At 39.8% G+C, this 144,179-nt stretch overlaps 1 protein-coding gene, 1 long non-coding RNA gene and 2 pseudogenes across 3 annotated transcripts; 2 read left to right on the forward strand and 2 right to left on the reverse strand.

Moving 5' to 3' along the window:
• Positions 1-27,919: 27,919 nt before the first annotated feature.
• LOC125398798 (uncharacterized) lies at positions 27,920-29,261 on the reverse strand (annotated as a pseudogene).
• A 12,141-nt stretch (positions 29,262-41,402) lies between these two features.
• LOC148123476 (uncharacterized) lies at positions 41,403-111,684 on the forward strand. Its single transcript, XR_015738745.1, has 3 exons — positions 41,403-41,701; positions 107,443-107,551; positions 111,485-111,684. It is a non-coding gene; the product is annotated as an uncharacterized LOC148123476 (long non-coding RNA).
• Positions 58,500-63,133, forward strand: LOC125398789 (uncharacterized). The gene is made up of 4 exons (XM_087909937.1): positions 58,500-58,589; positions 59,202-59,328; positions 59,526-59,586; positions 60,780-63,133. The coding sequence occupies exons 1-4, from the start codon at positions 58,515-58,517 to the stop codon at positions 62,083-62,085; spliced, it is 1,569 nt and encodes a 522-aa protein (XP_087766063.1). The 5' UTR covers positions 58,500-58,514; the 3' UTR covers positions 62,086-63,133.
• On the reverse strand, positions 80,294-87,040 carry LOC125398799 (paired immunoglobulin-like receptor B; annotated as a pseudogene). Its single transcript, XR_015734765.1, has 14 exons — positions 87,010-87,040; positions 86,811-86,846; positions 86,347-86,631; positions 85,908-86,213; positions 85,306-85,602; positions 84,891-85,187; positions 84,360-84,656; positions 83,813-84,115; positions 83,454-83,522; positions 82,445-82,561; positions 82,051-82,126; positions 81,935-81,972; positions 81,656-81,708; positions 80,294-80,431 (listed from the first exon to the last, which is right to left on the reverse strand). The product of XR_015734765.1 is annotated as a paired immunoglobulin-like receptor B (transcript).
• Positions 111,685-144,179: the final 32,495 nt, after the last annotated feature.

Below are 144,179 nucleotides of genomic sequence, written 5' to 3' on the forward strand. Positions count from 1 at the left end.
TTATGAAGACAGAAATTCTGTCTGCAGCTGTTTATGGACAGAGAGAAATGAGATAGATGATGTATGGGTTGTAGGAAGACCTTGCTACTGTTTGTGGTGTCAGTAAATGCCTGGTGTTTGTCTCAACTACAATAAAGAATAAATAAAAGCCTGTGCACTGAAGGAGAGATTTTCCCTGCCTGAGCAAACAGTCTCATGATATGGAACAAATGTGAATACATTAAGCAGGAAGGACAGGAAGCAGTGTGGAGGCATGAAGCAGAACTGTTACTTAAGTTCATGCTTATTGTGAAAAAGAAGAAGCTGAGGCTTTTAACAATAGGACCTGTAAGTTCATTATCAGCACTTTTCTTCTCTTTTGCTGGGAGACCCTGAGCATATATTCCCTCAGTTGCTCTGGGGTTTTTAAGTTCTCTTAAATCAGGGAAGGAGACACTTGGTTCAGAATGTGTTCTAATTGTGGGAGTGTCTGGACCACCTTGGCCTTCACCTGCTTCACATTACATCGGAGTGACTTTGAACTGAGTTCCTGTACCCAGGACACCTTATTTTTCACATCAAATTAGGTCAGTGCAATTTGCATTTGTTAGAAATGAACATTAGATGGACTAACTACAGATTTTACCTATCTCATCAGTCTTCCAAGACCAATCTCCCAGACACATCTCCAGTTCTCTACAAGACTGTTGCTATTCCTCACTCCCTGGCCCCATGTCAAGGGGACTAACAAAGTAAAGCCTGGTGAAACACCCAGCTTTCCTCTCATTTGCAATGCCATTGAATGTCACCAGTCCATCTCTACTTGTAGATGTTAGCTCCCAATGCCCAGAAACACATTTTACCTGGAACTCACCACATGCATACCTCTCAAGATCCCAAAAGGTTTTCCTACAATCAATATACAGCCACCTAATGTAAGTCTCCTAAGAACCAGAGAGAAAATAGAAACCAAGAAACAAAACACTGTCCTAACAAAAAATAAGAACAGATATCAGTACCTAGAAGTATAGTCTTGGCACAGAGCACCCCAAAAGATGAGTGATCAGCAACCCAGCTGATCACCCCACTCTTTAGACCCCTGTACCAGGGCAAAACCTTAGGCCTCTGCACCACCTGCCTCAGCTTCAATAGCCAACCAGCAGGCAAGCTTCTTTCAGGCAGGCTGCTCCAACATTCCCCATCAATCAGACCTCGTAAGCTACAAGTCCTGTTCTGCCCCCAAATCCACCCATTCCCCACAACCTCAGTGGAACTCTGTAGCACAGACTGTGACTTCCCAGAGCAGACCAAGAGAGCAGGCCACGAGAGACCTCAGAAGCTCCCTGAGACACAGACAACTTCACAGAGCAGACAAAGAACAACTTTCTAAGACACAGACAGCAACTGTAAGGATTCGACAAAGAGGCAAAGACACTGCCAGCACCAATTGGAGGAAGAGACTGGTAGGTGCCAATGCAAGAACTCATTCAGCAATATAAAAAGCAGCATGATAACACCAGAATCCAGTGAGGATAAAACAGGAAAACCTGATCATCTTAACACAGAAGAAGCAGAGTAAAATGACCTTAAATATAACCTTTTAAAGATGATAGAGACTCTTAAAGAGGAAATTACAAAAACCCCTTAAAGAAATGGAGGAAAACACAAACAAAACATTGAAAGAAATCAATGAACCTCTTAAAGAAGCAAAAAAAAAAAACAATAAAAATGATCAGATAGGTGAAGCAAACAGTTCAAATGGTTCAAGACTTGGAGACAAAAAGAAGCAATAAAGAAAACAAAAACTGAGGGAGTGTTGGAAATGGAAAATCTGGGTAAATGAACAGGAGCTACAAACACATGCATAACCAACAAAATACAAGAGAGGGAAGAGAAAAATCAGGTATTGAGGACATGACACAAGAAATATATTCATGGGTCAAAGAAAATGTTAAATCCAACAAATTCTTAACACAAAACATCCAGAAAATCTGGTACACCATGAAAATTCCAAACCTAAAAATAATAGGCATAGGAGAAGGAGAACTCCAGCTAAAAGGCACAGAAAATATATTCAACAAAATCATAGAGGAAAACTTTCCCAACCTGAAGAAGGATATGCCTATTAAGGTACAAGAAGATTACTGAACACCAACTAGACTGGACCAAAAAACTGTCCCCTTGTCATATAATAATCACAACACAAAACATACAGAATAAAGAAAGAATATTAAAAGCTTCAAATGAAAAAGTTTAAGGAACATATAAAGGCAGACAAATCAGAATTATACCTGACTTCTCAATGGAAACCATAAAAGCCTGAAGGTCCTGAACAGATGTGCTGCAGACACCAAGAGACCATGGATGCAAGCCAAGACTACCATATTCAGCAAATCTTTCAATCAACAACGATGGAGAAAGGAAGATATTACTTGCAAAACCAGATTTAAACAATACCTGCCCACAAATCCAGCTCTACATAAATTGCTAGAAGGAAAACTCCAAACCAAGGAAACTAACTGCACCAACAAAATCACGGACAAAGATAACCTCATACCAGCAAACCTTAAAGAAGGGAAACACACAAATATTATCACTGAAAAATAACAGAAATTAAAAGCCACTGGTCATTAATATCTCTTAATATCAGTGTACTCAGTTCAACTATAAAAATTCACAGGAAAGGAGAATTGATACAAAAACAGGATGAATCCTTCTGCTATATACAAGAAACACATCTCAACCTCAAAGACAGATGTTGCCTCAGACTAAAGGGTTGGGAAAAGATTTTCCAATTAAATGAACCTAAGAAACAAGCAGGGATAGTTATTCTAATATCTAACAAAATATATTTCAAACAAAAATCAATCATAAGAGATGGAAAAGGACACTTTATACTCATAACAGAAACAATCTGTCAAGATGAAGTCTCAATCCTGAATATCTATGCCCCAAATACAAGAGCAACCGCATATGTAAAGAAACACTACCAAAGCTTAAATCACATATCAAATCCTAAATAAATCACACATCAAACCACTGAATAGAAGACTTCAACAACCCACTCTCTTCAATGTACAGGTCAATCAGACAGAAACTTAACAGAGAAATAAAAGAATTAACGAATGTCATGACTCAAATAAAATTAACAGACATCTGTAGAATATTTCACCCAAACAAAAATAATATACATTCTTTTCAGTACCTCATGGAACCTTCTCTAAAATTGACCACATAGTTGGTAATAGAAAACTTCAACAGATACAAAAACTGTTGTATGAGGAGGGTGGCCTATTGTTCCTTCTAACCACCCAGCTAGCTTACACCAAAAATAATCACACAGAAACTGTATTCATTTAAACACTGCCTGGCCCATTACCTCTAACTTCTTATTGTCTAACTCTTTATTTTTATATATTTTATTTATTTATTTATTTTTATCTATTAAAAATTTCCACCTCCTCTCCACCTCCTTTTTCCCTCCCTCTTCCCATGTACCCCTCCCAATCCAGCCCCAAGAACAGCCAAGGTTTCCCACCCCATGGGAAGCCTGAGCTTCTCCCCCCCTCCATCCAGGTCTATAAAGGTGAGCATGAAAACAAACCAGGCTCCCACAAAGTCAGTCCATGCAGTAGAATAAAAATCCAGTGCCATTGTCCTTGGCCTCTCAGTCAGCCCTTATTACCAGCCACGTTCACAGTGTACATTTTGATCACATGCTCCAATACTCCCAGTCCAGCTGGCCTTGGTGAGCTCCCATTAGATCAGTCCCACCATCTCAGGGGGTGGACGCACCCCTCGTGATCCTGACCTCCTTCATGTTCTCCCTCCTTCTGCTCCTCATTTGAGCCCCAGGAGCCAAGTCCAGCGCTCCAATGTGGGTCTCCGTCTCCACCTCCATCCATCGCCAGATGAAGGTTCCATGGTGATATGCAAGATATTCATCAGTGTGGCTTTGGGACAAGGCCAGTTCAGGCACCCTCTACTCTGCTGACCAAGGAATAATCTGGGGACCTCTCCTTGACCTGGGAACCCCTCTAGAGACAAGTCCCTTGCAAACCCTAAAATGGCTCCCTTAATTAAGATATTTACTTCCCTGCTTTCATGTCCACCCTTCCTCCATCCCATCCATCCCATTCCCCCAAGCTTTCCCCAATCCTCCCCTTCTCCCCTCTCTCTACCCATCTCCCCTTACATCCAACCCCCAGCTCCCCACACCTGTGCACCCAACTTTTGCCTGGAAATCTTGTCTACTTCCAATATCCAGGAAGATAACTATATGATTTTCTTCAGGTTCACCTTCTTATTTAGCTTCTCTAGAATCACAAATTATAGGTTCGAAGTCCTTAAATTATGGCTCGAATCCACTTATAAGTGAGTACATACCATATTCCTCTTTTTGGGACTGGGTTACCTCACTCAGTAAAGCGTTTTCTATTTCCATCCATTTGCATGCAAAATTCAAGATGTCATTGTTTTTTACCGCTGAGTAAAATTCTAACATGTATACATTCCACACCTTCTTTAAGCATTCTTCTATTGAGGAGCACCTAGGTTGTTCCCAGGTTCTGGCTATTACAAATAGTACTGCTATGAACATAGTGAAACAAATGCTTTTGTAGTATGATAGGGCATCTCTTGGGTATATTCCCAAGAGTGGAATTGCTAGGTCCTGAGGGAGGTTGACTCCCAATTTCCTGAGAAACAGCCACACTGATTTCCACAGTGGCTGCACAAGTTTGCATTTCCACCAACAATGGATGAGTGTTCCCCATTGGTGTTTTTGAGTTTAGCTATTCTGACAGGTGTAAGATGGTATCTCAAAGTTGTTTTGATTTGCATTTCCCTGATCGCTAAGGAGATTGAGCATGACATTAAGTGTCTTTTGGCCATTTGAAGTTCTTCTGTTGAGAATTCTCTGTTCAGTTCAGCACCCCATTTTTTAATTGGGTTAATTAGAGTTTTAGTGTCTAGTTTCTTGAGTTCTTTGTATATTTTGGAGATCAGACCTTTGTCTGATGAGGGGTTGGTGAAGATCTTCTCCCAATCAGTAGGTTGCCTTTTGGTCTTAATGGCAGTGTCCTTTGCTTTACAGAAGATTCTCAGTTTCAGGAGGTCTCACTTATTCAGTGTTGCTCTTATTGTCTGTGCTACTAGGGTTCTACCTAGGAAGTGCTCTCCTGTGCCCATGTCTTGTAGAGTATTTCCCACTTTCTCTTCTCTCAGGTTCAGTGTGGTCAGATTAATGTTGAGGTCTTTAATCCATTTGGACTTGAGTTTTGTGCATGGCGATACATATGGATCTATTTTCATTCTTCTACAGGTTGACATCCAGTTATGCCAGCACCATTTGTGAAAGATGCTTTCTTTCTTCCATTGTAAAGTTTTGGCTCCTTTGTCGAAAATCAGGTGTTCATAGGTTTGTGGATTAAGATCTGGGTCTTTAATTCGATTCCATTGGTCAACATCTCTGTTTTTTTTTTGTTTGTTTGTTTGTTTTGCCAATACAAAGCACTTTTCATTACTGTAGCTCTGTAATAAAGTTTGATGTCAAGGATGGTAATGTCTCCAGAAGTACTTTTATTGCATAGGATTGTTTTGGCTATCCTGGGTTTTTTGTTTTTCCAGAAAAACTTGATTATTGTTCTCTCAAGGTCTGTGAAGAAGTTTGATGGGATTTTGATGGGGATTGCATTTAATCTATAGACTACTTTTGGTAAAATTGCTATTTTTACTATGTTGATCCTCCCAATCCAAGAACATGGGAGATTTTTCCATTTTCTGGTATCCTCTTCAATTTCTTTCCTCAAAACCTTAAAGTTCTTGTCAAATGGATCTTTCATTTCCTTGGTTAAAGTTACCCCCAAGATACTTTATGCTATTTGTGGCTATCATGAAAGATGGTGTTTCTCTGATTTCCCTCTCTGTATCTTTGTTCTTTGTGTATAGGAGGGCAACTGATTTTTTGGAGTTGATCTTGTATCCTGCCACAGTACTAAAGGTCTTGATCAGTTGTAGGAGTTCTTTGGTAGAGTTTTTGGGGTCGCTTATGTACACTATTATATCATCTGCAAATAATGAAAGTTTGACTTCTTCCTTTTCAATTCGAATCCCCTTGATCTCTTTATGCTGTCTTATTGCTATTGCTAGAACCTCAAGCACTATATTGAAGAGGTATGGAGAGAGTGGACAGCCTTGTCTTGTTCCTGATTTTAGTGGGATAACTTTGAGTTTCTCCCCATTTAATTTAATGTTAGCTGTTAACTTGCTGTATATTGCCTTTATTATATTTAGGAGTGAACCTTGTATCACTAATCTCTCCAAGACCTTTATCATAAAGGGGTGTTGAATTTTGTCAAATGCTTTTTCAGTATCTAATGAAATGATCATATGGTTTTTTTCTTTCAGTTTATTTATATGATGGATTACGTTGATAGATTTTTCGTACGTTGATCCAGGCCTGCCTCTCTGGGGTGATGCCTACTTGATCAAAATGTACAATGTTTTTGGATGTGTTCTTGGATTCTGTGTGCCACTATTTTATTGAGAATTTTTGCATCAATGTTCATGAGTGAGATTGGTCGGTAATTTTCTTTCTTGGTTAAGTCTTTGTGTGGTTTTGGTATCAGGGTGGCTGCACCTTCATAAAAGTAGTTAGGTAATTACTTTTCTGTTTCTATTTTGTGAAACACATTAAGGAGTATAGGTATTAACTCTACATGGAAGATCTGATAGAATTCTGCATTGAAACCATCTGGGCCAGGACTTTCTTTTGGTAGGGAGGCTTCTGAAGACAGCTTCTATTTCCTCGTGACTTACAGGTCTATTTAAACTGCTCACCTGGTCTTGACTTAATTTTGGTAAATTGTATTTATCTAAAAAAGTGTCCATTTCTTCCACATTTTCCAATTTTGTGGCATACAGGCTTTTGTAGTAAGATCTAATAATTCTCTGAATTTCCTCTGTGTCTGTGGTTATGTCCCCCTTTTCATTTCTGATCTTGTTAATTTGCATGTTCTCCCTCTGCCGTTTGATTAGTTTGGATAGGGATTTGTTAATCTTGTTGATTCTCTCCAGGAACCAACTTTTTGTTTCATTGATTCTTTGGATTGTTTTCTGTGTTTCAATTTTGTTGATTTCAGCCCTCAGTTTGATTATTTCCAGTCTTCTACTCCTCCTGGATGAGTCTGCTTTTTTTTTCTAGAGCTTTCAGGTGTGCTGTTAAGTCTCTAACAGGTGCTTTCTCCGTTTTCTTTTTTTTTTTTAAATTTATTTATTTATTATGTATACAATATTCTGTCTGTGTATATGCCTGCTGGCCAGAAGAGGGCACCAGACCTCATTACAGATGGTTGTGAGCCACCATGTGGTTGCTGGGAATTGAACTCAGGACCTTTGGAAGAGTAGGCAATGCTCTTAACCTCTGAGCCATTTCTCCAGCCCCCTTTCTCCGTTTTCTTTATGTGGGCATTTAGTGCTATGAACTTTCCTCTTATCACTGCTTTCATAGTGTCCCTTAGTTTTGGGTATGTTGCGTCTTTATTTTTGTTGAATTCAAAGAAGACTTTAATTTCTCTCTTTATTTCTTCCTTGACCCAGGGATGGTTCAGTAGTTGACTGTTCAGTTTCCATGAGTTTGTAGGCTTTCTGGGGTTAGAATTATTGTTGAATTCTCATTTTATTCCATGGTGATCTGGTAGTACACAGGTGATTACTACAATTTCTTTATATCTATGGATGTTTACTTTGTTACCAATTATGTGATCAATTTTTGAGAAGGTTCCATGAGATGCTGAGAAGAAGGTATATTCTTTTCTGTTTGGGTGGAATGTTCTATAGATGTCTGTTAGGTCCATTTGGTTCATTACATTTGTTAGTTCTCTTATTTTTCTATTAAGTTTCTGTCTGGTTGATCTGTCCATTGGTGAGAGAGGAGTGTTGAAATCACCCACTATTAGAGTGTGGGGTTTGGTGTATGTTCTGAGTTCTAGTAATCTTTCTTTTACATATGTGGGTGCTTTTATATTAGGTACATAGATATTCAGAATTGAGACTTCCTCCTGATGAAGTAATTGTTCCTGATATGAGTATAAAGTGTCCATCTCCATCTCTTCTGATTGATTTTAGTTTGAAATCTATTTTGTTAGATACTAGTATAGCCACACCCGCTTGTTTCTTTGGTCCATTTTATTGGAAAACCTTTTCCCAACCCTTTACTCTGAGGTAGTGTCTGTCTTTGTGTTTGAAGTGTGTTTCTTGTAGGCAGCAGAATGTTGTATCCTGATTATGTATCCATTCTCTTAACCTGTGCCTTTTTATAGGTGAGTTGAGTCCATTGATATTAAGCGATATTAATGACCAGTGGTTGTTGACTCCGGTTATTTTTCCTGGTGCTGCTACTGTTTGTGTGATTCCCTTCTTTGAGTTGTGCTGGTGAAGGGTTGTCAGATGCTTGTGTTATTATGAGTATTGTTGGCTTCCTTGGTTTGTGGTTTTCCTTCTAGTATTTTCTGTAGGGCTGGGTTTGTGGCTACGTATTGTTTAAATCTGTTTTTCTCCTGGAATATCTTGTTTTCTCCATCGATGGTAAATGCAAATTTTGCTAGGTATAGCAGTCTGGGCTTGCATCCATGGTCTCTTAGTTTCTGCAGCACTTCTATCCAAGACCTTCTGGCTTTCATGGTTTCCACTGAGAAGTCAGGTGTAATTCTGATACGTTTCCCTTTATACGTTACTTGACCTTTTTCCCTTGAAGCTTTTAATATTTGTTCTTTATTTTGTGTGTTTTATGTTTTGATTATTATATGGTGAGGGAATTTTTTTTTGATCCAGTCTATTTTGTGTTCTATATGCTTCTTGTACCTTCATAGGAATATCCTTCTTTAGATTGGGAAAGTTTTCTTCAATAACTTTGGTGAATATATTTTCTGGGCCTTTCAGCTGTAAATCTTCTCCTTCTTTTACACCTATTATTCTTACATTTTGCTTTTTCACGGTGTCCCAGATTTCCTGTATGTTTTGTGTTAAGAATTTGTTGGATTTGTTTTGTTCTTTAATCAGTGAGTTTATTTCCTCTACAGTATCTTCAGTGTCTGAGATTCTTTCTTCTATATCTTGTATTCTGTTGGTAATACTTGTCTCTGCAGTTCCTATTCGTTTACCCAGATTTTCCATATCCAGGCTTCCCTCAGTTTGTGTTTTCTTCATTACCTCCATTTCATTTTTCAAGTCTTGAACTGTTTCCCTTACGTGTTTGATTGCTTTTTCTTGGATTTCTTGTTTTTCTTGGGTATCTTTGAGAGATTTATTCATTTCATTTACTTTTTTGTTTGTTAACTCCATTTCTTTATGGCAGATTTTCACCTCCTGTTTAAGTTCCTCTATTATTTTCATATAGTTCGGCTTAGAGTCGATTTCTTCTATTTCTTCTGGAGTAGGGTGTTCAATTCTTCAGCTTTCGTGATCCCTGGATTCTGGTGATGTCATTTTGCCTTTCAGATTGTTAGAGGAATTCTTGTATTGGCGCCTTCCCATCTCTTCCTTCAAATGGAGCCAGGAGAGTCTTGGTGTCTTGGTTCAGTTTTTGCTGTGACTGACTCTCTGGGTGGATCTCTTCAGTGCAGGAGCAGGAACTGTTTCTGTCCCCTAGATGGTACTCCTCAGCACCCTCTGGATGGAATTCCTCAGCACAGACACGGGGATAGCTGGTATTGCAAGGACACTGCAGACAAAAGGGCAAACGTGGGGCAGGACAGGGTCTAGTGGAACACAGAAGACCCTGCAGCAGAAGCTGGGGGGGGGGGCTGTGCTCTCTTCCGGTACAGTCCACCCTGGATAGCACACACTCACCCCTCTGGATGGAACTCCTCAGCCCTGAAATAGGGACAGCTGGTATTCCAAGGACACAGGAGACAAAAGGGCAACTGTGGGGGCAGGGTAGGGTTGAGTGGAACACGGAAGACCCTCCAGCAGAAGCTGAGGGGGCGCTGTGCTCTCTTCTGGGAGAGTCCGTCCCAGATAGCACACAGTCACCTCTCTGGATGGAACTCCTCAGCACTGAAATAGGGATAGTTGGTATTCCAAGGACACAGGAGACAAAAGGGCGACCGTGGGGGCAGGGCAAGTTCGTGTGGAACACAGAAGACCCTGCAGCAGGAGCTGGGCAGGGGGACTGTGCTCTCTTCCAAGACAGTCCAACCGGGATAGCACAGACTCACCCCTCTGGATGGAACTCCTCAGCACTGAAATAGGGACAGCTGGTATTCCAAGGACACAGGAGACAAAAGGGCAACTGTGGAGGCAGGGTAGGGTCGAGTGGAACACAGAAGACCCTGCAGCAGGACCTGAGTGGGGGTGGGCTGTGCTCTCTTCTGGGACAATCCGCCCCAGATAGCACACAGTCACCTCTCTGGATGGAACTCCTCAGCACTGACATAGTGATAGTTGGTATTCCAAAAACACAGGAGACAAAAGGGAGACCGTGGGGGCAGGGCAGAGTTGAGAGGAACACAGAAGACCCTGCAGCAGGAGCTGGGTGGAGGGCTGTGCTCTCTTCCAGGATGGCCCACCCGGGATAGCACAGACTCACCCTTCTGGATGGAACTCCTTGGCCTTGTCTAACTCTTACATATTAGTTTAACCCATCTCCATTAATGTGTATTGCTATGTACCTGGGGTTTACCAGCAAGATTCTAACCAGTGTCTGTCTCAGGCAGGAGATCCATAGCATCTGCCACTCTGTCCTTCTTCCTAGCATTCAGTTCTGTCTACTCCACCTTCCTAAGTTCTGTCCTATCAACTAGGCCAAGGAAGTTTCTTTATTCGTTATCTAATGAAAGCAACACACAAACAGAAGTAACTCCTACACCAAAAAACATTGGAATAACCCCTGTATCTTATTGAATCACCATGGTTTAAAGTTAGAATTTAACAACACTAACTGTGGAAAGCCTACAAACTCATAGAAATTGATCAGTGCTCAGTTGAATCACCCCTGAGTCAAGGAAGAAATAAAGGAAAAAAATTAAAGACTTCCTAGAATTCAGCAAAAATGAAGGCATAAAGTACACAAACCTATGGGACACTATGAAAGCAGTGCTAAGAAGAAAGTTCATAGCACTAAGTACCTACATAAGGAACATGGAGAAGTCTCATACTAGTGACTTAGCAGCACACCTGAAAGCTCTAGAACAAAAGAAACAGACTCACCCAGGAGGAGCAGAAAGCAGGAAATAATAAAATTGAGGGCTGAAATCAATAAAATAGAAACAAAAATACAAACAATCAACGAAACAAAGAGCTCCTTCTTTGAGAAAATCAACAAGATAGACAAACCTTTACTGAAACTAATCTAAAGGCGGAGAGAGAATATATAAATTAACATAATCAGAAATAAAAAGGGGGCATAACAACAGACACTGAAGAAATACAGAGAGTCATTGGGTCATATTACAAAAACCTGTACTCTAAAAAATTGGAAAATGTAAAAGAAATGGACAGTTCTGTGGACAGGTACTACATAACAAAATTAAATCAAGACCAGGTGAACAGTTTAAATAGACCTATAACATGTAAGGAAATAGAAGTAGTCATCAAAAATTTTTCAACAAAAAAAATCCTGGGCCTAATGGTTTCAGCACAGAATTTTACCAGTCTTAGACAAACCAAGAATATAAGAAACATGCCTAAATGCAATAAAAGAAATATGCAGGAAGTCAATTGTTAACATCAAATTAAATGGAAAGAAACTCATAACAATTCCACTAAAATAGGAACAAGACAAGGTTGTCTACTCTTTCCATATCTATTCCATATAGTACTTGAAGCTCTAGCTAGAGCAATAAGGCAAGTAAAGGAAATCAAGGTATGCAAATTGGAAAAGAAGAAGTCAAAGTATCATTATTTCCAGATGATATGATAGTATACAAAAGCAATCACAGAAACTCTATCAGGTAGCTTCTATGTCCAATAAATCCCTTAAGTTAAGTGGCTGGATACAAGATTAACTTTAGAAAAATCAGTATTCCTCCTATGTTCAAATGGTAAAGGGCTGAGAAATAAATCATGAGTTAATATCCCTTACAATTGTCTCAAATAATAAAAATTTACCTTGGAGTAACTCTGGTCATGTAAGTGAAAGACATATATGACAAGAACTTCAAATTTTGAAGAAATAAATTGGAGACGATATCAGAAGATGCAAATATCTCCCATGTTCATAGAGTGGTAGGGTTAACTTGTAAATGAACATTTTACCAAAAGCAATCTACAGATTCAATGCAATTTCCATTAAAATCTTAACAAAAATATTAAAAGAACTTGAAAGAGGGCTGGAGAGATGGCTCAGAGGTTAAGAGAACTGACTGCTGTTCCGGAGGTCCTGAGTTCAATTCCCAGCAACCACATGATGACTCACACCCATCTGTAATGAGATCTGGTGCTCAGAACACTATATACATAATAAATAAATTTAAAAAAAAAGAACTTGAAAGAAAAATACTCAGCATCATATGGAAAAATAAAAATCCCAGGGCAACAAAACCAATCCTATACAGTAAAAAAATCCCTAGAAATATTACATCTCTGATTTTAAGCTCTACCTCAGACCTAAAGTAACAAAACTGCAAGCTATTGGCATGAAAACAGACAGGTGGATCAATAGAATTAAACTGAAGACCCAGATGTAAATCCACAACCCTATGGACACTCGATTTTCAACAAAGAATCCAAAATTATACAATGAAACAAACCACTTCAACAAATGTTCTGGTCTAGCTGAATGTCAATATGTAGAAGAATGCAAATAAATGCATATCTTTCACCATGTACAAAGCTGAAGATTAAGTGGATAAATAACTTAAATATAAATCCAGATACTCTGAGACTATTAGAAGAGAAAGTTGGGAATAACCTTGAGTGTACTGGCACAGTAGACAGCTTCCTGGACAGGACACCAAAACTCAGAAACTACGATAAACACTTAATAAATAGGACCTTACTAAACTCAAGTTTTTCTAACGTGAGTGAAAGACACTGTCAATAAGACAAAAAGGCAGTCTATGGAATGGAAAAATATCTTCACTAACCCCACGTCCAAGGGAGAGCTGATTTCCAAAATACATAAAGAACTCTAGAAATGAGACATCAAAAAATCCAATTTTAAAAATTGGTACAGATCTAAATGCAGAATTCTCAATAGAAGAATCTCAATAGAAATCTCAAATGGCAGAGAAATACTTAAGGAGAAGTTCAACATTCTTAGCCAACAGGGAAATGCAAATCAAAATGACTCTGTGATGCTGTCTTACATCTGTCACAATGGCTAAGCTAAAAAAAATACAAGAGAGAGCTCATGCAAATGAGGATGTGGTGTCAGGGGAACACTCCTTCATTGATCATGGGAGTGCATGCTACTTTATACACCGACATTATAAATCAATATGGCAGTTTCTCAGAAGACTGGGAACCAATCTATCACAAGACCTATTTGTACCATTCTTGGACATATACCCAAAGAATGCTCAATCATACCACAAGGACACTTTCTCAGCTATTTTCATAGCAGTGTTATTCATAATAACCAGAACCTGGAGTCAACCTAGAATGTCCCTCAACCAAGAAATGAATAAAGAAAATGTGGTATGTAGAAGGCCGCAGCCACATTCTCCATTATCAAGATGGCGCTGACATCCGGCTTCACCATCAGGTGAACGCACATGTGCTCGGTAATTTCCCACTGAGTCCCCGCCTACTCCCGAGGCATTCACCTGGGATTATGGACAATTGACCAATCCAAGAGTGACACGTCCAAAGCAGGGTCTGTTTCCTTTATAAGGGATGGGTTCCATCTTATCTGGGTCTCCGCCATGTGGCTTATGCTCTAGCTCCTAAGAGACATAAAGCTTTTCTGCAGAAGAATCCTGTGTCCCGCGTGGTTCTTGCAGGCGAGACGGTAGCGCGGGACAGTGGTACATTTACACAGTGGAGTATCACTTAGCAGTTTAAGACAATGACATTAGGAAACTAGAGGGCAAATGGGTGCACTAGAAAAAGTCATTCTGAGTGAGGTAACACAGACTGAGAAAGCAAACATGGTAAGTGCTCACTTTTAAGTGGATATTAGCTGTAAAATAAAGGATAACAATATTGCAATTCACAGACCCAGGTAGACTAACTGATAATGGTAGTTCAAGGGGGTGAAAACTCATATATCCCTGAGGAGGGGAAATGGAGGAGATTTCATGAAGTGGACTGGTAGCAGGTGGGGATGGGCACATGAGCAATCAGGTTGGGGGATAAGGGGAAAATACTGAAAGAGACTACTGGGAAGGGGGCCTTTTAGTGTCAGGTAAAAATCTGTCACAAGGAAATTTCCCAGGAACCTACAAGGATGACCCATTCAACACTCCTAGTGATACACAGATACATAGCTTGAACAGATCATCATCCGTGATCAGGAAAAACATCAAGCAGGAGGAGGGGAAAACCAACCCAACAACATAACTTTTGACCTACAGTCTTTCCCACCTCTGGGATGTACTTGGTTGGGTAAGGATGGTATAGAACATGAGGAAGTGACAAATCAATGACCAATCTAGCCTAAAATCCATGCCATGAGAATAAGCCCACCCCTGACACTGCCTTGGAGCACCAGGACCCAGAGGCTGGATGGCCCAGAGACCTAGGATAGTCAAAACATGACTGTAGGAAAGAAATGTACAGGTAATGATGACTAACAATAACCAAGATGGCTCCTCTTGTTTAATAATTTGGGTGGGTCTGGAATCAACTAAGGAAAAAACAACTGGGAACATACACCTTTAAATCTAGTAGCCACAATGACGCAACACCTTTAATCCTTGTCACCACCCTAGTTGCCATAGAAATTGGTTGGTACGTATCTTTAATCCCAATGGTGCATGCCTTTGATCCTAGCCCTAGAGAGGAATATAAAATGGGAAGAGACAGCTCTCAGAAAGTCTCCTTCTGACATTCCAGGAGGCCAAATTGTAATTTCAGATTGAGGTTGAGATTACAGCCAGTGGCTTGCTGTTTTGCTTTTTGGATCTTCAGGTTAAACCCCAATTTCTGACCCTGAGTTTTTATTAATTGTGAATCAAATACCGTATACATTAATAACAACACTTAATAAATATGATTTTATGAAACTGAAAAGTTTCTGTAAGACAAGAACATCATTAAAAATACAAAATGTAAGCCTGCAGAGTGGAGAAAGATTTTTGCCCATCCCACATCTGACAGAAGGCTCATTTCCAAAAATACATAAAGAACTCAAGAAACTAGACAGCAACAAACTAAATAATCCATTAAAAATAAAATAGCACATTAAATATAGATCTAAACAGAGATTTCTAGCACTTATAGAAATGTTCATCATCCTTAGCTGTCTGGGACTTTCAAATCAAAACAACTCTGAGACTCTATTTTATACCTGCCAGAATGGTTAAGATAAAAAATACAAGTGATAACTCATGTTATTAAAGATGACAAACAAGGGGAACACTCTTCCTATTGCTGGTGGGAATGCAAATTTTTACAGCTACTTTGGAAATAAATATGCATATGTCTCAAAAAATTGGGAGCTGATCCACCTCAAGATCTAGTTAGTTATCCAACTCCTGGATGTATATCCAATGGATGCTATACTATACCACAAGTACACTTGCTCATCTATGTTCATGGAGGTTTTATTTATAACAGACAGAAACTTTGAACAATCTAGATATCCATCACTTGAAGAATGAATAGAGAAAATGTACATTTACATAATTGAGTATTACTCAACTATTGAAAACAGTAACATCATGAAATTTGCAGGTAAATAGATGCAACTATAAAAAAAATCATCCTGAGCAAGGTAACCTACACTCAGAAAAACAAGCATACTTGTACGTGAATATCAGCAGTAAAGTAAAGGATAACCATGCTACAATCCACAGACACAAAGAAGCTAAGTAACAATGAGAGATCAAGGTGGGGGGCACAAAAATCTCATTGTGAAGGGCAAATAGAACAGACATATCAGATGGATGTGGTGAGATAACTTGATGGGGGTGGGCTTGGAAACAGCAGGGATCAGGTGGAGTAAGGGTGGAGGGAGAGAGTCCTAGGAGAGACAACTGAAATCAGGTAACATCTCTGGAATGAGCTAAAAACCAAATTAAATGAATCAATTAGGGAGAGCCTAGCTAAGACTTCTAATGATGGGAATATGGAACCTGAACTAGCTATCTCCTGTAACCAAGCAAGACTTCCTGTAGAAGGTTTGAGACAGCAACCCAGTCACATATAGCCTTTGATCTGAAATTTTCCCTGCCCAAAAGATGTGCTAGGGTAAAGAGGGCCCAGAAATTATGGGAGTGGCCAACTAATGACTACTTTGACTTGAAACCCGTAGCATGACAGGGAGTCTACCTCTGAGATTGTTTTGAGTGCCAGGACCCAAAGGCTGGACAGCCTAGAGACCTAGGATAGAACAAAACATGACTGGCAAAAGAGAAAAAAGTCAGTGAAATGATTCCTAATGATATTTTGTTACTCTCATAGTTTGTTGCATAGCCCAGTTGTCATCAGAGATGCTTCACACAGCAATGGATAGAAACAGATGCAGAGACCCCACAGACAAACATTAGGTGCACCTCAGGGAATCCTGTGGAAGAGGAGGGGGAAGGAATATGAGAGCCATGGGGTCCAAGAACACCATAAGAAAATCCACATAATCAACTATCCTGGGCTCATAAGGGGTTCACAGAGACTGAATAACCAACCAGAGAGATTGCATGGGACTGATCTATACGCAATGATATTTCTGATCTTTTGCTAATTTTTGATGAATTTTGATGATCAGTGACAACCTTTTAAAAATTCATTCATTTCGTTTCTTGCAACTGAATCACAGTTTCTCCTCCCTCCCTTCCTCCAAGTACCTCCCTGCAAACACCCTCTACCCACTTGTCTTACATTCTCTTCAGAAAAAAGCAGGCCTCCCATGTATATCCAGATAGCCATGTCATATCAAGTTGCAGTAAGATGAAGTCTCCTTTCCTATTAAGACTGAATGAAACAACCTAGTAGGATAAATGGGCCCCCAAATCAGGTAAAAGTGTCAGAGACAGCCTCTCCTCCCATTGTTAGGAGTCCCACAAGTAGACCAAACTACACAAGTGTAACATATGTGCAGAGGGAGGACCTAGATCAGTCCCATACAATCTCTCTGGCTATATTGTGGATCCTGGAAAGAGCCTCACTCTGCAATGTTGCTTTGACATCAACTCTGACAGATTCCCTCTGTACGGAGACAGGTTGGGCAACATCACCCAACACTATGGCTAGAGAACCCTGGCTGGTCTTTCCTTGGCCAACTTCACCCTGAGCCCCATGAGACACTCTACTGGAGGTCAATATAGATGCTATGGGGCATACAACCTCTCCTCTGAGGGATCAACCTCCAGTGAGCCCTGGACATCAAGATCACAGGTGAAAAAACAAATATATCCAATCAGGTACCTATCCTCTGCACATTCCCAAATATGGGAGCCTAAGAAGTGATGGCTGGGAGGAGGAATGGGGATCTTAGGCAGAAATAACTGCAAAGATAGGAGATTAGGAGAAGAGCTCAGCCAGAGAAAAAGGACAGAGTCCCAGGGCCCAGAGCTGATCCAGGTAAGCTGTCAGTTTAGAAGAATGCAGGCAGACCTTTGCTCCTTCCTTTTCTCTTGAGGACAGCATTCTGTCACTCCTTCACTGTCATAGCAGTCTGGCTACACAGAACACTCAGGAGAGAATGTGATCCTGCTGTGTCTGTCAATGAAGCCAATGGATGTTTTTATTCTGTGTAAAGGGGAAGCGCCCAAAAACCCCACTGCTTAAAAGTCAAAGTTTTGGGCTCATCAGTTCTGAGCAGAGTTCTTCAGGAGTCTTGTGTCCTCTGCTCTTGGGGCCACCTACAGGTGTTTTGGTTCTGAAGACTCATTCCTTTATCTCTGGTCAAATGCCAGTGCCCCTGTGGAGCTCATAGTCTCAGGTAAGGTGATCTGAACCTTTCAGGATGACTCAGAATTCCAACTCTGGGAGAACTGCTGATTATTTTGGGATTAGGGGGACAATGTGAAGGGTTAAGTTAGATGACAAAAGTGGATGATCGGTGCGGTCCCTCAGATCATGTCTATTCTATCCTCTCTTGAAATCTAGGTTTGGAGTAGACAACATAAAGATCTTCGGGAAATCACAGTGCAGATGGAGGACAGTGAGCAGAGTCAGGGTTTCTAGGTTAACACCTAACCTGTAGGAGGCTCAGCTTAAAGAAAGCATTGAAGGAACTATGCTTGACAATTAGGCAGGACTATATTCTCCAATGAAATGAAATGAATGGTGCCCAGTGACCTGGATGGCTGGAGAGAATGTTGTCTGGCAATACAGTGATCTCTCTGCTATTCTTTGGAGCCAGGCTTCCTAAAACCCCCCAAATTCTGGACATTGTTACATCCTCTCCCAACAGAATCTATTCTTGTGTCTATTACAAATCCTTCCTCTTTAGGCCCTTGCCCTGAGCTCTGCTTGTCAGTCAATGGACCTCATTGCTATTTATAAAGATCACAGAAGCTTTGCTACTTTGCTAGGGAGTTTCTATGTGTTATTCCCATGGTGTGAAAAATCCTTCTGTATACATGTTGCTTTTATTGGTTAATAAAGAAGAAACTTTTGTCCAATGGTTTAACAGAATATAGCCAGGCTAGAAGATCTATATCTATATCTATATCTATATATCTATATCTATCTATCTATCTATCTATCTATCTATCTATCTATCTATCTATCTATCTATCTATCTATCTCTATATATATAGAGAGAGAGTAGAGAGTAGGAGGTAGGGTCAGTGACAAGCCATGTAGCTGCAGCTGGGGATAGATGCCTCTGCCGGAACCTTCTAAAACTTTGCCGGTAGGCCACAACCTTGTGGTGAGACACAGATTAATGGAGATGGGTTAGTTTAGGGTATAAGAGTTAACCATATCCTTAAGCTATTGATCAAACAATATTGCAAATAATACAGTTTCTGAGTGATTATTTTGTGGTCTGGGTATTCAGAACTCTTAAGTTCCATCCTTGGTGTTTCTGAGTCCTCTGTTTTTTCTTCTTTCTTTTTTGTTTATTTCATAGTTGTATGTGTTGTAATTATAGATCTGCTGGCCTTCCCTGTGTCCTGGGTATTGTGTCCCTCTGGGAGATGGGCTCTGCCTACTTCCAATCTCCCCATTCCCGCTGAGGCAGGTGGATCTTGTCTGTCTGTCTGTCTGTCTGTCTGTCTGTCTGTCTCTCTCTCTCTCTCTCTCTCTCTTTCTCTCTCTCTCTCTCTCTCTCCTTCTTCAGAAGAGACAACCTCTACCTCTCCCTTCCCCTTCTTCTTCTTTCTTCTCTTTCTCTGTCACACCCCTTTTCCTCTCTCCCCTCCATAACCCCCTTACCCTTATACTTTTCCCAATACACAATACCCACTAAATAAACTCTATACCCAATTTTTTTCTGCATGGTGTATCGGTCTGTCTTCCACCCACTGTGGCCCCATGTGAGACTAGCCTCAGGTCACCTGCTCCATAAATCATATCATTGGTGCATGATTTGACCAGGCTCTCTCCATGTTCCTTCTTGCCCATGGGTGGTCAGGCCAAGGCACACAGGAATCTTGGACTCAAAATTGATACTCCACACAACACTGACTAAATGGTAAGGTCCCCTTTTCCAAGTCAGCTTTTGATGACATTCATCTCTGGTAATTCCCCATAACTAAGGACTTGGATTTCATTTTTCATCTTAGACTGTTGTCCTTTGGGCTACTTGGAGTGGTCCTGGTCACCATCCTCTGTGCTGACTAGTCTTAGGATAGTTTGAACCAATCACTTGACCCTTGCTCCACCTCAAAGACATTTGAAGATAGCTTACCTTTGTGTATTGTCTTTCTCTGATTCTTGGCCATGGGAAACAAACTTTCCAATACTATTAGTCCAACCTCCCCACTGGGATGTCTTTTAGTGGCCCTAAAACCTCAAAGTTTAATGCTTTACTTATAGATTCCTAAGCTTAACTGCTTTTGCACTAAAAAATGGCCTACATACCACTTAAACAGCAACCTAAATTGGCCATCTACCAGAAGACACCAACATGGGAGTTTTCTAATTTCTATCAGTGACCAGGCAGGTGGAAAAATTTTTATACAACCATGCTAAGCTCTGTCCAGCCAGCATCTCACACTTGCCTGGTTTTCCCTCTACTGGGCTGCCTCCCACTGCTGCTAAGTCTGTCTGGTGCAGGTACCACAGGAGGCAGCTACTGCCGTGGGTCCTGCAGGAACTGCAAAACAGGTCAGATCGAGAGGTGGCTGTTCCAGTACCAGTCCTCACTGCCCATGACCCCTGCCACTGAACTGGCAAGACTGAGTAATTTTTCTCTCTACTTCATATACAAAAGAATGTGTGAATGGTTTGGTCACACAGATGTGATTCTGTTTTAAATGTATGTTTTACAAGTCCTCTATTTCTTGTTATTTGTATCTGTTTGAAATTCCTGCTGCGGCTCTGTAAAACATGAAGGTTCTCCATGTAACACGTGACTGCCACCATCTTGACGACCTCACCACCGTCTTTGCTATGGGCTGCCACATGACTACCACCATCTTGACTAAAGACAGGTCATGCAACTTAGTCATCATCTTTACTAACATACTCTTGGCCTCTTCTCACCATTTACTTAGGTTGTCTCTAACTTCCTCTTACTTAGTCTGTTACATGTGTGTTTTGCAGTGGCATGCTTTACCCAACTCCTGTTTAAAACATATGTGTATACATGCATGTAACTTTTGACTTAGCTTTTTTTGTGAACTTAAGTTAGCTTTAACTCTGTGTATGTGTATGAAGCTTAAATTCAGCAGCATATATTTGTAAATGTATTTACTGTTAAAAATGTTTTAAGCAGTCCTAGTGAGCTCTGTTCATTGTATCATTTCAGACTAAAACAATAAATCTCAAATATTTTAAATTGCCATGTACTTTTAAATCTGTTACAGCATACTGCATATGTAATCCAACTCTGCTTTAAAATATACTGAGCTTTTTCTTCACTATTGTCAGTTTTACTGTTAAGCTTCTATTGCAAACAGTTTTTCTTCTTTGTCTCTCACAAGAATAAATCTCACCTGTTAAGTTAAAAACCAGTACAGTCAAGCTTGGAACAGCTCTCCAGGCAGATCCTATATTGTAGTTGTAACTTATCTATAACCAATAAACAGCCCTCAAGTGCTTAGAGATCTGGGGAATGTTTGATTGCTAAAAGGCTTCTTGTGACAAAGAGAAGGGTTGGCTTCTAGCAGCAGTACCCTGTTTCCTCTGGGGAGAACAAAAAACAGATGGACACACAACAAAATCCATCTGCAATTTACTTCATCAGGTGAGGGCATTAACTACTGCACAGCACTGCCTTTCATCTAAACTCCAAAAGATCTCCAGACAGAGGACAGAACCAACTGGAATGGGTGTCCTGGATGCTAAGAGCAGGATAGGCTTATCTTCCCACAGATTCCTAACATACTAACATTCTGGAGCCTGGCAGACCCTGTGCTGACAGCAAAAGGCAAATGCAGTCCTGAATACCCCTGTTCCAAAAGACCATGGTGGACCCGGAGGAGTGGCTCTGGGTACCCAATCAAGTGAGTTCTCTGTAATTTTTTAAATCAATAACTCAAGTGAAATTTTATCATTTTTAAAGATCTCTGATGCAGTTTGACAGCTGAGAGGTTTTGTCAGTTAAAAAAGGACAACCTCACAGATTTCAGCATAACCAAGTCTTACCAAGTCTAATAAAAGGTTTTTAAGGTATACAAATGCAAGTTATTAAGGTGTGTACCTGCAAGTTATAAGGGACTGAGGACAAATGAAAGTCATCAGATTTCTCTCTCTCATTATGCTGCTGTTCATAGTTTTAACATTATCAATGAAATGTTGATAACCTATCAATCTAACTCTGGCAAAATACTACCACTACTGTAAGATCAAGATTTTAAATTCTCTTTGATCATTTTCTAAAGATACTATTCACTGTACAAAAACATCTGTCATAGACATTCTGGCATGAATATACTGCTGTTAATGCAATTTATGTGTCTGAAACTTATGTCTTCACAAACTCAAAGAATTCTTGTGCATTCTGGGGAACCAAATTGAAGGATTTACCTTGAAAAGGTTAGGTATACCCCCTCTCAGTTCCCTGGTCCTGACCCCCTCCTTCTCTATTACCAGAACCTAAAGAAGAACTTTTTCTTCCTAAACTTAGCCTTATTCTCTGTTTTTCCAACACCGTGCCAGGTCCAGGAGACATCAGACAGATCCACTCCACAAATCCTGGACAAGAGTGAATCAGTCGGATAGCCAGTGACCAGCATCCCAGCTTTCTCAGGTCCACCAAAACTCTGACATCCACAAATCAACAGGAAGCAATCTTGAGGATTCGATGCCCTCATCCCTTTAACCTACCATTCTTAGTTCCTCACCATTTTATTATAGGAGAAAGGCAGGAATGATGTAAGTATAGATCTGCTGGCCTGCCCTGTCCAGGGTACCCTGTCCCTTTGAGAGACGGGCTCCATTCACCGCTAATCTTCCTCTACCTGCCAAGGCAGGCAGAACTTGTTCCTCCTCCTCCTCCTTCTTCTTCTTCTTCTTCTTCTTCTCTCTCTCTCTCTCTCTCTCTCTCTCTCTCTCTCCCTTCTTTCTCCCCTCTCTCTTTTTCTCTGTGTTCTTCCTTCTTCTGAAGAGGCAACCTCTGTCTCTTCCTTTTTTCTTTCTCTGTCCCTCCCTTTCTCTATCTTTCTCTCTCCCCTCCATAACCCTCTTCCCCTTATACCTTATACCCTTTCCAATATCCACTAAATAAATTATTCCCAAGCTCTCTCTACATTGTCTGTCTGTCTTTAACCCGCCATGGCCTCGGGTCATTCACCTGGTGGGACCAGCTTCAGGTCACCTGCTCCATCAATCATAAATTGCAACAGTATGTACACCAGACATTATGTATCCTAAACTGAGTTAAACTTGTTATCTAACTGCTGATGAACTTGAAATTCTGGTCATTCGCTCTACAACCTAAATACCTAGCTTACAAGCTTGTGCCACATTGCTCAGCTCTGGAAACTTTTGTAAACTATCGGTATGCCTATTTTGTGCCAGTAACAATGCTGGTTGTTGTGTACATCTATAGTATAATTTGAAGCAGAGTATTTTGATACCACCAAGATAGCCATTTTAGATTAGTTACATTATTGGGAATATTTTGTTGTTTTTTTAATATGCATCTTGGGATTTTGATTTTATTTGTGTCTTTTGAATCTCATTGCGTAGTCCTGACAGACGTGGAACTTCATATACCAGCCTTCAGAATGTTGTGATAATAGGTATCTGTCACCATATCCAGTTTAGGATTATCTAGTTCTGTGACGAATGCCATTGAAATTTTCATTGGGGTTGTGTTGAATGTTTACATTGCTTTGATTCTTATAGACGTTTTCACACTGCTTATTCATGACCACAGAAAGTTTTCCTGTCTTCCAATATCCTTGGTATTTATGTGGACACATGTGGAACAAGAGGTCAATACTGGATGTCTTTCTAAATGGCTCTTTATCATTTTTGGAGAATAGGGGCAGGAGGTAGGGAAACAACATTCAAGACAGCTCACTGAACCTAGATCCAATGAATTTGGTTAGGTTGGGTGGCCACTGAGATCCAGTGAAGTTACTGTCCTACTGATCCTAGAGGGACTTACCTTCTTTGCGTCTTCCATTTCCTCTTGCTTTTAAAAAGTTTTTACATCTTCTACAGGGCTCCCTGAATCCTGAGATACTAGTAAGACTTAATGGAGGCATTCTGTGTAGGAGTGAGCTTTCCAAGGTCTCCCACTCTTTGCACATTGTCTAGTTGTAGGTCTCTGGATTTGTTTACATATACTACAGGAGAAAGCAACTCCATTGATGACTAAATAAGACAATGATCTATGAGTGTTGGCCACCACCAAGAAGCATGCTATGAGCTATTCATCAACATCATTTAAGTGTTTGGTGGTGGGGCCTCTTTAAAGAGCTTCAAGATTTTGGCAGCTAAAGCTAGGTCAGGAAGCCTCTCTTAAATGAGACGCTTTTGGTCCTTGCCATGTCTATTTAACAGCTCTCAACAGTGATCAAAAAGGATTATTGATACAAAACAAAGACAGATTCAGACAGAAATAAACCTCTGAATGGATCACAGTGTGTTTTAAAGATTTATTTATTTATTATGTATTCAGTGCCTGCATGTATCCCTGCAGGCCAGAAGAGGGCACCAAATCTCATTACAGATGGTTTGAGCACATGTGGTTTCTGGGAATTGAACTCAGGACCTTTGGAAGGGCAGGCAAAGCTCTTAACCACTGAGCCATCCCTCCAGCCCCCCCCAGTGTGTTCTAAAAAATATATGTAGGCTTAAAAAAAAAAGAAAATGGGTATAGGCAACTGTAGAAATAAATAGTTTTTAAAAATAAAAGTCTTTAAAGATTTAGTAAAAGTAATATAAAACAGTACAGATAGTCATAGATTAAAGGAGAAAAGATAATAAAATAAATATTAAAAAGTAATAGGTTAAAAAATAAGCAACATAAAAATGGAAAATATACAGAGAATCTGGATTATGCATATTACTGTGTTTTTCTTTGAATTTTTTGATTTCAGAGAGACATTTGATCCTGGGGGCTGCTGAGCTAAACCAACATAAATATTTTAAAGGTATCTTGACTTCAAATTTTGAACCTAAGTACTTTGGAAAAGAGGCCCTGCTTTTGTTTCCACAGAAAATAAGAATCTGTGAATTTTTTCCAGGCCAATGTAGTTTGATGGAACAAGAACCCCACCACCACACCAATGGTGTCCATGAACTCTAAAAATACTTTGTCCAACAAATAGCAGAAGGCAGTTTGGAGAAAACCACAAACAAAATGATTGTTTATAAATTTTTATTTTCATTTTAAAAGGGTTAGTTATAAATGATTAGTGGTCATAGTCAATTTCTTAAAAAACAAGGGCGCTATAATATAGAAATGAATACATTGTTATGGGTTTTGATTTATTGATATAAATTTAAAGTCAATTTTGTTATGTTCTACTCTTTTTAAGGTATTATGCTTATACAGCTCATATAAAATGTAATGTATAATTAAAAAGTACAGATTAATAGACAGTCATTTATAATAGTGAAACTTATAGTCATGTTAGTTAGGTTTTCTAGATATACAGAGACATATTTCAGTTAGATATATTATCTTCAACACTCCAAAGACCTACAGACTATGACATTCAAAATGTTTTAAGAACTTATACTTTTCTTGACACTGAGACGTGTCTGCTTCTGGCAGCACTAATCTACTTCAAAAGGATGATGAGTGTTGAAGATGCTACTTATAAAGTTTGCTAGCCTGGCCTGGACTGCTTGATGGTATGCTGTATAAACTGGACATGCAGGACACACAGAAAAATGTTTGCTAAACTTGCAAAAAGAAGGTGAGACAGTTCCTCAGGGTTCCTGCTTCATGAAAGTGTCTGACATTCTGCAGCACACAAAAGAAAGTGACTGACAAACAGCCAATACAGACTAAACAGTTTTTCAAATTTCCTGCTTCATGGAAAAATCTGCCAGATACTATGGGCCTAAAGGCCGAAGATAGATGTCCCAATATTATGGAAGAACTTTGGGCATCCAAACAAACCAGGCTCCAACCTTGGACTTCCCATGGGGCAGGGAACCCTGACTGCTCTTAGGACTGGAGAGGGAAGAGGAGGAGGGGAGGGGAAGGGAAAATGGAGGTGGGGAGGAAGTGGAAATTTTTAATAAATAAAAAAGAAATACAGGAGCTAGAGCAATCATCAGAAGAAGAAAAAAGAAGAACTTTGGGTGACTTTGGGTCCTTTAGGAAACACAGGGCAGCAAAATGTCTCTGTTAATTTTAGGGCTTTGGAAATTGCTTACAATGCATTTCCACATTACTTAGGTAATATTACATCCTTCTGTGATCTTTGATGGAGTTTAAGAAAGATAGTTATAATTTTCCTTAGTTACAATAAAACATAAATTAGATATGAAACTTTAGACCCCCAAAGATAAATTAGATGATAAAATAATTTCTTTAATTTTGCCAGATACAAAGAGATTAAATGTTATAACTGTAATTCTTGCTTGATACCTTTTTTTTTGTATTTTTGGAGATGAGTCTTTATTTTTTCAAGACACAGTTTCTGTGTAGTCCTGGCTGTCCAGGAACTTGTTCTATAGACCAGGCTGGCCTGAAATTCAAGAGATCCAACCGTCTCTGCCTCTTGAGTACTAGAATTAAAGGCACATAACATCATGTCTGACCATTTGAGACAGGGTCTAAACTGAACTTGAAGCTTATTGATTTGGCCACCTGGCTGGCCAGTAAGGCCTAGGGATATTCCTGTCTGCCTGGCTGGTGGGCTTGGACTATGGATGATGGGTACCAGAGCTGAACTCAAGTCCACACACCTGGGAAAGCGCTCTATCATGGGTGCCATCTCCCTAATACCAGTCACACTCTGAACCTGTTTTTACTTTTGTCTGTTTCCAGTGTGTGTGCTGTGTTAAATTCTGAGGCTTTCAGGCACAAAGACTTGACTTTCAGCCTGGTCTGTGGAGCCCTGTGGAGGAGAAAGCACACTTGATTTAATAGAGTCAAGTCGGTCTGAGGGTGGAAGGACTGGTTCTTTATTTCAAAATGTCACGTGTTCATATTCAGTATCAAAACAGTTGCACTACGGGGTTCTCTCTCTGGACGGAGTACAGATAAGCCAGGAAGCTGCAGCATGTCCACCTATAACAGGCCTTGAAGAGACTGCCTGAACTGGAAATGGGCGGGGACACTAGAAAGATGGGCACACCGCCAGCCCACACCACAGACTGCAAAGGATTCTCACAGCCAGTGGGTTGACCAAAATAACCCAAGTCCCCAAAAGCAAAATTTCAAAATAATATAAAATTTAAAAAGTTTTTTTACATAAGCTATTCAAGATTTCTCCAGCACTGACTGATACGAAGCACAATGAGATGGCGCTTTAAGAGACAACAGCTTCGGGAAAGGCAATGAGATGATCCACAGGGCTAAATCAGTGGCATGAACATAATCTTCCTTTTCTTTCTCCCTCGGGGCAGGCGAACACTAAGGGGCAGCATGATCCTTGTGAGCAGTTAGGAAGGGGAGACCAGTGGAGCTGGGGCTGGAGCCCGCACGGTAGCATGCCTGCCTGGCATGCACAAGGCCGAGGAGTGGGGAATCTCAGACGCCTCACCGGCTCATTTGGTCACGTCTGATGGAAAAAGTAGAATATAAAAGCAAGGTTAAAGTTGTTCAAAGATATCAAAGATGGAAACATTCAAAGCCCGGAAGAGTTTTTTGTTTTTGGCTAACTTCCTAGAATTCCCTGTGATTTGGCTAGAACTTGGTGCAGAGAACTGAGGTGTCCCTCAGTGGAGCCTGCCGGGCTCTGGCTGTCAGCAAGGCAGACCTAATCCTGTGTTCCTCCTCTATGGAGAGAGCAGTATCTATTAGGCCAACAAGTCACCTTCCAACAGTGACAAGGAACTAACTGGACTGCTGCTCCAAGCTGTGGAAGCGCTTGGAATGTTACAATGGTCGATAAGACAAAAGGAATCACAATGCGCAGATCCCAAGTGTACTGAAGACAAGTGCTTTGTGCTCACACTCCCTTAAATATTGTTCCCAAAGGAGCTTAGCCCCTCCAGCTGCAACTCTGGGAAGAGGCTGACACAGTTTTATGAAAAAGACATGAAGGGTAGAGGGGGTGGCAGGAGGGGAAGCACCCTTCAGTTAAAAAGATCAACCCTTGGTTTCAAGGTCAGATTCAGGCAGGCTGGCCTCAGGCGGTGTCAGGGTCAGAGGGAGGAGCATTCGCAGGGCGGGGCGGAGACTAGGGCGCTCTACTTCTCCTTCAGTCTGGTCTAGCATCCTCTGTGTACAGAGGTGTTCCTCTTTAGTGCACTTCAGCTTATCTTCCAAGTCATCAATGGTCTTTTCCAGTTTGGCTACCCGTCCTTCGGCAAACTCGGCACGGGTCTCTGCCTCCTTGAGTTTGTCAGTAAGAATCTTTATCTCCTCTTCATGCTTGTCTTCTTTCTGAGAATAGTTTTCTTCAGCAGCACTCAGACACTTCAGGTTCTGGTCCATCAGTCTGATCTGCTCATCCATCTCTCGGCAATGAGACTTGCCAGTTCGGCCCGTTCCTCTGTGCGTTCCAAGTCTCCTTCAATAATCACCAACTTGCGAGTCACCTCTTCATACTTCCTGTCTGCCTCTTCTGCAACGTGCTTCGCTTCCTTTAGCTGGATTTCCTGAAGTTCCATCTTTTCTTCATCTTTTAGAGCTCGATTTTCAATCACCTTCATCCCTCTCTCGCTCTCATCAGCACCCTTTTCTGCTTCCTCTAGCTTCTGTAGAGCAGTGGCAAGGCGCTCCTGAGCATGGTCCAGCTCCTCTTCAGCCAGCTGGCATAACCCAGCAATTCCACTCCTGGGAATATACCCTAGAGATTCCCTAACATACTACAAAAGCATTTGTTCTACTATGTTCATAGCAGCACTATTTGTAATAGCCAGAACCTGGAAACAGCCTAGGTGCCCCTCAATAGAAGAATGGTTAAAAAAGGTGTGGAACATATACACATTAGAGTTTTACTCAGCGGTAGAAAACAATGACATCTTGAATTTTGCATGCAAATGGATGGAAATAGAAAACGCTTTACTGAGTGAGGTAAGCCAGACCCAAAAAGAGGAACACGGTATGTATTCACTCATAAGTGGATTCTAACCATAATTAAAGGTCTTTGAGCCTATTACTCGTGATCCTAGAGAAGCTAAATAAAAAGATGAACCTGATGAAGATTATTTAGCTATCCGCCAGGAGGTAGGAAATAGACAAGAGTCCCAGGTAACCTCGGGTGCATGGGGGGGGGGGGGTGGGATGGTTGTTGGAAGGGGAGAGGGTTAGAGAGAAGGGAGTAGGGGAGGAATGGGGAAAGCTCGGTGGCCTGGGATGGGGGGAGGGAGGAAGGATAAATATGGGATCAGGGAAGAATATATTTCAACTAAGGGAGTCATTTTAGGGTTTACAGCAGAACCTGGATCTTGCACTTCACCATCTCGATGGTGGTGATCCCGGACATGGTGCCCACCCAGCTGCTTCTGGAATTCGGGGTCCTACCTCCTCCGCTTGGCTTGTAGCTGCTTCTCCTTGATACCTGTTTTGTTACATGTTAAAGTTAAAACCCTTTCTTTTATTTAGACAGAAAAGGAGAGATGATGTGGGATTCCCCTCTGTATGCTGTGAATATGTTTTATTACCATTGGTTAATAAAGAAACTTTTGGTCTATGGCAGGATAGAACCTAGCAAGGCAGGAAATCCAAGCAGAAACAGAGAAAAAAGGAAGGTTAAGGCAGAGAGATGCCATATAGTCACTCAAGAAGCAAGAAGTAACAAACCACAAGCCTCATGGTAAAATACAACGTAATAAAAATTGGCTAATTTAAGATGTAAGAGCTAGTTAGAAATACACCTAAGCCATTGGCAAAACAGTGCTGTGATTAATATAGTTTTGTGTGACTATTTAAGTCTAGTTGGCCAGAAAACAAAAGATCAATCTCTGATTACAGACCCCATCCTTTCTGTAGTATTTGTATTACCAGAATATAAATATAATTATGAATATAAATATATATTACCTTTATATTACCAGAAGGTGCTATGAATGCTGCCAAGGGAAGAAAGTAATTAATAGATCTACACAGCTGTTATTATGAACCACAACAATGACCAGTATGGTAAGATAATCCTAAAGGTCCAAGAAGATCATACATATCTCATTGGTAGCCAACAGCTGCCTAATTGGATTTCAAGTCCATTTAACAAGAGAAAAATTATTCCTGGTAGTAGCAGCCTACCCAACTACCTAGGACTAGCAAAGCCATGGAGATTAGAGGAGAACCTTATATCACCAATTTATTAAACCAGTGTAATTCTTACTTCCTAAAATGTATCCTTGTATCCACAGATAAGTGTAGCTAACAGCCCTTATCAAAGAAGCTTTTGTGTAGCAAGCAAGAAACCATTACAGAAAAACAAACCCAGCCATAAGTCACAGGTCATCTAATCGTGAGGATCCCAGCCTCACAGGATCACCTACAACATTATCTATCCCCTTGACTCAGGTATAATCATAAAAAAATCTCTGCTGTTGAGATTGTTACTCCCAGTAATGACAGGGAAGCTACACCCACGTTACCTAGACAATATAACATGAAAAATGAAAATGCCAATAGACATTCTAACTTTAAAGGAGAGCTGTGATATACCTGCCCCCCAAATCCAGCAGGCCTTCCTGGGACCGCAGTTGCTGTTCTGGCCAGGTAAGTAAAGTATGCTAACTGCAGACCTTCATCCCTCTTTCTGTTCTTTCATCTCAAATTTGGCAACAAAATAGCTACTGTAGCCTTCCTTCCTCCCTTGTACTTTCTTCCCTGGATTCTACAGATCTTCCTCTCCAAAACACTCTTTCCCCACTCTTGTTTTGTTCCAGTCCCCTATGCTAGCAGGCACTCCTTAGGAACCACAGGCCAATTTGCTCACAGAAACAGGCAGGGTTCTTTGCCTCCCGTTCTATTCTCACAAATTCAATCTCCCAGTCTCACCCATAAATCTGCAGTAGACAACCTGCTGAGGCCTTTCTTTCCCCGTCCCCATTTCCAACAGACCACACAGATCTTCCCCTCCTAACCTCCCTCCCTCCATTCTGCTTTATCTTTCCCCTCAGATCCAGTCCTGTGAATGCACAGGCAGCCTACATTGCACCTTCTGGTTCTATGAAAGTTAGCTTGTAGAGAGTATTCCAGAAAGAATGGGAGAGGAGTTAACAGGCTCGACACCTAGCTCAAGCTCTAGCGGCATTTAACAGCTTCTGGAGGAGATGAGTCTCTTTTCTTCAGAACTGTGGTTTACTGTAATCTGGTTCTCTGTAAAAAGGTTCCATGGATTGCCTCATACCATTTTCATAGTACTAGCTTTATGTTTTTAATGATTAAATAAGGTTATTCTTTTTGAATTCTTTTATAATATGACATTGAGAGATGACAGAATCTGAAGGTCCCCTAAAGAAGGTATTGCCTGGGGAGAGAAGTTTTCTGAGAAACTACCATACTGATTTCCAAAGTGGTTGTACAATTTTGAGTTCCCACCAGCAATGGATGAGTGTTCCCCTTTATCCACATACTCTCCAGAAGAAGCTATCATTAGTATTCTTGATTGTAGTCCTTTTGACAGGTATAAGATGGTATCTCAGAGTTCTTTTGATTTGCATTATCCCGATAGCTAAGGAAATTGAACATTTCCTTAAGAATCTTTTGGCCAGGGACTGGAGAGATGGTTCAGTGGTTAAGAGTACTGAATGCTCTTCCAGAGGACCCGGGTTCAATTCCCAGCACCCACATGGCAGCTTACAACTGCCTGAAGATCCAGTTCCAGGGAATCTGACACCTTCACACCAATGAACATAAAAAAAATAAAGTTAAATAAACCATAAAAATATTTTTTTAAAAAAAATCTTTTGGACATTTAAAATTCTTCTGTTGAGAATTTTCTGTTTAGTTCAGTAAACCATTTTTTAATTGGGTTCCTTAGAATTTTAATGTCTAATTTCTTGAGTTCTTCATATATTTTGGAGATCAGTCCTTTGTCTGATGTGGGATTAATGAAGACTTTTCCCATTCAGTAGGCTGCCTTTTTGTCTTATTGACTGTGTTCTTTCATGATGTCTTAGAGAGATTAGGGATACAAGGATCATATCTAAATATAATAAAAGCAATATACACCAAGTCGACAGCTAACATCAAATTACATGGAGAGAAACTCAAAGTCATTCCACTAAAATCAGGAACAAGAGAAGGCTGTCTACTCTCTCCATATCTCTTCAACATAGTTCTTGAGGTTTTAGTAACAGCAAAAAGACAACAAAAGGAGATCAAGGGGATTTGAATTGGAAAGAAAGAAGTCAAACTTTTGTTATTTGCAGATGATGTGATAGTTTACATAAGTGACTCCAAAATTCTACCAGAGAACCCCTACAGCTGATAAACACCTTCAGCAATGTGGCAGGATACAAGATAAACTCCAAAAAATCAGTAGTCCTCCTATACACAAATGATAAAGAAGCTCAGAGAAAAATCAGATAAACGTCACCTTTCACAAATAACATAAAATATCTTAGAGTAACACTAACCAAGGAAGTGAAAGAACTATTTGTCAAGAACTTTAAGACTTTGAAGAAACAAATTGAAGAAGATATCAGAAAACGGAAAGATCTCCCATGCTCTTAGATAGGAATGATCAACATAGTAAAAATGGCAATCTTACCAAAAACAGTTTATAGATTCAATGTAATCCTCATCAAAATCCCAACACAATTCTTCACAGACCTTGAAAGAACAATAATCAGCTTCATATGGAAAAACAAAAAAACAAGGATAGCTAAAACAATCCTGTACAACAAAGGAACTTCTGGAGGCATTACCATCCCTGACATCAAGCTCTATTACAGAGCTACAGTAATGAAAACATCTTGGTATTGGCATAAAAACAGAGACGTTGATCAATGGAATCAAATTGAAGATCCAGATATTAATTCACACACTTATGAACACCTGATTTTTGACGAAAATGCTAAAATTATACAACGGAAAAAAGAAAGCATCGTCAACAAATAGTGCTGGCATAACTGAATGTCAACCTGTAGAAGAATGAAAATAGATCCATATCTATTGCCATACAGAAAACTCAAGTTCAAGTGGATTAAAGACCTCAATATAAATCTGACCACACTGAACCTGATAGAAGACAAAGTGAGAAGTAGTCTTCAATGCATGGACACAGAGACCACTTCCTAAATATAACCACAGTAGGACAGATACTAAGAGCAACAATAAATAAATTGGACCTCCTGAAACAAACCCTAATTCTTAAATTAGTTTTTCTCAACTGGCAACATCTGCATAGATTTCCAGGTTTTTGTTTGTTTGCTTGGTTTTTTGAGACAAGATTTCTCTGTGTAGCTTTGGAACCTGTCCTGAAACTCACTCTGTAGATTAGGCTGGCCTCGAACTCATAGAGATTCGCCTGTCTCTGCCTCCCAAGTGTTGGGATTAAAGGCATGTGCCACCACCACCTGGCTAGGTTTTAGGACAGAATTCACAATATTTAAGGACCTAAGCCATGTTCCCTGTAAGTCTGTCTCACCATGGACCTCTGTTGACAGTGTTTGTCTACTTCATTAATTTCTCTTTCCCTGTGAGCACCAGGATTTTAGGCTATCATAAATAAATCATGTTGTCAAGGTGACCAGATCCTCATCTTGTGTGCTCAGACCTCATTCAGGGCGAAGAAGGTGTGTGAAACAAGATGGAAGAAGATACAAATTCAACATAACAGTAATTGTGAAGACACTTCATGATAGAGATCCTGATCAGGAATCTGAAATCCATGCCAACACAGAGTACTTTTACTCTGTGTTTAGACTGAAACCGATAATGGATCTACTTTATCAAGCAGTTGTAGTTAAAAATCCTGTGTATTCTAGCATTAGTTTGCTATGGTTAATTGATTGATTTGATGAAATAATTCTGTGAGCACTGTTGTATGGGAAATTGGAGTGTTTGAGGAGATAGAAAGTTAATTATATCACTGGAAATTTTAAACTATTTTCAATTCTAAAATGAGAATCTCAGAGATTTATAGTCTTGTCACCTCACTATCCCGAAACATAGCTTCTCCCTGGTGTCTCGTCTATGAGGTTTCTTGATTTCCGTAGTTATGTTCTCATCTATATTTTTCATGCATAAAATTTTTGTCATTGGTTATCCTTGACACATTTACATGCACTACTTTCTAAGATATCACTGATTTTGGAGCTTTTCTTTCACTATGACAAATATGTAACAGAAAACTCTGATAGTGCAGTGGGAAGTGAGAGACAGGTAGAGCTCTATGAGTTCAAGGCCACTGTTGCATACATAGTTAATTCCAGTACAACCAAAGCTACATAGTGAAACCCTTTCTGAAAGAAAAAGAAAGGAAGAAAGAAGAGAGAGAGACAGAGACAGAGACAGAGACAGAGACAGAGAAGCAAACAGACAGACAGACAAAGCTGTGACGCAAAAGCTTCACATGAGCTGGGCAGTGGTAGCACACGCTTTTAATCGCACCACTCAGGGAGGTAGAGGCAGGCAGAACTCTGTGAGTTTGAGGCCAGCCTAGTCTACAGTATGAGTTCCATGACAGACTCCAAAGCTACAGAGAAACCCTGTCTCAAAAAACAAACAAAACAAACAAACAAACAAAAATTCTTCCACATGACATTCCACCTTGTCATGACATATCACTGCCACACAGATAATCAGAGTCTTCAGTATAAAATCAAGAAGTTATCCCAGCTCACCTGTTTCAGCAGAGGCTGAGCCTTCACTGTCCTTCCACAGACACACACATGAGGGCAGAGACTTTCCATTAGATGTATGTATAATTAACATCTTGTCTCTTGCCTCCTATATTAAATGAAAATCCCAAAGAATGTGAGACTAGAATCAACACTGGGATTGGATGGTTCCATGCCTGAATCTCAAGGACTGTGATACCTGATCTGTGGCCACTGAAATATATCCTGGTCTTATTGGTATGTAACATGAGGGCCGGCTTGTTGGGGTTTCTGTCCCACCCGGTACTCCACAGCCGGCTATTCCCAAAGAAAATAACACAGAGTCTACATTAGGTTATAAACTGAATGGCCCATTAGGTCAGGCTACTTGTTAGTTCTTATGACTTATCTTAACCCATTATTTTGATCTATGTTAGCCATACAGCTCCGTACCTTTCTCAGCTGGGCAAGTTACATGCTGCCTCTTTGGTGGTCTGTGCAGGAGTGGCTGAGGAAGTTTCCTCCTCCCTAGCCTTCTCCTATTCTCAGTACCCTGCCTCCACTTCCTGTCTGGTTGACCCACCTATACTTCCTGCCTGGCCAATCAGCGTTTTATTAAAATACATGATTGACAGAATACAGACAATTCTCCCACACCAATTGGTGGTCTGGATTTAAGTGCCACAGTCAGGGAAAATTGGCGATAACTTTGGAGCAATAAATAACAGAAATATCATGAGGAGAAGGAATGGCTCATGGACATCATTGCCAGAGGGATGATTACTAAAAATCCATGCTTTGGGACAAGGTCAGTTCTGATCTCTGCACTTGAGCCATGAAAGATATGTACATGGAAGTCAGTGGGAACCTCAGGGGTTTGTATGATGATGAATATGGAATGTGAAAGGAGAAATTCAATGCTATTTCAGGACCTGATGAGTATTCTGAATACTATAATACACTGAAACAGAAAGAAAAAATTCACTGGAAGCAACCAAATGAGATCTGGGTGCAATGTCAGTGGACTCTGAGGAGCGCCTGAAGCTTGAAAGAATCTAACTGAGGAGGGACAAAACTTCATGGAGTTCACAGATGAAGAGGGATATGGTGGTAATCTTGATCTCCACAAGTGCTACCTCAACTGCATTAACCAGATGGCACCTGAGAAACTGGATTGCATCACATACTTGGCAAATTTGACAAGTTGCTTGACATTCCTAAAGGAAGAAAGGCTGCAGAGTGTAAGAGATCTCCAGGTATCTCTTACCTAGAGACACTACTGGAGTACATCCAGCATTGCACAGAAAGGGAGAAGTCCCTTCAGGATATAAATTCGTTCTTTGGGAAGATTCAGACTGACCCTGAGAATATTGGATTAATGGTACCTTTCAAGGATGGCTGAAAGAGACAAGTCTGTAACATGAAGGGGCCTGCTTGTTGGGGTATCTGTCCCACTCAGTTCCCCACAGCCGGCAAGCCCCAAAGAAAATTACATGAGATCTCCATAAGATTATAAACTGATTGGCCCCATGTGGATAACTGCATCCACAGAAAGCCTGAGAAAGCGTGGGAAAGAATAGAGTAAAGCATTTTTCTTGGTAGGACAAATTTCTCGGGCCTGTTCTGCTTGCTAGAGGCAAGCAAACACTCTCATCTAAGAGAGGTTTTCTGACTCAGCTTTAGCTGCAAAACCTTGCAGCTCTTTCAAGAGGTCCTGCCAAGAAACACTTAAACAGTGTTGATAAAAAGCTGACCGTATGCTTTTCGGTTTTCAGCCATAACAGGAAAAAAGCTGTGCCGTTTTAAAATGCTGGCTTTCTGGGCCATCCTGCCAGGACAAACTCTAACTCTTTCAGGCAGGCAGTCCAGCTGAGTGTGATCTGTGAGCAGAATGCTGCAGCTTACTTGCTGGCAGGGACCTTGAGATGCCTTAAAGTTCTGGCAATAAATATGGCTACAGCCGGTACCTCAGCCATGAGGCAGAAATTGCAGAAAGCTAAGGAATGGGCTTAATTTCTTAAACCAAGCCTTTAATCCTCTCCATAATGACTCATGTGGTCAGAAAAAGAGAGATATACAGTAAAGAGAGATTCAAAGACGAAGAAAATCCCTAAATGTTTTACAGTGTGTTAAAAGTATATGCAAGCTAAAGTTTAAAGTACTTAAAAATAAAAAAGAAGAAAAGAGAGTAGTAGGGTGTGGTGGTACACACCTTTAATCCCAATGCCTGCGAGGCAGAGGTACATTGACCTCTGTGACTTCAAGATGTGGTAGCACACGCCTTTAATCCAAAAGTTTGGGAAGCAAAGGCAGACAGACCTCTGTGAATTCAAGGTATGGTGGCAGACACCTTTAATCCCAGCACTGGGGAGGCAGAGACAGACAGATCTCTGTGAGTTCAAGGATAGTCTGTTCTACAGAGTTATTCCAGGACAAAGATATACAGAGAACCTGTCTCAAAAAGTCAAAATGTTGGACCTTAGTGTCCAAACACCGAGAAGGAATCGCCCCCAGAGACCATCTCATATATCATAGCCGATGTAAAAGCATGAGGATTTTATTAGTTCTGTCATGACAGGGTTCCTCAGCATTTGGGAAGCCGAGAGACCTCGAATAGCTGGTACAGGCTACTTTTAAAGGAGAAGGCCACAGAAGTAAAGGAAGTTGTTCGTTGACCATTATGATTGACTTATTCAAAAAGGGCTAATACCAATAATTGGCTGGAGAGCTATTGTCAGATCAGATGAGGTAAGAGGTCATTTTGACCCTGTTTCCCAGGGGACTGAGTCAAAACATACATGTATGGGTAATTGTTCAGGAACTGAGTCAACATCTTAAAGGTTATCTTGTCCCAATTTCTGGAGAACATATGTGCATGTGTAGCTGTTAGGTCCTTAGTTCCCAGGGGAGGAGGGGAAGTACTAAGGCATGGAGGTTGAGAGGGTTCAGAATTGTCAGAAATGGTTTCAGAATTGTCTTAAAATCTTACATTCCCTCCTCTTATTTGGTCAAATATCTCAATCTTGAGATATTAGTAAATTTGGGGGACTAATTGGATCTGTACCCAGAAATTAGCAAACCAGCGTTGTAGGCCCATCATAGATCACCAGGTCCTGTTGTCCTGGGACTTGGAAGAGTTAGGTTTGTCCCAAATTTTAGGACATATAAGAGCTGATATGATTGAAACTGCCAGAAGAGGCTATTTCCTCATAATAGGGAGGTCCTGCAGATAGGCATAGCCAGCAAAATTGTGTCAAGCTGGGGTCAGTACTATTTAGCAAAGAAAGTCTCTGGCCTGTATTAGAGGTTGCCAGCAGTGAAGCAGGGGTTGCAGAAGGGTTCTTAGCACTAGGAGTGGGGCCCAGGGCCCTGGCAAAGGGGGCTACCTCAGCAGGGGCTAGCAGGCCCTGGTCAGGTAATACTGGGTTGGTCCCTAGTACCATGGTCATGGGAGGTGTTACAACAACTCGCAGGGTGAACAGAATTTCTATGACTTTTCTTTCTGAATCATATTGTAAGACGTTAAGACAATTCTGAAGCCATTTCTGACAATTCTGAACCCTCTCAGCCTTCATGCCTTAGTGCTTCCCCTCCTCCTCTGGGAACCAAGGACCTAACACATGCACGTACTCAGTTCCTGAACAATTACCCATACACATATGTTTTGACTCAGTCCCCTGGGAAACGAGGTCAAAATGACCTCTTACCTCATCTGATCTGACAATAGCTCTCCAGCCAATTATTGGTATTATCCCTTTTTGAATAAGTCAATCATAATGGTCAACGAACAACCCCCCTTCTCCTTTAAAAGTAGCCTGTACCAGCTATTCGAGGTCTCTTGGCTTCCCAAATGCTGAGGGACCCTGTCATGACAGAATTAATAAAATCCTCATGCTTTTGCATCGGCTGTGGTGTATGTGGTAGTCTCTGGGGGTGACTCCTTCTCGGTTTGGACACTAGAGTCCAACAATATATCTGTAAACCCCAAGTATTGCATGTTAACCTGTTAGCTCTTTTTTTTTTTTCTTAGTGAAAGTGATTGTGATTTCAGATTTTCCTGGTGTGGTATAGGTGAAAGAGACTAAGTCCTTTTTGCTAACCCCCAACCAGGAGACATTGGCACTGGTTTTACATTCCCAGGCAGCATAATAAAATATTTTAGCCCCCCCCCCAGTACTGCAGAGTTTGCTTTTCCCCCCAGACAAATATATCATTTATAATATTTGCATGCAGGACAAGAATTTCTGGGGCTTTGCTCAGTATCTTCCCAAGAGTTTTTTGCTAAAACATATAGGTCAAAAGTTAGCTGGGGAAACTAGAGTTCAGGGGAAGAACTCTAGTGTCTAGCCTTAAGGCTTGCCCAGTCTCAAAGTTAGTCAGGGTCCAGGTTAAGTTCTATGGTATAAACATCAGGGCAAAGATCAGCAAGCCTGGCAGAGTCAGGCCTCCTTGACGGATTTTGTGTATGCTGAAGCTTTCATTTGAAAGGTCCTGGGTCATCCTGTGGAGGTGCCGGCTTGACGTTAGATGCATGGATCCAGGCTGCAATACCATCCACTTTGAGGGCAGTAGGTGTCTTAAGAAGCATGGTGAATGGTCCCTTCCAGCGAGGTTTAAGGTTCTGGGACCGGTATCTCCAAATGTATACAGAATCGGCAACCTGGAACGGGTGTGAAATTTGCGGGTGCCCGGGCTGGCGTTTACTTTAACCTCTCTTTCTTTCATTTTTACTTTTAACTTTTGGGTTTCTGAGACAGGTTCTCTGTGTATCTTTGTCCTGGAACTCCCTCTGTAGACAAGGCTATCCTTGAACTCACAGAGACCTGTCTGTCTCTGCCTCCCCGGTGCTGGGATTAAAGGTGTCTGCCACCACACCTTGAATTTACAGAGGTCTGCCTGTCTCTGCCTCCCAAGCTTTGGGATTAAAGGCATGTGCTACCACACCTTGAAGTCACAGAGATCTGTCTGCCTCTGCCTCCCAGGCATTGGGATTAAAGGTGTGTGTTACCACACCTTTAAACTCTGTGAAGCATCAGTCTGCATCCACAAGGTATGTTCAAGTCAGAAAGATGACAAGTTATGGTAAGGACCCAAGTACTTTGTAAATAGACAGGATGAAAAAATAAAGGAGACCCATGAGGAGGCTCTGAGAGTGTAGGAACAGCCCTCCCTCATACTCACTAGAAGTTACTGGCTGAGAAAAAGAGTTTGATTTACAGCTCCATAGGTTGATTTTTGACCTCCATAGAGTATAAAGAAATGAACAGAGAGTGCATGGATTTTAATGAGATTTGTTACTGTTTATTATGCCAGTAAATACCTGATTCTTGGTTCAGAACCAAGGTAAAGCAAATCCTGCCACCTCGAGGAGAGAGTTGCCCATTCTGAAAGAACAGTCCTGTGACACAGAACAAATGTGAGGACAGCACTGGCGTGACAGGTGTCCTTGCATGAACTGGAATGTCATTTATGATCAGGCTTACTGTGGAAATAGAGAAGCTGGGCCATTTAGCAATAGGAGCTAAGTTGCATTGCTAGCACACATCTTCCCTTTTGCTGAAAGGCCTTAAGCATGTACTCCTCACCTTCACAAGGAGTTATTAAGTCACCTCAGATCAGGAAGGAGACTCTCAGGTCAGAGTAGTTGCTGTACAATACTGTCCTGCAAACTTAGTTTTCAAGATGGTTGTGATACTGTATTCCTGTAATACCAGCACTCAGAACTCAGACATTGTTGTAAAGTAGGATCATGCTAGAGGCATTTCTTTCTGATATTATTATAACTTAGGTATTATTATAACTTAGGTATCTTAAAACGTTGAGCTAAGAATGCAGCCCAAATGTCTCTGCTTTAAAGTTGTGAGCTCATTCAGAAGTGAATTTATTCAATGAGGAAGCTTAGAAATAGGCAGATCTCCCAAGTATCATGTCCAGAAAACCCCTTTGCTCCACTGTTTAGGGAAAACATTCCTTTGGAAATGGCTCCCATGTTCTTCATGCCCGCCACAGGTAAGAGATCTCTCTCAGCTCTTTAGTCTTGGATGTTGCTATAGCTATTCAACTTGACCATATACAGAAACAACTAAAATCCCTGACATTAGGATTTAACTCTCAGAGATTTTTGAAAATTAAATCATGTTATGAAAATCTACCATCAATCCAGGTTTGTCAAGGTGAAAAGATACATTTTTTTTTTTAAATCAGGGCCCCAACTTCTGCTGGCAACCTACATATATAAAAGACATTGAAAAAGTAAGTTCTCTCTCTCTCTCTCTCTCTCTCTCTCTCTCTCTCTCTCTCTGTCTTTGCCTACTTGGCCTAGATCTGACTAGCAGTTCTATCCTTTACTGGTATTAGAGGCTACTTTTTAGGAATTCCCGGGAATACCTTTGCAGACAGAAACATCTGCTGACTAACAATAGGGCTCCTCACCCAATTTGTCTCTACGTACTCAGGGTAACTTGGAGACTATACTCTGCATTATTATTCATTTTCTAGAGACTGACTTGGATTTCAGGAAGGAAACTCCTACAGGAATGGAGCCCTCATCCAGCCCAGACTTATCACAGTGTTTTGCTCTGGCTCCTACTTTTTTCTCAGTGTATTCTAAAGACAGTCTGCCTGAACTCAGAATGAAGCCACTCTTGTTTGGAGTCCTAAAATCTCTTTTAATTGTTAATATTCCAGACACATTAATACCTGTGGTACAGAAAAAAACACTCCACTGCACATTTTGCAGTGAGCTGTGCAAACTAACCACCAGGAGGAAGAGGCGAAGAGCTTACAAAACGCTGGAAGAGGAAAGTGTCAGCAATTGGAGGTCACAAGCAAGTACAATTGTAATGCAAATCACTGCAATTTGGGAAAGGCTTGAGCCTGGTTTAAACACCTGGGCCAGAACCCAGTTTGCTTAGTCCTTGAGTACAATCTAATCCCAAGGGAGGTACTCTTGTCACTCAGACATCAATAGCCAATCAGGATCTCGAGGCCGAACACCAGTTAGAAGGTGAGCGGGTGGGCTCTTCCAGACTTCCGGTGCAGGCTAGGATCCGTATCTGAGCAAGCGCGAGTGCTGTGGTGTTCCGTGCTGAGAGCAGTGCTGCAGGGAGCTGTGTGGGGCCAGGGAGAGCTCGGAAGCTGCGACATGGTGAGTGAAATGCTGCTCTGTTCAGGCGGGGAGGAGTGGATGCCTGAGCCTTGGGAGCCACGTGATTAGCTTCTGCCCCGTCCCCCAGCAGGCAGAAGCAGGCAGCCGAAAATGGCATTCTATAAAGTCCTTGCATCTCGCTGGCCAGGGTTGTAGCCTCTGAATAACATTCCATCTGGGGCTCCATCTGCTTAGAGCAGTTGGAACAGGGTGAGTGAAAATGGGTGCAGTTGCGAAACTGAAATTGCCGCTGTTTGGGGGAAAAGGGAAAAGTTTATTCGAAACTGGCCATGCTGTCTTATGGGAAACTGTCAAGAATAAAAAGGTAGATGCACACGTTACAACAAAAGTTGTATTTTATTATGCTAGGGTGCTCATACAAGGTTCACGTTCTAAATTCCCAACTGAAGGACAAAACCTCTCTCCCACAGTCTTTTCACCTGTGCCATTTTTCTAAGCTAAAAGTCAGGTAGGTCCTGTCCTCACAGAAGTCTCTGATTTGAAAGTCTCTGATTAAAGAAAGCATCAGGATCCAGGGGTAGACTCTCCAGCCCTGAGACAGATCAAGGTGACCTCTCACCAGATGACCAGAGCAGAGCATTGCTCTTGACTTATATACTGTCCAGTGGAATCATGGGGTTCAAGGACTTCTTGTTATCTCAAGTGAATGTCACTGATTTCTGCTTGTTTGGTAAAGCCTTCCACATAGTGGGGCTGTTGACTACGCTGTTTTTACATGTCAGAAAGCCAGTTTTTACAATGCTCATTAAAGATGTCAGGGAGAAGCAGCAGGGGGTGTTTCCAGAGTTAAATGGGAGCAGAAAAAGAGGGTTGTTAGCTGAAGTGCGCCTTGTAAGCGGGGAGCCTAGAGCCTAACATTGGCCTTGACAAGTTAATAGGCACACAAGCATGTTTCTGGCAGAAGTTAGCCAGAGAGGAGTTTTGAAGTTTTGTTTCAGATAGAAACTTTCTTCACTCCCCTGAGGAAATGACGACATTTGTCTAAGTGACTGACCTTGGCAAAAAGGGTTTTTTGGGGTACCAGACACAGGGGACTGAGTATTGATACAACCTGGTTATTACTGTCATCATGCTTTGGGTGTCTAAAAATCAAGTTGCTATACTCAGAAACACCTAGTTTCTCTAGTAACTTCTAGAAGTGAAGCAAATCACATTTAAAATATACTTGCAAAATCCATTTGGAGTTATTTTATGGATGTTATAAACATTTCCTGGGTTGGATAGGACTCCACTACTGTGATGTAGAAAAGTAAAACTGAAGGTATAAAGGATTTACCAAAACTTAGGAGAAAGAAAGCCATACTAAATAGGATTGATTTGTAGCAGGTCTGCTTCCAATCTATGGCAAAGTTAAGTCATATGCTAACCAGGCCTGTTAGAGATTAGGATGTTAAGATGTAACTATACGTACACCAGGATCTACAAGGATGTAACTATATGTTCACTAGGATGAACCAGGCATGTGATTGCAAACTGTAACAAAATATAAAACTCTGATTTATTACCAGCCACTAGTCCTATATCCAAGAGCAAGCCTATGAAAAGCCTCCCAGAAGAGCATTACAGGGTTAGAACACCTATTAAGGGCTGGTGTTCCATATACCTCCATTCATGCCAAAAAGCATAGTTGCCCTGATGGGAAACAATGCCGTGCATGACAATATTAGAAATGGATGAAGTGGTGTGCTGAGGGCTGGCCCGCTCAGTTGCTGCTTTCTACTATGTAGAGAAGGAACATAACTTCTCAAACTTTGGAACATAACTCGTAGAGCCAGTAACAGCCTGAGGCCTAGCCCTTTTCAGCTTTTTTTTTTTTTTTTAAGTCCCCAAGCTATAGAGCAAAGACATTTCCTGCTTTTAACCGGGAATATTCTTGGGAGATCTGATAAAGGTCTTTAGCCAGGGCCTTAGGAAAGGAGCTGCTTCAGATCCTCAGAATTCCAACTCTCCCTAGCACATGAGTCTGATTATGAATTCCATGTCTGCTGTGGACTAGATCAGAATACACTTGAGACACCCTATGTTTTCCTTATGCCACCTTGTTTGCTCTGGCTCTTCCTGAAGTTATTCCATTGTTTTAGAGTTCCTGTTGATTCATGGAAGCTTCCCATTTCCTATGGTTTCTGCTCTGGAAGTAGTTGACAAATGCTGTTCTTTTAAAGAAGCTTCCTTGGCTTAAGGTTGATTGTGCAAGACCTCCTAACCCAGGTTTTATCTTTTCTGTCATCCCATCTTCCTGGCATTTCCCCATCAAGACACAGTCATTGAAGAAAGGCCTGCTGTTTCAGTTAATTGGAGTACTTAAGAAATCCTTCTGGGATTATCTTTGCTGTGAATATCTAACATCTGCCTGAGTGGCAATCTCCTTACAGTCTCTTTTCCCTGTATAACATGCTCCAAATATTACCTGGGACCCAAACCTAAAAGAGCTTTAAGGAGGTCAGCATATGTGACATGCAGAATCTGTGCCAGGTTGGCTCCTTGTTGAGCAGTAGGCAGAAGGCCACGCACAGTATTGTTACAGAGTTTCTACTTTATTAATCTTTGAAGTGTGTGCAGTGTTTTCTCCCTGTAAGCACATGTTAATCTAGCACAGTTGCACCTCCAGCCTTGTAGAAAGATACTTCTGAGACAAGCTCTGTTACATTGACTTAGGTGATCTTGAACCCAGTCTGTTGCTCCTCAAGGACCAACCTTGCTGTCCGCTCATTTAAACTTCTAAATTCTTCAAGAAAAAGACTGTACTCCTGTATTTGTAAAATTACCTATTTGAATCATGTAGTGGAGTATCCCTTGAAGAAACAGAAAAAGGGCTTTCATGTGGAGCATGATTTCTGCCTTCAGAGCAGAATGGGAGGAATCATTTGCTGTGTAGACTACAGGAGGCAACAGGTTAGGTAATTGCTAGAGCACAGAGTGAAGTTTAAGGCTGTCCACTCCAAACTCACCATTGTGAAGAAGGATCTCATTGGGTCAGTCTGTGTAATTTTACAACATTTGTTAATTCGTGCCCTGTGAATGAGAGCAGACCAGATGGAGGAGTGTACAATTTAATGAGAGTAGCTTGAACTAATGAATATTGAGTTTGTAATTGTGAATCTCTCTGATGGGGGTATGAGCAATTCAGGTTGAAACAGTTAACCAGGCTGAGAGGTTTGAGACACAAGTCGCCCGTTGGCTATTACTATGTGTTAGGAAACAGACCACAGCAGCCAACATTGCAAATAGCAGCAAGGTCAATCAGGAGGTCCAGTACCTATAGGTTACTCACATGGGGAAGCTCACCTCCCTCCTGCCCTGAACATATTCTCCTGTCACTGGTATTTTCTTCTTCCTGAGTTCTTCATTTTTGTAAGTGACAGAAACTCCTTTCTACTCTGCAACCAAACCTCCACAGAACTTATCATAGCTCAGTTTTTCTCATCTGTAGCTGAAACTTTCTCATAACACACTGCAGGCCCAGTCTCAATGACCCGGGATAGTGGTCAGGGTGGCCTAGTCACAGTTTTTTATTTAAAGTGCTAAAACATCCAAACTGATGCTAATAACTATCTTTTCAGGGCTAGTGTGAGGATCATACTGTCCAGTGACACAGAAACATTTAAATCTGTGTTATAATTTCCGAGAATGAGAAAGAGAGGTGGAAAGTGTATTGACTTGTAGGCATATTCCAACATTTTGGGACACTTCAAGTTAGAGTAACAGCATTATTCCTCATTTAGTGTCCATAAACCTCTAGTGGCCTGGATTAGAATGTAGTCACTTGATTGAAAATCCTCACAGGTATATGAAGCACTTTATTTCTTATCTCATTGGTGGGTTACTATAGGCTTCTTATTGCTATTTTAGTGTTAGGAGCCTTTTTTGAAGATGTTTCTTGGTAGGGATCTGATTTTTGTGTCTGTAGCCTCACCCCATAGCCTTTTCTTAGTGTCTACTTTCTTGTGGTCAACATTTATCACAATACTTTTTTTCTTGTGTTCTCATGTGTACACCACCATTATAGATGATGTCTGTGAATTACCGAAGATACCCCAGGAACAATTGCTTTTTATTTGTAAGTCATTTTGCTAGCTTGATGGGTTTTTTTAATCGTTTTTTTTTTTATTCTTAAAATACATTCTTTTTTGGATCACAGGGATTCTTTTGTAGTCCTGTCTTTCCTGTTTTTTGAGACAGTGTTTCCTTGCATAGCCTATACTGTCCTTGAAATCAGTTTGTAGACCATGCTGGATGTGAACTCACTGAGATCCACTTGCTTCTTTAAAATTATCTCTGTAGTCTAGGCTGTCCTGGAACCCAAAGGCCTAACTGCCTCTGCCTCCATAGGGCTGGGATTAAAGGTATGCTCCAGCACACCTTACTTTTTCATTTCTATATTATTGACAGGTTGGCCCAGAATGTATGGTTTTGTATATGTCAAGCACATACTGTTCTGCTGTGCTTTACCAATATCTTGACTTTGAACATTCTCAGAGTGTGTAATTCTTTATTCCAGGGTGTCTTACATACATGACCTTAAGATTTATGAGCCTCCAGAGTCATGGGATGACAGGTGTGTGACAGTCTTACCACCATTCGTGAATTTTTAATTTTTTTTGTAGCAAATATGAATCTATGCCTGCATGCAAAGATATACATGACACTGCTGACTGATACTCACAACAATCATAAGATGTCTGCGGAATCCCTGGACTTGGAATTATGAATACTTGGGAGCACCCATGGAAGCACTGACTCTTGAAACTCCCTCTTCTGAAAGACCAACAGGCATTCTTAACTGCTGAACCATCTCTCCGGCACTGTGCTATTTTTTCATGTTCAATGTTTGCATTGCTTACATTGGAAACTGTAACTATTTAAGCATGCAAGCAATTTTAGCTAGATGTTATTCTTACAGTTTATTTTTTTAGATAAGCCTTTTTTATAAAATTAGATTTAAAAGAATATCGATCCAAGTTCCTACTCCCTTCCTGCCTCCCATTCCCTCCACATACCCTCCGACCCCACCCCCATCCAATCCTAAGAGAACGTAAGGTACCCTGCATTGTCCAGGGTTCAAAGCCCTCCCTACTATATCTAGGTTGAGCAAGGTATACATCCAAATAGAATAGGTTCCCAAAAAGCCAGTACATGTAGTAGTGATAAATTCTGGTGCCACTGCCAGTGGCCCCTCTGTCTGCCCCAGTCATGCAACTGTCAACCACATTCAGAGGGACTAGTTTGGTCCAATGCTTGTTCCTTCCCAGTCCACCTGAAGTTGGTGAGCTTCCATTAACTCAGGCGGACTGTTTCAGCGGATGAATCCATCATGGTCTTAACCTTTTTGCTAATATTCTCATTCTTCCCACTCTTCAACTGGAGTTTGGGAACTCAGTCCAGTGCTCCGATGCAGGTCTCATTATTTGCTGGATGAAGGTTCTGTGGTGATATTTAAGATATTCATCAGTCTGACTACAGGGAAAATCAAGATTGGGCCCCCTCTCCTCTATTCCTTAGGATCTTAGCTGGGGTTATCCTTGTGGATTAGTGGGAATTTCTCCAGAGCCAGGTTTCTGCTAAACCTATAATGGCTCCCTCAATCAAAATATCTCTTTCCTTGCTCTCATATCTGTCCTTCATCCATTTCAACTATCCCATTCCCTCAAGTACTCTTCAACACTTCCCTTCTTCCCTCCTCTTCCCCGTCCACCCTTCCTTCTCTGCCATCCCCATGCTCCTAATTGTATTAGGCTGTCTTGTCTATTTCCAATTTCCAGATGAATCTATATATGTTTTTCTTTGCGTTCACCTGATTACTTAGCTTCTCAAGGATCATAAACTATAGGCTCAGTGTCCTTTGTTTATAACTAGTATCTACTTATGAGTGAGTACATACCATATTTATCTTTTTGTGTTTGGGTTACCTCAGGCAGGGTAGTGTTTTCTAATTCCACCCATTTGCGTGCAAAATTCAAGATGTCATTGTTTTATACTACTGAGTTGTACTCTAATGTGCAAATGTGCCACATTTTCTTTATCCATTCTTTGGTTGAGGGGCATCTAGGTTGTTTCCGAGTTCCTGACTATTACAAATAATGCTGTTAAGAACATAGTTGAACAGTTTTATAGTATGATTGATCATCTTTTGGGTATGTGCCCAAGAGTGAGTGGTATTGCTGGATTCTGAGGTAGGTTGATTCCCAATTTTCTGAGAAATCATCATACTGATTTCCAAAATGGTTGTACAAGTTTGCATCCCACCAGCAATGAATGAGTGTTCCCTTTACTCCACATCCTTTCCAGTATAAGCTGTCATTGGTGTTTTTGATCTTGCCATTCTGACAGGTGTAAGATGGTATCAGAGTTCTTTTGATTTGCATTTCCCTGATGTCTAAGGATGTTGAACATTTCCTTATGTATCTTTTGGCCATTTGAGATTCTTCTGTTGAGAATTCTCTGTTTAGTTCTGTACCCCATTTTCTAATGAGGTTCTTTAGAATTTTAATGTCTAATTTCTTGCGTTCTTTATATCTTTTATAGATCAGTCATTTGTCTGAGGTGCGTTTGGTAAAGATCTTTTCCCAGTAGGCTGCACCCCCCCTTTTTTTTTTTTCTGACTGTGGCCTTTGCTTTACAGAAGCTTCTCAGTTTCAGGAGGTTCCATTTATGTATTGTTGCTCTCAGTGTCTGTGCTACTGGTGTTATATTTAGGAAGTGTTTGCCTGTGCCCATGCATTGAAGGCTACTTCCCACTTTATCTTCTATCAGGTTTAGTGGTTGGATTTATATTGAGGTCTTTAATCCATTTGGACTCAAGTTTTGTGCCTGGGATAGATATGGAACTACTTTCATTCTTCTACAAATTGACATCCAATTATGCCAGCACCATTTGTTGAAGATATTTTCTTTTTTTCCATTGTGTAATTTTAGCTTCTTTGTCAAAAATCGGGTGTTCTTAGGTGTGTGGATTAATATCCAGGTCTTCAATTCGATTCCATTGTTCAACTTGTCTGTTGTTATACCAATACCAAACTGTTTTCATTGCTGTAGCTCTGTAATACAGCTTGATATCTAGGAGGGTGATGCCTCCGGAAGTTCCTTTATTTTACAGGATTGTCTTGGCTATCCTCGGTTTTTTGTTTTTCCATATGAAGTTGATTATTCTTTTAAGGTCTGTGTAGAATTGTGTTGGGATTTTGATGAGGATTGCATTGAATCTATAGATTGCTTTTGGTAGAATTGCCATTTTTACTATGTTGATCCTTGTCCAAGAACATGGGAGATCTTTCTATTTTCTGATATCTTCTTCAATTTGTTTCTTCAAAGTCTTAGTTCTTGTCAAATAGGTCTTTCACTTCTTTGCTTAGTGTTACCCCAAGATATTTTATGTTATTTGTGGCTATTGTGAAAGGTGATGTTTATCTGATTTCCCTCACAACTTCTTTTCCTATATTTGTGTATAGCGGGGCTATTGATAGTTTTGAGTTGATCTTGTATTCTGCCACATCACTGAAAAGATTTATCAGCTCTAGGAGTTCTCTGGTAGAGTTTTTGGGTCAATTATGCAAATAATAAAAATTATACAAATAATTCTACAAATAATGAAAATTTGACTTCTTCCTTGGCAATTTTAATCCCCTTGATCTCCTTTTGTTATCTTATTACTATAGCCAAAACTTCAAGAACCATGTTGAAGATATATGGAGAGAGTGAACAGCCTTCTCATGTTCCTGATTTTAGTGGAATCGCTTTGAGTTTCTCTCCATTTAATTTAATATTGGTTGTTGGCTTCCTATATATTGATTTTATTATATTGAGATATGTTCCTTGTATCTCTGATCTCTCCAATACCTTTATCATGAAGGGGTGTTGGATCTTGTCAAATGCTTTTTCAGCATCTAATGAAATGGTCGTATTTTTTTTCTTTCACAGTATTTATATTTGGTAGATTTTCATATGTTAAACCATTCCTGCATCTCTGGAGTGAAGATGACTTGATCATGGTGGATGATTTTTTTTTAAATGTGCCCTTGGATTTTGTTTGCCAGTATTTTATTGAATATTTTTGTATCCATTTTCATGAGTGAGATTGTTCTGTAATTTTATTTTCATGGTTGAGTCTTTGTGTAGTTTTAGTATTGGGGTAAATGTAGCCTCAAAAAAAAAAAGAGTTTGGCAATGTTCCTTCTGTTTCTAATATCTGGAACAATTTGAGGACTATAGGTATTAGCCCTTCTTGAAAGTTCTGGTAGATTTCTGTGCTGAAACTATCCGGTCCTGGGCTTTTTTTGGTTAGGAGGTATTTGATTACAGTTTCTATTTCCTTGCAGTTTATAGGTCTATTTAAATTGCTCACAAGTTCTTAATTTAATTTTGGTATATGATATCTTTCTAAAAAAAAAAGTCCATTTCTTTTACATTTTCTAATTTTGTGGAGTACAGGTTTTTGTGGTATGACCTAATGATTCTCTGAATTTCCCAGTGTCGGCTATTATGTCCGCTTTTTCATTTCTGATTCTTTAGTTTAGATGTACTCTTTTGATTAGTTTGGATAAACAATTGATTGTATGTCTTGATGATTTTCTTAAAGAACCAACTCTTTGTGTCATTTTAAATTATTTTCTTTGTTTCTATTTGGTTGATTTCAGCTCTCAATTTGATTATTACCTGCCTTTTACTCCTCCTGGGTGACTGTGCTTCTTTTTCTTCTAGAGATTTCAGATGGGCTGTTAAGTCACTAATGTGAGGTTTATCAATTTTCTTTATGTGAGCACTTAGTGCTATGAACTTTCCTCTTAGCACTGCTTTCATAGTGTTCCAGAGGTTTGGGTATGTTGTTGTCTGAGGTTTCTGTCATACCTGTTCCTCCTGTTGTGATCCAGCTGCCCTCACTCCCCCTGACTGATAGCAGAACTTCCTTGTGGTCTGTAATTGACAAGGATGTTTGTGTTCTTTCTGGCCGGTGGGTCTCCACAGAAGGAGTAGAGGTATAAAAGGTTGCTGGGCAAAATAAAGGTTGCTGTTCTTCCACCTGAAAAGAAGCCTCCATGTCTGAATCACCCCCCACCCTACCCCCCCACTTCCACCCCCACCCTAAACCCCCCAGTCTTGGCTATCCAGGTTTCCCTGGCTGCAGCACCTCCAGTAATTCAGTTCCAAAGAAAACACACAGAGGTCTACATTAATTAAAAACTAATTGGCCTATTATCTCAGGCTTCTTATTAACTCTTTTAAAATTGATTTTTATTGAGCTCTACGTTTTTCTCTGTTCCCCTCACTTCTCCCCTCCCCAATTCAGCCCTCTCCCCAGGTCCCCATGCTCCCATTTCCCTCAGGAGATCTTGTCTTTTTCTACTTCCCTTTTAGATCTATGTAAGTCTCTCTTAGTGTCCTCATTGTTGTCTAAGTTAGTTCTCTTTATGTTAAAAGCCACCTATGAGTGAGTACATGCGATATGTACTTTTTTTTTTGTCTTTTTGTGTCTGGGTTAGCTCACTCAAAATAATGTTTTCTTGCTCCATCCATTTTCTTGCACAGTTCAAGCTGTCGTTAGTTTTTTCTGCTGCACAGTACTCCATTGTGTAAATGTACCACATTTTCCTTATACATTCTTCAGTCGAGGGGCATTTAGATTGTTTCCAGGTTCTGGCTATGACAAACAAAGTTGCTATGAACATAGTTGAACACATGTTCTTGTGTCACGATTGAGCATCCTTTGGATATATACCCAAAAGTGGGATTACTGGGTGTTGAGGAAGGTTGTTTCCTTATTTCTGAGAAATCACCACACTGACATCCAAAGGGATTGTACCAGCTTGCATTCCCACCAGCGATGCAGAAATGTACCTTTTTCCCCACAACCTCTCCTGCATAAGTTGTCATCAGTGATTTTGATCTTGGCCATTCTTTCAAGTGTAAGATGGAATCTCAGAGTTGTTTTGATTTGCATTTCTTTGATGACTAAGGATGTTGAACATTTCCTTAAGTGTCTTTCAGCCATTTTAGATTCCACTGTTAAGAGTTCTCTGTTTAGGTTTGTACTCCATTTTTTTTATTGGATTATGTGTTCTTTGATGACCAATTTCTTGAGTTCTTTGTGTATTTTGGAGCTTAGACCTCTGTCTGATTTGGGGTTAGTGAGGATCTTTTTCCATTCTGTAGGCTGTCATTTTGTCTTGTTGATCATTTCCTTTGCTTTCCAAAAGCTTTTCAGTTTTAGGAGGTCCCATTTATTAATTGTTTCTCTCAGTGTCTGTGCTGCAGGGGTTATGTTTCAGGGGGTATGTTTAGGAAGTGGTCTCCTGTGCCAATGCATTTAAGTGTACTTCCCACTTTCTTTTCTATAAGGTTTAGTGTAGCTAGCTTTATGTTAAGGTCTTTGATCCATTTGGACTTGAGTTTTGTGTATGGTGATAGATATGGGTCTATTTTTATATTTTTACATGTTGATATCCAGTTATGCCAGCACTACCTGTTAAATATGCCTTTTTCCCCATTTGATATTTTTTTCTTATTTGTCAAAAATCAGGTATTTGAAGGTGTGTGGATTAATATCTGGGTCTTCTATTCAGTTTCATTGGTCCTCCTGTCTCTTCTTATGCCAATACCAGGCTATTTTCAGTACTATAGCTCTGTAGTAGAGTTTGAAGTCAGGGATTATGATGCCTCCAGAAGTCCTTTTATTGTACAGGATTTTTATTGTTTATACTTCTTTTTTTGCTTGTCCATATGAAGTTGAGTATCGTTCTCTTGAGGTCTGTGAAGAATTTTGCTGGGATTTTGATGGGCATTGCATTGAATCTGTATATTGCTTTGGGTAAGATTGCCATTTTTACTATGCTAATTCTACCTACCCAAAAGCTTGGTAGATGGTTCCACTTTCTGTTGTCTTCTTTAATTTCTTACTTTAAAGATTTAAAGTTCTTGTCCTACAAGTTTCCACTTGTTTGTTTAGAATTACTCTGAGATATTTTATGGTATTTGTGGCTATCGTGGAAGGTGATCTTTCTCTGATTTCTTTCCCAGACCTTTTATCATCTATGTACAGGAAGGTACTGTTTTTTTTATTTTTTTATTTATTTTTTTTTGAGTCAATCTTGCATCCTGCTACATTACTGAAAGGGTTTTTGAGTCGTAGAAGAATTTTTGGGATTGCTTATGTAACCTGTCATATCATCAGCAGTGAGAGTTGGACTTCTTTTCTGATTTGTATCCCCTTGATCTCCTTTTGGTATTTTATTGCTTTAGTTTGGACCTCAAGAACTATATTGAATATGGAGAGAGAGGACAACTTTGTCTTCTTCCTGATTTCAGTGGGATCACTATGAGTTTCTCTCCATTTAGTATTATGTTGGCTGTTGACTTGCTGTATATTGTATTTATTATGTTTAGGTATGGTTCTTGTATCCCTCTCTCCAAGACCTTTATCATTAAGGGACGTTGTATTTTGTCAAAAAATTCTTTAGCATCTAATGAGATGATTATGTGGATTTATATTTCAGTTTGTTTATATGTTAGATTACGTTGACATATTTTCATATGTTGAACCATCCCTGCATCTCTGGGATGAAATCAACTTGATTGTGGTGATTTTGTTGATTTCAGCTCTCAATTTGATTATTTCCTGCCATCTCATTCTCTTAGGTGAGTTTGCTTCTTTTTGTTCTAAAGTTTCCACATGTTCTGTTAATTCACTAGTGTTGGATTTTTACAGCTTCTTTATGTAAGCATTTAGTGTTATGAACTTTTCTCTTAACACTGCTTTCATTGTGTTCCATGAATTTGGGTATGTTGTGTGGTCATTTTCGTTGAATTTTAGGAAGTCTTTAATTTCTCCCTTTCTTTCTTTCTCAATCCATTGACCATTGTTTAATTTCTATTTGTTTGTGCATTTTCTGGTATTAGTATTGCTGTTGACTTGTAGTTTTAAACCATGGTGATCTAATAAATTATATTGGGTTATTCCAATTTTTTGTATTTGTTTGAGGTTTGTTTTGTTACTGAGTATGTGGTCAATTTTTGAGAAGGTTCCATGAGGTGCTGAGAAGAAGGTATATTCTTTCTTGTTTGGATGGAATAGTCTATAGATGTCTGTTAAGTCCATTTGGGTCATAACATCTGTTATTTCTCTTATTTTCCTGTTCATTTTTTGTCTGACTGACCTGTCTAGTGGTGAGAGTGGAGTGTTGAAATCTCCCACTGTTAGTGTGTGGGATTTAATGTATGATTTAAACTTTAGAAGAGTTTCTTTTACATATGCAGGTGCCCTTGTATTTGGAGCATACATGTTAAGTATTGAGATTTCCTCTTGATGAATTTTTCCTGTGACTAATATGAAATTACTTTCTTTGTCTCTTTGATTTTAGCTTGAAGTCTATTTTGATAGATATTAAAATAGCTACATCCACTTGTTTCTTAGGTCCATTTGATTGATACATTTTTTCCCTATCCTTTATTTTGAGACAGTGTCTGTCTTTGAGGTTGAGATGTGCTTCTTGAATGCAGAGGAAGGATGGATTCTGTTTTCATATCCAATCTGTTAGCCTCTGCCTTTTTATAGGTGAGTTGAGTCCATTTACATTAAGGGATATTAATGACCAGTGATTGCTATCTCCTGTTAATTTAGTTTTCATTGCTGGTGATGTTAATTTGTGCTTTTTTCCCTTCTTTGGGTTTTGCTGCTATGAGACCATCAATTGTCTGTGTTTTTGTTGGTGTAGCCAACTTCCTTGTTTTGGAGTTTTCCTTCTAGTATTTTATGTAGGGTTGAGTTTTTGGCTAGGTATTGGTGAAATCTAGATTTGTCATGGAATATCTTGTTTTGTCCTTCTATGGTGATTGAAAGTTTTGCTGAATAGAGTAGTCTGGGCTGGTCTCTTAATATCTACATAAGGCTTGACCACCACCTTTTGGCTTTCATTGTCTCCAATGAGAAATCAGGTTTAATTCAGATAGGTCTACCTTTATATGTTAGTTGGCCTTTTTCTTTTACAGCTATTAATATTCTTTCTTTACTCTGAATGTTTAGTGTCTTCATTATTATGTGGTAAGCAGAATTTTTTTTTATCAAGTCTATTTGGTGTTATGTAAGCTTCTTGTATTTTCATAGGCATATCTTTCTTTAGGTAGGGAAAGTTTTCTTCTATGATTTTGTTAAATATATTTTCTGTGCTTTTGAGTTGAACATCTTCTTCTATACCTATTATTCTTAGATTTTTGCCTTTTCATGGTGTCCCATATTTCCTGGGTATTTTGGTTTAAGCTTTTGTTAGATTTAATGTTTTCTTTAACTGATGAGTCTATTTCCTCTATTGTATCTTAAGCACTTGAGAGTCTCTCTTCCATCTCTTGTATTCTGCTGTTCATGATTGCATTTGTGGTTCCTGATGGTTTTCTCATGATTTCTGTTTTTGTAATTCCCACAAATTGTGTTTTCTTTATTTTCTCTATTTCAGTTTTCTAGTCTTGAATAGTTTCTTTCATATGTTTGATTTCTTGGTTTTCTTCTGATGTCTTCCAATTTTTTGTTTGTCTTTTTCTCTATTTCTTTAAGGGAATTTCTCATTTCCTCTCTAAGAATTTCAAAATTCTCTAGAAGTTATTTTTTAGGTCATTTTTTTTTTGCTTCATCTATATTTGGTTGTTCAGTTCTTGCTGTTGTAGAGTCTTTAAGTTTTACTGGTGTTGTGCTGCTCTTTGTGGTGTTGCATGTGTGCACCTTTTCTTCTCATCTTTTCCTCTAATAGGTGTGACTGGAGATGTCTGAGATTCTGTTGATTAATATTCTAGGTGCCATTGAATCCAAAGCTCAGATGGTTGTTCCTTGTGATACAGTCAGTGCCACTGACTGTTTACCCTGTTGGCTACTCTGTGTTCCTGGAGGTAGCTCAGTGCTCCTGTGCTCTGCTCTGCTCCCCTGGAGTTTGCTGTCTCAGACTTACTTTGGTCTAGGTTCCTGGATTTGACCTGTTTCTGTAAATCTTGCTCTGGTTCCACTCCTGCAGAGGTCCCTGGCTTTGAGTTGGTCCTGCAAAGGTCTCTTACTCCAGTCTACTGCCTCAGATTTCCCAGGCTCTGGTGTGCCCATAACTGCAGAGGGCTTGACTCAGGCTTACTCCCTAGAGGTCCCAGATTCATGTTCAGACATGCGGTGGTTCCAGGTTACTGCCTGTTCCCTTTGATGTCCCAGACTATTGCCTGGACTCACAGAGGTCCTGGCACAGTCTAACTCCCTCTGAGGTCCTAGACTCATGCCTTGCCCTGCAGAGATCTCTGGTTTTTGCCTACTCCCTCAGATGTCATGGATTCATGCCCAGACTGGCAGAGGTCCTGGCTCAGGCCTAGCTCCTGGGAGGTCTTAGATCACACCCAGACCCACAGGGGTCCTGTCTTAGGTCTACTCCCTTGAAAATTCCAGATTCAAGTCTGGACCCTTAGCGGACTCTGGCTATGGCTCACTTGCTCAGAGGTTACTCCTGTGTACCTGTTCCAGTGGAGATCACTATCTCTGGCAACTCTTGTAACTTATATTCGGCATAGTCTTATCTCTGTTAGCCATGTGGCATAGTACCTTTTTCAGTGAGTCAGTGGCATCTTGCGTCCTCTGCGTTTGGGTGGCAACTGCAGACTGAATTCTTCCTCTTTCCAGGATTCTCCTTTTGTTCTTGTTCCCCTCCTCTACTTCCTATGTGGTTGCCATGTCTCTACTTCCTGCCTGGGTACTGGCAAATCAACATTTTACTAAACACATACAAGAAACAAATCTTTACAGGTTAAACCATTGTCCTACAGCACACTGTGCCTTCATTTTCATTGAATTCAAGGAAGTCTTTAATTTCTTTCTTGACCCAGGGTTGTTCAGTAATTCACTTTTCAATTTCCATGAGAGTAGTCTTTTTGTTAAATTCTAAGTTTAAACCATATGACAAGATAAAGGAAATTACTCCATTTTTTTTTTTTAAGAGAGGGCAGGGAACTCTGCCATGTGGGAAGTCCAAGGCCCTTGCCCCTACATCCAGGTCTAGGAAGCTTTGCTTCCAAATAGACTAGGTTCCCAAAAAGCCAGTACGTGCAATAGAAACAAGTCCCAGTGCCTTTATCAATGGCTTCTCAGTCAGCCCCCATTGTCCGCCACATTCAGAGAGTCTGGTTTGATCACATGCTCATTCAGTCCCAATCCAGCTGTATGTGGTGAGCTCCCATTAGAACAGGCACATTGTGTCAGTGGGTGGACCAACCTCTCGTGTCCTTACTTCCTTGTTCATCTTCTCCCTCCTTCTGCTCTTTAACTGGACCCTGGGAGCTCAGTCTGTTGCTCTGATGAGGGTCTCTGTCTCTATCTCTATCCGTCACTGGACGAAGATTTATAATCATCTTTTTGGGTCTGGATTACCTCACTCAGGAATAATCTTTCTTTTACAAATGTGGATGCTCTTGTATTATGGGTATAGATGTTCAGGATTGAGACTTCATCATGATGGATTGTTCCTGTTATGAGTTAAAGTGTCTTTCTCCATCTGTCCTGATTGATTTTAGTTTGAAATCTATTTAGCTAGATATTAGGATAGCTACACCCAATCTGTTCCTTTGGTCCTTTTAATTGTAAAACTTTTTCCCAAGCCTTTACTCTGAGTTAGTGTCTGTCTTTAAGGTTGAGGTATGTTTCTTGTATACAGCAGAGGACAGGATCCTTTTCAATGTTTTCTTTCTTTCTATTTCCTCTATAATATCTTTAGCACCTGAGATTCTTTCTTCTACCTCTTGTACTCTCTTGGTTATACTTGTCTCTGTAGTTCCTGTTTGTTTAACCAGATTTTCCATGTCCAAAATTCCCTTGGTTTGTGTTGTTTTTATTACCTCTCTTTCAGTCTTTCTTTCTTTCTTTCTTTCTTTCTTTCTTTCTTTCTTTCTTTCTTTCTTTCTTTCTTTGAGGGATTTATTTTTTTTTCAATTTTTTGTTTGTTTTTTCCTCCATTTTTTAAAGGAGTTTTTCATTTCCTCTTTAAAGGTCTCCATTATTTTCATAAAGTTATGTTTAAAGTCGTTTTCTTCTGTTTCTTCTAGGTTAGGATGATCAAGTCTTCCTGATGTGTGACTACTAGGTTCTGGTGTTACCATGTTGTTTTTTAGGTTGTTGGAGGCATTCTTGCATTGGCGCCAACCCATCTCTTCCTTCAAATGAGGCCGGCAGTGTCTTTGCATCTTGATCCAATCCTTGCTCGGCTGTCTGAGTGTTTGGGAGTTTTCTTGGTCTGCTCTGTACTGTCAATGTCTGTCTCAGAAAGCTTCTGAGGTCTCTATAAGTCTGCTCTCTTGGTCTTCTCTCCTGGTTTGCTTTCTTGGTTCTCTCTCTTGGTCCCCTCACTATTGTAGCAAGCTCTCAGCTCTTAGGCATGGTGTGACTAGTAGCTTGGAGTGTCCAGTGGATGAGGTTGGATTTTGGGGGAGCCTTCCCACAAGAAATTCCCTGCTGAATGGCTAGAAAAGACAAGGGAATTGCAGGAGGGGCCTGGGGTTTTGGCCCACTGTATAGGTCCTAGAGAGTGGGGTGTCCCACTGTGTGCTGTTCACTCACCTCTTAACTCTTCTCAGTAGTGGAGTAAGCTGTGTTTCAGAGTTCCACTGAGGTTGCAGGTGGATAGATGAGCTTGGTGTCAGGTTGTGGCTAGGAACTTGAAGGGACCAGTAGATTGAGTTTTGGGGAGCCTACTTGCAGGAAACTCCCTGCTTGCTGGCTAGAAAAGCCGAGGAAGTTGGGGGAGGGCTGGGATTTTTTTCCACAGGGGAGGTCCTAGAGAGGGCTATACTGTTTATGACTGTTCACTCACTTCTTAGGTCCCCTCACTATTGGAGCAAGCTGTGTTTCAGAGTTCCACTAATATTGCAGGTGAATAGGCGGGTTTGGGGCAGAAACTTTAGAGAGACCTGAGTTTTGTCTATTTCATTTCTATGTTCATTTTATTTTTGTTATAGACATGCTCTTACTATATAACTTTGATTTTCATGAAATTAATTACAGATATAATGAAGACCTCTCTCTTAATGATTCACCTTCCCTGTCTCCTGAATGCTGGAATTAAAGGCTTGAGCCAATATACTCTGCTTAACCATTCTTTTTTTGTAGTTAGCAATTGTTAATACAATTATCACATAGAATCTAATTCTGTTGATCTTTTTGCTTCTTTTCTCCTTCTAGCACACATACACACTTTCTCTCCATCTCTCTGTCTCTGTATGCATATCTGTGTGCTGATATTTTTCTTGCAAATATAAATCTTGTTCAGTGGGCTCAGAAATGGCAGGGGTAAACCCTATTTTCAGATTCCTTCTAATTAGAAGGAATTGATTCAGTGATTAGATTAAAACTCCTGTTTCATGGAATGACTCAGATTTATGTGGGAATCACTCAGATTTATGTGAATACGATGTCATTATAGAATACATATCCAATGCTGTCATTACCAAAATTTCTGTAATACACACTTATGGAATATTTTAGGATGCAGTGACCTATGAGGATTTGCATGTGAACTTCACTAGGGAAGAGTGGACATTGCTTGATCCTTCCCAGAAGAATCTCTACAAAGATGTGATGGTAGAAACCTACAGTAATCTCACGGCTATAGGTAATACTGAGTATTTTTTCAATTTTTAAGATAAATGGACAATTTTTTCTGGTTTTTTGATGCTGTGCTGTGATCTTGATCATGAAAGAGGAAGAATGTAAATAAATCAGGCATGGTTCTAAGGTTTGCCCAGGATTGTATTTTATTTTGCTTGTATTCCAGTAGTATATCATACAATTTCTATTGTTCTATTTTAGGCTACAAATGGGAAGATGAGAATATGGAAGAATCTTATGAGCATTTTAGAAGACATGGATGGTAATTTTCATAGGAAAACTGATATAAATATGTATCTGATTTCATGTTGATGTGTTATTCAGTTTTAATGAAAAACAAGGAGGGAAATTATAAGCATAGTTTTATGTTTCTAGGTGATTATGACTTTCTCACAACACTATTTACTTTAATGTCAGGTAGCTTATCCATGCTTTCAAAGAAGTAAACTAAGTAACAAGAAATGGAAGCAATGGATTAACATATAATTATTTGTTATGTCATTTGAATGCTGTGTCTCCAACTTCCACTCGTTCGGTTTTATATCATCCAGGTATTACAAATTGCTTGGATGTTGATCAGGTCATCACTGTATATACAAAAAATTTCAAGACAGAAATAGTCTATCTAAAGCTACCGGTATACCCACTCATGTAGTGACTTACAAAAATATTGAGAATTCAGAATATGAGAGTCAAGAGGGTTGTCGTCTCCTGAAAGTTTAATCTCTATAGTACATCTCAATGAGGAACAAAACTAATTTTTATAAATGAAATGTGAATAGATTTTATTTGTTGTTGTTTACTTATAGACATATCATATGCCAGTTCAGATACAAACTTCATGTTCCTTAGGGATATGGACAATAGTAAAGTATCTATATCTCCCAGTCATTTAGAAGTTCTGTAATCCCCTCTATGACTAGCCTTATTGAATGTGATAATTTGGTTTCCCAACTTCTTTTGGAATTTATCAAAGACCACACACTAGTGTAAATCCATATGAGCACAAGAAATGTGGAAACGGCCGTGTTTGTCCTGATTCACACTGTAAATGTATTGTGATCCATACTATAGGATTATATTATGAATGCAGTCAGGGTAGTAAAGGTGTGAATTCTTACAGTTTACTTCAAGGATGTAAAGAAACTCATCTGGGAGAGGGACACTATAAATGTGAATAATGTACCAAATGCTTGAACTACCACAGGTATCTTAGCACACAGAAAACAGCCCATATTAAAGTTGAACCCAATGAATCAAAAAAATTTACTAATACCCATAGTTCTGATTCCTGTTTACACTTGCAATAAAGAACTTACATGGAAAGTAAGGCCTATGAATAAAAAACATGTGGTAAATCTCCAGCATATCAGTTTTATTGATTATATGGTAGACTTCAAAAGAAAAAACGATGCATCAGTGTAATGATTGTAGTAAGAAATTTACTCATGCCAGGTTTCTTCACAGGCACAAAAGAAGTAATCCTGTAGAAAATCACTATGAATACAAGCAGTGTGGTAAAACCTTTTCATGTCACTATGAAAATTATTATAATCTTCAATTTCAAGACTCAAGTCATACAGGACAGAAATCCTATGAAGGTATGTGTGACAAAGACTTTGCACATCACAGTTATCACCAAATACCTGAAAGAACAAAAAGTGGAGAGAATCACACTGAATATAAGCAGTGTGGTAAAACTTTTAGACATCATAATCATCTTCAAAAGTATGAAAGCACTCATATTGTAGAGAGACGCTTCAAATGTAAACAATGTGGCAAATCATTTACACTTAATTTTCATCTGAAAATGCATGAAAAAATTCATCCTGGTGAGAAATCCTATGAATGTGAGCAATGTGGTAAAGCCTTTAGAAGTAGAAGCTATCTGAAGAAACATGAACGAAGTCACACTGGAGAGAAACCCTATGAATGTCAGCAATGTGGTAAAGCCTTTAGAAGTAGAAGCTATCTGAAGAAACATGAACGAAGTCACACTGGAGAGAAACCCTATGAATGTCAGCAATGTGGTAAAGCCTTTACATGTAACAGTTATCTGAAAACACATGAAAGAATTCATACTGGAGAGAAACCCTATGAATGTAAGCAATGTGGTAAAGCATTTACATGTAATAGTAATCTGAAAACACATGAAAAAACTCATACTGGAGGGAAACCCTATGAATGTGAGCAATGTGGTAAAGCCTTTACATGTAACAGCAATCTAAAAGTACATGAACAAAATCATACTGGAGAGAAACCCTATGGATGTAAGCAATGTGGTAAAGCCTTTACATGTAACAGGTATCTGAAAATACATGAAAGAAATCATACTGATGAGAAACCCTATGAATGTAAGCAATGTTATAAAACCTTTTTTTGTAATAGTCATCTGAAAAGACATGAAAGAGTACATATAGGGGAGAAACCGTATGAATGTAAGCAATGTGGTAAAGCCTTTGCATTACGCAGTATTCTGAAAGTACATGAAAGAATTCATACTGGGGAGAAACCCTATGAATGTAAGCAATGTGATAAAGCCTTTTTATGTACCAGTCATCTGAGGAGACACGAAAGAACTCATACTGGAGAGAAACCCTATGAATGTAAGCATTGTTATAAAGCCTTTTCATGTAACAATCATCTGAAAAGACATGAAAGAATTCATACTGGAGAGAACCATTATAAATGCAAACATTGTGATAAAATCTTTAAATGCAGTAGTTACCTGAAAATACATGAAAGAAAGCATACTGCATAGAATTCCTATTAATGTTAGCAATGTGGTAAAACCTTTACGAGTAGCAGTCATCTGAAGATACATGAAAGAATTCGTATTGGAGGCAAACCCTAAGAATGTAAGCAGTGTGGTCATGCCTATACAAGTAGCAGTCATCTGAAAAGACATGAAAGAGTTCATCCTGGAAAGAAAGCCTATGAATGTAAGCATTGTTGGGAAGCCTTTTTAAGTAACATTCAACTGAAAAAACATGAAATAATTCATACTGGAAAGACATACTATTGTTGTAGGGTGTTCGAAGGTGTGTAGATTAATATATGGGCCTTTTCTTGGGTTCCATTGGTCCTCTTGTCTGTTCTGCCAATATCAGGCTGTTTTCAGTACTGTAGTAGAGTTTGAAGTCAGGGATTCTGATGCCTCCAGAAGTTCCTTTATTGTACAGGATTGTTTTGGCTATACTGGTTTTTTGCTTTTCCTTATGAAGTTGAGTACAGTTCTTTCATTGAATCTGTAGATTTCTTTTGGTAAGATTGCCATTTTTATTATGTTAATTCTGCCTACCCAAGAGCTTGGGAGATCTTTCCACTTTCCGGTGTCTTTTTCAATTTCTTTCTTCAAAGATTCAAAGTTCTTGTTATAGAAGTCTTCCAACTGTTTGTTTAGAGTTACTCCGAGATATTTTATGTTACTTGTAGCTATTGTGAAGGAAAATCAGATATGTTTTTGGTGTGTTTTCTCTACCATCCTCTTAGGGATTCTGAGATCATGTACAAGTTAATGGCCTTCTTTTCCTCATGAATTTTCCCTTTGTACCATCTCACCTGTGTAGTGATAAGAATTGTAATACTATTGTATCAATAAAAGTTTAAAATAATTAACAGTATTTTCATCTAAATATATTGGTACACAGGACAACTGAAAGAATATATCTATTTACATGTGAAAATGATAGTCACGTACATTGAGTTTTATTTCCTGTTCATTCTGAAGTATAAATGTAAATACTTGTTGATAACAGTTTCATTAACACTGTCTCAGAAATAAAGTATATTTCAGAGAGATGTCAGTATGTTAATGCTGTTTGCTACTAAGCCTGATGTATTGAGTTTAACACTCCAGAGACTCTCGTGAGTCCCACAGTTTTTCCCTGACTTCTACCTACTCTTAGATTATGCCATATGTATGGCATACTACACCACTTAAAATTTAAATGCATACCTTTAAACCCAAAGAAGTGACAGAATGTTCACTTACTGAGGTTTTGTTGCCGAGGTGCTTGCTGCCTATTTAGACATACTGTCTTCGATCCCTAAAACTGAAATGCAGGATAGAGTGAACAGATACCTGATCTTTCGCTTCTACATGTGCACCATTGCATGTGTGTATACTAATAAGCACATATGCCCTTTTAAGAAACAAATTAGCAAATCACAGAAAACAAAATGTTTATTAAGAAATTATGACCTGATATTCAAGTTAGAATTTGTGCATTAGACAATGACAAAACATTGTCACTGTTTAAAAAACAATATGGTTCCTGTGTAAAACTTGTATTGCCCCTTTTTCTTTGAATCAAAGCTCATTTTAGGAGCACATTTTAGAGTATCAAACTTTCCTCATTGTAATCTTGACATTCTAAAAAAATCTGAGTAATTTTGTGTATTGTTTTGTGATGTTTACTATATACTGATATAGCTCTCTGAGATAATAGTTATAGTATTATAATAGTTATGGAGCTTTTTAGTTAATGTTTCATTTTCTAGGAACAAACCATGATATTTTCAGAGATTGTGCCAATAATACTTCATATCTGTTATCTCTGTGAGAAAATATGTAATCTAAGAAATGCAAGACATATAGATATTGCCCCCTGGTTTGACAAATTTCATTTCATTCTATAAGTTAAATTTCTTCTCTGCTTTGTTTTATTTTTCTAATTTGTATGTATACATTCATATACATATGTCAGCTTCCTCACATTTCATATTTGCATCTTTGTGTGAAGATATGTGCTTAGTGAAAGCAGGAGATGGTATTACACCATTAGAGCTAGAGTTATAGACATTTGTGACCCACTGCCTTGAGGGCAGATTTCAAACCGATGTCCTTGTGATTTCACCATATGTTTTTATCTGCTGGCCATCTCTAGCCATAACATTAGTTTCTAATGTCTTGGCAATTTTTGCAACTGATTTCCCTGCTATATGACAACTCCAATGCCTGCAAAAAGTCCTTTTATTGTGCTGTGAACAGATAAAATCTCTGGTAGAATCTATTCAATGATCATTCTGATATGTTTATTGATGAAATCATGGAAATTTGCTTTATACTCCAAAAAACTAATGAATTATAGTATATTTATTTATATCTATAGTTACTTGTAGAACAATTTAAAATGCATGGTGATCTCATAAATTTATAGATGTTAGAAATTCTAGAGCTCAGATTTTGAAAACTTTGGTTGACCATCTTTGCTATAGCAGTCATACAACTAAGATGTGTGGAAAACAGAATCCCTAATCATATAATTGACTGATCATAATTCACTTTTAAACTTTAATCTGGATATTATTCAGGAAGGCAGTGTCACTCTTGAGTTGAATTTGAGCTAAAAATTTAACTCCCATCCTATCAACCAAGAAAGGCATCACTGAACCTACTTTGTCCATCTAAAGTTGGCAGATATTTCCTCCAGCAAAGATTAAACAACAATCACATGCAAGGATTAAAAATATAGATTGATAAGTATGGTGAAATATCTCTTTAGTCCATGTACTATGGAGGCGGAGGCAGGTATGTCTCTGAGTTTGAGGCCAGTCTTGTCTCTGTAGTTAGTTCCAGGCAATCTGGTGAAAACTTGGAACAGCATTGATCCTAGGAGTCTGGGCTATCCAGTATCTGCTCCATAGAACACTTAAAGGATGAAATTTCTAAAATCTATGGAATTTAGGGAATTGAAAGTGCTTGATATTAAATTCAACATGAGCCGTGGTGACCAGGAATAGACAGGTATGATCTCTTAGAGATTTTTCTGGTTGTGTGTCAAGGACCAAATTGTGGAATTTGCTAGTTAATTTTAATTGTCATTTTGACACAAAGTGACATCACTTGGAGGTTGAAAAATATATTTATAAATAAATGTGCATTAATACATACTTAGAAATATGTGTATAATAATTTCACTTACTAGACCTCTTCAGTGTTATTGCTGATCCATATTGGGTTGTAAATAGTTTCCATCTGTCAGAATTCAAACATCCAGGATCCCTTGAATTCTTTGAAGATGAGTGTTTTCCTGTGGAGATAAGAAGAGAACCCTGTCCCCAACCTATATGTTTTTCTTACCATTGGGGTGATTATTATCCTTGTGAATGTGTTGTTATTTATCTCTTCCAAGAGGCTTCTCCTCTTCAAACCAAACCTTTATTAATTTTGATGGTATTTACAGTTTTTCCTCTCCTGTGGAGACAAGAGCAAAACCCCTTCCCCAACACAGCACATCTCCTGGCCTTCCATTGCGAGGTCAGCACATCATTGAAATAAATTGATTGATTTAATTCAGCAGACTTTTCCGTTATCCAATGTCTTTCTGCGGCTGTTGTCCCCTTCTCATTAGCGTTGAGAAAATTTAAGATTAATAAAGCATTATGTAACCAATTTTTGGGGGTATTTTCAACATAAGGTTGTTCAACATATCCTTTATAGTTTGAGTTGATCTTTCTATGACTGCTTGACCTGTAGGATTGTATGGTATACCTGTAACATGCTTAATATTGTAATAAGCAAAAAACCATTTCATTTTCCTAGAAACATGAGCTGGACCATTATCCATCTTTATTTATGCAGGTATATCCATGATTGCCATAACTTGTAATAAATGAGTGATTACTGAATCAGCTTTTTCAGTTACCCATTAGAAACCTGAATAAGTGTCAATGGTGTGGTGTACATATTTCAATTTGCCAAATTCTGCAAAGTGGAACACATCCATCTGCCAGATTTCATTCCTTTGAGTACCCTTTGGATTAGTCCCTGCAGTCCCTGGTGTTTGGTTATATAAAGAGCAAGTAGGGCATTTCTTTATAATCTCCTTAGCTTGTTGCCATGTAATAGAAAACTCTTTCTTCAAGCCTTTGCTATTGACGTGATGTTTTTTATGAAATTCAGAGGCCTGCATCACACTACCAATCAACAATTGATCAATGTCTGCATTACCTTGTGTTAGAGGACCTGGCAGACCTGTATGGGATCCGATGTGTGTTATGTACCTAGGGCAGAGCCTATTCCTGATCAGTTCTCATACCTGGATAAACAGTGAAGTCAGATATGTATCATCAGGTATAAATTCAGCAGTTTTAATATGCAAGATAACTCTTTCTGCATGTTGCAAGTCAATAACTACATTAAGAGGTTCTTTAAAATCCTTTAGCACCATAAGAATGGGATATAATTCTGCCTTCTGAACAGAATCATAAGGACTTTGTTCCACCTTACTCAATTCTTCTGATTTAACCTGCCTTCCCTGATTTATTAGCATCAGTATAAAATGTACGGGCTCTGGTTATCGGAGCATCACGGATGATTTGAGGAAGAATCCAAGAAGTTTTCTTTATAAAATTAAGCCTATTGCTTTTGGGATAGTTGTTATTAATTTCTCCCAAAAAATCAGCAGAAGCTCTTTGCCATGGTTCATTGTCTTCCCATAACTTTTTTATCTCATCAGTAGTGAAAGGCACTATATTTTCTGCTGGGTCTATATCTGCTAGTTGACGAAGTCTCAATTTACCTTTAATATTTAATTCAGAGACTTTTTCCACATAAGTTTTTAATTTCTTACTTGATTTATGTGGTAATAAGATCCTTCTAAGATAATATCATCTCTCTGCATTAAGATTCCTGTAGGAAAAATTCTGGAAGGCAATATGACGAGAATACAACTAAGCTTTGTATTCACCCTATCCACATGTGCCTCCGGTAATTTTTTTCAACCATTATCAGTTCCTTTTCTGCTTCAGCTGTTAATTCTCTAGGACTGTTTAAGTCTTTATCACCATCCAAGGTTTTGTTTAAATGAATTATTAGATAAGGTGTTATCCCAACAGCCGGTCGTAGGCTGGAGATGTCTCCTAACAACCTTTGAAAGTCATTTAGAGTCCGTAACCGATCTCTCCTAATTTGAGCCTTTTATGTCTTAATTTTTTGTAAGCCTATTTTATAACCTAGATAATTGACAGAATCTTCTCTCTGTATTTTCTCAGGCGCAATCTGCAATCCCCATTTAGGTAAAACTATCTTTACTTCTTCAAACAGCCTTTCTAAGGTATCTATGTTTTGATCAGACAAGAGGATATCGTCCATATAGTGGTAAATGATTTACTTGGGAAATTGCTTACGTATAATTTCCAATGGTTGGCTCACAAAATATTGACACAGGGTGGGAGAGTTCAACATTCCCTGTGGGAGGACGGTCCACTGGTACTTCCTTGTGGGCTGAGAGTTATTATAAATAGGCACTGTGAAGGCAAACTTTTCTCTATCCCTTTCTTGCAAAGGTATAGTAAAGAAACAATCTTTCAAATCAATAACTATAGGAGGCCATCCCTTTGGTAACAGGGAGGGCAGAGGAATTCCAGATTCCTATGGGCAGAGGGCCCCATAGGTTGAATAACCTTGTTGATAGCCCTAAGATATGTTACCATTCTTCATTTACCAGATTTTTTCTTAACAACAAATACAGGAGAATTCCAAAGGCTGGTAGATTCTTCTATATGTCGAGCATCTAATTGCTCTTGTGCCAGCTGTTCTAAAACCTGCAACTTTTCCTCAGCTAAAACCATTGCTTGATCCATATTGGCCTCTCAGCCAGCCATTTTAGAGGCAGGGCAGTTGGTACCTCTGAAGGGTCATCAATTGTTTTGTCTTTTTGTGCAGCCTGAATGCCTGTTTTCAGCCATCTGTAATATCTTTTAATATTTTCCTCAGAAATATAGGCTTTAGAAGCAGCAGGAATGTTGTTAATCTGGGTATTCCATTGCTGCAATAGGTCATGACCCTATAAATTCACTGCAATATGGCTACATATGGCCTTAGTTTTCCTATTTGCCCTTCTAGTCCTATGCATTTAACCCATCTTGTGCTTTGTCTTACTCAAGATAGGGTTCCAAGTCCCAGGAACTGAATATCTACCTCCTTAAGAGGCCAATTTGGATGCCAAGATTCTGGAGTAATGATAGATACATCTGCACCTGTGTCCAGTAAGTCTTCAATAAAAATGCCATTCATACACACTCTTAACTTTGGTCTTTGTTCATTTATAGAAGTCTGCCAGAATATATGTTTCCTCTGTTCTACCAGATTTCTTGACTCATTCGCCACATTTAACTCATCCTTCAGGCCATTATTGCTTTTAACAGCAGGCATGGGGCTTTCTAATTTTCCCAACAAGGCACGTTCTCTGCAGTAACCAGAAATGACTGAACCACATTTGCCATGGGGGCCTGCGAGAGGCTCCCCCAATGCGTTTCCCAATAGTAACGGGTTGTCTTGTCTATATCTTGTTGATCTACATTCATTGGTTCACATATCCTACATAAACCTGAAGGTTGAGTCCTCTTATTCCTAGAAGAGGCATTATTCCTGGAAATTGCCTGCAGTCCCTTTTCATATGCCCCATTTTACCACAATTAAAACATTTGGTATCTTGATGCCTTCTTTTACCATTGGAAATTGCTTCTTCTACCCATGCTTCAGTGTCATAGTCAAATGTATCAACATTCATTGTATGCAAGACCCATTCCTCCAAGGGCACTGATCTGATCTATAAAGGCCCCAGGGTCCTTTTGCACTCTACATTGGCATTCTCATAAACCAAAGACTCAATTATTATACGTCTTGCTTCTGGGTCAGGCATCCCTGTTTGTACAGCCTTAGTTAGTCTTTGTAAAAAGTCACTAAAGGGTTCTCTCTGACCCTGTTTAACCCTGATATATGATTCCACTCTTTGTCCTGGGTCCTGAACCCTATCCTAAGCCTTTAAAGCTGCTGTGGCACATATGGATAAGAGGTGGTCATCAGAAAGAGCTTGTTCCTGAGGATCAGAGTAAAGTCTGTCACCTAAAATTTGATCTTGGGAAGTCTCAGTTCCTTTTGCTCTTTCCTGTTCTAAAAGTCTGGCCTCTTGTTTGAAAAGGCATCTAAAATGCAATTGAGGTCCTCTCTCTAGGACAGCTGATGCCAGTTGACCCCAATCATGAGCCATGGCCTTATTACTGAGAGCCCAGGTTTTGACCATCTCTGTAACAAAGGATGAATGTAGTTCGTAATTCACAATTGCTTGTTTAATTTCTTTCAGATCATTCATACATACAGGCTCCCATGTATATTCCTTAATGATCTTAGGGTTTTTGGAACCGGTTATCTTTTCTGATGTTATTACTGGAAAGGCAGGTAGAACTCTGGGGAAGCCATCCTGAAATGTTTTCCTTACTGACGGAGTTAAATTTTGCCTTTCTACCTTTTGCTCCTCTTCATCAGAGTTTATAATTTCCTCAATCTTTTCAAATTTGTTTATCATTGCCTTCTGTAAGTCCTGAATCTCCTGTCCAGTATTATGCTCCAAAGCCTTCATTGAGGATTCTGAGGTATGAAGTTTGTCCATTAGAGATAATATCATCCTTGGACATAATCCCCATGGCATGTACTGTGCCTTCTTGTATGGAAATTCTGGCAATCTATCATACCCCTTTGATAAAGTCCAATTAATACATTCAATGGTTTTAATTTTCTCAGCTAATGTTTCAGCACTTACAGTCATGGACTGGATTTTATGAGCCAAATCAGCTGTTCCCTTTTCCAGAGCAGCGAAGTTCTCTTTCAATGAATTAATATTAGACTGTACCTTCTCAAAATTTCGCTCACTTGATCGAGTCATATTAGACAGATCTAGTCTCCTCCTTGAGAACTCCAAGCTCTTTCTTGAGGAGGTTGGTGTCAATCTGAATTGTTTTTGAAATTACCTCAACCGACTGAAACTTATCATCCAAGATGGTCGTGCCCTTCCTTAGGTTTTCAACCTCTTTTCTAGGAATCTTGGTTTCAGTCTGTAAAGACTACATCATAAAGAGGTTACCAAAAAAAAATTAGTGAGCCTCAGAAATAGCCAAACAAGAGGAATATCATAAGTATCTTGTAAAATCTCAGCCATAGTGTAATTAAAAAGACTGAAAGCCTTGAACGGTTATATTGTCCAACATTTTCAATCAAAAGAAATCTTACTTGTATTTATTTTTTTTAACAAAAAAAATCTTACCTGTAATGACTGTTGCCTGCCAGTAGGTGGCGGGGTGCGCCTGAATCCACGTGGCAGGCGAGTCAGAACCAGAAGAAAATTCTGAAATATATATACTCAAATCCAGAGGTTAAATTCACAGACTGTGGTGTTTAGGTTACTTAACTACAGCCGAGTGGGTGGGTGCCGGGAAGCAGCAGCGCTGGGCATGCCAGGCTGATAAGCTGCAGCTCTGGGGGTGCCGGCAGCGTGGAAGGAATCTGATCTCTGGTAGGAGGTTCCCTGCCCTGGTTCTGCCCGAGGCTGCTTCTGAGCGGAGCTGGGAGCTGGAGTGCAGGCCAGCTAGAGGGGAGCCAATGTCCCGTGCGGTGCTGGTTGGACTCAGCCGGGGCGGCGGGCAGAAAACTGGCTCCCTCCCGGCTGCAGCAGGGACGCAGATCAGACGTGGCGATCTGCTGAATTTAACCAGTGGAGGAACCCTCAGTAAAGGGCTCCAAAGGGCCCTGCGTTGGAGCACCAAAATGATGGGCTTGGTCAATTGACAGTTAGAATTAACCAGACCAGTTTAATACAAAGGATTTAATAATTGGGGAAAAGGAACTACACAACCAAGGATCCAATGAACACCAGAAGCGTGGGGGGGGGGGGGGGGGACAAAGAGGAAGGGGGTGAGTGCATCTGGATGCTTTTATCTTTACTTCTTGGCCTCAGGGCCACACCCTAAACAGAATGTGATTGGCTGAGCTTCCCCACCAAAAAGATGCACCATTTCAGCTAAGCAAGTTGAAACCATCTTGAGCAGCTTGTACCGAAAATAGGTCATAGAGTAGCACCATCATCATGACATCATATGAAGGAGGTGGAGTCATTGTTGTTGGGCCCCATCTTTTTCCTGTAAACTTCTAAGGAAGATTCATTGTTCATTGTGAAAAAGTAAAACATTATTTATATAGACATACATTCAACAAAAGGTAACAATAGAGAAGAATTATGTAAGGAGAAAAGTAAAATTTTTTCTACATTCTTTCTTTATGTCCCTTACCAGATGGTTTCTTACATGACACAGAAACTTTGAATTTTTCTTTTAGCAACATGCTTGGATTTAGAGTAGGATGGAGCTATTGGCCAACTCCAAATCCAGCTTTAAAGTTTAAGTTAGTCATAACTATTCTATTCTACTGGGATATTTCTTTACCACTTTTATGGTTGTCTGCTCTGTGGATGAGCTGTCATTTTTCTTTCTCAAGAGGTTTCTCTTTTTCAAATGTTTTGTGACTCATACTATAGGAATATATTATACTGAATTCAGACATTGTGGTAAAACTCCGAGTTCTTTGAGTTTCCTTCACAGATATAAAGAAACTCATGTGGGGAATTAATACTACAAATGTGAGCAACATCCTAAATCTTTGAACCACTACAGGTATCTTCATACACAGAAAACAGCCCATATTAAAATTGAACCCAATGAATGGAAAAATTTAGTAATATTCATAGTTCTAATTCCTATTTATACTTGTAGTAAAGAACTTATATAGAAAGTAAACCCTGTAAATATTAACCCTGTGGTAAACCCATAATATATAAAAATTCTTGGTTCTGTGATAAACTTAAAAGCCAAAAAGATTATTATACAAAAAGTTTACACAAGCCAGGTTTCTTCACAGGCACAAAAGAAGTAATTCTGCAGAGAAACACTGTGAATGCAATGCAAGCAATGTGGTAAAACCTTTGCAGGTCACTATGAAGATTATTATAACCTTCAAATTCAAGAATCAAGTCATACTATAGAGAAATTCTCTGAAGGTAATCAATGTGGAAAACCCTTTGCACATCACAATTATCACCAAATACATAAAAGAACAAAGAGTGGAGAGAATCACAATGAATGTAACTAATGTTGTAAAACTTTTAGGCATCGCAATACTCTTCAAGGATATGGAAATATTCACACTGTAGAGATACCCTTTGAATGTAAGCAATGTGGTAAATGCTTTTTACTTTATATTAATTAGATAATACATATAAGAATTCATGTTGGGAAGAAACACTATGAGTGTAAGCAATATGGTAAAGCCCTTACATGTAACAGTTATCCAAAATACATGAAAGAATTCATACTGGAGAGAAAACCTACTGTAGGGGCCATATTATACATGGTTGATCTCCAGAATTTGAATGAACGCTGAGACTCCCTTCTGCTATTGAGGAATGAAATGTGCCTCAATCATTTCCATGCCTCCACTTTGATTCAAGAAATATTTTATGTCAGGGCTGGACCCTCACATCTTGATGCCCAACATGGGGCTAATTAGTGAACCCTAAAACACATGAAAGAACTGATCAGACGTATGGAGGAGAACATGAGGAACCGGCGAGAAAATTGTACCACAGGTGGAAAAGTGAGTAATGTATGCTCAAAAATAAAGAATTTAAAGAAGCATTACTGTGGGATAATTAAATTGAGAATATAAATTTGTAAATAATAAGTTTTATATATATATATATATATATATATATATATATATATGAGATAAGGAAACAGTATTCAGGTATACATTTTAATAGCTAAAGAAAGTTAAAGAGGAACAAAAACAAAGGCAGAGATATTTAAAGTCTATAGGCTATATGATTGCAGAGATGCAACTTTTATCACTGCTAAATGGGTTGGAAAAGTGAAGGAAGTACAGCATTTGGCCCAAGAATCACCTAGGTTACCACTGAGATTGAGGCTTTCTACATGCAGGTGTTCTAGTCAGCTTTATCTATCACACTTGTAGGCGAAAGGGAAGCAAGAGACAAAGTTTAAAGAGATGGCATGCTACAGTCTTAGAGCAGCTACGCTAAAAGACATGAAAAAACCTGTATATGTACTAGCTGCCCCTAACACTGACCTCTGATGCTACTTTTCAATGTAAAAGCATGGGCTGTGCCCAGACTGAGGGGACAATGAGAGACCAGCACTGCCTGGTCACCCCTAGAACAGCAGATTGGTCAAGCCAAGCCAAGGGGTACTGAGGGAGCATGTGTCCGGCTCCCTACCTTGCGACCCAGCTTCAGCTGAGCTGACAGGCAAGTTTACAAAAAGGTAGCCTGAGGGAAACTGCAGCTTCAAGGACAGTTAAAATTAAAAATGAGCAGGTTAGATATGCTTTTCTTTTACATTTCACAATTTTGCTTCTTTGTCAAAAATCTGCTCTTTGTAGGCATATGGATTGATATCAGTTTCATTGGTCTCCATATCTGGTTTTTTTTTTTGCCAAGCTGTTTTCAGTACTGTGGTTCTGTAATGCAGTTTAAAGTCAGAGAATGTGATGCATTCAGAAGTTCCTTTATTGTCATGATTATTTATGATTGTATAGGCTATCCTTAGATTTTGTTTTTCTTATGAAGTTGAGTATTGTTCTTTGAGGTCTGTGAAGAATATTGCTGTAATTTTTAATGGGCATTTGCATTGAATCTGTAGATCACTTTTAGGAAAATTGCCATTTTTGTTATGTTGATTCTACTTTCCCAAGAAAATAGAAATTTTCCCAAGAAAATTTTCTAATGTTTCTTTCTTCAAAGATTTAAAGTTCTTATCATACAGTGTTTTCCACTTGTTTGGATAGAGTTACTCCAAATTATTTTATGGTACTTGTAACTATTTGCAAAAGGTGATCTTTCTCTGACTTCTTTCTCAGCTCATTTATCTTTTATGTAAAAAAAAAGAGCATTTAGGCTGTTTTCAATTTCTGGCTATGACAAAATAATTCTTCTGTGTACATAGTTGAGCACATGTACTTATGGTATGGTTGAATATCTTTTGTGTATAGGCCCAAATGTATTGCTGAATCTTAAGATAGTTTTTTGCCTATTTTTCTGAGAAATTGTCACACTTGTATCCAAAGTGGCTGTGCCAATTTGCACTCCCACCAGCTATGAAGGATTTTTTCTTTATCCTACATTTCCTTAAGCATAAATTGTCAGCAGTGTTTTTAATGTTGGCTATTCTTACAGGTATAAAATGGAATCTCAGAGTTTAGAATTGCATTGCTCTAATTAATGGCTAAGGATTTTGAGCCATTTTGAAGTCATTGTGATTTTATCTGTTGAGTGTTTTTGATTTAAGTCTATACCCTGTATTTTTATTAGATTATTTCTTCTTTTGATGACTAATTTCCTGAGTTCTTTGTATGTTTTTGGAGTGGAATAGTGATTAGTAAAGAAATTTTCCCATTCTATAGGCTAATTTTTTGTCTTGTTGACTATCTCCTTTGCTATACAGAAGCTTCTCAGTTTTAGGAGATCTCATTTACTAATTGTTTCTTCCAATGTCTATCTATCCCACTTGGGCTGTATTGATATGTGCCAGTGCATTGAAGTGTACTTCTGACTTTTTCTTCTGTGAAGTTCAGTGTGGTTGGCTTTGTGTTGGTGTCTTTGATTCACTTGGATTTCAGTTTTGTGCATAGTGATGAATATTGGAACTCTTTTCATTTTTCTACATGTTAATATTCAGTTATGCCAGCACCATTAGTGGAATCTGCTTCCTTTTTTCTATTTTTCTATCAGCTAGGCAGACTCAAAACTTGAGAAAAAGATAGTTTACAAACTCTTAATGAGATATGCAATGGCTAAAGCCTTAATTATAATATTCTTATAGGAGACCTTGAGCCACTAAGTAAAATTCTTAAAGAGAACAATGAGCTAATTTTCAATAGCTCATAGAAGCTGCCAAACTCAAGCAGGTAGAGTATATTAATTATGTTTTAGCTATGGGAAGTGTATATATATATATATATATATATATATTACAAAACTTATTATATAACAGTTTTATGGAAAAGTGATACACTATACACTTCATATGGCTGTTCCTTCCCATTTTGCCAGGTAAGATATTAAACTCTTAATTTGAAGCAGTAGCTTGTTTAATACAAAAGAGCAGGATGAAATCTAGGAGATGTTTTAACAGTTTTGACTGTGGTCAGTGTTTCTTATACTAAGCAATAAATTAGTTGATAATTTTAAGATGGTGATTCTTGGATAATTGTGTTTACTCCATTTAAAGGCCAGAGCAATATTATTTTCCCAGCCGATCTTTGCTGCTATTTGCACAACTATATTATGCTAATGTAACAGCTAAAGATTCTTTAAAGTATGTTAGGCTAAATTTTACAAATGGCTCTTCCAATGGAAGGACTGCATATATGGTTAATAATGGAAAGGAAATGTGGAATGTGCTATGGCTCCTTAAAAGCAACCTAAAATGATGACAGCTGCAGACAGACCTGCCATAAACAGATCTGACATGGTGGCACTAAGGTGAACTTTCTTAAGACAAGGTGAAAAAGACTTAGCACTGGATTATAAAAAGACATAGCCCTATATTAATTTGGGGTTGAGGATGTGTTTGTGCTTTTTTCATAAAAAAAAAAAAAAGCTGGATGAGGTGACGACACGTACAAAAATGGAGTGGCAGTCCAATGACATTGTAGCTGCAAATGACCCCAGTGAGGAGCAGGAGAACCCTGGTCCATCCAGTCTTCCCTGCTCCTATGGAGAGGAGTGCTTGATCTGCAGGACCTGCTGCCACCACTCTTCGCTGCAGGATGCCATTCTGCACTGCAGGATGCTGAGCTGCTTCCAGATACTTGGGATACAGACAGTCTTAGAGGCCCTGCAGCACAATGACTGCAACTTGTTTGCAGCCTGAATCCAGTTTACTTTGGATCCGAATTAGAATGTAGACTGAGTATCTGACTGTTTTAATCTTTGGGACACAGTACTCATTTTTGATTAAAATATTGGACCTGAGAACTAACACCTAAGTATCCCCTCAGGGTAAGAAAGACTAAAAATAAGAAATGATTAAACCACTCTTCACTTAAAAGGGCGTAGCCTAAGATTTTAACTACTGCTCAAAAACTGAAATTGGTATTTGATAATAGTAATGTCATTATACACTCACCTGTCAGAAAAAAAAAAAAACTTTTCTTGTCTTTTGGTTAATACAGATTTAAGAAGATTGTGATATCTTAAATTGCGGGTTTATTGTTAATTCCCATTCTAGAATTATGGAATTGACCTAATGTTTGTAACTGCTTATAAGATGTTGAGAAAATTTTGACATGTCCTACAAATATTTGCATTTAATGCATGCGTAGTGTAGGAGGCCCTTTTGTATTTGTGTTGCTTTTATTGGTTATTAAAGAAACTTCCTTGGACTAGTTGATAGGGCGAAACTCAGTTAGGCAGGGAAGACAGAACAAAATTCTGAGAAGAAGGGCAGTGTGGCAGACACCATAAATCTCCAGCCTGAGAGGGATGTAGGTTAAAATCTTGCCGGTAAGCCACAGTTACGTGATGAGACACAGATTTAATAAAAATGGGTTAATCAAGATGTGAGAGTTAGCCAATAAGAGGCTAGAGATAATGGGCCAGGCAGTAATTTAATTAATACAATTTCTGTGTGGTTATTTCAGGTGTAAACTAGTTGGGCGGTCAGGACCAAAAGCAGGCCCTCTCTCCCTACAACACATGTGTTAAGAACTCTAGATTTTGATGCAATATAAAATTGATAAGATGTTCTCTAGAGCAGCAGAAAAACATTTTCAAGTCAGGTGACCTTCATCTTTTTTTAAGTAGGAAATTATAGTCTTTAGGTGCATGATTATTCATGAAACATTTTGATCTCTCCTGACTAGAAAGTATAGCTCCAAGACACAGAACCCAAAGGTATTTCTCTCCCTTCATCTCTTTTGTTCACATAGGTCAGCAGTCAGAGACAGGTTTGAAGCTTCTTTTCCCCAGATGCCTTAGACATGAGCTCACATAATTAGCGTGCTTGTTTCTAATGGCAGGTAAATTTGGGTAAATGAAGAAGTCTTTGCCTAAGGCAGATACGATCATTTGTCCTGTTGCAAAGCACAGGTTTTATTAAAATTAATCAGAGAGAGAGTGGATTGTAGAGTCCATATTATACAGGCCCATATTTCTACATTGCATGCTGGCCAGAATTCTAAGCGAACTTCAGGGCATATTTGTACCTGCTAAAAGAAGGTAATCACCTATCCTTTTGAGACAACCTGACACCAACCTAAGAAAAGGGTCAGGATATGTTAATGTTGCTTTGCACCTTCTACTGTAATTTAGAAGGTCACCTAGGGAAGAAGTGTTAATTCAGTCTAGGTGACAGAGCAGCCATAGTTGTAGATATGACATAAGTCATTCTCCTCTGTTACCCAGGAAACAGAATGATAATGAACATCCACGCTCAGTTTACCTTTTGATATAAAAACTTTGGATAATAAATGCAGGTGATCTGCAGGATTAGAATAAAATCTGAGATGTCGTCCTCATAATGCCATGTGATCTTTGCCTCAATTATTCCCATGCCTCCACTCTGGTTCGGGAAATAATTTATGTCAGTTCTGCCCCTGACAAGCCCCTATGAATGTAACCGATGTGAGAAAGTCTTTACATTTAACATTATTCTCCAAAACCATAAAAGAATGCATTCTGTAAAAAAGCCTTTCAGATATAATCAATGTGATAAAGCCTTTTTAAATTAAAGGTAATTCTTATTAGCATTTTAAATGGACAGTTTATCAATTTTTCTTTTTCTTTTTCTTTTTTATTTTTCTAAAAAAGAAAGCAATCTTTTTATCATTATGAATACCAAGCTAAATTCCCACTCCCTCCCTTCCTCCCATTCCCTCCACAAACCCTCCCACCTCCACCCACTCCTCAGAGAGTGTAAGGTACATTGCTTTGGGGAAGGTCCAAGGCCCTCCCTACTGTATCTAGACTGAGCAAGGTATCTATCCAAACAGAAGTAGAGATAAATCAAGCAGTAGAAATAAATCCTGGTGTCACTGCCTATGACTCTTCAATGTGCCCTAGTCATGCAACTGTCAATCACATTTAAAGGGATGAGATTGATCCTATGCTTGTTCCTTCCCAATCTGGCTGGTGTTGGTGAGCTCCATAAGCTCGGGTAGACTGTTTCAGTGGGTGGACCCATCATGGTCTTGACCTCTTTGCTCATATTCTAATTTTTCCCACTCTTCAATTGGACTTTGGAAGCTCAGTCCAGTACTCCAATGTGGGTCTCTGCCTGTTTTCATCAGATGCTTGATGAAGGTTCTATGATGATATTTATGATGTTCATCTGTCTGACTACAGGGCAAGGCTTAAGAAACAAGCAGGTGTAGCTATCCTAATATCTAACAAAATAGTTTTCAAACTAAAATCAATCAGAAGAGATGGAGGAAGATACTTAATAGTCATAACAGGAATAATCCACCAAGATGAAATCTCAATCCTGAACATCTATTCCCCTAATATAAGAGCATCCACATATGTAAAAGAAAAATTACTAAAGCTTAAATCACACATCAGACCCCACACACTTCAACACTCCAATCTCACCTATGGACAGGTTAGCCAGACAGAAACTTAAGAGAGAAATGAGAGAACTAACAAATGTCATGACTCAAATGGACTTAACAGACATCTATAAAACATTCCACCCAAACCCAAAAGAATATACCTTCTTCTCAGAACCTCATGGAACCTTTTCTAAAATTGACCACATACTCAGTTACAAAACAAAACCTCCACAAATACAAAAAATAAAAAATAAAACAAAAAATGGTAGTAACTCCCTGTATCTTTTAAGAAAACTATGGCTTAAAGTTAGAATTTAACAACAACACTGCTTCCAGAAAGTATACAAATTCGTGGAAATTTAACAGGGAACTCTTGAACCATCCCTGGGTCAAGGAAGAAATAAGGAAATAATTTAAAGACTTTCTGTAATTCAACAAAAATGAAGGCACAATGTACCCAGACCTATGGGACACTATGATAACAGTGCTAAGAGGAAAGTTCATAGCATTAAGTACCCACATAAAGAAAGTTGAGAAAGCCCACACCAGTTGCTTATCTTCATACCTGAAAGCTCTAGAAGAAAAAGAAGCAGATGCGCTCAAGAGGAGTAGAAGACGGGAATTAATCAAATTGAGGGTTGAAATCAACAAAATAGAAACAAAGAAAACAATACAAAGAATCCATGAAACAAAGAGATGGTTCTTTGAGAAAATCAACTAGACAGACAAACCCTTATCTAAACTAATCAAAAGGCAAAAAGAGAACATCCAAATTTACAAAATCAGAATAGAAAAGGGGTACACAACCAAAGACTCTGGAAATTCAGAGAATCATTAGATCATACTACAGAAACCTGTAGTTCCCCAAATTTTAAAACAGAAATGAAATGGACATTTGAGTTAGATACCATATACCAAAATTAAATCAAGACCAGGTAAACAAATTAAATAGACCTGTAAACTGCAAATAAATAGAAGGTATTATCAAAAGCCTGCCAAACAAAAAAATCAGGACTTGTAAGTTTTATTGCAAAATTCTACGAGAACTTCCAAAGAGAGCTAATACCTATATTCCTCAAAGTGTTCCACATAATAGAACCAGAAGGAATATTGCTGGGCAGTAGTGGTGCACACCTTTAATCCCAGCACTCAGGAGGCTGAGGGAGATGGATCTCTGTGAGTTTGAGACCAGCCTGGTCTAGAAGAACTAGTTCCAGGACAGGCTCCAAAGTTACAGAGAAACCCTGTCTTGAAACTCACTCCCCCCAAAAAGGAACATTGCCAAAGTCTTTTTATGAGACTCCAGTTACTCTGATACTAAAACCACACAAAGACTCAACCATGAAAGAGAATTATTGGCCAATCTCCTTTGTGAACATAGATGCAAAAACTACTCAATTTTTGATAATTGAGAAATCTCCTGCTTTATTTCCAAAATCTGTGAATTTATTTAAAGTGCAGACAGTTTCCAAAAACTTGCCACCATTCTTTCGCCGTCTCTGTTAAGCATGCTTGTGTGCAGAGGGTCATGCATTTTTGTTCTTGGGAATAGCCTATGGATTAGTAGCTACCAGAGCATCACGTACATTGGCTCCTCTGAGACCTGCCCTGCCTGGGAAGGAGGAAGTGCAACTGTCTCCTGTCTGAATATCCTGCTGAGTGGCTGGGCATAGGTTGCATCCTGAGGTTCTTCAGATGGTACGGCCTGGAGTGGGAAAGAGTAAAAGGGAAGTATATGGCTTGGATGAACCTGCAGGGCTACGAGAAACAGGATGTACCTGAGTGTCCATCTTCCTGCCTTCTTCTGCTTTTCCTTTACTGTCCAGGAATTCTCTTGACATCAGAGAAGGTAAGATAGCTTCTACCCTCCTGAGCCTGGAGGATTTCATCTTGGTGGATATATCTCCCAGGTGGCCTATCTCCATTGTCCTCTGTAGCACAAAAAACAGTGGGATATAGCGTCTCTCTGTTCCACTGTAGATCTTATCTGGACAGTTTTCACTGCATGGCCAAATTGAACTGTTTGACTTCCTTTTTACAGTTTTAGTCTCTTATTCTGACACTCTATTCCTTGCTGTCTTGCCTCCAGCCACACAATCAAACCTTTTGGAACATAAGCTTCTTGGGGCTGGAGAGATGGTTCAGTGGTTAAGAGCACTGGCTACACTTGCAGAGGACCCAGGTTCAGTCCATACTACCTAAAATCATTTGCAATTCCAATTCTAAGGAGTCTGATACGATCCTCTGATCTCTGCAGCAAAAGTAAGACATGTGGCATACAAATATATATGCAGGCCAAACACCCTTACACATAAAATGAACTACAACAAAACCCCATGTTTCTGCCCAGTTTCCTTTGTCCCACTGTGTCCCCTGCTGAAGTTGCTGGTCCCTTAGATATATTTATGGACTTGACCATGTGGATTTTCTCCTCAAAAGACAGCTTTCAGAGTCCTCCATTGTAACTCACACTGGCCCTTTCTCCTCTCACCTTCTTGTTCTGCTTTGTTTTTCTGAAACTGTTTGCCCCTCTGCATTTATTACCACATGGCCTAATTCTGATTGGGAGTGCGTTCTTTGTTCTAACTCTGATCCATGCAGGAAGACCCGGTTAAGGAAGGGATTTCATGTCACAGCTAGGTGAGTGGAGGTAATGGGGCCATCTGGATTCACTTAGTCCTGTGATCTCTGAGTTCCCAGGTGCATGCTAGCAACCAGAGAGCTGCTGAGGAACCAGAAAGGGGACATGAGGGAGGAACCAAGAGAGTCAGGGGAGAGTGAGGCCAGAGCATATAGGAGGCAGATAGTGCTCGCTGAAGGGAGTGGTCAGCTGTGGTTGTTGCTGAGAGCTGAGAGAGGAAAAACAGGTATTCCTGGAACAATCTAGACTCTAATTTCTTAGCACTCTAGATAGGGAGAGGGATCTCACCCAACTGTTCAGTTCCACACCATCCTCAAGTTGTATGTCCTCCACTGAAGCATCTGTCATAGAAGAACAAACAATATCTTCAGAACTGAGTCTAGGGATGACTCAGCCCCTAGTGTCCTGCATTGCCCCAGGTGGGAATGGAGAACGGGGAATGCTTTGATATCTTTGGGTTCATAGTGTAAAGTTCAGACCAATTAGCAAAGACCCCAGAGCCTCTCCACCACCCCTGCAGTGCTGAGTCTTCAGATGTCTCCATCCCTAGGACCCTCTTTATCTCACAAAGGCCTTCTTCCTCGGTGGCAGCAGCTCTGTTTGATCTGTAGAGATTAGAAAATGTTAGTTGGCAGTGAGTTGTGTCAGGCAGGTGTGGGTCTATGCCTCTGGCCATGAGTTACCTCTCCTGGGGGCCCCTATCTCTGGTTATTAGCTCTGCAGCTCCTGCAGGAACCTGGAATTCTGTCTCTTTCTTGGCTGAAAGAAAAAAAAAGTGTCTGAGATAGGAGTATAATAAGTTCCTCCCCCCAGGCATTCTCGGACAAGGAAGAAAGGGGAATTTATAGCACCTAGATGAGTTAGCAAATGTCCCAGGACACAATGAAGTCCACAGAACAACTAAAATCCCATGCATTCTGATATCAAGTGCTATCTGATCTGAGATCTGCAAGTATTTCTAAACTTCTCTGCTCAAATTTAAGGTTTCTCTGGTCCTAATGTCCTGATCCCATGCTTGAATGGTCCACAGGGGAACCTACAGTTCCCTGAGACCCAGGTCAGCCACCTCCTACTTACCTTCCTTCCTGAATTTTCCCTGTTGCCTTTGTGGGAGAAGGAGGAAGATGAGGATGAATGATAACAAGAGGAAGGTCACAGACACTCCAACCAGAGCCATTAGGCAGTTTTCCAGTCCTGAGACACAAGTGACACCGTGAGTGGAGAATGTTGGTGCTTATCTGAGGACCTACTGTGTGACAGGCCCATGCTGGATCTTTAACCCATCTTCTCCCATTTACACAGTGGTGTAACATGGACTTGTCTGTTTTCCTATCCAGTCAATTCTCCTGCCTCAGAACCCCTACTTGAAACTGACAAAGCTGGGGTTTGAACCCAGGACTCTGAAACACAGCCCTGTTCTCCCCACCAGAGCTGAGCCTCATGAGATGGAGGGAAGGAGGCTAAATGTGCTGTCATGGCCCTGTGCCCCTCCCTTTCACATGCCATTACCATTGTGGAACAGACACACTGGAGAATCAGCTTTGTGAGATTCTGTCAAGAAGGGCCATAACCAATGCCAGCATTGGGGGAAAAAAAAACACTTAATGCTTGTGGGCAAGGTTTTTCCCACTTTTTTTGTACTCAGAGAAAGAGCAGCCAGTTCAGAATGGGAAGGACTTTTCCAAGTCAGCATCTATAACATCTCTTGTATCAAGTCCATAACTAGCTGTTTCCCACCAGGACCCCCACCTTCCAACATAGTGTTTATTAGGCCTCTGGGGCCTAACTCCATGCAGGTGAGTGGTTTGTTCTTAGAGCCTTCGAGGTAGAATGTGGAGGTGAGTGTCTGGGTTCCCTGTTCTCCATCTTACTCTCTTCCCTCATTCTCTAGACTGAGCGTAAACATCTCTCTCTGGACGTCACCTTCAAACTAAACTCTGGGATTACGGGGTCTCTGTTGAAATTGTTGTTTGCCTTTCACACTCACAAGCTGACGTAACAGAGGAATGAGGACTTCAGTGGGTTAAGAGTAGTGATGCAGCCTGAGGATGAAGCATACTTCCTAAGAGAGGTGCCGGACACTCACCAGGTGTTGGCATGGGCTTCGATGGTGGCAGGGACTTCGATGGTGGCAGGCTGGTTGCTTCAGTGGGTCCTAGGAAACAGAACAAGGAAAGGATGAGGGTTAGATGCTAACCCAGAGATCCTGGCTGTATTTAGTGTCTTACATCTGCCCTGTAACCTCCCCATAATCCTCATGCTGTTTACCCCAATTCTAGATTTCAATAGATTATGAAGTGGAAATTAACTTGAGGGAATATCTCTGGTATTCACTTCCCTACTAGGGTAAGTGCCTTCTGACTAACACTTCCTATTGACCACCAAGTCAAGGGCTCTCCTAGTGTTTGGATTGTGTGTCAGTCTGACAGTTCAGGGTCACCTCACCTGAAACGATGAGCTCCACAGGAGCACTGGCATATGACAACAGGTATAGCGATGAGTTTTGAGAACCATAGCACCTGTAGCTCCCTGAGACAGCAGAGGTCACAGCACTCAGGGTGAATTCTGCCTGGTACTGCGAATCTTGGAACATTGCTTTTCGTCGCTGAGGTTGATGGACTTTTCCCTCCTTGTACAGAATGAAAGTGTCCACTGGGTCTCTTGACCAACACAGAAGTGTCACATAGTCTCCTGGATGTACTGTTGGGTTAAGCTTCACTGAGAGAACAGGAGTGACAGGAAAGTGTCCTAAAGAAGAGAATGAAGGGATGAAGAGAGGTTACCTTCATGGTTCTGAACTGAAACTGCACCTGGGTGTTTCTGAGCATTTGTAACTCTGTCTCTTCTCTGTCTGAGCATCTCTCCTGCTCCCCTGCATCTGCACCTTGTTCCTATGTTAGTTCTCTGTCCCTTGTCCCAGCCATCACCTCTCAGGCTCCCTGTGAAAGCCTATGGAGAGACCTCCATCTAAAAAATCTCATTGGTTCCTCACCTGTGATCAGAATGTCCAAAGGGTCACTGGAGGCTGACCACTCAGAAGAGAGGTTGTGTGCACCATAGCATCTGTACTGGCCGCCAGTTGAGTTACTCACAGAGCCCAGTGTGAAGTTGGCAAAGGAGAGACCATCCTGAGTCCACTGGCCATGGTGCTGGGTGAAGTCATTTCCCCCCACCTTGTATAAAGCAAATCTGTCATAGTTGATATCAGAACAACACTGCAGGGTGAGACTCTTCGAAAGATCCAGGATATGGCCTTGGTGAGTCAGCAGGGTGGGCTTCTTGGACAGCCCTAGAGGAAAGATGACAAGATAAGGACTGTTGAGCAGGTTTTAACCAAATGCATGCACACTTATCACCTCACTTCCTGCCCAACACACGTCACTGCTTCTCCTCTACTCTGGGGCTCTTGTTTAGTAAGCAGATCATTCTTTTAGTCACCTCTCCTAGCAACATTCCAGGACTTCCAGGTCCTGGTAAAGACTTAGGGCTTCCACAAGTTTGGACAATGATGGGGATGGCTCACCTAATATGTTTATTTCTAGGGGGTCACTGGGTACTGACCACAACTGTGTGGTATCCTTGTAGTAACCATAACATCTGAATATTCCTCTGTGGACTAGGGTCACTGGACAAATAGAGAACATGGCTTCATAGTGTGCATTAGTGTGTATATATATACTGTGAGTCCAGGGAGATGGAGAACTCATCTTCCTTGATGAGAATGAGCTAGTCATATCTCACAAATGAAACACACTGTAGAGTCATGTTTCCTCCTGAGTTTGCTACAGAGCCTGGTATGGATGACAGGCTGGGGTTATCGCTTTAGATTCCTAGGAGGGGAGGAAAAAGCCATGGCACATATAGCAAAAATATTCCTCAGGGATAGGCTGTGGGAAGGGAATACTCCTGAGAGCAGAGCCTGACCCTGAGACCCTGACTATTCCCTCACCTCTAACTACAATCTCCAGGTGTCTCTGTGATCTGACTAGCCTGCCATGCTGTAACAGTAACATTGATACATTCCCACATGTTTCTCTGTCGCAGAAGGAATGGAGAAATTGGCCTTTTTTTTCTAGACTTCTCTGGGGACCTTAAGACCAAGGGCTTTGGGTTTTCTTGTTTATGAAGAGCATACAATTCTGCGTTCAGGCTCCCCTGACACCAGATGGTCACGGCACTTTTGTAGGCAATCACAGTACCTGGTTCAGCCTTGATGATGGGTTTGTCAAGGTTCCCTACAAAGAAGTAGGAAAGGAGATGGTTCTGTTTGAAAGTGGCACAGAGAGGTTCACACTTGTAGATGGTACTTCAGCTGATACTGTGTAGCACAATATCCCATGAAGATTAACCTCTCTCCTAGACCACTTGTGATTTTCTGTTACTTTCTCTCTTGGACTCTGTATCTTGGATCCCTCTGTCTCCAATGATCTGTGTCAATGAACTAAAGAGCCCTATCTTCTCACATAGACCACACACCAAGGCCTCCCTCGGCACCAGTATCCTCTCAACACTATTCTGTGGAATGTGTTTGGTTCCTCACCTGAAACCAGGAGTTCCAGTGGATCACTGGGTTCTGACCACACCAATGATCTGTTTCTGTCAAAGCTGTAGCATCTGAATTTCCACCTTTGGTTGGAGGTCACAGGACCCACAAGGAACAGAGCCTGGTATTGTCTATCAGAGAAGTTATACTGTGAGTCCAGTGTCCAGGAGAGCTTCTCTGGTCCTTCCTTAATCAGAACGAACCTGTCATGACGCTGCCATGAGTCACACTGAAGGGTGACATTTCCTCCTGAGGTCACCACTGGGCTGGGCTGGGCTGACAGACTGGGTTTAGTGTGTTCTCCTAGGAGAAAAAGGAATCAGTTAAACGTATCAGAAACATTTTCTTCCAGAGCTGTAAAGTACAGGCTATGCTTGAGAGCAGGCTTGCTTCTTGAGAGGGAAACCTGAGGATTTCAACATTTTTGTCCTCTCACCTGTCACCACCAGCTCCAAGGTGTCACTGTAGTCTGACCATCCATCATGGGTCTGATAGCAGCACTGATATCTCCCTGCATGGTTCTGGTCAATGTTTGAGATGGAGAATTCTGCCTTGTTCTCAGACTTTAGTAGAATCTGTGTGAACTGAGTATATTGAACTCCATCTTTGTAGATACGGAACTCTTTTGCGCCTTTCATACCCTCACACAAGAAGGTCACGTTAGTCTGCTTGGAGACTACAGTATCTGGCTGTGCTCTTAGTAGAGACTTAGGCAGGGTTCCTGGAAGAAAATGAACAGCTAGAACAAAAGGCTTCCATTCTCAGATTGAAAGTGCCAACCCCACGACCTTCCATCCAAACCCTGGAGCAGCACTCAGGTCTTGTTTTCCGTCCTCATTTCCAAGGATTGGTTCCTGGGTATGCCAGGCATGGCATGTTATGACAGCTGCATTTACTCACCTGTCAGCACTGGCGTCCCGGGGTACAGAGTCATTCCTGGAAGAGAGTTACCTGTGTGATGTCTGTCCCCGAACCTTAAGTAGGTCCTTCCTGTCCACAGAACCTCCCGAGACCCTGGGTTTCCCTGATAGGACAGTGGTAGGCTTGGGGCAGGGCCATTCCCAGGTCACATTGTATCTTCCCCATCTTCATATCTCACCCAGACAGAGCAGGGCTATGAAGGTGGACATCCTTGCATCTCTTCACACAGGTTGCATCAGCTCTTATAGGCAGAACTACTGAGGCTGGAGGGACAGGAAACACAGGGTGTGGCTTCTGGAGGCAGATACTCCTCCTGACATGGGTGGACCATGTGTGGTCATGGGAGAACCACCCCCTCGGGCACCTGGCATTGACTTCCCCAGGATTATAGCTAGTCCAGGAACTAGACCTGTTGCAATCAATTCTCACACAGATAGCATTTCCATGTCACCTTCAATGTCTGCCTCATCTGTCCTCGTAATTCTTAAGTCCATATTGTAGCAGACATGTATGAATATTTCAAATAGCAATTACAAAATTTAAGTCTGTTTTTATTTTCTTAATTTCACATTTTTACTTAAAATTCTTCCCTTTCCATATTTTTAATGTCTTTTAGAATGGTGTCAATAATAACTTGCCTAGAATAAAATTTATAATCCTTTTCTTCATAGACTCCTGTGCTGGGCAGAAGAGGTGCACCTCTAGTTCTGGCTCTTTGCTTTTTCTTGGAAAGTATACATACCATTACAACTTTTAAATTATATTGGTTAATTTTCGGTTCATTCATTTGTGTGTTGTAGTGATATTTCATTTGTATTTTAATAAATAAAACACTTGCCTGAACATCAGAGAGTAGAACAGACACACTGGTCAGCCACACAGTCCAGGCAGTGGTGACATGCACCATTAATTCCAATAGCCACACTGGCTGACCATAGAAGCCAGACTATAGTTATGCATGCCTTTTATCCCAGACCCAAAGAGGAATATAAGATACAAAAAAGACAGGTCTCTGCTGAGTCTCATTCTGAGGATTCCTGGAAGCAGGATTGCCACTTTGTTTGAGGTAGAAGTAACAATCAGTGGCTGGCTGCTTTTTTTTCTGATCTTCAGATTGAACCTCAATATTTGTCTCTGGGTTTTTATTACTCATGCTATAGTGTGTGTGTGTGTGTGTGTGTGTGTGTGTGTGTGTGTGTTTTCATGAATGTGTGTCACAGGTCAGTATGGAGTTCAGAAATCAGTTTTCTCCTTGCATAATGTGGATCCTGTCAATAAGAATCATGTCTTAATGTTGCCAGCAGGCGCTATACACTAAGCAATCTCACTGGCCCAACACATACCATGTCAACTTTTTTCAGTCTTTTGCACTTGGTCAAAAAATTCATCCCAGGAGGCCTAGGCCAAACAGGGGTCAGAATTACTTGACTTTCTTAAGGCGCCAGTTGTTGGTGTGGACACCTTCTTTCTACTGATCACCATACAATGGTCCAGGGATGGGCAGCACTTGTGAGCAGCATTGCATCATCTTGTCACAGCTGTATGCTTGGAGAAGCTGGTGAAGGGATGGCTGCATGATGTCACCGCACAGTCACAGCACCGGGTGCATGGTGGAGCCCCACAAGTTTTCGTAGGTCAAGGGGAAGCCGCCTCCCTCCTGCTAGTGGCAAATACCTGCAGCTCTTGCATCCTGGAGTCTGTCCTTCTGCTTCTCAGGGCGTTCCTTAGCTCCACCTCGAAGGTAATGAGCTAGCTCTTCAGTGTCTTGCTGAAGATCTGTACCACATAATGTCTGTTCAGTGGTCCAGTTTCAGAGAAAGACACCTCAGTAATAATTTACTTCCCTTTATTTTTGGTGGCAGGGATAAATGACATGGCCACCAGTATTCTCAGAATATACTTTACTTGTGAGTCACACCCAGTTTTGTTTTATAATTTTTCAATTTCAGGGTTTTTTTTCTCTGTTACCTTTTATTTATGCTTTTAGATTTGTTTCTGTTGTTGTTTTGAGACAGGCTCTGTCTATATAGTCCTGGCTGTCCTGGAGCTGGTTATATAGATAAGTCTGTGCTGGACCTCATAGAGATCTTCCTGCCTCTGTTTCCCAAATCCTGGGATTTGAAGTATGTGGTACCACACAGAGGCTTGGGTTTACATTTTAAAGTGTTTGGATATCATACCTGTATATACTGTATTTTGAGTGAGTTTTCCCTCTCACCCCTCCACTTCTTGCTCACCCTCTCTTGCTAGTTTTCTTCATTCTTGACAAGAACTTCTTTTTGATCCCTTCTCTGACCTGATGGTTGCTTTAAATGTGCTTATTTTTCTCGTGAACCTGTGAGAGCTACCATTTCTCCTTTCATTGTTTTAATTTGAATTTCACGCCACTGGTTTTGAGCTCATCTCTGTAATGCTGAAACCTGCTCTGTGACCCTAGTCACATATCCTGGAGAGTCCTTGTGGGGCAATCTAGATCGAAATATTGTTGCATGTTTTGGTGCATTTGGTCTGCACTATTGCTTTTGCCTGCTCCTTGTTTACTGATATTCTTTCTGAATGTTGTGTCTATGTTAAAGTGACCAGAAAAGAGTGTGTATTTTCTGTTCTCTGTCTCTTCTTGAATGCTGTTCAATGTGTGAATTTATGTGGTGGTTATGCCTTCTAGATTGAATTTTAGATTTATTTATTTTTCAGATATGAGTATTTTACTTGCATGTACATCTGTGTCCCATGTTTGTGCCTTGTGCCTGTGGCATTCAGAAGAGAACATTAACTTCCCTGGTACTGGAGCTACTTGTTATTGATAACATTATGGGTGCTAGGAACGGACCTTGGGTCCTGTGTTAGAGTAATACATTCTCTCAAATGTATTACCATTTACCCACTGATTAATAAATCCAAAGTTTTTATTTGTCAATTGGTCGAATGTTCATCCTTACCAAGAGTGGTAGATTTAAAGAAAATGGCCCCAAAGAAGAGTTGCACCATTTGGAGTTGTGCTCTTATTGAAGTAGGTATGGTTTTGTTTGAGGAAGCATGCCACTTTGTGGGCGGGCTTTGAAGTCTGATGTATCCTCAAGCCAAGACCAGAGACACAGTTTAGTTCCTTTTGCCTAAATATCAAATCTGGAGCAGCTACATATCCAGCACCATGTCTTGATTGCATGTCCCCATGCCCCATAGTGATTATAATGGACTGAACCTCTGAACTGTAAGTGAGCCACCACAGTTAAATATTTCATTAAGAGTTGCAGTGCCCGTGGAGTCTCTTCACAGCAACAGGAAACCTTATTAAGACACTGAGCACATTTTTCTTCTGATGTAACAAGAGTGCTACTCCAAATTCTTACTCAATTCAAGCTTATACTTAGCTTTAGTCTTTTGCTACAATATCAACTGTATCTCTTCCTCCCTTTTATAAATTAGTTCTCTGAGAATTTTAAACAATGTGTTTTGTTGTAATCCTCTCTCAAACACTTCCTGAATCTATTACACTTCCTTATACACCTAAGATTCTGCTCTCACCTCCTTCCATGTGGTTCTAATTTTGCTTTCCTTTTATTGTTGGGCATCCTATCCTTACCTACATCATTAAATAAAGCTGACTCTCCCTCTCCCAGGACCTATCAGGTGCCAATAGCTGGATTTTGTCTGTAAGGAGCTTTTGTCAGGCTTGTAGATTCTGTCTCAACCCTCTGCTCTCAGATGTGTAACTGCCTGACAGTGTTCAATAGAGTTTTCTTGTAGTTACCCAGCACCTCTGTGTCTTACAATTTTTTATCTTCCTCAATGCTAGGAACGTTTCACATCAGGAAAATTCTCTAACTCAGCAACACTTCAAAGGATGGGCCCACGGCACATGCATGTCTAGTGTACCACATGGAGAATGACATAAAGGTCACAGATTCCAAAAAGAAATCATACTGAATAGACCCAGTTTACAGAATTTGGCTAGGTAACATGAGGATGTATGGTTTTTTTTCATCTGTGGACAGAGTTAATTAGTAATAACTGATATCAGAAAGACACTTGAGTGGCAATTTCTCAAGTGGCCAGGACAGATCCTTTCTGGGATGCTAGTGATAAATTCCTAGATAGCACTGTTGGGATAATGGGGAAGGGCCAGCAAGTTCATTCTTTCTCTACACCTGATCTCTATCACTCTCTGATACAAGAATCTCTCGCACTCACACTCAGAAAAAGAAGAACTCAGTTCTAGTTCTGTGACATTTCATCTGTGGCTCTCCTCAGTACATGGTTCATGGGAAGATATTCAGGCCTTAAAATGATTCTTAATCATTGAGACTTTCTTACCTTCAACTTGGAGTTTCAGGGTATTACTGGGTTTTGACCATGCCTGTGGTTGTATTATCACAGTAGGAGGAGCATCTTCATGTGGCCATGTTGGTCAGAATTTGTGGTCCCAGGATGAACAAGCAATGTGTATATGGTTTTAGTGTGGGTCTAGAGTGCGAAAACACTTATGATGTATTATCCTTTCTTAGACAGAATGAGGTTCTCCAGACTGTATGTAAGCAACACCAGAAGGTCACAGTCCTTCTCCAGGTCACCAATTTGCTGGACCAGCCAGGCAGGCTCAGTGTCCTGTGGAGTTTTAGAAGGAAACATCATCCTGGATTGAAATGTGATAGTGACTCCTAAAAACAGGACCCCTTTTCTCTTGATGGTAGAGCTGGTGATGGTACCCGTGAGTGTGTTCTCATCTGTCCTCTTCAGCAACAGGTGTCACTGCTCTGTGATAAGACAGTAAGTGTTTCTATGATGGAACACTGATATAGTCCTGCATAATCATGTCTTGTGAAAAAAACCATAAAGTCACTTTTGCTCCTAAGTTGCTGTTGAGGTAGTCTTGCCCAAACTTTTGAATTCCTTCCCTAAGGAGTGAATGACTGTGACCTGCACAGCTCCCTGACATGGCATGGTCATCATTTTCATCCAGGTATCACTGTGTGTGGCTCAAGCCAAATGATGGGTGTGGAAGATGTATGATATGAACTCATATGTGGGCTCCTTAGACATTCTCAAATCACATTTATTGCCTTAAGTTTTCCTTTTAACTTCTCTTTTATCTGGTCTCCATATAAAGTTCCTGCCCACACTTATAGTATACCCTCACGTTTCAAATCCTGATAAATGGCTGGAGAGTCATAGAAGCAGTTGAAAGTGTCTACTGCTCTGTTTCAGTTTCTACCACCACACATTGTCATACTACCATCCATAGCAAGAGTTTCAATGGATCTAAAGTCCATTTCTGAACTTCATGAACACCAGAATGTACATTGGGCAGGATATACATTGAAGTAAGTCACCAGTGTATGTAATATGAAATAAATTAATGTTTAAAAAAGTCTATGAAGAATCTTCATCATAGATGTACCCAGATGAATTTTCCTTAATTCATTCCAGACCCAGTCAAAATATTAACCTTGATGAGCCATCACATCTGGCCAGTATTCTGTTCAAAATTTTATGATTTTGACTTTGGGATAGTGATACATCATTGCAAGCTCTCCCTGAAGGCCTGTTGTTGAATAGGAGAAATTTAAATAATAAATTGTTTTTCAAAATAAATATACTATTTTATTTGCTAACAGTAACTATTTTAAGAAGTCACAGCTATTTGTCACATTGAAAAGGTTTCAAGTCTTGCCATAAGTGTCAGTTGTCCTATGTTCCAGCTCTCCTACACAGAGCACATTTTCCTACCTATAACTGGCCCTAGTTTCCTTTTGTAAAATAAAACAAGTTGCTTCTCTGGGCACCCACAAAAGCAGAAAATGCAAAGTTTTTACACATGACCTTAATATAATACTACGATGATGCAATTTAGCAAGCACCAAATGCTACTTGCTGAAACTGAGTAAGAACCTTGCTAATATTAATTCATTCCCTATGATATATGGAGTTTAAAGGCCACAGACCAGATATCACTGAAGCTGAGATGCAGGCATGGAGCTGTCCTGGGTCTAACAATGAAGCATTCAGAGTATCTTTATGTCATTTATGTGTCATGTGAAGTTGAAACTCCATATTGGAAGCTTTTGTATCAGAATTTCATAATGCTAATTTCCATAATTAAAGATAAATTCTAGAGATGGTAATAGCTTAAAGAGGAGTGCATATTAGACAAGGATAAGCAATGAGTAAAGTTGGATCAAACTTTTAGATGAGAGAAATATAGGGAATAATGTGTTTGTGATCTAGAGAAGCCCCAAAGTGAAGACACCATGGGAGGGACTACATAATAGTGGAGTGAAGTGTCAACCCTACAAATCTCTGAGAATTTCAGATGAAGAATGAAAATTTTGAATTTAAATTTTCAATGATGAAAGTAACTTTATATCTCCCCAAACATTGCAGTTTTTCTTCCCACAATTGTCACTGAATTTTCTCAAACAATCCTATTATCCACAATCAACTTATAATCTACATAAGACTTACAACTCCAAGTGGTTTTGAAAGCAGATACATCTTTTGTTTGAACAAACATTAGATTGAGGACAAGTTTACAACAATCTGTGTTTGGCTGGATGTTGATTGATGGTTGGAATTTCTGTCAGTGACTGGCCTGAGGTCTACAAGTGGGTTGGACCAGTGCCTTCTTCCATTTTCTCTTAGAACACTTCTAAGAGGGGAGGGAAGTGGGAGGAGGGGAAGAGGTGGAAATTTTTAAAAAATAAAGTAAAAAAAAAATCCCAGTATCAGATAGTTTCAGCCCAGAATTCTACAAATTTTTTAAAAAAACTGATACCAATACTCCAAAAATTATTACACACAATAGAAACAGAAAAAAAACATTGCAAACTCTTTTTATGAGGCTACAATTACCCTGATACTGAAACCACAGAAGGACATTACTTAGAAAAAGAATTACAGACCAATCTCACTCATGAACATGGATGCAAAAATACTAAATAAAATCTAGCAAATCGAATTCAAGAACACATCAGAACCATCATCCACCATGATCAAGCCGGCTTCATCCCAGAGATGCAGGGATGGTTCAACATATAAATGTTGAATGTAATCCACCAAATAAACAAACAAAAAAACCCCACATGATCATTTCATTAGATGCCAAAATACTTTTGACAAAATACAGCATCCCTTCATGATAAAGGTCTTGGAGACATCAGGGACACAAAAAATGTACCTAAACATAATAAAGGCAATATATAGCAAGCCAACAGCCCACATCAAACTAAATGGAGAGAAACTCCCAGCGATCCCACTGAAATCAGGAACAAGGTTGTCTACTCTCTCCATATCTATTCAATATAGTTCTTGACCCATTTGTAATTCAGTTAAGAGTTGTTCAGTTTCTATAATGTAGGTGTTCTGTACTTTGTGCTGTTGTTCAACTCCAACTTTAATGTGTGGTGATCTGAAAAGATACAGGGGGTTATTTCACTTTTTATATCTATTGAAATTTGCTTTGTTGTTGAGTATGTGGTCTCTTATGCTCATGGATTGGTAGGGTGAGGATAATAAGAGAGTTGTTTTATTAAAATGACTCACAGATTCAATGAACTCTTCATTCAGATATCAACACAAGTCCTTACAGACCTTGAAAGGACAATACCTAGTTTCATAAGGATAAACAAAAACCTAGGGAATCTAAAACAATCCTGTACAATAAAAGAATTTTTGTAGATACCATCATCCCTAATTTTAAACCATACAGTGAAAAAAATCACATGGTATTTTCATTAAAGCAGACTGGTTGATCCGTGTAAAGGAACCAAAAAACCCAGATATATATTCACATACCTATGGACATCAGATTTTCAGCAAATAATCAAAATATGCACTGTGGGTATAAAAGCATTTCCAACAAATTGTGCAGCTCTAACTGGATGCTGGCACGTAGAATAATCCAACTAAATGTATGCCTATCAAATTGTACAAAATTCAAGTCCAAAAAGATCAAAGGCCTCAACATAAATCCTGATACACAGAAACTGATAGAAGGGAAAGTTGGAAATAGTCTTGAATGCATTGGTCCAAGACACAACTTGCTGAATAGAACCCCAATAGCTCAGACACTAAGATCAACAAGTAACAAATGGGACTTTATGAAATTGAAAAGCTTCTGTAAGGAAAAAAAGACTGCATAATAGGATAAAACAACAGTCTATAAAACAGTCAAATTCCCTCAGGATCCCATATCTGACAGACAGGTGATTTTCAAAATGTATAGAGAACTCAAGAAACTATACATCAAAAATCAAATAATCTAACTAAAATGGTGTGCAGATCTAAACAGAATTCTCAAAAATTAATTATGAAAAATCATAAATCTGGTTATGGATGGAGATAGAGACAGAGACCCACATTGGCACACTGGACTGAGCTCCCAAGGTCCTAATGAGGAGCAGAAGGAGGGAGAACATGAGCAAGGAAGTCAGGACTGCGAGGAGTGCATTCACCCACTGAGATGGTGGGACAGATCTAATGAGAGCTCACCAAGGCCAGTTGGAATGGGACTGATGGAGCATGTGATCAAACTGGACTCTCTGAATGTGGCTGACGGTGGAGGCTGACTGAGAAGCCAAGGACAATGGCACTGGGCTTTGATTCTACTGCATGAATGGGCTTTGTGGGAGCCTTGTCTATTTGGATGCTCACCTTCCTGGACCTGGGGTGAGTGGGGAGGACCTTGGACTTCCCATAGGGTAGGGAACCCTAACTGCTCTTTGTCCTGGAGAAGGAGGAGGAGGAGAAGTGGGGTAAGGGGAGGGGAGGAAAGTGTGAGGAGGGAAGGAGGTGGAAATTTTTAATAAAAATAAAAATAAATTTAAAAAATCATAAATAGTGGAGAACACTTTAAAAATGTTCAATATACTTAGCAATCAGGGAAATGCAAATCAAAGCAACTCTGATATTTCATCTTATATCTGTCTGAGTGGCTATGATGAGAAACCAAAGTGACAGCTCATGCTGGAGAGGATGGGGAGCAGGGTGAATACTTCCCCATTGCTGGTGAGAGCACAGACTTGTCAAACCATTCTGCAAACAAATAAACAGGATTCTCAAAAATTTGTGAATCAATCTTCCTTAAGACACAGATATACCACTCCTGAGCAGATATCCCAATGATGCTCAATCATACCATAAGGACATTTGCACAACTGTGTTCATAGTAGCTTGCTTTGTAGTAGTGAGAAGCTGGGAGCAACATATATAACCCTCAAGTAAAGAGTGAATAAAGAAAATGTGTTACATTTACACAGCGAAGTATTACTCACCTGTTAAGAATATAACATCAGGAAATTTGCAGACAAATGAATGGAAATTTAAAAAATTATCCTTAGTGAGGTAACCCAGACACAGGAAAACAAACATGGTATGAACTCCCTTCTAAGTGGGTATTACCTATAAAGTAAAGGATAATCATGCTGCAATCCAAAACCCAGAGATTCTAAGTAACAAGGTGTGATCAAGATGGGGGTCACAGAAATTTCTCTGAGAGGTGGAAATAGAAGAGGTTTCACAGGTGTACTGGGGGCAGGTGGGATGGGAACAGGATAGACTACGTAGGGAATGGAGAGAAAGAGTACTGGCAGAGGTTACAGAAATCTGGGGATATTTGTGGGGTAACGTAGAAATGTTTTGCCATGGAAACTCCCAGGAATCTATGAGGGTGACCATTGGAAAGTCTCCTAGTAGTGGAGCATCTGGAATTTAAACCAGATGCTTCATGTAACCAGAATGGTGACTTACATACATAACCAGATCATCACCAGAGATACTTGAACTAGCAACTAATGCGAGCAGAAACAGACCCACAAAAATATATCATTAGGTAGAGGTCTGGAAATTGAACAGAAGAGACCAAGAAGAATTGCATGAGCCAGTGAGGTGATGACACCTAATAAAATGGCTCAAATAATCAACTTAACAGGGCCCCCAGAGAATTACAGAGACTGAACCAACAATTAGGGGGCCAGTATGTGTCTAACCTATGTACTCTGCAAATATATTACGGTTTTGTAGCTTGAGATTTCTGTGGGACTAATAATAGTGGGAACAGGTGTTGTTTCTGATTATTTTACCTGCCTTGGGGAACCTTTCATCCTACTGGGTTGTCTTCTTCAGCTTTAATAAGAGGGAATGTGCTTAGTTTTATTATAATTTTATACACCCTGTTTAGTTGATATCCCAGGTTCTCAGAGACAGGTCTTTGTGTTGTATCAGCTCAAAACAAAGTTGGCCTCCCTTCACCTATCCTATCTAGCACAGTTCCCTGGCACTACCTGCATCTCAGTGCAACCAGGACTTATGGAATCTTCAGGTATGTAACCATGCAGTTTCAGTTATGGTATCTGGTAGACATTACTTATGTCCAAATAGGCAACACCCTAACTTCTTTGTGTCTAAGAACAGAATCATAATAGTCAGGTCATGAACTCTAATTTTCAAGATTCATACACAGACCAATTTTTATATCTGAGTGCCACATGAAGCTGATTGTCTCTCAAGAGGTGCCCATGTCCTGTTCTCTCTGAAATCAGATGTTACTTGCATAGTTCCTACCAAGATTTTCTTATTCTGGAAATAGTGGGTGATCTTTAGGATGATCATTCAGAAAGGTATTCACAATTCATTGAGGTGGAGCCCAATGTATTTGTATTCAGAAATGCCCCTTCAGACAAGGTCTTTGGAATCAGGAAAATGACAGAAGAATGTTGTTTGAAGCACAAATATTCGTGTGCTTACTTACAGCACCAGAGAAACTAAGACTATTATAACTGCAAGGGTGTCTTTTCAAGGAGAGAATGCATTTTCCACCCAGAAAGCTAGCAATGGAGGTGGCTAATCACCTGGTGATTTATTCTAACTTTGGTCCAGGCCACATCAAGCTCCCACAAACAGGATGAATGTGGCTAAGGGCCTAGGTGACCTTTGCATTATCTGTGTATCCAGGACCTTCCACAAGCTCCCACAACAAAGACCACTGGTGATTAATAGCTCAAGTGACTCTGTGCTACGTGTTTGACTGAAACTATACCAAGTCCTTCCCTAGACCCTAATACAATACATGCCAGAATCTATCTTCTTGAAAAAAGTAACTTACACTTTGATTTCAGTTTCAATATGAAGATGCCACCTTCTGAATAGAGGATTGTACTAAACCAGAGGATTTTTTTTTCTGAAATTGTACTGTGCTTGAAATGTTTTCAGTGAGGCACCATCCTCATCTACAAAAGTTAGTTCCAGGACAGGCTCCAAAGCTACAGAGAAACCCTGTTTCAACCCCTTCCCCCCAAAAAAAAATTTAAAAAAAATGCTCATAGTAAACAGCTTAGCATCAGGCCCTAGAAGTGTGAGACAACACTTGTCAGCTAAGCTATGATGAACAAGATTTCCTTCTTTCCCCATGCCAATAGCTCCTCTGCTGGACATAGCAGTTTCAGGGACCCACGCAGATATCAACATGTTTTGAGTATGCTGTGGTGAAAATGAAGAAAAAGGAGCACACACCAGTTTTATTCTCTACTGTCCCCATTCTCAAGAAATTTAGTACTCTCAGTGTGCCACATCCCAGAGTATCCCTTGGGGAATAAATGCCAGAATCTGTTAATCAAGAATCCTTGTGGACAGCATCCTTACACAGAATAGTGAAGTAATTTACCACCCCTCATCATGAGTAAGACACAGATTTTTAGTTCAACGGTATCAGCAAGAATTCTCTGTGAGTTCTATGACCTCAGCCTTCAGAGTGAGGTGGGAGTCATGGATGTCTCTTTCCTCCTGTTCTGGAAGTCTGTCCCACTTAAATAAGGAGAGTTTTATAGATCTGATCTCTAAAGGATCTTTATTGCTGACGTTTGGAAATTCTGGATTGACCAGATCCTAGACCATAAAGTCCCTAGACCTCTCAGTCTTGTCCCACATCTCTCATAGCTTTGACTTATGAGAGTTACAAAATGTGGTAAGAGAAAGAACATTTAACTTACCCATTGACCTTGGGGTCTGAGTTAAGTATGAGGAAAGAATATTGCTGAAAAAGCAAATATATGAAATCCTAGCAAGTTAGAATCCATTCATTCGTAAGCCCTCAAAATGTGTTGGATCTTTTGCTGAGAGCTATCAAACTCTGTAGAATACCACCTCCTGCTTTAATCAGCCTTTCCCAGTTTCTATATAAAAAGTACTTGGAAGCTGGGTGGTGGTGCACTGGGGAGGCAAAGGCAGGCGGATCTCTGTGAGTTCGAGACAGCCAGGTCTACAAGAGCCAGTTCAGGAAAGGTTCCAAAGCCACAGAGAAACGCTGTCTCAAAAAATAAACAAAAAAAAGTACTTGGAGAACAGGCTTTGTCGGTTAAGTATAATTACTATCATTTGGACCTGGGAAGATTCTGGGTTTGATCATAACGAGATGTGACTGGGTCCAATAGAGACAAGAAAGAGGGACTCTCCCTGAACAACAAGTGTATCTCCTTTGAGAGCCTCTGAGCATGGAGCCTCTTACAGCTGCATGGGTTCCTGATTTCTCCCCAAACAGGGAGTGAGACAGCCAAAATCAGAGAGGAGTCTGAATTTTAGGAAGCTGGTGCCCTTAGCAACCACACTCCTTTAGAAAGAAGGATCCAAGGCTGTGGGTGTGCATCCACATGGCCTTGTGAGATCACTTGGGCCTTCACAGTGCATTTTAAGAGGGGTAGCACTATGTACCTGCTTACTACAGTGAGTGACTCTGAGTATGACTGGTTGGAAAGTCTCCAGCAATCCAATCTGCTGTCACTCTGAAATTCTTGGTTATGCTGTTTATTGTTGGTTTTTTGAAACTTTTCCTTTTTAAAATTTTCCAAACAAGGCTTTCTTGTAGAACTTCTTTGTATCACATGAAATTATCTTCAGAAATCTTGATCAGATTTGTGTAACTGTATTGAAGAATAATTTGTCTTAATACTAAGTCCTTTCATCCTACACATTTTATCTCTAATTTTTAAAGAACTATTCATTTTATGAGTATTTTATCTGCATAGAAGTGTGTACAACATGCATATAAACAATAATGTGTTCGTTGGGAAGCAACCCAGGTTCTCTATTAGACCACCATTTTTCTTAATGGCTTAATCTCTCCAGCTCCTATCCCAGACATTTTCAATGACACTTACTAATATCCAAAAAGTAGCTTGAATTTCTCAGAATAATTACTCACATACAAGCAAACATGCATGATGCACTCAATTATTTTAATACTTTTCATTGCTTTTGAGTCCTTTTAATTTTCTACATAAACATGAAGAAAAGATTTTTCTTTGAAAGTATTAGTTTTATTTCATAAATAAAATTATACTCATTTCTTATTACTTTCCAGTAAATGTTTTTTTAATTATGGGTATTAAATAAACCAATTATTGTAAGATGCAAACTTTATTTATTTTTGAAAAAGAGGGTTTTTTTGTCATACATTCATTGTAGATAGTGATGAAATTCATAGAGATGTTTTATACTAGTATCTTGTACAGTTTTACCATATTCACACAACCACTTTTACCTTCCCAGTATTACCATTCATTTCTATGCATATATACATAATATAGGCAATATGTATTACTTATTAATGGAGAGAAAATTTAGGGCTCGCAGATAAAGAAAAACAAACATTTGTTTTTAGATTATATGCATTTCAGTAGAAAGTTTTCCTGTCATCAATATTTTTCAAATGTATATACACTTAATTGCATAAACATATAGAGGTTCATCTCTAATTCCACATATTATGTATGAATGTGTTCTTAGAACTTCAGACCTTACCTGCTTCAGTATATCAAGGTAGAATATTTCATACGTGTTTATTATTTACTAGTTATCATAGCCATACACTATAATGCATTAGAACAAGCGTGTGTGTGTGTGTGTGTGTGTGTGTGTGCTGTAGGTGTAACTCCATGTCTCTGTGATGGGCATAGTGGGTATTTTACTTACGGAGATGGAGAATGGATTGTGACCCATTTTGAACCTAACAGTGGTGAATGTGAGCAAGAATGTCCCAGAATGTCATGCCTTTGTGCTTCTGACATTCAGGTGCTCCTGGGAGGAAACCATCACTCCTCTAGTCTAGATCCTTAGCTGGTGAATCATGTCCAGGAAAAAGAGCTTCCATTATCCTGTATCCACGGCTGAGCAGCAAAAAAAGGAGGCTCTGTTATTTATGAACTCAGAACATTCTCTCACTCTGAGTTCTCAGATCTAAGATAACTACATTCAAAGAAATCCAGACATAAACTCTGAACTCACAAGGCATCATGGGTTTGAAAAATACATCAAGAAGACTGGAGCAAGTTGTGTTGCAGCAGAAAAGGGGGGTTGTGTTGGGTTTTGTGAAGTTACATGATGATAAAAACACACATTCACATGTTGCAAGGAATTAAGTGACTAAGACTGTGCAGCCCAGGAGGAAGTCTAGGGTCTCTTAATTACTTCACATGCCCTACTTCTCTTTTGTTTCTTTGAGCATCTGAGAACTTCAGTCTGTCAGAAGGCAAGAAAAGTGATAAGGAGAATCCTAGATTTTGGGCTGGACAAGGAGAGTCAATTGCCCTGGGTTGAGTATCTCTAGGTGACTTTGATCTATCTTAACATTTTTGGCACAACACCTGCCTCAGAACCCCAGAATGACATAGTGGAGAATCTCACTAAGTTGAATGTAACTGGTTTATTTTTTGTGGTCCTCAGGATTCTCCTATTCAAGTCTTGGAAAAACCAAAAAGGACACTACGTGGAGCCCTGTGTGAACATAAGAGATAGTAGTAGACTCTTCATGGCAACAATATCTGAGAAATGAATATAAGTGTTTCATGTGTTTCTATAACAAGTACAGTGCCAATATCAGGAAACTACTGTCAAAGAGTGAGTATCCAGAGAGTATATGTGATTTAGGTATAAGGTCCAGTTTCTGATAAGCAATAAATTAGAGAAGTAAATCGCACAATAACCAGGTATATTCTGGTTTTAAATTGCACATCAGTGTATGCACATGGCACTCTTACAGTCACTTCACACACATATACACATAAAGTTGTATAACCATATGCCTTTTAAATAACTCCCCAAACTGAAGGCAACAGGTAAATTCAAGCTGAAAATATATGTTTTGCAAAGAAATTTTTGGGGATATTTAATAATTCAGTCCTGAATTACTTAAAAAGGAAATGATTTTGAGAAAGGTAGACATAAATTAACAACAATGTTAGAAAAAAAACAATAATTTTGAGAAAAAAATAAACATTTAATCTAGAATATTTGTACCTGAAGCTTTAACAGAAAGCTTTGCCTGAAGGTGAATGTTGTATACTGATCTATAATCCTAGAATTTAGCCAATGAATAAGGGGATCATGAATTTGTAGTCCACCTGGGCTACATTATTGGGTTTCATGCCAGTATGTGCTAAAAAGAGAGTTCAGATCATCTTAGGGAACTCAAATGAAACAAGTTCTAAATAGAAACTTTAAAATGAGTTGAGATGCAGTGTAAAAAATTCATAGATGGACATGCTCAATACACTGTGAGGATGTGCAATTCTCATCATGTTTCCAATTCATTTAGACAACAAAGAAGTTTTGATAACTCTAATAATAAATTTTATGTAATACTGGTAATGCTTACCCAGTGACACACCCATTCACAAAAATAATAAATCAAAATTTTCAGGGCTCACTCTTTGTTTTAACTAGAATACCAGCATCTCATTACATGAGGAAACCAGTACAGGCATGAACCTCAGAAAGCAATAGAGATACTGTACAAAAATCTGTCATACTGAGATATTTGTGAATGCCATAAATACATCATGAGATGGAAAAGCTAATTCTACTAGAGAAGTGTGAGAAGCCTCCCCACCTTATTTTCTGCTGAGAACCACCTTGGCTGTACAAAACATAGATTTTTAAAGTCACGCACAACCCAACAGTATTCAGGAAGCAGTTCTGGGCTAAGGAGATTACAAAAATAGCACATAATTCCTACTACCTCAGAGACATTACCTCATAGAACACCAGCACCATCTGAAATCTTCACCCAAGGGGAAATGAACAGCAATAACTGTTCCATCCAGGCATGGACACAGAATACTCTGTAAGTGCTGCCAAGAGAGGAGTCACATAAACCTTGTGAAAGCACCACCTTTAACACCTGTGTACCCAGAACCTGTCCAAATTGAGGCTAATTCACTAAAGAGATTGATTCTTCCCACCATGATCAGCAAGAGCCGTCCTCAGCTGGGTGGACACAAGTAGATACATAGGATTGCAGGATTAGCTGAATAGGCATCATCTAGCTATATCTCAAGTGACAATAATGCTTGAAGAATGAGCCATGAGGTAACACATAGGGACCTGTTGAACAGAAACATTTCTAATTATATAAGTGGGATATTCCAGGAGATATGATTCACTTATGGAAAAGTCAACTTGTCTGCAACTTCATTAGTATAGATGTTTTTCATAAAGTTAAAAATGGCTCTGACTACATATGTTTGCATATATATGGATGTACTTATTGAATATTTATCGATCAACAGGTGAAGCTCAGTCTACTTACATTCAAATAATAAAGTGTTCACTGTAACAATATAATCATCATGTTTTTATTCATTTAAATTCCGCTGGCACTGTATGTTTCTGTGTGGAGTAAGATCCCTATGTGTTACCCTGTGAATGTAAACCAAGGACATAGTACTAAACCATGCACTGTTTTCCGGGGGGGCCACACCTTTCAAACTATGACAACATAATTGAATGTGGGGGTTATGAAAAAATTTGCAACTGTAAAAAGGTTCAGAATATGCAATGATTTGAAAAATTAATATCAATTATGTAATGAAGTGTAAGTCTTCACTTGAGTGGCAGCTCATGACTTCACCTCAGCCTCTGTTCTGAGCACACAACTTGTGCATTTTGCACTATGCACGTTGCCACACAGCGCCAATAAGATCTGCCTGAAGTAGCTTAACCCAGACTCGAGACCATGCATATTATGAATTGTAGTGGGTTCCCTGTGCATACTATTTTATACTCTTATAGAAACAAAATGATTTAATTATGGAAAGCAAGTATATCAAATCAGTATGGCTTTGTATTATATTGTATTAGAATGTTTGATTTTAAGATTTGTCACAGCACCTGAGTTGAGTTTCATAAAAGAAAAAACCTTAAGTGAACTTTGGTTTTAGCTTATGACAGAGTTTTCAGCAACTACTGTGATAGTCTGAAACATACTTCTGCCATTTTGTACTACGCATGCATATGTATCAGCAATATATATATATATGTGTGTGTGTTTGTATATATATATGTGTGTGTGTATGTGCAAAATGACATCCTCAGCATTTATGGTTCAAAAATTAAAGTATTAATCCATTTAGGGAAACTATAAAGATGTTCTACCTCCTTGAACTAAATTTTTAGCTAAGAACCAATTCTTTATGTAAAGATCAGCAAAAACATATGTTTTATGAGTATGAAAATTTGATGACATTTTAAATGAATGGCAAAATTATAAAAAATTGCTCAGAAATAAATGTCTTTATGATTTCTGATCAGGAAAAAAGAGAATGAACCATGAATGAGGTGGCCAATAGACATTATTGGGAGTTAAACATGGAGTCAAGTTTCTGGAGGGTTTCTCTCTCACTAAGGACATATTCTGTGATTGAACATCCAGTGTATGTCATCAGAGAAGGCAAATGGGATGTCATGTGTTGAGACCACAGGTCATGTGAGGGAAATTCATCTCACAGAGCTCATTCCACCAGCAGGGGGCAGCATCATTCTTTCAGGGAATTATTTCTCTATGGAAGCTAGTGTTACTGAGCACAAAGCACAGAGTGCAAGTCGGACTGGTTCACAGGGTTAGCCCATCACATTGTCTCAGGTCAGAGAAAATAAATATCCATGAAATAATAGGGAAGGAAAACTCTGTGTCTTACTGTGTAAAACAGGGCACTAGGATAAATAAGATGCAAGGACTTGAGTGCTGTTGTGTCTGAAGGAGAATGAGAATATCTCTCTAAAACTAGAATAAGGAAAAGTTTGGGATGTTCTCTGCAGTACAGATGTCTAATTGCTTGCTTCCCCGCTTGTTTGTTTTTAGACAGAGTTTGATCTATCCCAGGTTGATATTGAACTCACTGTGTGGCATGAATGGTTGTCCCATCTCCATAATATGAATGCTGAGATCATAGGCATAAATGCACAATTTAGTGCTGGGTCATAACAAAAGTTTCATGGATGCACAAATAGTTAACTGAGGTATAGTGTGGTTCCATGGAGCAATATTTTGGTGCAACAAAGTAGGTACAAATAAATACTTAGACATATAAAATAAAAATAATTGGCAAAAAAGACAACATAGGTTATTCAACCTCATGGGGAAATATGGGGCACCGAGGACTGGTGATAAAACTACTTCTTGGGACACTAGACGTGGTTTAGATGTCATAATATTGTTAACATGGTCTAGATAAATGGGTGAAGGAGACCTGGTGTGGAGGTTTTGTGAGGGAATGACCACTTCTAGACCACTCTCAAGTGAAAGTCACTTATCATGAAAACACTAGGACAATTTATGCTAAGTCTTAGCCATTGATGACACAAAATAGTGACAGATATAGAGAAATTCCAAGGAATTGGTGATTCTGTAAGGAAGACTAGCTCATCACTGATCTATAATCCCATCACACAGGAGGCTGATGGATGAGGATCAGGAGTTTGACAATTGCCTGGGCTTGATGAGGGTCTTTCTAAACTAAAATAATCTAGATTATGAATGAGCTAAAGTATTTGGGAAACCAAAGACAGTTGGCTGAAGATGGCAATTTCTTTCCCTGTGAGGGTGATGAAATGACAGCTTTGTGATAAGAGGGAAGACCCTTCATCTAAAGACCACACCCTGTGTGTCTTCCCATCTGGATGCTCTGTACCTAACCATTGCAAGGTTGGAACAAAAGGAGGAGATGCCATGACTGCAATCATCACAGATTTCCTCTGCCATGGTGGAATGTGAAGATGGTGCTTAGGTATACTACTGTGGGGGTGGAGGCTTTATTATCCACAAACAGGCACTGTTTCATCAAGACACCTAAGGAGCCCTGAAGGCATTTGTGGAATTGAGGGTGTACTCAGTCCTCAGTAACAAATCTCTCAGAGAGAACTCTATTCTAGGACTGAGTTTGGGCACCAGGAACCTAGTGCTTGTGTGTAAGTATGCCCTAAGGTGTCTGATCCTTTCTTCTCACTGAGGACAAGAGAGTATATCTTGACCCTGGGGATAGAGAGTGGAAAACGCTGAATGATGCTGTGAAACTGCAGCAGATCCTGGGACAGCATTCTGCAATCTGAAGCCTGATGTCCTATGACAGAGCAGTTGATTTTCATGTGGGGATCCACACAAAGCCTGCCCTAAAGACTGAGCCAGGATCTATGACTTCCCACGGGAGACAGGTGACCTTCTCATGTAAGGGAACCTCAGGTGCCTGGGATTACTTTTTGTACAATGAAGAGTAATGTGCCCCCTGGCAAAGAGGAACCCGAATGTTGCCTGAACTGAAGGCTGCATTTCTCATCCTGTTTATTAAATGGGCCCAAGTCAGGCAACCTCTCTGTTTCTGTCAGAAGGCTCCTAGTTGGTCATAGAACAGTGATACTCTGGAGATGGTGGTGACAGGTAAAATGACACTCAAGGTTCCCAGCTCAAGTCCCCAACTTCAGGAAAGGGGTCTGTTCTCTAGGGTGCTTCTGTCCCATAGAAGTTGGGACAAGTTGGGCTCTGTAAGCCCATATAACATACTGCTTTCTTATTTATTGGGTTCTTCTTCAGTCCTGTCAGCCAGACTGTCAGCCCTGTCCAGCCCAGTGGTGACATCATGAAGGAACATGAAACTTCAGTGTGTACAATGGGAGAAATATGGCAGGTTCATGCTGACAGGTGAAGATTAGGCATTCTCCAGGTCATTCGACTAATATCATGTAAATTCTACTGGGAAGTTCTAGGTTCTTCCACCTGAGTCCTGTAACAACCAGTCTTAATAAACAGTTTGGATGTTATGGCTATAATCTCCAGGTTTGTCACTGCCCACAAGGAGATCTGAAAATTGGTGGGCAGCAATCAATGAATTCATGTCACATGATTATGACAGTGGCAGATGATGAATGAAAAGATTCAGAATGAGTCTTACTCAGTAGTTGTTTAGGCAGGCATTACAGTTACTCATTCGTTATGTCAGTTGTGTGCCAGGACTGCACAGAACTTGAAGGTCCTCATCAGAATATCTGTGGTCTTTCTCTTATTGCTTTCATGCCTCATACTCCTCCTGCTCTGGTTCAGGCACCAAGGCAAACTTAAGAAGGAAGGTTGGTATAGGTGAGCAGGGTCTCAGAAGGTGGTGAGCTCCCCATCTGCATTAAAACCAGAGACTCAGTGAACAAGACCAGGGAAACCATCCATACGGGAACAGATAAACTTAGAAATACTTTTGTAAAATCTCAGATGAGCAAATGTTATCTCAGTACCTGTGCAGAAGTCAGGCATTCGGTGCAATTTTCAAACTCCCGAAACTTATCCCACTTAATTTCTCTGCAGGTGCCTCAACTTATTAGGACTCCATTCTCCCGGAGAGAGACAACAAGCTTACAACATTTTGTAGAATCTATGGTGCAAGTGAAAGGTGACAGAAGTAATTCTGCCTCAGGTAAGATGCTCTTCCCTGCTGGAGAGTGATCACTTCCAAAGACACCTTTTGTTTTACCAGTTCCTGGCTAGTGACTGTTATCCATGTAGGAAACCTTTGTCAGAGGGAGAAGGGAAGATGGGGGTAGGGGTTTCAAGATCTCAGTATCAAAGTGGTTGTGGAGAGGTTCTAGGTTCAGCACTCTGAAGAAAGAAATCCTCACCGAGGTCAGCAATGTGAGGAACTAAACTCAAAACTTCACCACTCTCCCTTGTTTCCTGCCCTCATCTCGTGCTTCATTTGGAGAATGAGATTGAGGACAATATGGAGCTTTCAAGTTGAATGATGTCCCTGTCCCATCTACTGTGCTAAGAACTAGGGCCCCTATTTAGATTTGAGAGTCTTCTTTATTCTACCTCTCTAGCCCTTCTAGAACATCCATAGCTGACCTCTCCTTTCTGCAAGCACCTGCTTTCTGTACGCTATGGTCTCTTTCTAACCTGGTGTTCTTGGAGCCCCATGTCTCTGCCTTCCTGTTACCTTTCTGACTTCTTGGCATGTATCGGGTTGTTAACATGCTCCTGGGATCTCAGAAGATGCCAAAGAAGTATAAAAGGTTTTGGTATAGTTATTTGTTGGAGTTTCTGTCTTGCCCAGTACCCCACAGTCAGCAAGCCCCAAAGACAATCACACACAGGACTCCATAAGATTATAAACTGATTGGCCCATTAGCTCAGGCTTCTTGTTACCTCTTATAGCTTATATTAACCCATTATTCTCATCTATGTTAGTCATGCGGCTCAATATCTTTCTCAGCAGGGCAGCTTATATCTTGCCTCTCTGGTGGTCTGGGCAGGAATGGAGGAATGGGCTTCCTCCTTCCTAGCCTTCCCCTGTTCTCATCACCACGCCTATACTTCCTGCCTGACCAATCAGCATTTTATTAAAATACATATTGACAAAATACAGATAATTCTCCCGCACCACCTGACATTGTGGAGAAATCCAACATACTCTGCTAGCACACAATGCAGAATATTTTATGCAAAAGAGCCTCGATGTCCCATTTCTCTGTTCTGAAAGCCTGTAACATTTCTTGGGGATTCTGTCCAGAGATGGTAATTATTAACAGTCCTGGACACTGTGAAGCACTCCCCCTGAATGCCAGGAATAATGACTCTCCTGTTACCAGCAGAATGTTTAATCCAGAGGAGATTGCTGTTTCTTGCATCCTTAGGCAAGAACCTCAGTAACACAACACAGCAAAAACCATTTTTGACATTCAGAAACCATTTTGGAGGTTCTGCACATCAAACTATGTAGATCCCAGGTAAAGTTTGGTTTTAGCTTACCTTAGAGGGTTTAGGGTAGTCTGATCACTTTGCAGAGTCCCATTCCTTGACAGTCCCATGGGTAGGAATGATGTGGAACTCTAGAGAATCCAGAACAATGGGCAAGAGGTTAAAGACATTAAATGGATGCATATAAATAAGATGAATGACAGAAAAGTACTCACCTATAAATCAAGAGTTTACCTCACTCCTTAATCATCTGTGTGGTTATTATCTTTTAAGAGGGTATGGTGGCCAATAAAGTAAACTTACTCCTTTAATGAATAATAAAATAATTAAAACCAGACACTTGGTAGATTATGATATTAAGTTGCTTCGTGGAAATCTCCAGATATTCTGTGAAATACATTGGCTATCTATTAGGAGAGATGGCACTCTGAAGGACTGTTCACTAAGGAAAAATATTCGTTAATTTTCAATTGCTCTGGTAAAATACGACATCTAAAAGCAACTTTGGAAGGAAAAGTTTTCTTTCATTTATACCATGTAGTCCAGCAGCCAGAGAGGTCAAGGTAGGAACTCAAGGAATGAACCTGGAGGCAGGAAACTGAAGCAGGGATCATGAAGGAATTCTGCATATAGTCTTTCTCCTCATAGCTTGTTCCGTCTGCTTTCTCATACATCTCAGAAGCACCAGCCCAATTTTGACACCTTCCACAATGAGCTGTGTCCTACATCATCAATCATCAACCCAGAAAGTGCCTGTCAGACTTTACTACAGGTTAATCCGGTGGGGCATTTTCCTTAATTGAGCTTTCTCCTCTTTCTAAAGGACTGACTCTAATGTGTCAGGCTGACATAAAAACATCCACCACAAGAAGTAATGAATAAGGTGCTTAAGGTTTCCATGGGAGAACCAGAGCACACTGATCATTTTCCTCCTGTGATGTGAAAAACCTGGCTGAATTGATGTTTTTAGTGCAGGATGGCTAGGCTGACGAGATGGTTCAGAGGATAAGAGCACTGGCTGCTCTTCCAGAGTTCCTGAGTTTAATTCCCAGTAACCAAATGGTGGCTCACTTCACAACCATCTTTAATGAATCTGATGCCCTCTTCTGGCCCACACGTATACATGCAGGCAGAATATTGTATATATAATAAAAAATAAATAAATAAATCTTTATCTTTTTTTTTTTAAAAAGGCACACAGAAATTGAAAAGGCCTCATGATCAAAGAAAAAGGGCCTGTGATGTTCCCAGACAGGCTAAATGACAATATGAAAGGGTGCTTAGGGTTGAACATTACAAAAGAAAAGCTAAATTTACACTTTCTAACTGTTGGTGGCCAAACATAGTAAAACCATTGCAAAGAACTGAGTGACCAAAGGACAGAAATCTGAAAGTTATTCAGTGAGGCCCAAAATGTCTATGTAAGAAGAAACAGGAAAACAAGCAAGTGATAAATGTTAACTAAATGATAAGCCAGACCATTGAGGGTGAACAAGGATCTGGGAAATCAAGGCTCAGATATAAAGAAAACAAATACTGTAATTGTAGAGAAATGGAAAATTTTCCCATCTTAACATTAAAGCAAAAATTGTATTCCTCATGATTTTTACCAAGGACTAAGAAACACTGAACGATGTCTTTTGTTGTCTAAACCTGCAATCACGTGGTTAACTGTGAAGCTGTTTGCCTCTGTGCTTTGCTTCCTGTCTTTTCTGTTAGGTGGACTGTTCCCGCATAGCATAGTCATTTTGATAATGTGCCACACGTCTTGTTAAAATGTAAACTTTTTTCTAACCACAGGTAGGGAGAAAATAGAGATGTGACATTTCAAGTGGGAAAAAAGTTTCTGAATTACCACAAAAAAGTTTGTGGCAAGAGGGGAGCCAGAGAGTTAGAGGACATTTTGTCCCTACAAAAGAACTCAGGTTCATTCCCCAGACTATAAAAGGTGGTTCACAAGCATCTGTACTTCTAAGTCCAGGAGATGTGCTGCCTCTTCACACATATGTACATGTATTTAAAAGTCTCACACCTAAAATAAAAAGAATAAGTCTAATTCTGTGTATAGTTGTGGCTTCCAGTTTTGTTTTTGTGGGATTGCAAAGTGTTTAAACGAGTGGGTCTCTGATCCTTGTGCTATCTTTGTGCTCTTTTCCTTCTCTTGATTTGTCCATCCAAATTTGATGTGATAGTTTTTCTTTTAATCCTATTCTATTTTATTTTAATATTACCTCTTAGAATTTTATAGTTTTCTAATGAGGCACAGAAGAGGAGTGGATAAAGATAGAAGGAAAGTAGGGAGTATTAGTATAGTATTAGTATAAAGAAGTAAGGGAGAGGAAATCATAACCAAGTTATATTAGGTGGGAAAAATCTATTGTTGATAAAAGGCCTGTATTATATTCCTGGTAGAGAATCACAGGCTTTCCTCATATTTGCCATGGGGTCTGATCAGCATCTTCTTCCTTGTTATTTCAGATATCTTCTTCATGCTGCATGAGATCTGAGCTGTACTCAATGAATGCAGCATGAGGATCTGGTTACCTTAGCAACATGCCCCACCTACCATAATCTAAAAATACTCACAGGAATGTGAGACCAATGAGAGGAAAGGGCCTGTCATCAGAAAACTGTGATCTGCACTTTTTCACAGGTAACATGGGCCACATCCCTGAATTCCTGAGAATTCCCTGTTAAAAGGCAGAAGTCGGAACAAATCTATGCTGGTGGGGCACAGCTGAAGAAAACTACATCAAGAGTCGAGGGTTTATTATGAGTCCTGTTTAGTGGGTAGCTGCAAGTGTAACTCGTGCTGATGTGTGAAGTGGAAATAAAGCGTCCTAATGAAAGAAACTAAGTGCTGTCATTCTGATTTCTTCTGAAGCAGGGAAAAGCAAGGGCACCTCCAGATGTTCTCACAATCAGAACCTACTCTGACCTGAGTGTCTTCTTTCATCTTCTGAGATCACTCTAATATCTCTAGTGTAGGAGACTTGGTTGATCTTTCTCTCTCAGAGTGTCTGCACATATTTCTTTAATTTCTTCAAACTAAATAAAAAGAAAAAAAAACAGAACAAAAAAACCCCAAATAATTTCTTCAACCTGTTCATGGCTTCTTATGACTAGTAGTCATCTTCCTTGTCTTGAAGATTCTTTGGTGAAAATACAGTCTGATGCTTTCCTGGGGCCTTGTAAAGCAACAGAGATGCACTGAGCACATGAAGCAAGTGTGAGAGACAAAGGTATTTTGTGATAGGAAGGATATCTTGCTCTCTTTCTCTATATCTCCTCTCTCTCTTTCTGTTTATCTCTACAGGCCTATCTCAGTCTCTCTCTCTCTGTTTCTCTGTCTGTTTTTCTGCCTGCCTTGCTTACCTCTCTCTGCATGTGTGTGTGTGTGTGTGTGTGTGTGTGTGTGTGTGTGTGTGTATTAGGCAGCCTGTGTCCTCAAATGAATTTGTCTTGCTGGAAGAGCAGGTTTGATGGGCAAAAGATTGGCTCTACTGGTTACTGGTTGTGAATATCAGGAAAGGATTATGGTATTGGTAGAGGCAAAGCCCTGAGGAAATATTCAGCATGGAGAAGGGTTGGAACCAGTGTAGAATGTTAGAAGAAGGACTCCAGTGTATCAAGGAATGGGTGAAGTGGGGACAGGGGCCTGGAGTGCTGCAGAATGTGGATGAATAGAGAGTATAGACAGATGTCTTGAATTTTCATGAAACCTGTACTATCTTGATGTTCATGGGACAGCAACAAAACCAGTTCAGTTCAGGACTGTTTGAGGTTAATATCAGAATGAAAGAGAAAGGAAAGATGGAGAAACTGATGAAGGTTCTTTACTTCTGGGGTTGATTGGAAAATCAAACACAGTCTTCACAGATAGTGACAGAGAAGGTTTAGAGACAGTTGTACAAGGGAAGTTGAACTCTCTCCTGTCCTAGCCCTGTATGTTGTAACTGGTAATTTCTTTATTCCTCTACCTTCTTCATTTCTCTCAAAGGCCCTCTTACTGCCACCTCTGCTTCCAAACCTTCTCACTATGTTTTTCCCTTCTACTCTTTTCTTTCTGGACTAGAGTTCCTGATATAAAACTGCAGATTCTATCTCAATGCCATCAGTACTAATTGAGTTTGGCAGAGCGAATTCTCTGTCTACTCTGTAAGGTACAAGGATATCACCTGCCAATGTTCAAACTGAAGCTTATAATAATTGCCCTCTGCCCTTCCTTGGGGTACAAAGAGGACAATGACTTCTCTTTCAGAGTCAGTGTGAAAATACACTTGTCTGGTGACACGAGAGGGTTTATATATAGATTCTTATTTCTGAGAGTATGAATTGTGGGGAAGTAATTGTACTTCATGTATAAAAGTTTAAGATTGTGATTCACTTAATATAACATAAGATTATCGTTCAAGATAAGTAATGAAGTGATTGGTGCTTTTTTATTAACCACAAAATGCAGCCTGCCAGTAAAAGAATACCTTGCTTGCTTACACAGCTAATCTATAAAAAGTTCCCTGGGTATGAATATATGTGGATTATTGGGATAAGTTGTATTTCACTTGTAATATGTAAAATGCTCAATCATGTAAACAGTATGATAAACATGTAATTTTTCACTTGTATTCATTATAATCATTCACTTAAAAAAGCAGAATTTAACCACATTGTACATTTTATACTTCTTGAAAGATTTTGTTGGGGTATATAAGCTATAAGGGAAAAAATAGAAAGAATGAGAAGAAAAAAATCAAGAATGCTAGAATAAGGAAGAATAGACAGAATTAGAAGCAAACATCAAGGAGAAGAAATTAGAAGGAAAACATTAAGAATAAGGATAGAATTAGAAGGAAGACATCAAGAATGACAGAAAAACACTAGAAAAATAAATAATAGAAAATATGAAAGAAGAATAAAGAAAAAGTCTGAAGGAAACTATCAAAAGTGTGTGTGAATGTCTTTTCCCTTTACCTCCTCAAAGTATGTACCAAATCCATGGAATACCTTTGAACCCTGTACCGCTGGAGGCTGGTCTTCCAGACAACAGAAATATACCCAAAGAATGCTTGGGCGTACCACAGAAACACTTGCTCATGTTGATAGCAACTTTATTTGTAATAACCAAAACTTGAATACAACCAAGAAGACCCTTAACTGCGGAATGGATAAAGAAAATGTGTTATATTTAACCAATGATGTTATTACTCAGCTCTTAAAAACAAGGATGCCAGGAAAATTGAAGCAAATGGATGGAACTAGAAAGAATCATTCTGAGGAAAGTAACCCTGACCAATAAAGACAAACATGGTATGTACTCGCTCAGAAGTGGATATGAGCTGAAAATAAAAAGGATTACTGTGGTACAATCCATAGACCCGTAGAGACTAGATGACAAGGAGAGTTAATGTGGATTCCTGAATGTTACTGGGAATGGGAAATAGAAGAGATTTCATGAGTAGACTCTTGGAGGTTGTGGATGGGATCATGAGTGATCAGGTTAATGGGAACGGAGAGCGAGAGTAGTGAAAGAGACTACTGGAAAGCATTTCATTGTCAGATTAAGACTTGGCACAAGGGAATCACCCACAAATCTATGACAATATCCCTAGCTAAGAATCCTAGGAATAGCAGATACATAGTCATCTCCTTTGACTAGATTGGTGCCTAGCTCAATTATCATCAGGGAGACTTCTTCCAGCAACTGATGGAAAAAGATGAAGAAACACAATCAAACATTAAAGAAGACTTCAGAGAACCCTTCAGAAAAGGGAGAGAAAGGATTATAGGAGTCAGAGGGGTTAAGGACACTACAAGAAAACTCACAGAATCAACATGTGCTCATAGGGGCTCACAAAGTCTGAATCAACAGACAGGGAGCCTGAATGGTACTGATCTAGGAAGTCTGCATATTTGTTACAGTTCTGAACTTTTGTTCTCTTATGGGACTACTAACAGTGGGGACAGAGTCTAAGTACAACTCTTGTGAAGGCTTTGTTCCCCTATTCCTACTACTGGGTCACCTTGCCCAGCCTTAATGAATAGGGAAGTGGTTTATATTGCTGCAACTTGATATGACATGTTTGCTGATACTCATGGGAGACCTATCTTTTCCTAAACAGAAACTGAGCAAGAGTACATTGTGGGATGGGAATAAAAGAGGGGTGGATGAGAAGGGAAGAACTGGGAGCAGAGGAGGACTGACTGTAATTAAAACAAGCAAACAAATAAATAAGTTAATGATGTTGTTTTTTTAAGAAAAAGAACAACCTGGTAATGCAGCAACCAGGTAGAAGTCTCTAGGACAGTTGCCATTCTCAAATCTATGGATAGGCTTGACTCTAGGACTTTGGAGAACCCCTATGACACTATAAATCCCTGGGAATGTTCCCCCATGACCTTGGCACTTTCATTCTTTCTCTGCAACGGGAAATTACACTTCTCAACAATTGCTTCCTATTCTCTCACCTTTTTATAGGTGGAGTAGTTTCCACTTTTGTAGGAGGCCACTTGTTCATTTCCCAGCTACCCAGACTCCAGAAATAACCACACAGAAACTATTATTTAAATCACTGCTTGGCCAATCATTTAAGTGTATTGCTAGCTAGCCCTTACATCAAGAATTAACCCATTTCCAGTACTCTATATTTTACCACTAGCTACTCTATATTTTACTTTCTAGCTACTAGAAAGGTTCTAGCATGTCTTTCTCCAGTGGCAGCTCCATGGTTTCTCTAAACTCCACCTCCTTTCTCCCAGCATTCAGTCTAGTTTTCCCTTCCTAGCTCTGCTCTACCCTACCATAGGCCCAAAACAGCTTCTTAATTAACCAATGGTATTCACAGCACACAGAGGGGAATCCCACACTACCTCCCCTCTTCTGTTTAAATAAAATTTAACATAGTAAAATTACATATAACAAAACAATTATCAGGCAAGAATTACAGTTACAATATTTACATGTGCTTTATCTTTCATCATAACTAAGGAAAACTATAAGTATTTATTCTTCAACTCCATCAAAGACTCCATAAGGATATGCTATTACCTAAGCAAACAGGAAATGCTTTGCAAGCAACTTCCAAAACTCTAGAATTGACAGAGACATATCACTGCCTGAACAGTCACCTAAAGTTCTTCTGTACCATTGGGGCATTCAATTTCAGCCTACAGGTCCATAGTATCTGGCAGATTTTTCCACACAGCAGGAAATTTCAAAGACAGTTCTGCTTATTTTGGCAGCTTTTTAGTCACTTTCTTCTGTGTCCTGCAGAATGTCTGGCAGACTCTCTTTTTGGTGTTGTTTAAAAGTACTGCATTTAATCGTGTATGTAGTACTACCAGTGCCACACATATAAAAATAATCATATTTGTCAATTCTTCGGTCTCTGGTCTGATCAGAAATGTTTCTTGAGTGTTTGGAAGTGATAAAACACCCAACAGGAAACTACCTAGGGGAGGACAGGTTTACTTTGGCTCATGGTTCAAGGGTGCAGTTCATCATGGGAGGAATAGCATGGAAGCTAGAACATGAAGCAGCTGGTCATGGTGCATCTCCAGTCAGGAAGCAGGTAAGTGCTAGTATTTCTCTAGTTTTCTCTTTTTGTGCTGTAATGAACTCTCCCGTGGAATGGTGCCACCCATATTTAGGGTAGATTCCCACCCTTCTTTCACTTGATCTAGAAACCCTCTCAAAAGCATGCTTAGAGACTTGGCTATTCAGTGACTCCAGATTGACAATCAATATTAACAATCACATCTAACCTCTATTTTCTCATTCAAAATACCGGATTTTAACATAGAAGATGGAGGACACAAAACTTCATCTATTTCTCTCAGTGCTATTGGCACACTGGTTAATTTAAAAACTATTTGCCAAACATCTTAACTTGACTAGCATAGTTTTCTATCCTTTTAAACATAAAAGATGCTCATTGGAAAAATCAGCTAATACATCTTACAGTTTAGTGATTCCACAAGCATTACATTTCTAACTTTAGAATAACATTTCTTAAAATGAATAGGCACTAAGAGGTGGGTTTCCATGTGTGACTTTTCATCAAGGGCATGCTTGAGCCTCAAGTGTTTCTTTTGCTTGGCGGAAACAGTCTTGGACACAATGGCACAGGTGCAAGTTTCTGCCTTGGTAGGGGCAAATGCATCTTTTTTTAAAATTTATTTATTTATTTAAAATTTCCACCTCCTCCCATACTTCCATTTCCCTCCCCCTCCCCTGACTCCAGTTCTCCTTCACTCTCCAGTCCTGAGAGAAGTCAGCCTGCCCTGCCCTGTGGGAAGTCCAAGCCCCTCCCCCTTCCATCCTAGGAAGGTGTGCATTCAAACAGAGTAGGCTCCCAAAAAGTATCTGGCAGACTCTTTAATGAAGCAGAAACCCTAAAGAATAGTCTCTTACAATATTTCACCACCACCATGATGGCCATCTGTCTCTGCTGGTGAGCCATTTATGCCATCACTTGTCACCAGATGCCTTACTTTGAAACAAGTAATCAGCATAATGGAAAAGAATTCTCCACTCTCCGTTCCTTTTGCCTCTCTTCAAAACCTGCTTTCTTTTTTTTTTAATTTTTTTTCAAAACCTGCTTTCTGTCATCTGCTCTCTCTCCCTAAACTGTTAAACTGTCTTGTCCATATCTTTGCTGTAATGTGTGAGTCAGAGATAGAGAGGCCAGCTGCTGCATGCTTCACATGCAATGCTCTCCCATACAGCATCTCTTCATCTAAGGCATGTATAGATCATTTGTCTGTGAGTCCAAATGAAAGAGTCCAATTCTTCAACTATTGCTTTTATTCTCCACATGAACACATCTGTGCTTTTTTGGCTACTGCAGCCTCTTGTACCCATGTGGCTATCTCCTCTTTTTTTTTCTCTTTGCTCTTTCAGAAGCTGGAATCCTACCCGGTTCAGCCTCAAGGACTAAATAAAAATCTTTTCTATATCTTAAGATTATGCTACAAACTCTTACATATGGATTTGTAAGTCATTCTTGAAATCTATATAATTCCTAAGAAAGTGCGTTTCCCACAGCAAGTTTTCTTCATCTGTTTCTTCAGAAAGCTGTGTTTGTCTGTGTCATTACAAAGTTTATCTGTTTCTGTGTTCTGGTGTGTCCATAAATGTTTAAATATGGTACAGAGACATACTTCTGTTTTCTACTGTTATACTTCTGGTCTTCTACTGTCATAACTTTGATATTTGCATTTCCACTTCTGGTTGGTTCACAGAGAACAGGGCCTGGAACTTGCTAGTAAATTGGTTATACTGTGAGTCTAAGGTTCAGGAGAGCTGGTGTGTCCTTCTACACTCAGAATGATATTTCTGCCTTGAGACACACTGTAGGGTGACATTTCCTCCTGAGGCAACCACAGCGCTAAGCTGAGATAACAAAAGTTTCCAGTAGGTTCCTAGGAGAAAATAGTTGTAGGTGAACAGTTTTCTCCCCTGTTTAGGTTGAAAACTCACTATGGCCTTCCTCTGGGGATCCGGGTACCTGTGTTTCTTCCCATGTGCCCAGTTGCTCTTTCAAATTCTCTCCCTGCAGGAAGTCAATCCTAATCGTGATAATCACCTTTTGGAATCCCCCATTTGTGCCTGTGATAATATATGCCTCAGACTAGATGTATTGAACTCATTTTCCATGTTAGAATTTTTAGCAGCTCTGTGGAGGAAGAGGACTGTTGGTACCATAAAGTTTTTTACTGCCCACATGAGAACTGCTCAAAGGCCCTGGAGTAGTCATCACAAGAGAGCTCAGTCGAGAGCGTTTATGCAGGGAAATTAGGGAGGTTAGATTCTCCATCTTTAAACATAGATAATCTCATAATTGACACAAAAAAGAAAACTGGAGGACCAGTCTCTCAAGAGGACACAAGACATCCTTTCAGTATCACTGGCAATGATTTCCTGAATAATCATGCTGGTAATATGATTCAGTGAGTTAACTTTTAATTTACTCTTAGCATTCCTGTACTCTGAAGAAGGTCTTCCTGCCTTTGACATGTGGGCACAGGAAAAACTCACTGCTACTCAGTTACATTCTGTGTTAGAGCTGCTGTGATAAAACACATGACTATATACAAATAACATGATGAGGAAATGGTGCATGTGCCTAACACTTCCACAGCACTGTTCATCATGAAGGAAATCAGGACATGGACTCAAACATGGCAGGAGCCTGAAGGCAGAAGCTGATGTAAATGGGTCTTGCTCAAATCCTTGAATTCTCTTCTCTTTAAAATGAATAACTGTGTGACTCCAGCGTTTCCTGACATCAAATTAAATTGATTTCTATCCAAGGTATCACAGTGGGTGTCTAAGGCAAAATGATGGATTTTGGTGGGACAGATTTCCTGCTATTAATCAGAGACTTAGTCCTTGGAAATTCCCCAACTCCCATTCCCTATCTTTGTCTTTCCCTTAGTTTCCTTTTTCTAGTGTTTATCTGAAATCATCTCCCACATTTGTAGTATATCCTCACAGTTTGAAACCCTGTTCAAAGGGAGGAGAGATGCCTGTGTGGTTAGCAGCTTTGGTTGTTCTTCCAGAGGACACTGGTTAATATTTCTAGCATGCACTGGATGTCTCACAACAATCCACTGAATTTCCAGTGGAGCAGATGCCCATTTTTGTCTTTCCTGGATAACAGGCATAACTAGGGTGCTCAAACACACATGCAGAGAAAGCACCGATATACACAAAGTAAACTAAACTAATATTAATTATAAAAAAGCAATCAAGAACAACTCTTATGGATGTTCCCAGATGCTTCCAAATTAGTTGATTAAAGAAACAGTGAAGTTCCCCCACTTAACACAGCTGGCCTCTGCATTTTCTTGAAACTTTTCTGATTTTGACTTTGAAATAATGATACTCATTGAAATTTCTCACTAAAGCTCTCTTGTTGAATATAAGAAATTAAAAGAATGAATATCTTTGGCAAAATGTCCCCTGTTTTATTTGGTCACAATAAATATTTTAAATATTAGTCACAGGAACTTGTCAAGTTTAGTTGGTTCCAAGTCTTGCCACTGGTGCTGGTTGTCCTAAGTTCCAGCTTTCCTTGTCAGAATATTCTCTCCTGCTACCAGTCGGTTCTGAGTTCTCTTTGGACCCTGGATACCCACAAAAACAGAAATTGAAATGTTCAAATGCTGTTAATACATTTTTACAATGATGCAAAATTTCGCTAAACCAGAACTATTCTCCCTTCAATTTAGTAAATGTTTGATCATATTAATTCAAATACCAGTGATATATATTCCAATGCCACAGATGAAAAATCATAGCTGTTAAGATGTAGCCATGGAACTCTCCAACCCTAGCCCAGAATCCAAACATAAACATTTCAATATTTTCATCTAGCAAGACAGGCAGGGGACAAGGGGGTTGTCTCTGTACTTACTGAACAGCACAAAAAGCAGCATATGTGGGAAGGAATGTGAGACAACCCACAAAGCTTTTAAGAGAGTTTTATAAGGGACTGAGTTATTTACTACAACAGACTCCAAAGCATTGTCTTTCAAATGTGTGCTTGTCATGTGTTAACTTTATGATGTTTTGAGCATTTATTTATGGTGGTTACTTGTTATATATAAGATCAATTTTAAATCATTGGCTTTTTGTATTTACTTTTTACTATAACTCACACCTTAATACTTGTTCTGGGTTAGTAGAATGAAAGAGTATCCAAATAAAGAATAAAGTTATGCGTTTGAATAGGTTATAAATGGTTATTTTTTTGTTGGAAGGTCTTTTATTTATTTACTTATTAAAAATTTCCACCTCCTCCCCACTTCCCTTTTCCCTCCCCCTCCCCACCTTCCCTTCTCTTTCCAGTCCTAAGAGCAGTCAGGGTTCCCTGCCCCGTGGGAAGTCCAAGGTCCTCCCCCCTCCATCTGGGTCTATAAAGGTGAGCATAAATGATCATTTTTTTGAAATTCAGGGAAGCAAGGTCTCTCTCCTACCCTTCTTAGATCTCACTCTTCCCTATAAATCAATTTGTGCATTCTTTTGGTTTGGTTTTGTGACTAATGGAATTTCACCAGTGTCATCTCTGTGACAAAAGGTTTAAAACTCTCAATAGGAGTCTGAAGAAATCACTAGCAATGGGTGTACAACTGAAGACAACAACACTGCATCTCTCAGAATCTGTCAGTATCCAAAATTTCAGCAGGATTGGGCGTAGAGTCTCTTGAGTCCCTCTGTGACTGGTTGTTTACAGTACCATGCAGGGTTAGAGAAAGTGACCAAGATGTTTTAAATTCATTATCATAATAACTCTGTCATACCAAGAACTTAGCATTTCACAGTCACCCATTCTATCCTCTGGTACTTGTATTATTTCTGTTGTTCTTTACATGGTGTGTTCTGAGCCATAAAAGTGGATCTTATAAATTTCTTGTTTGGGGCTAAAAACTCAATGATCCTAATCATTTTGTGCAATCGTAAGGGCAACACCATTTCATTAAGAAGTGAATACAGAGTTTTAAAGCTGCCATGGTCAAAGCATTAATAAAAAGAGAACCAGGCACCTAGGGTATGGAATGCCCCTTCATGTGGGGCTGCTGTAATGAAGACCACATGAAAGGTAGCACCATCCTCCATCAAACCACATCCTGTGTGCCTGTCCATTGAGCCAGTCCTTTTGGCCCAGTTTGAAGAGAAGTCATAAATTTTACCTTCACAACCCAGCTCAGTATGGGTGAGTTGTGAGGTGGAGAGGTGACATTGTGGTCTCGGAGATAACATGACATGTAGCTTACCACTGGTACTTCAGAAAACACTGGCGGTGGGGTCCAGGAGGCTGGAAAAATAAAAAGAACCTGACTGGACTTCAGGGACAAACCTTTTACGTGGCATTCTTCTAGGGCCAATTCTAGAATTCATAATTTCCACATTGCTTTTTCCTAACTAGTCACATTTCTGGGCAATAGTGATGGTCATTGCCAGGTATGGGCTGATCCTGGAGATACCAGGAAGATATCTTGGTTAAGGACTGGTATGAACCCTCTGAAAACCCATACTCAGGGCTGAACCAATTTCTATGGTTACTTGGAGGACTCAATCTTGTGTGAAAGGTCCACCAAGTCCCATGAAGACGATCTCTTCAAAGATGTAACACCAGATGTATGGTGCATGACACAGCTGTCATCAGAGGTCTTTGGCATGGACAGATTCACAGGGAACATGGACAGAATCCACTGATACATTTGAATTCCCTATTAAAGTAAGAGCTTGACAAAGGCATATACAGGTTTTGTTCTTCTGAGAAGAACCACATTAAGAGCTGACTCTTGTGAAAATTTGATATTATTGATAATAGATTTTTTTAAATGATCATGTATCCTGGAATGCACTGTTTTCTTTGTGTCTTCCATCCCTCTAACCCTTACAATTTTTCCATTTCCTCTTCCTCAGAGTTCCCTCACCACAGAAGTGAGGAATCTAATGGAGTACTGAGTGCTCCAAAATCACCCACTCTCTGCACATTGTCTAGTAGTTGGGATCTGTGTTAGTCCCAATTTCCTACAGGAGGCAGCTTCTCTGATGAAGGCTGAGCAAGTCATTATGAGTTTGGCAGAAAGTAGTTAGGAACATTTTATTGATTTGTTTCCTCAGCAAACCAGTAAAATTTGATTTAGTTCATAGCCTATCTAGCCTCATATTGTTGGTCACCTGATGACAGATTCGTGGCTAGGTTGGTCTTAGATCCCTCCAGGTATTTGTTGGCTTCTCTCACAACTTTGTATCAATATTGCAACTGTGTATCTTTCAAGTGTGTCACCAATGTATACTGAAGGGTTTGTAGCTTGATTGCCATTTACCTTTGTACTCTGATAGCATTCAGAGTTTCTTACAGTATCTTGAACATTAGTCATGAGAAGTGAAGTATCTATGTAGGCACCAGCTCAACTTCTCTGTGTTCAATAAGATATGTAGTATTGTTTTCAGAGATATTGCCTTACCATAAGGTAGCAACATTCATAGAGCAGCAAAATTCAGGCAACAAGCTAGGTTTTGGGATGGTGGTTTTCTGGGGTTCCTTTGGTGAGCAGTTACATTAGATATAATCCATTCTTAATAGCACTGAAGGTTTAATTTTATAGGGAGATGTGTCTCATTGGTATTTTGTCTCTCATCCTGTTTTGTAATTTCATTTAGATTTTTTATTTGTGTTTTTGTAAATTAGGAAGATTCTAATATACTAGGTTTTAATATGACCCCCAAATGGTCCTTAGTTTTACATGCCCCTCCATGTTTTCCTTCCCTTATCCCATCTTCTTTCACCCCTCCTCATATCTTCCCTTATTATTTCCCCTTTCAATCTTTTACTGTCTCCTCTATTTTCTTGTTCAAGTGAAATCCTTCCCTTTTCCATAGTCCCTTATACTATAACTTTCATTTATGATTATATGGTTTGCAATACATTTATTAGAAATTTAAGAGCTCATACACACTTATAAGTAAATGCATACTATGTGTGTCCTTTCTAGTTCTGGGTTACCTCACTGAGGATGATTCTTTTGTAAGTCCATCAATTTACCTTTGAATTGCTTGATTTAATTTCTTTTAACAGCTGTGCAATAGTCCATTGCATAAACTCCAAAATTACTGCTCCCAATAAAATGCAGGAAGCAGTTTGGAGAGAACTATGCCCAAATTCTCAACTATTATTTATAAATGTTTGTTTACATTTAAAGGGGGATATGATGTACAGATGAATTCTTTACATTGGTATGGATCTTGATTTATTGATACAAATTTAAGGTCAATTTTGTTATATGTATATTACTGCTCTTGATTAAGGTGTTGTGTTTGTGCAGTTCATTTAATGTATGTATAATTTAATGTACATAATGTACATAATTTAATGTATGTATATAGTGTATACAGCTCATGTAATGTATAATTAAAAAATACAGGTTAAGAGATAATCATATATAATGGTCAAGCTTGTAGTCATGTTAGTTAGGTTTTCTATATATACAGAGAGATATTTTAGATGGCTAGTATTCTTCAAATCTTTCAAAGACCTACAGAATATGGCATTTAAAATGGTTTTAAGAACTTAGGACAATGAGATACATCTGTTCCTGGCAACACCAATCTACTTCAAGAGTATGATGAGCATCAAAGAGACTACTTATGGAGTTTGCTAGCCATTTGGGCAAGAAACTGCTCTTGCCTGGACTGCTTGATGTCATGCTGTATAAACTGGACATGCAGAACCCAGAGAAAAATGACTACTGAACTTGCCTAAAGCAGTCCTTCAGGGCTCCTGCTTTATAGAAGAGTCTACCAGATGTTCTGTAGGACACAGAAGAAAATGACTGACAAATGATTGTTCTGCTAATATAGGCAGAACAATCTTAGAAATTTCCTGTTTCCTCCCTGGACAGAATGGAAGTTGTCCACTTTGGACATTGGCACAGTCTTGTCATGTTCTTTCATGTGTGTGTTGGAGAATACAACTGCACTGAGGGTGAAGGTATACCAGTAAGTTGTCTAAAGAGAAGAGGAATGAATAAAGGACTGCCTTCATGTTGTGAACTGAGACTTCAGCAGGGTCTCATAAGATCACACGGGACTGTTTCTCTCTCCTTTGATTATCCCTTTTCCTGTCCGTCTGTGTCTGCATCTGTGCCTATTCCATCCCTGAACCTCATCTGAGCTATTACCTCATATGCTCCCCCATGTTGGCCTGTGCAATGACTAGGTAACTGATTGAACCTGCTGTGTTCCTCACCTGTAATCAGGATGTCAAGGGTGTCACTAGAGGTTGACCATTCAGAGAAGAGATTGTTTGTACCATAAAATTTATACTAGCTTCTGGTAGAACTGTTTACCAAGTCCAAGGTAAAACTAGCCAAGTAGAGGACAGACTGTGTACACTGGTCACAGTGATATTTGAGGTTAACACTTCCAACCTTGTATAGAGCAAATCTGTCATATGTGATATCAAAGCAACATTGCAGTGTGAGACTCTTTCCAAAGTCCAGGATATGGCCTTGGTGGGTTAACAGGGAGGGCATTTTGGACAGGCCTGGAAAAAATGTGATAGGCCAGGGAGAGAGAAGCTGTTTTTCACCAAACACCTATTCCCCCCATCCTGCCCTGAATGCCACTGATTCTTATCATCTATGGCTCAGAAACAAGTCTCTCTCCTTATTCACTCTCTTCATGGAACTTCCCAAAAAGGCATGACTGTGGCAGATTGCTTAGGGTCTCAAAACTCATTGGTCAATGTTGGGATGACTCAACTGATATGTGTATTTCCAGGGGATCTGTGGGTATTGATCACGATTATGGGATATCCTTATAATAACCTTAATAGCTAAATGTTCCTCTATGGTATTCAGTCCTGTTACTAATAGAAAACAAGGCTTATTACTGCCAGATACTACATATACACTGTGAGTACAGGGAACTGGAGAACGGCAGATCTTCCTTGAGAGTAAACTTTTCATATCCCTTTCTTGAGACACACTGAAGAGTCATGCACCCTCATGAGGATATCACAGGACTGGGTGGGGCTGACAGTCTGGATTTACAGTAGTATATTCCTAGGAGAGAAAGAGGCAGTCTGCTACATGAGCTCACACAGTCACAATATTCTTCAAGGCTAGGTTGTAGGAGGGGAATACACCTAAGTGTATAGCCTGGAAATGAGGCCCTGAAAGTCTCCTCACCTGTCACCACCAGTTCCAGGGGCTCACTGTACCCTGATAGTCTTAGTCTGATAGTGACATTTATATCGCCCTGCATGGCTCTTGTCAATATATGAGTTGGAGAATTCAGGTTCAAGTGTAATATATTTGCACCATGTATATGAGATTCTGTCTTTATAGATATGATACTCTTTGACTCCCAGGGTCCTTTCATACAAGATTGGCACCTTGGTCATAATGGATGCTATAGTCTGTCTGCATTCTGAGGCCAGGCTTACAGATGGTCCCTGCAAGAAAATAAGCAGCTAAGATCTAGGACACCCTTCTTCAAATTACAGGCCTGAGGACCTGAATCTCATGAGTTTCCATCCATCCCTATGATCATCACACACAAGTTATTTTCCATTTTGAATACCCAGGTATGGCTCCTGATTATGATGGGAAGTGCAGGTCAGGACAGATGCACACATTCATTATCCAGCACTGAAGTTCAGAGGCCCAGAGTCAGTTGTAGAAGAGAGTTCCTTGTGAATGTTTGAATATGTCCTTCTCTCTGTATAACATAAGGCACTGTAGTTTCCTGATGAGCCAGTACTTGGCTGTGGGCAGCGTCATTCCTAGTACACAGAATCCCCTCCACTTACTTAATATTTCACCTAGCTAGGACATGACTTAGAGGTGAAGATCATGGCATCTCCTCCAGAGGCTTGGTGGCAAAGCCACCGAGTTTTTCTGGAGGAACAGGAAACAGTGTTTGGCCTTATAAGACCGTTCTTCAGGAAATCCACAGAAAGGGGAACTGCCCTATTTAGGCACCAGGCTCTGACTTACCCAAATTTGTGGCTAGGCCAGATGGTAGATTATCTCCAGTTAATTATTACAGAGATAACATTTTCAAAACCACATAAATTTCTGTCTCTTATGTCCTCAACAAAATCAGCTCCGGGTACATGCATGGATATTTCAAAGAACAAATACAAATTTAAATGTGAATTTGGTTTGTTGTTTTTTACATTTTTATGTGAGATATATCTTCCTTTACAAAAGTTTGAGGGTTTCTGAAAAGGGTCTCGCTGCATGGAATGAAATTCATAAATACCTTCCTGATAGTCTCAAGTGCTGGGATACATATATGCACCTTTATTTTTGGTTCCTTTTTGGTGTGTATACTTGCCATTAAACTTTTAAAATGTATTTCTTTATTTATCTGCTTATCTTTTCAGAGAATGTATGTGTGCAGGTGTGTCAAAGCACGTGCACTCAGTTTGGAGGACAACCCAACAAGTCAGCTTTTTCCTTGCATAATTTGGATCCTGTGGATCAGAATCAATCTTAAGGCACACCTGGAGGCACCTATACACTGAACCCTTTCAATTGTCCAACATTTACCATCTCCACTTTACTAAGTCCCTCTACTTCTGTGAAAGTTTCATTGGGTCTCAGGGGTCCTAGGCCATGCATAGGTAAGTTGTTGGTATGGCCACCCTTGTTTGTGTAGCAGTTGATCACACAGGGCTGCAGGTGTGAGCAGCAACTTTGGGCAGCACTATATCATCTTGTCACAGTGATACTCTTGTACAAGCTAGCAAGGGGATGGATGGATAATGCCACAACATAGGTGGAGTTCCATGAAGAGGGTGGACTCTTTTCAGATCAGCTGCGAGTGATCTGGTAGGATGCTGTCCTGGTATTGGATATTAGTCCTACATTCACAATGGTGTCTCTGGCTCCACCTAGAGGGTAATAATCTTGCCCTTCAGGGCCTTGCCAAAGATCTGCATGCAGGAGTTTGTTTGGCCATGTAGTTGAAGAGGAGAACTTAGTAAATTATTTTATTTTCCTTTAATGTTGGTACCAGGTATTGAAGCAGGGCCTCAAATATTCTAAGCACATATTCTCTCCCTAAGCCACAGTCAGTTTTATCCTGCAACTTTCCATTTCTGATCTTATTTTTAATTTTTCCTTTGCTATCTTTTGTCTTATGCTTATGGTTTTAATTATTTTTGCTGTTATTTTGAGATAGGCTCTGCTTATGTAGTCTTTGAATGTCTTGGAGCTGGTAATATACACCAAGCTGGACTGGAACTCACAGATATTTTCCTGCTTCTCTTTCTCAAGTACTGAGATTAAAACTTTGGGCTACAAACACACCCAATCAAGGGTATACTTTTTCATCTTTTGAAAATTTTATGTCTGAATATATTGTGTTTTGATTTAGTACACCATCCTACCCCTCCCCTTCTTCCTCACCCTCTCTTGCTCGTTCCTCTGAACTGACTTTATTTTTATGCTTTCCCAGATTCACTGTTATTTTTTTTAAAAAAATACAGTGATTAATTCATATAAGCCTGTTAAAATTCTCATTTCCCCTTTCACTTATTGAATTCAATATTCATATCACTGTGGTCTGAGCTGATTCTTGATGTGAGCTCATCTTCCTAATGCTAAAACCTGTCATGACATATTATGAAGAGTGCTGTGGGTTCATTGTGATTTGGAATATTTTTTGTGCATCTCTGGGTGCATTTTGTTTGCAGTTCTACTCATCTCTGTTGCTTTCTTACTGAAACTCTATCTGGATTTTTGTCCATATTAAAGTGGACAGGGGGGCTGTATTATCTTGTTCTCTCTCTCTACCTAAATGTTGGCCACTGCATGCTTTTATGTGGTTTAATGTGCTTTACTATATCAATTTTATTTTTATTTATTTTACATGTATGAGCATTTTTCTTGCATGTATGTATATACTATGTTTGTGCATCATATATGTTTCTGGTGATTGTGGTGTTCAGAAGAGATCATTGGATTCCAAAGGACTGGAGTTACTGATGGTTGTGAACCATGATATGTGTAATGGGACCTAATATCTGGTCCTCTCAAAAAATAGTAAGGTCTCTCAACCATGGAGCCCTCTCTCCAGCACTTAATAATTATTTACCATTTTGTATTTGTGGAGGGTTAATTTATTTTTTATAGGCAGTAATTATAGTCTTCCAGTGTAACAAGCATACTATTTCAAATTATCAGTGAAATTTAAGTTTATATCCAGTATCAATCTTTTACTTTAATATCAACTATTTTTCTCTGCTTTTAAAAGTAATTCTTTGAGAACTTTATACAATGTGTTTTCATTTAACCCCATCATCAGCACATCCCCAATCCACTGTTCTTCATGCACTTCTAAATTTTGGTTCTACCCTAAGCCATGTATTTGAATTTGTGCTGCCCTTATATTCTTAGGTATCTTGTTAGGGGCACACACTTAAGGAAAGTTGATTCTCCTTTTCTCAGTGCTATCAAATGCCAATAGCTGTGGGTGAGCATCTCCAATTCCCATGCTGGACTGGGTGTGTATTAATCTTAGATTGTGTTTGTAGATGTTGTCACAATCACTGTGAAGTCTTATGTGTAACTGCTTTTCAATGTCCACAAGAGTTTTCTTGTAGTCATACACAACCTCTGAGTCTAACAGGATTTCTGTCTCCTTTTCAATAATAATCCCACAAAAGGAGTGTTTCACTTGAAATAAATTGTCACTCGGCATCACCTCAAAGGACAGGCTCAAAATGAAACTTGTCCTATGTGACATATATGTAATTAGACTGAGGCTACTAAGTCTTTTCTCCTTGTGTCTTTTAGTCTATAAAACATCTTTTAATGACCCCTTTCATGTCTGTCTATATATTTTTTTTATTAAGTCAGAAAAACTACCATCTGGTAGAGTACTTGTCTGCCATGGTCAGGGACCTGTGTTTGATCCCTATTACTAAAGAAATGTGATGTGGTATCTCAAGTCTATTATTTTAGCATTTAGAAGGTGGAGCTAAAAGGATCAGGAGTTAAAGATCATCCTCATTATGCAAAGTTTGAGGTCACTTTGGCCTACATGAGCATTTGTCTCATAAAAAAGTTTTCTACCTAGAAGTATGTAGATAACATGATCAAATGCATTTTATGCATTTATTTATCTTTAAAGAATTAATGAAAAATAAGTTTACTCTAAAGCTTTCACACTGGGAACGTATCCAAATATTTCATTATATCAAGTTCTATGTCAGTTCCTGCATCTTATGCACACCTGCAACCTGTCATAATCAGTATATCAAATGGCTATAGTAGTATGTTATTGCTACTGATTTCATGGCCAGTTGTTTTTCCTGACCTGAGGATAAGTGATTGGACTTGTCAAGTGACGTACTCAGACCTACATTCAGTACTGTGGGCTCAGTCTTGCCATCCTTGTCAAAGGTATCGTTCTCAGTGAGAAGTGCTAGCTTTGTCTGGTTGGATGAGCTTGATGTGATAAATTTGTTTCAGATGACTGAAAGCCGCATATGGCTTCTCATAAGATCTTTCTGATACAGATGTGCTGATGTAGAGACATAGAAGAAGGATCATGATCGAGAACTGAAGAATTTCCTGGGTTTGGGAAATAAGTGAATTTCTGTCCTTTTATAAGTGGATAAGAGGGCTCAGACACTTATTATTGTCTTTTTGGTCAGATTCTATTTCTTCATCTGTTTGAGGGAACACATTCCCCTTCATATTTTGAAATACATACATGTGCGTGCACACACACACATGCACGCACACACACACACATATATACAAGTTAAATATTTTACATTCCTAAATCAACCTTGATTGCTGCCATAACCCGTGTTGATTATCTATCTCTTTCCTTTTACAAGTCCAAATGTGCTTATCTGCTGATATTTATTTAGTTCAAGATTTTTATTTATCTGTGAACAGGAAGCAATTGTCCATCCATCCCCATAACTGAGTGAGCAGGACCATAGTCTCTTCTAAGGACATCACTGACCTGGCTGAATTGACAGCAAGGCTTTCTGGAGAAGGGTGAGCAAGGAGCTTTCTATCTTGTGCTCACCTAAAATCTTACTGTGGCCTGCTTCAGAGGACCAGGTCTTTGCATTTCTTCTTACTTACAAACTACTATTACACTGCTGCTTCGAATTCTCTCCCACCAAGAAGCCAACCCTTATCACAGTAATCAACTTCTGGAATCCTTCAGTGGTACCCATATCAACTATAGGCCTTTAACTAGACCCACTGGATTCTTTATCAGTGATAGAATATTGAGTAACTCACTGGGGTCAGAGAGCAGTGGGCACCATAGAGCTTGTATTTTATCCAAGCAGAAGTAGCTCAAAGGACCCAGTATTATTCATTCAATTTAAGAGATCCCAGCCTAGAGTTTTTTAGAGTGAACAAAGACAAACTAGTTTCTCCATTTTTGAACAGAGACAATTTGTCATAACTGACATCAGAACAAAACTTCTTGACCACTGTCTCAAGAAGACATGACAGGTCATTTCTGGGTCACTGGTGAGGAATTGCTGCATAATTTCTATTGGAAAGATATATGGTACAGTGAGTCCATTCGTACCCTACTCCTGCTGTTTCCCATCCTCTGATGCAGCTCTACTGGCCACTGATGCTCTGGCATAGAACAACTCAGTTTCACTCAGTCACATTCTGTGTTAGAGCTGTTATTGCTGTGATAAAACACCATGACCAAAGTAATTTGGGGAGGAAAGAACTCATGTAGCTGAGATTTCCAGAGTACTGTTCTAAATCAAAGAACTCAGGACAGGAACTCCAACAAGGCAAGAATTTTGAGGCAAGAAATAATGCAAAGTCCATGAAATAGTGTCTCTTAATGAATTGCTCCCAAAGGCTTTCTAATTCTGCCTCTTAAAACTTTCTTTTTCTTTATTCTTTGTGTTTTCCACATCATACATCTTAATTCCACTCATTTCTCCATCTCTTTGTAGTTACATGCTGCCCTTACAATCCCCTCAAAAATAAAATTTAAGAGATAAAAGTATAAAAGAAAAATGTCATCATAGAACTTGTAGGAGAACACAGTGAGCCACACACAAAACCCTTTTAACCAAATATCTTTTTTTTTCTTTTTTTTTCTTTCTTTTTTTTTTTAGTAAATTTTATTAAATTATAAAAGTTTCCATTTCCACCCCCCCTCCCAACACCCTCCCACTCCCCCTACTCCCCCTCCTCCTCCCTCTTCGTCCCCCAGGGCGGTCAGGGTTTCCTGCCCTGTGGGAAGTTCCAGTTCCTTCCCCCTCCCTCCAGGTCCAGGAAGGTGAGTGTCCAAACAGACTGGATCCCCAAAATCCATTATATGTAGAGGAAACAGGTCCCAGTGTCATAGTCAATGGCTTTTCAGAAAGACTTCGGGTCAGCCACAGTCAGAGAATCCGGCCAAATTCGGAGAGTCTGGTTAGATCACGTCCTCTTTCAGTCCCAGTCCAACTGGCCTTGGTAAACTCTCATCAGATCCGTTCCCTTGTATCAGTGGGTGATGGCATCCCTCGCAGTACTGACTTCGTTTTTCATGTTCTTCCTCCTTCTGCTCCTCATTTGGACCTCGGGGGGCTCAGTCCCGTGCTGCAATGTGGGTTTCCGACTGTATCGCCATCCTTCGTCAGATGCAGGATCTATGGTGATAAGCAAAATATACATCAGTATGGACATGGGCCACGGCCGATTCAGGCACCCACTCCTCTGTCCAGAGAGCAATCTGGGGGATCTCTCCTTGGACCTGGGATCCCATATATACTCAAGTCTCCTGTAAACCCTAAAATGGGTCCCTTAGTTGAAATATAATCTTCCCTGATCCCTTGTTCATCCTTCCTCCCTCCCCCCCCCATCCCAGGCCACCAAGCTTTCCCCTTTCTTCCCCTACTCCCTTCTCTCTAACCTTCTCCCCTTCCATCGACCCTCCCTCCCCCCCATGCACCCGAGGTTACCTGGGACTCTTGTCTATTTCCTACCTCCTGGTGGATAGGTAAATAATCTTCATCAGGTTCATCTTCTTATTTAGCTTCTCTAGGATCACGAATAATAGGCTCAAAGACCTTTAATTATGGTTAGAATCCACTTATGAGTGAATACATACCGTGTTCCTCTTTTTGGGACTGGCTTACCTCACTCAGTAAAGCGTTTTCTATTTCCATCCATTTGCATGCAAAATTCAAGATGTCATTGTTTTTTACCGCTGAGTAAAACTCTAATGTGTATATGTTCCACACCTTTTTTAACCATTCTTCTATTGAGGGGCACCTAGGCTGTTTCCAGGTTCTGGCTATTACAAATAGTGCTGCTATGAACATAGTAGAACAAATGCTTTTGTAGTATGATCGGGAATCTTTAGGGTATATTCCCAAGAGTGGAATTGCTGGGTCCTGAGGGAGGTTGACTCCCAGTTTCCTGAGAAACCGCCACACTGATTTCCACAGTGGCTGCACGAGTTTGCATTCCCACCAACAATGGATGAGTGTTCCCCTCACCCCACATCCTCTCCAGCATAGGATATCATTGGTGTTTTTGACTTTAGCTATTCTGACAGGTGTAAGATGGTATCTCAAAGTGGTTTTGATTTGCATTTCCCTGATCGCTAAGGAGGTTGAGCATGACCTTAAGTGTCTTCTGGCCATTCGACGTTCATCTGTTGTGAATTCTCTGTTAAGTTCAGTACCCCATTTTTTAATTGGGTTAATTAGAGTTTTAGTGCCTAGTTTCTTGAGTTCTTTGTATATTTTGGAGATCAGACCTTTGTCTGATGAGGGGTTGGTGAAGATCTTCTCCCAGTCAGAAGGCAGCCTTTTTGTCCTACTGACAGTGTCCTTTGCTTTACAGAAGCTTCCCAGTTTCAGTAGATCCCATTTATTCATTGTTTCTCTTATTGTCTGTGCTGCTGGGGTCCTGCTTAGGAAGAGGCCTCCGGTGCCTAAATCTTGTAGACTACTTCCCACTTTCTCTTCTATCAGGTTCAAAGTGGACGGATTAATGTTGATGTCTTTAATCCATTTGGACTTGATTTTTGTGCATGGTGATAGATATGGATCTACTTTCATTTTTTTACAGGTTGACATCCAGTTATGCCAGCAAAATTTGTTAAAGATGCTGTCCTTCTTCCATTGTATACCTTTAGCTCCCTTGTCGAAAATTAGGTGTTCATAAGTTTGTGGGTTAATATCTGGGTCTTCTATTCGATTCCATAGGTCGACTTCTCTGTTCTTATGCCAATACCAAGCTGTTTTCAATACTGTAGCTCTATAATAGAGTTTGAAGTCAGGGATGGTAATGCCTCCAGAAGTTCTTTTATTATATAAGATTGTTTTGGCTATCCTGGGTTTTTTGTTTTGCCATATAAACTTGATTATTGTTCTCTCAAGGTCTGTGAAGAAGTTTGATGGGATTTTGATGGGGATTGCATTGAATCTATAGATTGCTTTTGGTAGAATTGCCATTTTTACTATGTTGATTCTCCCAATCCAAGAGCAGGGGAGGTCTTTCCATTTTCTGGTATCCTCCTCAATTTCTTTCTTCAAAGACTTAAAGTTTTTGTCAAATAGGTCTTTCACTTCCTTGGTTAGAGTAACCCCAAGATATTTTATGCTATTTGTGGCTATCATGAAAGGTGATGCTTCTCTGATTTCCCTCTCTGCTTCTTTATCCTTTGTGTATAGGAGGGCCACTGATTTTTTGGAGTTGATCTTGTATCCTGCCACGTTACTAAAGGTGTTTATCAGCTGTAGGAGTTCTTTGGTAGAGTTTTTGGGGTCACTTATGTAAACTATCATATCGTCAGCAAATAACGAAAGTTTAACTTCATCCTTTCCAATTCGAATCCCCTTGATCTCCTTATGTTGTCTTATTGCTATTGCTAGAACTTCAAGCACTATATTGAAGAGGTATGGAGAGAGTGGACAGCCTTGTCGCGTTCCTGATTTTAGTGGAAAGGCTTTGAGTTTCTCTCCATTCAGTTTGATGTTAGCTGTCGGCTTGCTGTATATTGCTTTTATTATATTTAGGTATGATCCTTGTATCCCCAGTCTCTCCAACACCTTTATCATAAATGGGTGTTGAATTTTGTCAAATGCTTTTTCAGCATCTAGTGAGATGATCATATGGTTTTTTTCTTTCAGTTTATTTATATGATGGATTACATTGATAGATTTGCGTATGTTGAACCAGCCCTGCATCTCTGGAATGAAGCCGACTTGATCATAATGGATAATTTTTCTAATGTGCTCTTGGATTCGGTTTGCCAGTATTTTATTGAGAATTTTCGCGTCGATGTTCATGAGTGAGATTGGCCTGTAATTCTCTTTCTTGGTTGTGTCTTTGTGTGGTTTTGATATTAGGGTAACTGTAGCTTCATAAAAGGAGTTAGGCAATGACTCTTCTGTTTCTATATTGTGGAATACGTTAAGGAGTATAGGTATTAGCTCTTCCTGGAAGTTCTGGTAGAATTCTGCATTGAAACCATCTGGTCCTGGGCTTTTTTTGGTAGGGAGATTTTTGATAACAGCTTCTAATTCTTCGCGACTAACAGGTCTATTTAGGTTGTTCACCTGTTCTTGGTTCAACTTTGGTATATGGTACTTATCTAAAAAAATGTCCATTTCTTTTACATTTTCCAACTTTGTGGCATATAAACTTTCATAGTAAGATCTAATGATTCTCTGAATTTCCTCTGTGTCTGTGGTTATGTCCCCCTTTTCATTTCTGATCTTATTAATTTGCATGTTCTCTCTCTGCCGTTTGATTAACTTGGCTAGGGGTTTGTCAATCTTGTTGATTTTCTCCAAGAACCAGCTTTTTGATTCATTGATTCTTTGGATTGTTTTCTCTGTTTCTATTTTGTTGATTTCAGCCCTCAGTTTGATTATTTCCAGTCTTCTAGACCTCCTGGGTGAATCAGCTTCTTTTTTTTCTAGATCTTTCAATTGTGCTGTTAATTCTCCAATGTGTGCTTTCTCCGCTTTCTTTAATTGGGCACTTAGTGCTATGAACTTTCCTCTTAGCACTGCTTTCATAGTGTCCCATAGGTTTGAGTATGTTGTGTCTTTGTTTTCATTAAATTCAAGGAAGAGTTTAATTTCTTTCTTTATTTCTTCCTTGACCCAGGGGTGATTTAGTAGTTGACTGTTCAGTTTCCATGAGTTTGTTGGCTTCCTGGGGGGAGCATTGTTGTTGAATTCTAATTTTAGTCCATGGTGATCTGACAAGACACAGGTAGTTACTAATATTTTTTTGTATCTGTGGAAGTTTACTTTGTTACCGAGTATGTGGTCAATTTTCGAGAAGGTTCCATGAGCTGCAGAGAAAAAGGTATATTCTTTCCTATTTGGGTGGAGTGTTCTATAGATGTCTGTTAAGTCCATTTGATTCAATACCTCCAATAGGTCTCTCAATTCTCTGTTTGGTTTCTGTCTGATTGACCTGTCCATTGGTGAGAGAGGAGTGTTGAAGTCTCCTACTATTAGTGTGTGTGGTTTGATGACCGCCTTGAGTTCTAGAAGAGTTTCTTTTACATATGTGGGTGCCTTTATATTAGGAGCATAGATATTCAGGATTGAGACTTCCTCCTGATGAATTGTTCCAGTTATGAGTATGAAATGTCCATCTCCATTTCTTCTGATTGATTTTAGTTTGAAGTCGATTTTGTTAGATATTAGAATGGCCACGCCTGCTTGTTTCTTAGGCCCATTTGCTTGGAAAACCTTTTCCCAACCCTTTACTCTGAGTAGGTGTCTGTCTTTGTGGTTGAGGTGTGTTTCTTGTAAACAGCAGAATGTTGGATCCTGTTTTCGTATCCAATCTCTAAGTCTGTGCCTCTTTATAGGTGAATTGAGTCCATTGATATTAAGTGATATTAATGACCAGTGGTTGTTGACTCCGGTCATTTTTTTTTTGTTAGGTAGTAGAGTATATGTGTTTTTCTTCTTTAATTTGTGCTTGTGAATGGTCGCTAGATGTTCGAGTTATTGTAGGCCGTGTTGGGAATGTTGGATTCCTTCGGTAGTGATTTTCCTTCTAATATTCTCTGTAAGGCTGGATTAGTAGCTACGTATTGCTTAAATTTGTTTTTATCCTGGAATATTTTGTTTTCTCCGTTGATAGTGAACAGTAGCTTGGCAGGGTATATTAGTCTGGGTTTGCATCCATGGTCTCTTAGTTTCTGCAGTACCTCTATCCAGGATCTTCTGGCTTTCATGGTTTCCATAGAGAAATCCGGTGTAAGCCTGATAGGTTTACCTTTATAAGTTACTTGACCTTTTTCCTTTGCAGCTCTTAAAATTTTTTCTTTAATATTTATGTTTTGTGTTTTGATTATTATATGACGCGGGGATGTTTTTTTCTGATCCAATCTATTCGGTGTTCTGTATGCTTCTTGAACCTTCATAGGAATATCGTTCTTTAGGTTGGGAAAGTTTTCTTCTATAATTTTGTTGAATATATTTTCTGGTCCTTTGATCTGCAGTTCTTCTCCTTCTTCAATCCCTATTATTCTTAGATTTGGTTTTTTTTATTGTGTCCCAGATTTCCTGAATGTTTTGTGAAGAGAATTTGTTGGATTTGCCGTTTTCTCTGACCAGAGCATTTATTTTCTCTATGGTATCTTCAGAATCTGAGATTCGTTCTTCTATCTCTTGTATTCTATTGGTTATGCTTGATTCTGTAGTCTCTGCTCGTTTACCTAGGTTTTCCATATCCAGCCGGTTCTCGTTTTGTGTTTTCTTCATTGCCTCCATTTCAGTTTTCAATTCTTGGACTGTTTCCTTTACTTGTTTGATTGTTTTTTCTTGGTTTCTCAGGGTATCACTCACGGATTTACTTATTTCTTCAAACTTTTTGTTATATTTCTCATCCATTTCTATACTCATTTCTTCAAACTTTTTGTTATACTTCTCGACCAGTTCCTTAAGGGAGTTATTCATATCCTGTTTAAGGGACTCTATTGCTTTCATAATGGCACTTTTTTCCACTTCATCTGGGTTAGAGTGTTCAAATCCTTCTGTTGTAGGGTCGTTGGGATCTGATATTTTCATGTTGTTTTTCAGATTGTTGGAGGAGGTCTTGCCTTGGCGTCTGCCCATCTCTTCGATCCAATGCTCTCTATTGGAGCTTCTGGTATCGGGTCAGGTTCCCTTGTTGGGCAGGGAGTTCACTGATAGAATGCCTACCTTTCCCCAGGCAGGGTATTGAAGCACAGGCACTCCCTCTTTCCGGGATGCCCCTACAGAGCAGGCCCAGTGTGCAAGGCAGCTGAACTGGGGAAATTTTATGGCCTCAGTGGGAGGGGAGAAATATAGAAATTTGTACCTGGATGGAAGCTGGGATGGCAGGCGGGAGAGCCTAGCAGTGTGGACACAGCACTGCAGGCTGACCTGGGAGTCTATGGGGTCGGGGAAAGTCCTAGCTCCTCCTCGCCGGGGCCCCTGCCGTGGCCCGAATCAACTCACCACTCGGAAGGCCCTCTGGATGGAGGCAGGAATGGCTGGTGGGCGGGAAGCTAGCAGGGTGGAGCCAGCAGGGCAGGCTGACCTGGGAGTCTATGGGGTCGGGGAAAGTCCTAGCTCCCCCTCGCCGGGGCCGCTGCCGTGGCCCGAATCAACTCACCACTCGGAAGGCCCTCTGGATGGAAGCAGGGATGGCTGGCGGGAAGCTAGCAGGGTGGAGCCAGCAGGGCAGGCTGACCTGGGAGTCTATGGGGTCGGGGAAAGTCCTAGCTCCCCCTCGCCGGGGCCGCTGCCGTGGCCCGAATCAACTCACCACTCGGAAGGCCCTCTGGATGGAAGCTGGGATGGCTGGCGGGAAGCTAGCACGGTGGAGCCAGCAGGGCAGGCTGACCTGGGAGTCTATGGGGTCGGGGAAAGTCCTAGCTCCCCCTCGCCGGGGCCGCTGCCGTGGCCCGAATCAACTCACCACTCGGAAGGCCCTCTGGATGGAAGCTGGGATGGCTGGCGGGAAGCTAGCAGGGTGGAGCCAGCAGGGCAGGCACTCGGAAGGCCCTCTGGATGGAAGCAGGGATGGCTGGCGGGCTTAACCAAATATCTTTATTTGCAAGTGTTTGTTGCATTGTTCTTGTTTGAGTTCTCTGGTTTCTGTTACATTATCAATAATGGGCCCTCACTGGGACTCCTTTTAGATATACTGCTGCTGCCTTGTGTGTGGAGATCCTGCACCTTTAGGTCTGTAGGTCTAGCCCCTTCTCATGCTCTTGCAGATCACAGATGGGGTTGCAATTGGGATGAGTCGAATTATAATCATAATTCTGGGCCTGGGTAGTTGCAGACCAGCTTACCAGCTCTTTCCTGTCCTCAGCACCAGGGTGAGATCTCTAGTATTATCCTGGTTAGTTTGCCGCTTGTAGAAATGAGCATGGAGTGGCGCAAGTTCTCCTTTTATGCCCTCAAGGTAAGGTTTCCCACACCTGGACCATCAGGACCAACTCTGCTCTGTTGTCCAGATGAGCTTCAAGAGTCACTCTCCTGATTACTGCAGCTGGTGAGGTGAAGGAACAGCTTTCTGGCTCCACTCATCTCAGGACCAGCTTTCCCACTCACCACAAGTGGCAGGGGGTGGGAGGAGAGCATCTCTTCCTTGTCCACACCACCATATGGCAGATAAGGGGTGGGATCAAATTCCACATGCTAAGTGTTCTCAGGATGCTTCACTAGTACACGTGTCAATAGTCTCAACCTGCTTTCTGATAGAAACTAGGGCCCCCAGTGCAGGGATGACTTCACCAACAGTGGACTAAGGCCCCTCTCAAAAATCAACATTTAATAAAATGCCTTATAGACTTGCTTACAGTTCCATCTTATGATAGAATTTTCTTAATTAATTGAGATTCTGTCCTTGCAGATAGATGACTTTGTCTCATGTCAACAACCATGTGGGGATACACAGATTAGTAAAATGGCTTCAATTCAAATGTAAGAGCTAGCTAAAAATACACTTAAGCTAATGGCCAAAGAGTATTTCAAATAATATAGTTTCTATGTGTCATTTTGGGTCTGGGCAGTCAAGAAACAAATGAGCAGCCTTCTGGCTACAGATTGACACTCGATGTAGGGCTGACTATGGTCACATAAACCCCTAAAGAGCTTCAAAAATTCTAGACACACAAACAAGAGTTTAATGCAGCTTTTTGGTAGTAGGCTTTTTTTCTTCGGATGGGCTCTGTTCATTGGAGGCAAGCAGGAGTGCCATTGCTCCTTTAAGAGAGGTCTTCCTAATTCATCATTAACAACAACAAAAATACCATGTGGTGCTGATGTAGGAAGGTCGTCTGTCTATGTGTTACTTTCATTGGTTAATAAAGAGACTGCCTTGGCCTTTTTGATAGGCCAGCCCTTAGGTGGGTGGAATAGGCAGAACAGGATGCTGGGAAGAAGGCAATGAGGCAGACGCCATGATTCCCCTTCTCGAGACGGACTCTGGCTAGACTCATGCCAGTAAGCCACAACCTTGTGGTGGCATACAGATTATTAGAAATGGGTTAATTAAGATGTGAGAGTTAGATAAGAAGAGGCTAGATATAATGGGCTAGGCAGTGTTTAAATGAATACAGTTTCCATGTAATTATTTTGGGGATTAGCCAGGTGGTTAGGAACTGGGCAGTACGCAGCCCACTCACTGTTCATTTTTGCAACAGAGTGGTGCCCAACATGATAACTAAATCCACTTAAAAACCTGAGAGGGCTTAAGAAAAAAAAGGGAAAGAGAGTTTAACACAGCTTTTTGCTGCTTGCTAGGACGTGCTGTAGAGTGGTTTCCTGTTTCAGCAATAGCAGCAGAAAAAAAGCTGTTCCATTTTAAAATGTGGCTTCCTGGGCCCTGCCGCCAGTGCAATCTACGACTATGGAGCATTTCTGAGCCCGGACGTTTGTGTGTCCACTCGGGGTTGGTAATAAAGTAGCTGAGACTATGCCCATAGCTTGGATCTTCCTGCCTGAGTAGGCAACAGGATTAGGTCTACTAAAAAGTGGCGGTTTTTGAAATACCAGTTTCCGGGCTGTGCCACCATCGCAATCTCTGTCTGGCTCCTGCGGGAGACAGAGCTTTTGAATGGAGCATTTGGAGTAAAGTGCTACAATTTGTTTGATGGCAACTAGACTTGCTGTGTGCCTAAAGATGGGTCATTGCATGCTGCGGCTCAGAGGCACAAGCAGCTCTGCCATGCTAGCAGTGCAATGCAATGTGCAAGGCTCAGAGACACAAGTGGCTCCACCATGTTGGACTGGGCGGGGCAAGCCCACAGTACCTGTTTTTGACCTAGAAATTCCACAGATTAGAGTCTTAAACACTTGGCAATTTAAAACTGCAAAGCAAAAATGCTCCTGGAGAGTAAAAAATTACAGATTCACAATAGGACAGATTCAGACATAATGGACCTCTAAATGAGTCACAGTGTTGGATGACTGTATGTAGGCTTGGGAGAGAGAAGAAAAAGAATATAGAGAATAAAGTTAATGCCTTAAATAAGGGTAAAGTCTTTAGAGAGACAGAGTACAGATAGTTATAGATTAAAAGAAATAAATAAAAATAAGCCATGTAAAAATGGAGAATTTACAGAGAATCTGGATTATGTACATTTTGTTTTTTTAAAAAATTTTGACTGTGAAGGAGCTAAGTACAGAGAGACATTTCATTATATGGGTTTCTAAGCTAAACCAGAATGGATTTCATAAGGGTTTTATGACTTCAGAATTTTGGTCTAAGGACATGATGCTTTGGAAAGGAGGTGCTTCTTTTGTTTTCACAGAGGATGAGACCCTGTGGATTGCTTCTATCCCAATATGGTATGATAGACCATGCCCTCCTGAAAGGTTGCTATGATAACCTTCAAAAAATTATTTCACTCACCTGCTGACTGAGATGAACCTGGCACACAGGATACACCACAAAAGACCTGATTAACAGTGCCCATATACAACAGGAAGAAGTTTGGAGAGAAATAACTATGTCCATATTCCTAAATATTGTTTATAAATGTTCTTTTACATTTAAAGGGGGATATGACATAGATATGAATAATTTTCATTGATATGAATCTTGGTTTACTGATACTAATTTAAGGTCAATTTTGTTATGTGTATTATGTATTTCTGTTCTTGATTAAGGTATTGTGATTGTGTAGATCATTTAAAAATGTAATGTATAATTAGGAAATATGGGTTGTTAATGGATAATCATTGATAATAGCCAAACTTGTAGTCATATTAGTTAGATTTTTCTAGATATATTTCAGTTAGATAGGCATTCTTCATATCTTTCAAAGACTACAGAATATGGCATTTAAGATGTCTTAATAACTTAGGATTTTTCATGACAATGAGACATGTCTGCTCCTGGCAGCACTAATCTATTTCAAGAGGAAGATGGGCATCGAAGAGGTTCCTTATGGAGTTTGATAGCCATTTGGGCAAGAAACTGCTCTTGCCTGGACTGCTTAACTGGACACAAAGAACCCACAGAGAGAGGACTACTAAACTTATCTAAGGTGAGACGATCATTCAGGGTTCCTGATTCATGAAAGAGTCTGTGAGACATTCTGCAGGACACAGCAGATAGTGACTGAAGTGTCTTTGAAATTTCCTGTTTCATGGAAAAGTCTTCTGGATACTATGGGCCTGTAGGATGAAGATGGATGCCCCAACAGAGGAACTTTGGGTGACTATCCAGGCAGCGAGATGTCTCTATCATTTCTAGAGTTTGGAAGTTGTTTGTTTCTTCTTTACTTAGATAATATTATATCCTTCTGGAGTCTTTGATGGAATTGAAGAGTGGTTAGTTATAGTTATAGTTTTCCTTAGTAATGATGAAAGATAAAATAGAGATAGATATTGTAACTGTAATTCTTGCTTTATAACTGTTTTGCTATATGTAATTTTACTATGTTAAAGTGAAAGCCTTTCTTTTTGTTTAAAAAGAAAAAGGAAAAATGATGTAGGAGGGTCATCTGTTTATGTGTTACTTTCATTGGTTAATAAAGAGACTGCCTTGGCCTTTTTGATAGGCCAGCCCTTAAGTGGGTGAAGTAGACAGAACAGGATGCTGGGAAGAAGGCAATGAGGCAGACGCCATGATTCCCCTTCCCAAGATGAATGCTGGCTAGACTCATGCCGGTAAGTCATGACCTTGTGGTGGCATAAGATTATTAGAAATGGGTTAATTAAGATGTGAGAGTTAGCCAAGAAGAGGCTAGATATAATGGGCCAGGCAGTGTTTAAAGGAGTACAGTCTCCGTGTAATTATTTTGGGTAAAGCTAGCTGTGAGCTGGGCTGCGGGAAGCAGACCGCTGCTCCTTTTACATGATGCCTTCCTGATTCACCAGCAGATAGGGCTCTGACTCTTTCAAGAGGTCTGCCTATGGAGCACTTGAATGTGGTTTGTGGGCCTCATGCTTGTGTGATTTCTGGGGATTAGGAGGAAAGTAGCTGAGACCATGTCTACTGCTCAGCACCCCATGCCTCATCAGGTGGTGGGATTGGGTCTTCTAGAAGTGTGCAGGCAGGAGAGCATGGCAGACTCATGTGGCCATACTCAGAGATATTTTCAGGCTGCATAGTGCATGGCAAATTTAGCTTTTACTCAGATAAAAAAGGTTTATATGCTGCACAGTGCTACCCAGAGTTGAGGTGGGATAGATGGCTCCCACCCGGCAGTCTCAGATGCAGTAAATAGACCTCTGCCATGTTGAACTGGGTGAAATCAAAAAAGCAAAACAGCCTTACTCCTAGACATGCTACTTAACATTTTAAAAAGTGGTCCTGGTCAGAAAAGGATTACATATATGCAATAAAGACAGATTCAGATAAAACAAAACCTCTAAGTTAGTCACAATGTTGGATAAATGTATGTAGACTTGGGAGAGAAAAAAAACATGAATAGTTATATAAAAAGCAAATGGTTTTAAAAATAAAACAAAATCTTTAAAGAGACAGTACAGACAGTCAGACAAAGGAGTTAAAAAAAGCCACATAAAGATAAAAAGTACACAGAGTCTGGATTATGTATATTATTGTATTTTCTTTGAACTTTTTTTTTACTGTAAATGAGCTAAGTACAGAGAGATATTTCATTGTATGGGCTGCTAAGCTAAACAACCAACATATATATTTCAAAGGTATCTTGACTCCAAAATTTAGGCCAAAGGATATGCTGCTTTGGAAGAGAGGTTCTGCTTTTATTTCCACAGATGATGAGAACCTGTGAATTCCTTCCAAACTAATGTGATTTGGTGGACCAAAATTCAAATGTCTCCATAAACCTCCAAAATTACTTCTCCCAACAAAAAGCAGGAAGAAGTTTGGAGAGAACTATGCCCAAATTCCCAAATATTGTTTATAAATGTTTGTTTACATTTAAAGGGGGTTATGATATACAGATGAATACTTTGCATTGGTATGGATCTTGGTTTATTGATACAAATTTAAGGTCAATTTTGTTATATGTATATTACTGCTCTTGATTAAGGTACTGTGTTTATGCAGCTCATTTAAAAATGTAATGTATAATTAAGAAATACAGGTTAAGAGATAGTCATCTATAACGGTCAAGCTTGTAATCATGTTAGTTAGGTTTTCTCGGCATATAGAGATATATTTCAGTTAGATAGATAATCTTCAACATTTTCAAAAACCTACAAAATATCACATTTAAAATGTCTTAAGAATTTAGAGTTTTCTGAACAATAAGACACATCTGCTCCTGGCACTACCAGTCTACTTCAAGAGAATGATAGGCATCTAAGAGTCTCCTTATGGAGTTTGCTAGCCATTTGCACAAGAAACTGCTCTTGCCTGGGATGCTTAATGATATG

Source organism: Myodes glareolus, chromosome 1, assembly GCF_982192425.1.
Source record: "Myodes glareolus chromosome 1, mMyoGla1.1, whole genome shotgun sequence".
Lineage (NCBI taxonomy): Eukaryota > Metazoa > Chordata > Mammalia > Rodentia > Cricetidae > Myodes > Myodes glareolus.

Bases quoted from the DNA above. Each gene is read 5' to 3' on its own strand.
- LOC125398789 (XM_087909937.1), top strand. From the start codon at position 58,515: ATGACTGTTCACTCACTTCTTAGGTCCCCTCACTATTGGAGCAAGCTG. The intron at 59,329-59,525 runs GTAATACTGAGT...GTTCTATTTTAG, and splicing joins CAGTAATCTCACGGCTATAG to GCTACAAATGGGAAGATGAG. The intron at 59,587-60,779 runs GTAATTTTCATA...TACTCATGCCAG, and splicing joins CATTTTAGAAGACATGGATG to GTTTCTTCACAGGCACAAAA.